Here is a 144,179-nt window from a genome sequence, read left to right on the forward strand (position 1 = left end):
ATGGCCATATTAGAGCAATTTAAACACATTTATCAATTTAGCCTCTCATATGGCTGTTAGGCAATGTGCTTGGTAGGTATTATCTTGTTTAACCTTTATACCTGTCCTATGATATCATATTAATATCCTAATTTAAATATAGAGAAGCAGTTTAGAGATGAAAAGGAACTTGTCTAAGAGTCTACAGCTTGTAGGATAATGGGGTGGTGAGGAGAGCTGGGACTTAGATCATTTAATTCCAGAATCTGGGCTGTTCACCTCTGCACTGTATTCTCTTCCCTGCTAGTGAGTTCTTTGAAGCCAAGCACTCTCTGTCATTGATGGGTGCCTGAACATTCTAGGCACTCAGAAATGCTAGCAAGTTAGGCAAATGGGGGGATGGATCTATTTATGCCCTTCATATCACAGATGAGGAAAGCAGAACTCAGTTGGTGTAAGTGATGTGTAGCTGGGCTACAGTACAGATACTGTTTTCTATCATACATACAGACATGGTACAGACTTTTTCTACAACAGCCTGCCACTTTGGGAAGAAAATTATATTTCCTCTAAAAGAAACTCCCCAAAGCAAGAGGATAAAAATAAAATCCAAGATGCCTGGACTTCTCTCTAACCCTAGGACCAGTAATATGTCCCTTCTGGTTGAGTCCCAAATGAAGCAGACCTCCTCATCCCCTTCTCTGGAATCCAGGTTGTATCTTTTGTTAATCCTCTGTAAATGGTTACTGACGCCTAAGCTAATTTGAGGTGAAAAGAGAATAGAGCCAAATCACATTCAAGCCCTGGCTTGGGAGGCCTATTTATAACTACTTAGACATCAGGTTTGGAAAGAGGAAGGGGAGTTTAAGCACAAAATCCAAAAGAACATTGAAAATAAGAAGTAGAGTCACACGTCATCTTAATTAGCCAGCAGTGAAGTAGAAATCCTGCATTTCTGTCATGTTGCCACCATGCAAGAGCAGACTGTGACATTAGTTTAATTACATAAATTTATTAGATGAAAGGAACAACTTCTGTAATTGTTCAAACAATATTCCTATTCAGATTGCTGTGCAATATCTTTATTTAGCTTTTAAGTATTTATAAAAGTGATTCATTTTCAATGAAACCCTCAAACTACCTGTATTTTAATGACTTGAGGGACACTTTTAATTTCCCTCCTCTAATTTCTTTAAATGTGTGTCCTCATCAAATGTCCATGTTCCAAAAGCCTGTCACCCAGTGTACATTTAATATCTGCTTTCAACATGGACCAGCCATGAGCATCACCAAGAGGAATGTCTTCCAGGAGGAAGTGATTCTGTAGGGGCTGACTCACATCTTCCTTGTCAGCATCATTGTAGCTCTCGTTTGTGACCATTTACTGGTTCCAGTGCTGCACTTACTAAGCAGTTCCCCTCCTGCATCTCCAAGTCTCCGGGACTCCCCTCCTTCTCAGGGAAGCCCCCCAACCCCCACCCCACTGCCCAGGGAGCCATGTTTGAGATCACAGGACTGTACTGCCCCCTCTCCCCAGCCCACTGTGGTTGACCCAAACTGTAGCTGAGAGCCTGACCTGTGGACAACTAATCCATGGAATGGCCAGAGACCAGGATTTGTGTGGCCTCATTAAAAATATTAACTTGACTAAAAACATTCTCTTGGGAATTTAATCTAAGCACAGAAAGGCTCTGCTTGTTTTCAGTAGGAGCTGAAGTAGACAGGATAGCATATTAAACTGAGGCTCTTCACCTGGGGTCCATGAACCCATTTAGATTATGTGTGAAACTCTGGGTTTGTATATATAAATGGTATGAACCGCTTCACAAATCTGAGGTAAAAGAGGATTGCATTTCTTATTTGCTGATTAATTTCCCCTTTACTCACCTCCTTGAAGGTGGGTAATCAATATCTTTTTTTTTTTAAAGATTTTTTTTAATGTATTTATTTATTTGTCAGAGAGAGAGAGAGAGAAAGCATAAGAAGGCCGAGGCAGAGAGAGAAACAGGCTCCCTGCTGAGCAAGGAACCCCACATGGGACTCGATCCCAGGATCCTGGGATCATGACCTGAGCTGAAGGCAGCAGCTTAATGGACTGAGCCACCCAGGCGTCCCAAGGGTAATCAGTATCTTAAAGTTCTCTCATTTTTTATGTGGTCCAGAACCCTGAGATTCCCCTAAGGACCCTGTTCCTAAAGGCTCTGTTCATTTCCCACATCCAAGCCAGGAAAGTTCTGGAAGCCATTCAGTCCACTGCTGCTAATGGTATCCTCCCATACCAAGTCTTGTTTGAAACCTGGGCCACATAGTCAGTGGCAGATGCCATTGTTGTTCTGCTGAAATGACGCCTGTGTAGTTTCTGGAGGCAGGACCTGAACATCACTGAGCCATTGGCAGGCTGGGTCAGTGCCCTGTCCCTGCATCTTCCAGGGAACACAGATGCCTGGCTCAGGTCCTCAGATCGGTGAGTATCCTGTTCCACTCCTTGGTTGCCCTCAAGAGGTACATGTACTGCACCTATCCTTTCAGGTGAATCTGCGTGATGACGGGGTCTTCTCTCTCACACACCTTTTTTAAAGAGACCAAAGTCAGGAATCCAAGGTGGGTTCCTCACATCTCTCTGACTAACATGAGGAGAAAAACATAAAAATACAATAACAGGTTTTCATCTTTAGCTGGGCACGTTCTGACTGTGCATTTATCTGAGAAGAGTGTTTCCGGCTCTCGTCAGGTTTTCAGTGGTATCTGTGGCTCAGAAATAGGTGATTGAGAGAGGGAGAGAGTGGGGGAGAAAAAGAAAGAGTCAGGAATCACCAGAGTAGAGAGAACCCAGAGGGCTCTGGGTCTCTCGGAGCCAGCGTCTGGGTAGCATGTTGCTGTCAGTGGGACCGAGCAGAGGATGCCTACGGTGTAATAGGTCGTGGTAATGGTGGTGCCCAAGAGTGAACATGGATGAGCCTCACACATTTTGTTGAGTGAATAAAAGCTATAATCTTCCATTCATATGAAGTTCAAAACCAGACAGAATTAACCTACAGTAATAGAAATAAAAAGAGGGATTCTCTTGGTGGGGGGCATCAACTGAGTAGGGAGGTTCGGGCAGGCTCTCTACAAGGGCTCTGCCGACGTTTCCTTCAGGCAGCTAGTAAAGATTTTAGGCTTTGAAACTCTCATGACTCTGCGGCAACTACTCAGATACCCCGAGACAAGATGCAAACAGTGGTGTGGTTGAGTTCTGATAGAACTATTTTTACAAAAAGTGGCTGATGGGATTTGGCCCACAGGCCTGACTTTGCTGACCCCTGATCTATACCTCCGTGTGGTTGGTGATTATATAGATCTATGTAAAAAAATCTCAGAGCTGTACAGTTATAATTGGGTATTCTATTGGATATTAATTATGTCTCTGTTGAAAAAAGAAAGTAAGGAATCCATTAAGAGATTAAGCCAAAGGTGGGGGAGGGGGGAGAAAGAAGAAAAGAAAATAGTTCCACAGACCTCAGGTAGGATGTTAATGGAATGAACAAGAGTCAGGAATCCAGAATTCATCAGAACTTTTGCTCTTGGGTGTTATGAGGGTTCATGTGTACCCTCACATCTGTCCCTCACCCTCCCTTGATGTGAGCCAGCTAGAGGGAGTGCCTGCTCATTGCTACAGAGAAGATTTTCCAGAACACCCTGCCAGCACTTCCGTGGCCATGTATGACTTCCCGCCTTGACCTGACCAGACAGGTTCCTGGAGTCTGAATCACCTGCTGCAGATCACAGAGTTCACCCACAGACATGCCTAGCACACGCTGCACACCAAAGTCCTTGCGAAGGCCTTGAAACCTCTCCAACCCCTCTTCCCTTAGGCAGGTATGAGTGAGCTGCGTTTCCTAGGATTCGAGTCTGGCTCACCTTGGAGTCAGCTCATTGCGGTCTGCCCTTTGCATTCTCATGCTCCAGCTCATCAGCAATTGTTTGTTCTTAGTACTAAACTTGACAGGGGATGGAGGAAAACACACAGCCAAGGTCAGAGAGCAGCAAACTCTCTCCTCCATGAAGTCTGTCTTCATCCTTAAATAGCACCGATCAAAAAAATCACCTTGTTTTCTCTGAGCAGCCTGCAGCCTGTTGAGGGTGGGTGTCCTCTGCAAGCTCTCGCCTCCCCTGGCTATCCCTTTGCTTCCCCACACCTATCCCACTGGCCCAAGTGAGGATGCAGGAGAGAAAAGGGATGTGTCAGTAGCTATATAACCCTTAGGGTTTTCTAAAAGTGCTGTATTAGACAAACTGAAAGAAGAGAAACTATTTTTCTGGGCACTTTGGGTCTGGAGAACTCTGGCTACTTAAATCAGAAGCAGGCTCTTTGATGTTCTGTTTTTGTGTTCAGTTGTCTATAATTTGGACAGCGTCACCTGTGTCAGGAAATGTATTCCATATCCTATATTTTGCAACTGAGCCATGGGGAAGGTCCTTGAGTGGCAGGAAAGATGCTTGAGAGCAGTGCACGCAGGGGTTTCCCCGGCCTCACTCAGCCAGGAAAGGGGAGCCCTGATGATTCTACGCTTGCCTAGGCAGGTTCTTCTTAACTTTTTGCCCTACCTCACTGCATGTTTCCTCTTACCACAAACTTAGGGCTTTAAAACAACAAAAATTAATTTTCTTATTGTCTTGGAGTGCAACATGGGTCTCACTGGACTGGGCTTTATAAAATCCAGATGTTTGCAGCCTACATTCCTTTCTGGAAACTCCAGAGGAGAATCTGTTTCTTTTACCCTTTCCAGCTTCTGGAGGCCCTCTGAATCCCTCGGCTCATGGCTTCCCTCTTCAAAAAGTCAGCCAATGTTGCATCTCTCTGGGGTTTTCTTCTGTAGTCTCATCTTCCTCTGACTCTCCTGCTTCCTTCTTGCACTTACACGGACCCTGTGTTTACACTGGGCTCATTTGGGTAATGCAGGATAATAAGGTTAACCAAATCACAACTTTAATTTCATCTACAACCTAACCCCCTCTGCTACATGGCCTTACATAGCCACAGGTTCTAAGGATTAGCATGAGGACATCTTTGGAGAATATTATTATGCCTGCCTGTGAATAGGGGTCCAGCGTGAGCTTGATGTTCTGGTTTCCCTTAGCATTACACACCAGGGCACTCAGTCTGAGTTTCCTTCCTATTTCAGAACCAAGACTGATTATTATCATTCAAAGAACAAAACAACACCAGTGTGTTGTGGGGCCAGCATTACCGTATTGCCTCCAGTAAAGTGAAGAGGTCTACTTCCTTTCCTGGGGTCATTCTCACAGTTACTGCTTGTGTCTCAGGCAGAACCCTGTTTCACCAACCACAGATTGTCCCCAAACATGTTTAAGGAATTGTTCAAATCCCGTATCTAATGTACACTGAATGTATCTCAATGTTCACTAAGGGGGAATGTGCAAAAAAGCACATACGACAGATTAAAAATGCTTACCAAGAGCAATTAATAAATCACATACTATGCAAATGAAAAATTAGATTACTTGCTGTTATCTTTCCTGGCTGTTGGATTATTTGCTAACTACAACAGGTATACAGAACTACCTGCATTGTATCATAGTTTATATTTAAGGTGGAGAATTACTCAAAACCAGTAAGTAAATGAGTAGGTCAATAGGGGTGAACGCTTGTAGGGACTCACTGAAGTGATTAATGGAAAGAGTTGAAAAATCAAACTGCCAGGGTTCGAATTTTACCTCTTCTGCTTGCTAACTGTGTGCCTAAAGCAAGTTTATTTTCCTCTCTGTGCTTCACTTTTTTCCTCTGTAACACGAAGATAATATAGCACCTATATCACAGGGTTGTTGTAAAAATGGTATTAATCCATATAAAGCGCTCAGAACCGTGTTTGGCACAATAGTAATCATTCAGGGAATGTTAATCCTTACCAGATCATTAACATTAACCTCATTACTATGTGACAGACTTTGGAAGGCTCACTTGGGTTAGGTCCCGTGTCCTCCATCAACAGGAAGGAAACAAGGGGTGACTAGGGAGGGAGGAAGTAGCTGAGAAGAAAGGGGAGGAGCATGAAAGAGGACAGGGATGAGGGAAGGGTTCTTGGATGCAGTTGCATTCAAACAGACTGGAAGGATACCAGGAACTTGATCCAGGGGGTGTAGCTGGAGCCATGGGGGTGGGGAGGGGTGCAGGGAATGGGCAGGCAGTCTTGGGGGTCTCAGCAGAAGGAGATATGGGAGTTCCTGCTGGGAGAACCAGGTTGCTACTGTTAGGAGCTCCTGTGGTGGTAGCTGCCACTTCTGTTTCTTCCTTCCTCATCTGGCTCTTCACCTTTTCTTCCTCTTTTCTTTCTCCTCTCCCTTTAGAAAGCCTTGAGCCCGACGACACTCCCAGGCAGGACAGGTTGGTGACCTCTGGTTTAGATATAGTCTCACAGGGTAGTGGGGGTGTGGGTCAGGGGTGTCATTGTCTTGGCCTGGGGACTCTGTGATCCCCTGTCTTTAATGGGGAAAACTCCAGATTCATCTCTCTCTGCCTTGTCATTTCTAGTCGAGCAGTTTTGGACCATCAGTCCCACTGGCTGTGCTGGTCTCTCTCCCATGCTTACCACAGCCCCAGGATCCCTTGTGCTAGAGCATTAGTAAGAACTAACTTCCGTGCATCCTGGAAACTTGAGCCTCAGGTTATAAGCGTGAGAGAATTCTAGGCAAACAGCAGACTGACTAACCTTTCTCTGCTCTTCCTGGTGAAGACGAGACTCACTGCTTTTCCATTTCTGCCCCTGTTTTTATTGAGCTTTGGCTATCTACTCGGGTAGGACCTATCTGGGGCACTAGAGGCAGATGAGCAGGAAGCTTGTCCCTACCACTTGAAGAGGCTGAACAAATCTTAGCAAGTCATGCAAACCCTCAGAGCCTCCCTCTTCAGCTGGGAGATGGGGCTTATACTACCAGTTCTCGGGGCTTTGGTGAAGATCAAACGGGGTGAATTCCCATCCCCCAGCCAGGGCCCTTGCACCAGCAGTGGCAGTGGAGTCATGTCCTTAGGACCTGCATGGGTGCAGGCCCGTGGCATCGTGCACCCTCCTAGCCCTCCCTCCTCCCCATCTGGCAGAGCCCTTGGAGCTATGAGCTGTGTCTTCCTTTTCCTGAGTTCTGATTGGGCTGTCGCCATCCCCTCTTTACCTGGGACAGGTAAATACTGACAGAGTATTATAAAATTGGAAAAACACTAAGCATTGGGCTCAGAGAACAGACACAGGACTTTGAGCCAAAAATCTGTGACTTTGGTCCAGCAGTTACACTGCTCCATCTCTTCCCTACATTGGGATAGGAGCTGACTCGCAGGGTTTGTGTGAGGATTAAAGTGAGGTTAGAGGAAAGCTCCTTATAAATTGTATTGTTATTTCCATCAGCATTAATAACTACTGGCTGGTTTCCAGACGTTGCTGAGGAAGGTTATTACATGCGTTCACCCTGGAAGGCAGCTTGAATGTGAAGCAGCTGCGTGCCAAATCGGCCTCCTCACAGGCTCCAGACCTGAGCTGTCCGTGAGGTAGCCACCAGCCACGTGTCACTGTAGAAACTTTTTATCTATTTATTTTAATTTAAATTCAATTAGCTAATGTAGAGTTAATTGACTTCCTCAGTCCCACTAGCCACTTTCCACTGGCTCCTCGCCACCATGTATTGTTGGTGGCTACTGTGTTGACAGAGCAAATATAGAATATAGAGTTGCATCATCACAGAAACTTCTATTGAACAGCACTGGACTAAAATAGGCATCTCCCTCCCCCATCTCTTTAAAGTGTTCCAGAAACCCCTAAAGAGATTTTTTTGGGGTATCCCACAAAGCATCTGTTGTGTTAGATCATCCCAAATACGCCCTTCAGATTTACTATAAATAAAAAAAGAGACAGAAAGGAACATTGTTGTTACGAAAATATTATTAGAGTTACAGAGACTGGTGACCTAGGGCGACGCACATTAGTTCTCACATACATGTGCTTTCTGGGTCACCCCTCAGGAATTTGACTGGGGAGACAGTGTCCAAGACAATTATTAGATTTAAGGCAGAGATCATCCAGAACCAAGGTATAACATATTGGGGGTAAAAAAGTGGAGTCAACTAGCTTTCCAGAAGCTGACACGGGGTGGGGGGATGGTACTTGGCCTGCTCTTAGGGCACTTATCAAAAGATAACAGGAGATTTGTTGCAGGCTGTCTGCATAATTCCAGGACCCCAGGAGGAACTGGGCAATTATCATGTGTCACCATAGAGCCTCCTGGAGGAGGAGAGGGCAGGTCTCAAGTCAGATACAATAACCATCATTACTTGCCCTGGTGAATTGGGGTCTGAAACATCCCCCCGGTGACGCGCTTCCCTCCAGGGCTGGAATCTCTTCCTGCAGCAGGGTGAGGGTGAGGTCTGGGGCAAAGTCACTGTGGTCCCATGCAGTTTCCCACCGGAAACGTTCCCAGAGGCATGGAGGGCAATGAGTCCAACTTAATTTTGTTGGTTTTTAAAAAATAGATATTGTTATTATTTTATTGTCCCTTGCTTATACTTGCAGTATAGTATAATTATAATGAAGAAAATGGGACCCGGCTGTCTTGTGTAAGGTGGGGATAGTCATTTCTGCCTCCTAACATTGTAACAAAGATTAATTGAGGGACGTGTGATAAGCGCTATTGTTATCAATAGTAAATATTACTATTTCTTTGAGATTTTATAAGTGTTAGTAATGCTATGAAATATCAGTTAAAATATTATTAGTATATTTTTAAATGCGTTCCACAGATCTTTATGGAGCACTCATTTGGTGTCAGACTGTTCTAAGCCCTGGAGCCGCAGTGAATGACACAGTGGCCTTGATCTCAGGGAACTTATATTTGAGAGAAGGGACACTGTCCAGTGAGATAATTACAGATAGTGACACATGCTAGTAAGAGGGACTAAGAGGAAGAGGGGGACATCACAGCCTATTTCCTTAGGGTGGCTGGCAAAGACCTTTCTGAGAAGGGGACATTTGTCCTGATACCTAGACGATGATGCTCTCAGGTGATATCAGTGAGAATGCTTTGGACAATAGCAGCGGCTAAGTCCATTAAGTGTCTGACTCTTGGTTTCGGCTCAAGTCATGAGGTCAGGGTCATGGGATGGAGCCCCACATTCAGCTCTATGCAGAGTCTGCTTGAGATTCTCTCTCTTCCTCTCCCTGTGCCCCTCCCCTTGCTCACTCTCTTTCTCTCAAATAGAAAATCTTTTTTTTTAATCTTTTTTTTTTTATAAGAATACTTTAGACCATGAAGACCAGAGAACTCTGATTTGAATAGTTTAAATAATAAGAACATTTATTGTCTCACATCACAAGAAACCCGAGAGAGGAAGGGGTGGCTTACCCAACAGGTCAAGGACCTAGGTTCTTCCCTCCTCAGGAGGTTGTCTGGGTCCCCAGGATGGCTCCCCTCATGGATGCCACTGTTCTCATCACATCAGAGGCACCCTGAGCAAGAGAGCATTCCCAGAAGTACACCCAGGGCATTTCTCTCCCATCTCTGTGGTCAGAACTGGGCCAAACCCTCACCTTTAAAAATCACTCACCAGCAAGAGGATAGAATCACCTTCGTCAGTATACTTTTCCCGTACAGAGATATGAAATTCTTTTGACTTGGGGGTCAGGAACAAAACTGAAGGTACTGTGTAGGTGTTCTATAGCAAAAAGGAAAACAAATTTCCACAAAATCTCTATGGATTGATAAAACCCAAAATAGAATAATAATTAAATACAAATTTTTAAATTCAGGTCTCTAATGAGAAGAACAGACATTTTTGGGAGGATAACATTATGCTTAATTGAGGAGCAAAGATAGTATTCCCTGTCATCAAAAAAGATTGCAAGTGCTCATCTGTTAATGCAGATCTCTAATGAGATTTTATGTATTTCATCCGTGCAAATGTCTTCACACACAGAGCTGATAAAGGTGAGCTCAAAAGACTTGCAAGTTGTCGCTGTGTTACTATGATTGGTAGTGTGTCACTACCTGATTTTGCTGTTGTGTGAAAACAGCCACAGACAAAAAGTAAATGAATAGACACAGCCGTGTTCCAATAAAACTTTACTTAAGACCACTAAGATTTGCAGTTCATGTAATTTTCATGTACAAGAAAGTATTCCTCGTTTTTTGCTTTGCTTTTCAATTATTTAAAAATGTAAAATCCATTCTTAGCTTGTAGGCGACACAAAAACGGGCAGTATGCTGAATTTGGCCCGTCAGCTCTGGTTTTCTCATTCCTGCTCCAGAATAATGAGGATTTCCTCTGAGTCATGAGGGGAAAGGACTCTGTCTGCAAGGATCAGGTGGAAACAACACTTGGGTAGAGACCTAACAGTGTCTACTTCAAGGGAGAACTTTCAGGACTAAGGAGACAGTAGGTGCAAATGTCCTGCAGCAGTGATAAGCCTGACATCTAAGCCAGGAGCAGAGAGGAGAAGGAAAAGAGGTGCCCAAGAAGAGAGTGGGGAGGGGGACACAATTCCCAGATGTGAGGAGCCCTGGAGGACCCTTCCTGAGCAAAACAACCATAAGTGGTGGAAATTATTTTAAAAAACAAAGCCCAACCATTTATGCTTTCTGAAAAAATGTCTGGGCATGTAACAAATTAAAAAAAAAATTTATTCGAGAAAATTTGTTAAATCTTGGTAAGAGCAGTGAGAAAATATGGCACTTGAGTTGGGACCCATTTTCTCCTGGCCTTCCCACTGTTCCATGCTACGGAGGTCAAATTCCAGATGAGTATTGCCAAAATGTTGGGGCTCCCTCCCTCCACCCAACCCCCAATCATAAGGTAGAGACACCACTCCAGGTGTGGCAGGCTAATAACACTGGGGCCCAGTTACCTCCGCCCAGCTCACTCACAGGGGGACTAGGAGAAGCCTACTGTCCACACTAGGAGAGAAAAGGCATGGAATTCAGAGTGCCACCCCAGTCCAGCACCTGCTCCTAAGGCAGAGGTATCGCTCTGAGAGAAGCAGACTACTGTTTCTGACCTTAACTCTGGGGCAGAGACTCAGAGATTTTTATCTGAGAGAGAGAGGCAGGCCTAGAAAGAGTGTTCCAATATAGCTTTAACCAAAAGGACAGGTCGTAATTAATGTGGAGAAACCAGAACCCTCATACACTGCTGCTGGGAATGTAAAATAGCTCACCCACCTTGGAAAACAGCCCTCATTACTTTCTTAATGGCATCCTTTGGGCACAAAACTTTTAATTTTGATGAAATCGAAATTATATATGTATAAAAATACATATATATAAATATGTATTTACAATGTCTAAAATTTATATTCAAAATAAATTTACTTATGTTTATATTTGATATAAATATTTAATAAATACAATATATTAAATATATTAAATATATTTAATAAATACAATATATTAAATAATAAATATTTATTAAATATTAATATTAAATATAAATTTTATTTATATTATATTTATATATTTATATATGTATAAGAAATATATATTTTGTAAGTCCTAGAGGGAAAGAGAAAAAAAGGGTAGGAAGAACATACAAAGAAATAATGGCTGAAAATTTTGCCAAATTGAGAAAGTTAAGCACCGAATTACCATATGACCCAGCAGTGGCACTTCTAGATACATACCCAAGAGAACAGTCATACAGAAGCTTATCCACAAATGTCCACAGCGGCATACTTCATAATGCCAAGAAGTACAAGCAACCCAATGTCATCAGCAGATGAACAGATAAACAAAACATGGTGTGTCCCTACAATGGAATATTATCCAGCCATGAAAAGGAACAGAGTATTGATACACACAACAGCATTGATAAACCTTGAAAACTATATGCTAAATGAAGGAAACCAGCCACACAAGACCACACATTCTCCATTTATATGAAATGTCCACAGTAGGCCAGTCTACAGAGACAGAAAGCATATCCGTGGTTGTCAGGCTGTGAGGGTGGGAAAAAGGCCAAGTGACTGCTGATAGGTACAGGCTTAGTTTTCAGTCAGATGGAAAGGTTCTAAAATCGATTGTGGTGATGGTTGCTAACTCTGTGAACATATGAGAAACCAGTGAATTGTGTACCTTAAATGGATAAATGGGATTGCAGATGGGTTGGATCTCAATAGGGCTGATATAAACATTAGAAAAGGGGAGACTGGAGAGGTGGGCAGGGAAGGCTAGCCAGATGGGCAGGGTCTCACCGGCCTCAGGGAGAGTCTGGCTTTGCTGCAGGCCAACTGGAAAACAATGGAGGTTTCAGAGCAGGCAATCAGATGTGACCTGATTTATATTTTTAAAATACCACTTATGACCCCTTGCTCAGAGTCAATATCATTACCAACATTACTACTCTCTTGACTTTGCAATTCCAGTGGAATGAATTCATTAAATGCCTGTTCTGTAGCTTCCAGGATGCCAGTGCCCGTCCAGTGCTTACCAGTTGTAAGTCCGGGGCCCAAGGAAGGCTGTGAAGAGATCCTGAAGAATCAGCCACATCCCCATCCTGCTTGCTGCGATGGAGATATAAATAACTAGTGGGCTCAGAAATGCCCCTTCTGCTCACCCTTACTGCAGTTTGAGGAGCAGTGCAGAAAATCACACAGCAGGAGCATCCATCCTGGACCCCAGCCATCCTGACCTCTGCTATGTGCCTCTTTGACCCTGGTTATGGAAGAGAAAAACCTTATGCCCCCTCTGAGCCATTCCCTAAGTCTGTTTACTCCACAGCTGAAGACTCTTTCCTGATGATCTCCCGTGACTAGGTCCTCAGAGATAATGAATATAATAATGAATGTTCTCAAAGTGAGTAAATACTTCTAAAGAAAAATTTCCTCTGTGTATGTGTGTGTGAGAGAGAGAGCGAGCGAGAAAACAGAGTCTCCAACAGCTTTTCTATGTGCGATCTGGCAGCTGCAAGCGAGGAAGGAAGAAAACATCTCATTTTGCAGTTAACCTGTCTCATTACATCATTTGTTGGCAGCCTTGGCTGACATTAGTTCTGGGAACTGGCCATATGTTTTTGAAAAGATAAGGACTCTACCTCCAGATATATTGATGGCAATGAGATCATGACATGAGAAGCTGGGGTTGTAGCAGTAAAACCGAGCATCAGGAATTTAGGACAGAGGTCAGTCACTCAAATGCCTTTAGGTCTGGAATGGTAACATAACAGCGTGTAGCTTCTCCCTATTCAGACAGAAGGGAACAGTGGTTACCTGAGAGGTTGTGGCTCAAACACATTCCAATTAAAAAAAAATTAGGTGTTATGTTAATTAGACCTAACCCAACTGGTGGGCCCATTAACCTCCAATTTGTAAGCCATAAGATGGGCTTGCTGAATCACTTGTGTTTTTTTAATAATTTTTAAAGATTTATTTATATGTCAGATAGAGAGAGAGAGAGAGTGTGCAAGAGCACAAGCAGGGGGTAGCGGCAGGTGGAGGGAGAAGCAGGCTCCCCACTGAGGAAGGAGCCCAATGTGGGACTCCATCCCAGGCACCTGGGGTCATAACCTGAGCAGAAGGTAGACACTTGACTGGTTGAGCCACCCAGGTGTCTCGAATCACTTTTAATCCTGAAACTAGTTTACAGAATGATAAAGCCCTCAGGTTTACTTTCCTTTTCAGAATAAATCTTGTTAGTTCTCTGAGTAGCTGCTAACCCGTTATTATCTCTATATTGTAAGTAAGAAACCCTCTGTATGGGAGGGTCTCTAATAGTGACAGATGAGGAGGGCGGTGCTGATTTGCGTGTTTTCCATGCCCCCCGGCACTGGGCTAGGAGCTTCATATTACTTATTCTACTTTATATGCTTACCTTTTTAAAAAAATTAACATATAATGTATTATTTGCTTTAGGGGTACAGATCTGTGATTCATCAGTCCTACAGAATCAATAGCACTCACCATAACACAGACCCTCCCCAGTGTCCATCCCCCAGCCACCCCATACTTCCACCCCCCTCAGTTTGTTTCCTGAGAGGAAGAGTTTCTTACGGTTTGTCTCCCTCTCTGGTTTCTTCTTGTTTCATTTTTCCCTCCCTTCCCCTATGATCCTCTGTCTTGTTTCTCAAATTCCTCATATCAGTGAGATCATATGATAATTGTCTTTCTCTGACTTACTTCGCTTAGCATAATGCCCTCTACTTCCATCCACGTTGTTGCAAATGGCAAGATTTCGTATTTTTTGATGGCTGAATAATATTCCATTGTATGTAGATAGCACTTCTTCTTTATCCATTCATCTGTTGATGGACATCTAGGCTCTTTCCATAGTGTGGCTATTGCGGACATCACTGCTGTAAACATTCAGGTGCATGTGCCCCTTCGGATCACTACATTTGTATCTTTGCGGTAAATACCCAGTAGTGTGATTGCTGGATCATAAGGTAGCTCTATTTTCAACTTTTTGAGGAACCTCCATACTGTTTTCCAGAGTGGCTGCACCAACTTGCATTCCCACCAATGGGGTAGGAGGGTTCCCCTTTCTTCTCACCGACACCTATTGTTTCCTGACTTAATTTTAGCCATTCTGACTGATGTGAGGTGGTATCTCTATATGCTTACTTTTTAAAATCCTCATGAAATAGACACCACTAGATATCTATTGAACTTAACTGAGATGGTAACTGCAGGTCAGAAAAGTTAATTAAAATATCAGAAACCACACAGCTCTATAGATTTCAGAACCTTCCAGAGAAAATCATTTAAATGAAACCGCAGTCCTTTACTGTTGCCTTCTTTTGTGGGTTTCAGAATGTGTCCCAAGCATTTACATGAATTTCAATTCAAATTTTCCAATCATGCCTGTGGATATAAACATTTATTAAAGTATGTTTTTGGATAGTAAATACACGGATATCTGGTAAAAAAACATAAAGTAAGGGGAAGAATAATGGTTCTAGCTGTAGAAGTACACTTGAACCTTCCAGACATTGGTCTAAAATGGGGAATCAACAAGCTATGGCACATGTGCTAATCCAGACTACCACCTGCTTTTATGAATAAGGTTTTATGGGAACACAGCTGCACTCATTCACTGTGTATTGTCTGTGCTTGCTTTCACACTGTAACTGCTCACAGGAGAGGGTGTGATAAAGATGTTGTGCAAAACAAAGGTATTTACTATCTGACCCTTTATAGAAAAAGTTTGCTGACCTTGGTCTCAAAAAACCAACACCTTATACATAATACATCTCTAGTTTCCCCAATTCCATAATCTCTCTTGCTGTGTTTTTCCCATGTGTTGGCAATGAAGCAAAAACCACTAAGGCAAAAAAAAAAAAAAAAAAAAAAAAAAAAGTGCTTTGGTAAATTGCCTGTCTTACCTCCTGACCTAGGTAAAGGTCTCCTGTTTACTGGGAGAGGGAAACCAGTATTAGAAGGGTTAAGCCACTTGCCTAGGTCACAGAGCAGGTTGGGACAACACTGAATAACAAAACAAAACAAAAACCAAAAAAACTCTTCTCTACCCAGTGCTTAACACTGTGCTCTGTAGGTGGCATCTCTCAGAATCCTTGCAACTGCCTCTGGGGTGATTACTACCATTGCCTCATCTGATAGATGAGGAAAGCAGGGCCTAGACTAGGAAATTTCCCCAAATCATACAACATTCTATGACCCCAAAGAAAGAGCTTCCTTGACTCTATAGTATCAAAGCATCTTGAACGAGTGCTCTGCCTTAATGCTTTCCTCAGGGACTTGGTGGAGTTCAAAAAGCAGGTGTGGCTACGGTGAAGCACTGAGTGTCTTGTGAACATCAAAAAGAGGAGTAAGAGGTTACATAGTCTCTGGACTGAGGTCCAGCTGCTAGAGCTGGGGACCCTAAGCACTTGCACATCCAATGCTCCAGCCTGCTGGATTGGGGGTGGCTGACAGAGCTTCCCAAGTCCCTTTGCTTCCAGATCATTGAAGGCCAGGTGAACTCAGTTTCCAACAGTAGCCCAGAGAACCAGATTCTGAATTGGAACATGGACCCCCAGGTGGTTCTTGTATAAGCAAATGCCTGAGAACCACTGCAGAGATGATAAAAGACCGTTTCCCCTCCAGAAAGCCAGGTAGTTGTAGACTGGTTTTCCGGGCAGGCGAGAGGAGTCCTGCACCTAGGCAGTCCTTTGAAAAAGGGAAAGTGGTGAGTAGCCACCCTTTGCTTTCAAAGCACAGAAGGGGGGTGTCGACAAGGTGGGAAAGGAAAAGAAGACGGTCTGCTTTCATCTCTTCTTCCGTTCTCAGCACGGGCCCCTCTGCTATGAGCACCACTTTCTGTGGCAGATTGAAGAAGGTGTCCCCCCCCCCCCAGCCCCCAAAAGGTCCACATCCTGATTTTCAGGACAGGGATTTGTTCCCTTACATGGCAAAGGGATTTTGTAGATTAAGGTTATGGATTTGGAGATGGAGAGCTTCCCCTGGAGTATCTGGGTAGATAGATTACCCAGTCTAATCGGGTAAACCTTAAAAGCAGGAAACCTTTCCTGGCTCAATTTCAGGAGATGCCACAAAGCAAAGAGAGGTGGGACAGATTTGAAACACGAAAGAGACTTGACCTACTGGTGCTGGCTTTATGAAGTAGGAAGTGGCCCCTAGCTAAGGAAAAGCAGGTGGCTTCTAGAGACTGGGAACAGCCCTCAGCTGCCAGCCTGGGAGGAAACCAGGACCCCGGTTCTCAAACCACAGGGAACTAAATTCTGCCAGCAACCCGAGTGAGGAAGGAAACAAATAATCCCCTGGAACCTCCAGAAAGGAGCAAAGAAAACCTTGGTGACACTTTGATTTTGGCTTAGTGAGACCCGCATTGCCCTTCTGACCTATAGAACAGGAAGATAATAACCTTGCCTTGTTTTTAGCAACTAAGTCTGTGGCCATTTTTTAGGGCAGCAATAGAAAATGAATCTGTCTTAGGAACTAAACGATTTCTGGCTGTAGCTAGAAAGTGGTCCAGGTTGGAGGAATTAAGGGAGTATGAGGATGGAAGGGAAACTTCATCGTGAGCCCCTTAAGAAGATGAATATTCGTGTCTGTGTTACTTAATCTTGGGGCAGATACCTTAAGTCTTGAGACATGTTCTCCATTATAATACTTCCCTGCTACCTAACCCCTGAAATGAGAGATAGGAAGAAAACGGAGAGCGAGTGCTGAACGGGGAGTCTTCCTAGGTTTATTGTCAACATGTTTGTGGAAGAACAAGATCCCTCCCTGACTATAGAGCATCGGGCGGGGTCTGGGCTCGGAGCTCCTACTTGTGGTGTGTGCTGCATTTTTCAGGAGTACGATCGTGCCAGATTAGGACCAGGCAGGGAAACTGGTTTTGCCCTTGGGTACAATTCAGGCCCTTGTATCTCCCACCGTCCTCCATAAGCCACTAACCATCCTCGTACACCGTCCGATCTCTCAGCCCAGAAATTCTGCAGCAATGCCAGAGGGAGCGGTGGCCACAGGTGACTGACTCCGTGTCTTCAGATTCGTCTCCTCTGTGGTCCTCTTGAACTATTCTTAGAATCGTTGCCTTTGTTTCTTCACCCTGTGCTTATCATGCAGTGTTCTTTTTTCAAGAAGGGAAATAAATGCATTGTTTAATTTATGAGGATATAATACTATAATAGTATATATCTCTGCCTGAAATGTATTCTTAAGTATTACCTTGGTCTGTATTTTAATTGAATTGGAGAGAGACGGCACACTGCCGTTGTTAAGGTTAACGGCCCAATGATTTACAAGACAAGGCACATTTACTGGCAAATAGATTTTAGTAATTGTTCTGCTCCACGGTGAGAATAACAGCTTGTGCATTGATTCATCATGTTTTGGAATTGGGGCTCACCTAGAGGAGACAGCACTCAGGGTCCTGGAAACAGACGAGGCTGCCTAGGATGGAGGCAAGGAGCCGGCCCCAGGAACTCTTCCTGCTCAGAGGACTTTGCCTCCGGGAAGGGCTCAGTTTGCCCTCAGGTGGAAGGAACGATGTTTTCAAGGTGAAGATGGTCTTTGGGTGCTACAGGGGCCAGAATTCAAACACACAACTATTAAGGGTTTGGTTTTTATTTCCTAATCCTGGGAAGATGAGCTATACCTGATACGCTAGACATTTCCATTGGAATTCAACTTGGCATTTCTAAGGGGAGGGGATAAACAGCTGGAGGAGGCTGGGGTATCTGCTCGGGTGCTTTGACCTCTTAGGAAAAGCTTACAACTGTATTTAGGACCAAGGTGGAAGTCCAGTTTTCAGGCTGACTGCCTCTGCCTCAGTGAGGCTAAGATCCACAGAACTGTTTGTAAAGCCTGGCTACTCTGAACTTTTCTTGATAGGTCTGACTCTAATTTGCCTCTCCATCTCCAAGAATGTTGACAAAAGGTTACAAGCCCTGTCTCAGGAATGCCTCCAATTACCTTGCATTAAGTGACAAATGAGGGCATCAAAGCAGTATTGGGCTGAGGGTGGGGAGAACTGGCAAGAGCAGAGACTCACTCCCCAATGTCACATGCGGGCCCCGGGGTCTGAGCCTCTGTGGCTACCGAGTACAGTCCCTGTCCTGCTCTGATCTGTCCTAGTCCTGGAAAAAGTGACTGAAAGGAGTCAAAACACAAGGACAGCTCTCTTTATCTTGTGTTTTCAAGGATGTTACTGATATCCAGTATAAAGTATGTCCTCTGGAGTTGACTAGGACAGGCTATGAGAAAGAGGACACTATGGGTAGACAAAAGACCAACAGGCTATCGTCCCACTTGAGAGATGTTGTTACTAAACAGGGAAAGAGGACCATGCTTCTGGATGAATGTAATAACACATGTACACACAGTGACCTTTTTTTTTTCCATTCTTAAAAATCCTTGAAATGGTGAAATAGGATACTTGACTGTCAGGATTTACAATGGTTACTGAAAGCTTGAGGACACTAAGTCCTCCTGGACCCACTGCTCAGCTTCAGTAAACCTGATTGCCACTTTGTGTTCCCAGTGGCACCCTCCCTAGTTATGCCATCTCCTTTCCTCTCCCAGAGGGCACCCTCTGGATTTGGTACCATCACTTCATTTTTAAGAGCTGCTCTCTACATGTGTCTACAGTTGTTCAGCTGTATGTAGCTTCAGTAACATCTTTAAAGTTCCATATTGCTTTTCATAGTGTAAGTCAGTGATAAGTGGCTTAACCACTCTCAAGGTGATGGAAGTTGGGGCCATTTCCAGGGCTTGGTATCAACATGACTGTGACTGCACATGACAATTGCAAGAGTTGTCTCAGGCAGGTGTCTAAGAGAGATTGCCAGGTGTGCACGTGTTCAGTGTCACTGCCTAATGCCAAATTGTATTCTACAGTGGTTGCTCTAACTTCTACTTTCACCAACTGTGAATGAGCGTTGCGCCACTCCCTACCCTGATGTTAGATGTTGTTAGTCCTTATGTTTTGATCATCTGATGGTGTTAAGGATATTTTATTGCAATTTTAGTTTGTAATAAGTTTGGATTTCTTTGTAAGGTTGGGCAGCTTATGTTGGCTATTTTTTTCTTCTGTGAAAAAAATCTCTTCATGAGCTTTTTCATTTTTCTGTTTTGTTCTTTTTTTTAATTAAGTCACAGGAGCTCTTGTATATTCTAAATCAGTGCTGCCTAAGAGAAATGTAATGCAAGACACTTTTGTTTTTTTAAACATTTTTTTTAAAGATTTTATTTATTTATTTGTCATAGAGAGAGAAGCGAGAGCAAGCACAGGCAGACAGAGTGGCAGGCAGAGGCAGAGGTAGAAGCAGGCTCCCTGCCAACCAAGGACCCAGATGTGGGACTCGATCCCAGGATGCTGGGATCATGACCCGAGCTGAAGGTAGCTGCTTAACCAACTGAGCCACCCAGGTGTCCCTGCAAGTCACTTTTGTAATTTAAAATTTCTCAATAGTCGATTAAAAATAGAAACTAGTAAAATTGGCTAAAATTTTGTTTAACTTGGTTTATATTTCTCCAAAAATACCTAAAATAAAAAATAAAATTACTGATGAAGTCTCTCAAATCTGCAGGGTATTTGACACTCATGGTAAATATCAATTCAGGTTAGCCACAGTTCAGTTCCTCAATAAACACATGTCTCAGGGCCATTGAGAACAACACATGTCTCAAGGCAATGTCCCTTGTCAATCCTATTTTTTTTCCAACCTGTAGCTATGTTGTTATTTTTTCATGGTTTTTTTTTTTTTTAATGAACAGAAATTTTTCACTCTAACATGGTCATATTTGATAAGTCTTACTGCTTTCTTAAAAAAAAAATTCCGGTATGGTTAACATATGGTGTTACATTAGGTTTAGGTGTATAATACAATGATTCAACAATTCTACACCTTACTCACCTTACTCTGTGTTCATCATGATGAGTGTGCTCTTTTTTATTTTTTTTTTTAAATATTTTATTTATTTATTTGACAGAGAGATCACAAGTCGGCAGAGAGTCAGGCAGAGAGAGAGAGAGAGAGAGAAGCAGGCTCCCGCTGAGCAAAGAGCCCGATGCGGGGCTCGATCCCAGGACACTGAGATCATGACCTGAGCCGAAGGCAGCGGCTTAATCCACTGAGCCACCCAGGCGCCCCAATAAGTGTGCTCTTAATCCCCTTCATCTTACTGCTTTTTTGCATTTTGTTTAAGAAATCCTTCTTTAGACTAAGGCAATTGAAGATTTTTTTTTTTTGTCCAGAAGTTTTAAAGTTCTGTTCTTCACATGTAAGTTCTTCATGCGTATGGAATCATTTTTTGTGTGTGTTTTTGTGGTATTTTCCATTTCACTTTTCCGTATAGTCAACCATCAACCTTTACTGGGTGGCCTGTTCAGTCCTGCTCTGCGAGCCAGCCTGCCAGCTTCCTATCAGGGAACCAGTCAGGTTTGGGACCCGCTTGTCTCTTACATTGGCCTATATGTTTACCTCTTTTCAAATACCACACTTTCATTTTATTACTAACTTTACAGTAAACCTTATTATCTGATAGGGCAAGTCCCTTGGCTGACTTCTTTCTTAGAAATTTCTTGGTCTCTTTGGCCCTTTGCTCTCCGATATTAAGTATTAAAATGTGTTTGTTGTGCTCTGTGGAGATCCTTTCACCCTTCCATTCACATAGACCAGCGGTGTGAACTCGGATGTGCCACTTTGCCTTTCTGGCCTGTCTTTCCATCTGTAAAATGAAAGCAGCATGGTTTTGTTCTTATAGGATTGCTTTGAGGATTCAAAAAAAATAATGCATGCAAAGTTCCTAACATAGTGCCTGATACATAGGAAATTTTCAATAAGTGAATGAGTGGTTTTGTTATTGTTAGAGCTGAAATATGGCTGTCCCATTGTGGGGAATGCAGGCATCCTGACAGGCAGGCAGGTTTCTAATGATGTGGGGCTGTAGCACGTGAGCTATAGACTTAGTACCACCTCGGTCCTTTTCTCAAATTTTAATGAGGACTTTTGTGCTTAATACTAATAATGTATATGTACAGCCCTTAACACTCCTTAAAGTATTTATACTCAGTTATATTTGGATTGTTCGGGAATCTTGAGAGCAAGTAAGGGTGCACATATTTGGAAATAAGAGACTGGAGCTTCTAATAAGCCTTGGAAGCTCTATCAGGGCACTGGGGTGGAAGTAATGAGGCCCAGAATCTTCTACTCCACCACCTAAATGCCAGCTAGTGACCAAGATCATAACCTATGGAGGAGGTGAGGGCAGGCTTGCTAGAGAAAATCTAGGACATCCAGTTACATTTGAATCTCAGATAAACAATGAAATTTTTTTATTATAAATATGTCCCAAATATTACATGAGACCCACTCATATTGAAATTTATTCATTTATCTGAAATTCAAATTTAACCAGGCATCTTCAGTTTTTTTATTTGCTAAACCTGGCAGTGTTAGGTGGGGAGCATTGCTGTCACTTCTTCAAATTTGAATTCTGCTCTAATGATTGAGCACACAAATTATCCTTAGATGGTGTATAATCTAACACCTTCTTTTGGCAAATGTGGAAATTGATATCCAGAGGCTCAGCATTGGTTAACTGCAGAAACTGGACGATTCTAGGTTTTGTGTTCTTTCTAATGCTTCTAAATGTGCAAAATTATACAGCCAACTTTTCATTATCCTCCTCCATCCTGGAGTGGTAGAGACCTCTACCACATGGATCGTAACCTTTGGTCATGTGCAGGTTCTGCGATAAGCTCTGGGCACACAGGTCAGTATCTGGTTACCTGGTGAGTTAACTCAGGTGTGAAATGCTCTGGGTTCTAGAAAGTTTCAGGCCTGGATTTGAAGGCCATGAAGTTGAATGCCCTGCCTTTGAGGACCTCTGTTGAAATGATTGCTTTGTCAAAGCCTTCAGTTACTAGAGTGATAGGGACTGGAGAAGCAGATAAAAGCACAGAAAAAATGAAGAGGGAATGATGAAGGAGAAGGAAGGATGAAGAGATGAGGGAAGCTACTGCTCCTTCCTAGCATCTGGAGGGGCTAAACTGGAGGGGCTAAACGACATTATGGCAGAGAAGCGGGGCTCCGCTGAGAGAGTCAAGTGGTATAATAAGACTTAATATCAGAATTTTTTTTTTTTTTTAAATGAAGAGCCTTAGTCAGAGAAAGTCTTCCCACGAGACTTTTTGATGAAGAGTCGCATTGCTGGAGTCATTTAAAACCAGAACTGAACAAAGTAATGGTAAGCGAACTGCAGGAAACACTCCCCTTTTGGGACAGACTTGATCATGTGATAGAGCTCTTTCTTTTCTCCATGCCCATGAATCACTGGTTCATGTGAAAACATAATGGTTAAATGCTCTCAGGGAACCAGAAATTGAAAATTTAATTGAAAGTAATTTTCATACAAGTGAAGTAAAGTTTAGAAATTCAGTGTGTGTGTGTGTGTGTGTGTGTGTGTGTTTTAGTCCAGGGTAGTGTGAGCAACTAGTCTCAAAATCCGTCTAGACCAAAGCTTTGTTTCCCCCTTGCTGAGCTATTCCTATTCCTCACTTCTAGTTTCAAATTATTTTTATGCGACACTTGGATGATTTTTCCTATTTGACTTCATTTTTCTAACTAAATAGTCTTCAGGAAATAGATCGCCGGGCTTAGTTCGAAGCTCTAAATAAACATTCACAGTATCTATGTGCTATAAAATCACCTCCTCTAGGATGCCGATCCAAGGCATGAAAATTGCCCTCCTGGTGCTAGATGCTAAGCCTGGTTGACCTTCCCAATTTTTTTACTACAAACCTGAAAAACAAAGCCACCTGTTGTGGAGAAACATGAGGTGTAGGCACACGTTGGAAGAGCGTGCATGGTTTTCTTTCTTAGCGGAGAGCCTCGCAGGAGATGAATCGCATAAAAACTCTACCTTTTAGCAAGCTTTCATTGCTGTGACATTATTTTCCTGCATCAGTTCTAATATTCCTGGTAATAGAGGTTTTTAAAAGGCAATTTGGGGAGCAGCTACTGGCTTTTGCTCTGTATCCTGCATGCCTTCCAAGCCATGAATTAAGAGATGGACATTCTCGGTATTCTTCCTTTCTCTCCAGCCCTACCCCTGCAGCCCCATGGGCCTCCCCTAAGGCTCTCACCACATCTCCCCTGCATCTCACTTGCTGTCTATTATGTGGCTGCAGCCACATGAGGCTTCCCAGAGCAGAGCCTTGATCCTATCTCCCGCTCAGAAATTTGTCCATAGCTCCCTGTTTTCTGGGAGGTGTTTTCTGAAATGCAAGTCTTTCACCCGCCTCCATTATCTCTGCTATTCCCCTCCATCTCTGTGCTGTTGTTTACTTCATATTTATCTTTAAAGGGACTGACTTTTTCCCCCACTTAAATGTATTCTAAGAGGAAACTTTATCTCTAAGTAAATGGGAAACCAGTATCATCTATCATAAATAGAAGGGAACAATAGATACAATGAAAGCAAAACAAAACCAAGTAGTATCTTCTAGCTAGATAGTACTGCCAGAGGCTATAAGCCCGAGGCCTGCTTGCTCACTCTCCCATTGCTCGCTCTTTCTCAGCTTACAAAGGTGAGTGATTTTTCAGTTATCTTCCATTTGTCCCTCCAGATGCAGTTTTCTTTCCTTCTCCTTGCTCTCTGCCCCAGGAGGCTGAGCCCTATGGACAAATCCATGGGCTCCTTTGCCTTCTGGTTTCCACTGGGGCTCAGGCTATAGGAGCCCAGCAGGGTATATGAGGAAGGGAGGGTATGGATCCAGGACTTTGTTCCCCATGTCCCCAGCCTCCTAGTGTTCTTGATCAAAGGTTACGGCTTGTGATTTAAAAAAATTTTTTTTTTATAATTTTTGAAATAAAGATTGTATTTATTTTAGAAAGAATAAATGTGAGCTGGGAGAACAGGGTGGGAGGGAAAGGGAGAAAGAATCTGAAACTATAACATGGGGCTCCATCTCACAGCCATGAGATCCTAACCTGAGCTGAAACCAAGAGTTGGATGCTTAACCAGATGCTTAACTGACTGAGCCAACCAGGTGCCCCAGTTATTGCTTATTTGAAGGTGCCTTCTTCTATATGGCTCTCCTCTCCTGGATTATGGCAAGCTCTCCCACTTCTTGACCCTTGAGGTCTTAACATTGGTGACCAACGATTTTACTAGCCCTGGGTTACTGCAACGCCCTTATGCCCTATACCTGTGCTTTGTCAATAGTCTCTTTGTCAGCCCTTCCTTGGATTCTCCCACTTGGTATATCTCAACTCCCTATGGGGACCCTGACTAATACAGTTGTCAGGAATTAGACATTCAAGATCTGTATCAACTGAGAACTTCTTGGGCTCATTAAAGATTGGAGGGGTGTGGAGTGATAAACTGTCTGTATCCTACTTCCTATTGTGGTGCACACCACTGACACATGTGTTCCCTCTTCTAGGACATACCTTTCTATGGAATAAACTCATGTTCTCTATGTGGGATTCAAGCTAGAGTCTTGTTCATCTCTCTCATCCTATTTGTTTCCATATACCCTTTGTTACAGAGGAATGAACATTCTGCTGTACTTTGTCCTTCCCCCATGATTGCTCACCTTTGGTCTGTATTGAGGCTGTTTCTTATTAGAAGGCACCTTCTCTGTCCCCACAGTGAATCTGGTCCCCGTTCTGATGCTGCCTTCTTTACCAAGGCCTCACTGACCTGCTGGTCTCTCCTTTAGTGCCAAGTGGCTCTCTTAATATTGTCTCCACTTCAACAAAACCCCATATGTCCTTCCCTCCTTGTGTCTCATGGGTTGCTGAGGAGCAAAGAGTTGGCTCTAGGATGACTTGAGACTCCTTTGCTGGTGTGCTGGTCTCTTGGACCCACCTCTGACACCAACTGGCTCCTTCTCTTTGGAGTCTGTCATGTTCTTGCTTATATTATGATCACACCTTTTCTCCTGTACTGTATGTAAGTCTCCATTCATTAACTTAACAAACGGTGATTAAAACAAAGTTCCAGGTACATGCTGGGTGCTGGGCATACAGTGCTATGTGAAATAATATCCATGTCCCAGAGAGCTAAAGGCCTAAAGAAAACTGAAGAAATCATTGGAAACTGAACCCTCTTAAGGAAGCCATTAAGTTTAGTATCTCCATCAATAATTTATTTATACATAGACATCCATAAGCAATGTGTAATAGCCATTGGTTTACCATTGGGGATGAAACTGCCCTGTGTTTTGAAGTTACCCTTCTTAGGAGGTGGCTTATATACCCCCCTCAAAGGGTTGTTATAAGGGGACAATATACTACATATAAGGGCTCTTAATGTCTAGCACCAAGTAAGTTCTCAGCAGTGGTAGTTGGAGTGGAGGAGCCACAAGATGGTAAAAGCCCAGGCATGGGCTCTTTAAGAAAATTCAAGATTCAGATTTGCTGTAGACCACCTGGGTTCAGACACCTAGTACCAAGTACCAGTACCTAATTCCAAGTGCCAGGGCTGTGATTACAAACAAAACACCCCACAGACCTGAGCAGGAGCTGTATAAGGAGCTCAAGGCATTCAGGAAAAGAGCTGCCATAGAGCACAAGTTAACCTTGAAAATTTATAAACATTCTACTAAGATTCTGCACATGCAGGATTTTTTGGCTCACTTTAGAACTGATGTAGGAACACAGGATTTTATAGGTTGTCAACATATACTCTCCATATTGAGTCTACTTTAGGTATGCAACACCAGCCTGACTTAAGGATGGTGCTGGGTGCAGTCTATATCTTAAATAGAGACTCTTATTCCCATCCTAAGAGAATTTACTACCAAAACATTAATATAAGGACTAATCTTTTTCTCTTGATCAGAGCAATGTGGCCTGTAACTTGGGTAAGATAGAAGAAATAACTCTACCTCTCTAATTTGAAGTCTGAAAAAGTGTTAGTTTTGGTGATTGCCCTGGGTCTTTCATCTTGGAGAATGATGTGCAGAATCCCTATCCTGGCTTCTAGAGAGAGTCTGGCTCATCGGAAGCTCATGGATATCTTTCATGCTGTCCCTCTTAAACCACGAGAGGCTGAATGTCCTCAATAAGCATCCCAGCTTTTTCTTTAGGCATCTATTCTGTCTGACCAACAGTGTGTGGGTAATTTACATTTTATTAGCTCATTCTGAGAAGAACTCTCAGAGATGGGTTTACTTCTCCCATGTAGCATGTGATGAGTCTGAGGTCCACTGAGATCAAATGTCTTGCCCAGAGAACACCCAGATGGTGAGTAGAGGGGGATCCAGTCAGCTCTGGTGCCCAAGCTCACTCTTTCTACTTGCTCACACTGCCTCTCAAGATGGTTGAAGTTCAAGGTGTTTGATTAGGCTGCTCTGGCATAGTATCTACTCTTATCAGCTCGAATTCTGTTTACTGCCTCTTCAGTACAATGACAGATGTGCTAAAGGTGACTCCAACCCATTGCTCTGTCCTGACAAGGACAGACATATGAGAGAGGCCTTGACTGGTGAGGAAAGTTTGCATGTTAGAGTCCAAGGAGGGGCTCTGAATCGCCACCCACCACTCTTCTGTACCACAGTGCCATCCAGATCTGTTTTTTCCCTCATTTGTAACCATCTCCCCCACCAGACTAAACTCCACAAGGCAGGGGCCATAACCATGGTGTTCACCCCTCTATTCTTGGTGCCTAGCAACAAATATTTGTTGAATGAATGGATTCTATCTGAAGTGGTAATTTACATGTAACACACATGATTTAAATCTATTTGCCTGAATTTCTCAGCAGATAGTTCTGTCCTTTTTGACATGTTGTCTCCTGGTTTGTATAATTTATTCATAAGGTTCTTCTTAGCCTACTAATAAATTCCTTTGGGACTTAGTCTTTTTATATGCTGTGGAATCCACCACCATAAAGTGTTCATAAGAAATGACTTTAGAAAATATTGTTTGCGGCTATGCTGATTATGAATTTCTGAATACTTATGTCTGGGCTTCTTTTTGTCTCTGAATATACAATGTGGGATATTGGCATCTCCTTGTATTAGGACATGTATAGAATCTGATTTTCCAAAAACAGTTGGGAGGTAGCAGGAGAGGGAAAGCTATCAGAAATCTGCACTCTCTCTCTCTCTCTCTCTCTCTCTCACACACACACACACACACACACACACACACACTTCACATACCTAGGAGGTAAATTCTTGGCATAGATTTTAACAAACATACTGTTTGCCTATGTGTCTAGATGATAAGGTCCATGAATAGGACCCCTCATCTGTTGTAGGCAGGGAATTCTAGCCCCAGGTCTTGCTACTGCCATGAAACCTGAGGTACTTTCATTTTTGTCTTCATCCCCTGACAAAACGGAGACCTAGCCACATGCCAACTGAGAAGTCAGGTTATTGGTGAGCTTGCAGCCAGCCTACTTGCTGGCCTCCCTCCACCCACCAAAACAGAGCAAATGCCTAACAGGAGAAGGGTGTCTGGGGAGTTTACATCCACCAGTTTCTGACCTCTGCCAACTGACTTTGCAAGTGTTCTCAAAAGTCCTTCATTGCCTCTGTGGATGTGAAGAAGCCTTATACAGTTCAAGGGTTTGTGAAATCACGTGAAACAGGATTGAAAGCCATTCTGGCAAAGCAATTGCAAATGGAATTAGCTATGTCACCAAGCCACATCCTGGCTTAAATGATGTTATTTATACCCAACTGCACTCGACAAGTCCCAAAGCTTTCTGTCAAGCACCGAAATCTGACCATAGCATTGACTCTTAGCCCCTCTCCTTTGTGTGGGAACAGAAAGGAAGGCTTTTACAGACCTCTGTGTTGGAGCCCAGAAGGAGTACATTTCTCACAGGAAAATATCCCTAATATTGAAGTGGGTGAAATCCTTGGGATTTCTGAATATGGTACACAAACATAGAGTTATGGATTAAGAGGCAGAAAGAAGAGTGGACCTTGCCTTCTTGTTCCTTGTTCTTTTTCCTCTGGAAAAAGGAAACACAAGTATGTACATATCAATAAATAGCATTTCTAAGTCTCCATGTTTTTAATCCTTAAACGGGAGGAAAAACAGCACCAATTGCCCAGGATCAGTGAGGGGCCCCCTGAGAAGATGCATGTAGGGCTCTTAGCACATTACCTGCAACAGGTAATATCCTCCCACCAGGTAGCCAGCACTGTGCCTCTCAGGTATGGGGGAGGGTATGAAAAGCATGCATGCATATGTGTTAGGTGTGTAGACCACAGAAACCAAAGGGTAGGATAGATGTCAGGAGACAAGATCTGGTCACCTCTAGATCATTCTCAGGTGGCAATAGGTGCTGGGGTTCCAAGCCAGAGTGCCTCTTCCATGACCATTCATGCATCATGGCACATGAACTCCTATAATGCATTTTCTCTGGGGCCTTGAAGGTTCCACGTGACCTCTTCAACTGGAGACTAAAACCATAATAGTAACATTTTAATGCCTCAATTTGCTGTTTGATGATTTTACTATTTGGCTTATATATTTTTTGTGCTTTGTGTTTATGGGTTTGTTGTTGTTTTTACTGGGAGTGGGGTAGAAGTAGATCTAGAACTTCTGTATTTTGGTGACCTGAAACCAGAAATTGTTTTAGAGTAGCTAATAAAAAATACCTATTTCACAGGCGCATAAATGGCTCAGTTGGTTAAACAACTGCCTTTGGCTCAGGTCATGATCCTGGAGTCCTGGGATGGAGCCCTGCATCAGGCTCCCTGCTCGGCAGGAAGCCTGCTTCTCCCTCTGATCCTCCCCCTTCTCATTCTCTCTCTCTCATTCTCTCTCAAATAAATAAGTAAAATCTTAAAAAAAAAAATTCCTTCCAAAAAATACCTACTTCTCACTACTGCTCTGAAAGTAACACTGATTGCCTTCTTGATAATGAAAGAGTATACTCTCTAAATTGGTCAGACTTTTCAACCATACCCCCATACTAGAAGACTCTCTGGCTCACAGTTGAGATACCAGTAGCCATGGTTTGGGCAGAATCACTGCCCTAATGATTCAAAAATCTTTGCCCCAGTCCCCTCATGCTGAAGAGGGTAAAAAATTGGAGAGTCTGAGCCTGGGTCTAGGAAAGTAGCCCGAACAGTCTGCCAAGTGCACAGTTGTTTGGAAGAATCAATGTTTAGCTAAAAATTTCATGCAAGGCTTTCATCTCATTTCCTTCTATATTCATGTTTGTTCTAATATTGATAGTAAAATGTTTAAATTATTACCCCACCCCCCATTACACAAAAACTTTAAGTACAATTAGTCTACAGTTTTATTGCCAGATAGAAGAGATGGGAATGACTTATTAGAAACTGTGAGTCGTAAATTCTTAATCTCCCCTTTATCCCATGTTTAAACTAAACTTTGCCTCTGTCTAAGAATAGACAGGGAAGGAACTTAGGTATGGTTTTTGTTTGTTTGTGTTTTGTGGGGGAGGGGAAAAGTCAGAAGCATGCTTCTAAAGTCTTGATAAGTGATAACCTGCCCTATGACTGCTGTTAACATCTTGGGGGAGAGCCCTGTGTTGGGTTAAAACAGGAAGAAATTCTGGCCTTAGTTAAGATTCACTTATTTAGAGACAAGCCCCTGCCTTCAGGTCTCATTTAGCCTGTTACAACGGAAAATACAGATGTGTCTATATAGTAAAGGTTTGGATGAACTTTATCAGGCAGCTTGCCTTGGATTGGGTAAGCAGGGAATCTTCATTGTGTGTTCAGAGGTGCTATTCCAGCCCGCCAATGTGTAGAATGAAACAGCTGTAATTCTGTCCAAGGTAACTTTATTCACTGAACAAATAGTAACCTATCATATGTTAGGTCCTAAGAATACCAGTAAACCAGTAACATCAATGAACTATATAATCAGGATCTCTAATCTGATGGAGCTCACATTCCAGAGTAGGGAAAAAGGTGATAAAGAAGTGAACACATGGGGGCGCCTGGGTGGCTCAGTGGGTTAAAGCCTCTGCCTTCGGCTCAGGTCATGATCCCAGGGTCCTGGGATAGAGCCCCGCATCGGGCTGTCTGCTCCACGGAGAGCCTGCTTCCTCCTCTCTCTCTCTCTCTGCCTGCCTCTCTGCCTACTTGTGATCTCTGTCAAATAAATAAAATCGTTAAAAAAAAAAAAAGTGAACATATGAAATAATTTCAAAAACTGATATTTACAACAGAGAAAAATCCCAAGGATGTAACTGAGTTTGCCTACTTTTGATTGGTAGGTCAAAGACAAACTTTCTAAGGAGGCATCATTTAAATCAGGATTTTAATGATAAGAAGGAACCATGCATGTGACTATGAAGGAGAAGGGTTCTCTAGGCAAAGGGAACCCCTAGTGCAAAGACCCTGAGTAGAACTAGTTTAGGTGGTGTCTTTAAGGAGCCAGGAAAGCCATGGATCCTTGGCTAGCTCCTTGAAGATTGTGACACAAGATCAAGTGAGGGGGATAGGCAGGGAGTAGATAATGGCAGATCTTGTTGCCATGGCAATATGTTTGGCTTTTATTGTGACAACAATTGAGAACAGCTGAAGGATTTTGAGCAAGCAAGACATGATATGAAGAGTTTCAGAAGATCACACTAACAGTTGTGTAGAAGCAAAACTTTCAGGATTCAGGTGTGAGTAGTGGTCCTTAGACTAAAGTTGCCACAGGAAGGAGGGAGAGAATTGGGTGATAGAAATATGGAAGTGAAACCTATCAGATGCCATGATGGATTCAAAAGAGGAATCAAATAATGCCTAGAGTAGTGCCATGCTGTAGAAATAGATTAGAAGCCACACCTATAGCTAAGTTTTCTAGTTGCCACATTAAAAAAAGGTAAAATCAGTTTGGAAACTCTCTAGATAATATTGACTTAAATAAAACGTACTTCAATATGTAATCAATATAAAAAGTGTTACTGAGAATTTTAAATGTATATATTTTTCAAACTATGTCTTTGAAATCTGATACACATTTTGCGTTTCTCAGTTCAGACCAGCTCCATCTTCTGGTTCTCAGTAGCCAGCGTACTGCAGTGTAGGCCTGGTTGTCTTATCTCAGAGCACACTGGAACCTAGTGTGGCACTCTGACCAGGACTTTGTCCCTTCTGGTAGCAGTTTTCTTCTTCCTAATAGGATGGCTGACTCATGAAAACCCCTATTCGTCTTTTATCAACCTCTACAGAAACTTTGTGAATATTTAGTTCCTGGGACAATGGGCATGACCCTACCTTACAGAGGATGGGCTTCCCCATTCATAACAGTGTTTGGAAAATAAGGTCTTGGGATTCTCCTGTCTAGCCTTCTCTGGAGCCTCCAGGTTTGTGGATCTCTTCTTGCCATTAGTCCATCCAGCTAGTATCCATAGGAAAGAAAAAACTGAAAAGGACTTTATATAAATTGTGTTTGGACCAAGGGAAGGCAAATGACTCCATGGGATTTTGTAAACAAAATGTTGGCATAAACTCAGCAAATTTACAAGAACACGAAAACGCAGTATATACTCACACTGTGGGCAGCAATCTCCTTTAACAATACATCATATTTCATGTTAATTTTGTTAGTGTTAATTAACTTAATTTTAATAGTTTAATAGTTAATTTTAATAGTTAATTTTAATAGTTTTGCAGTTTTCTTTTCAAATTCAAGTATATGCTTTATAGTTCTATCAGAACTATTATACTTTTAAATATATCTAAATATGTGCAAAATGAGTAAGCAGATCTTGGGAGTCCATGTGAAAAAATTTCTTTTAAAAAGAAATCTTTCAATTCACCAACTAGACTGAAAACTATTCAAAGTGGTAAACATTTTCAAGAAGATGAGTGGGCAGATACTCCTGAAACAACCTACCATTGCTGGCTGGACCCTGTGCCCATGAACTGTGCCTTCACAGTTATAACTAAATGCCAGCTCTATGGCCAGAGCAATTAACTACAGACCTCAAGGAGACTTTAATTCTTAATTTGGTTATGCTGATATTTACTTTAGTACCATTTTGCCTTTGATGCCATGTTCACTTTTAATTTTTTAATGTCCTATCAAAAAGTCCTTTTAGCTCATAACAATGCAAAGTGAAAGTACCATATTTTGGCTACCTCAAGGATTTTGGAAAAGTTCCTAGAAATCTCACCACATTTGAAAAAAGTTATTTCCATGGGAATGTATTTCTGAGTTTTAAATTATGTATTTTTAGACTAAAACTTAAGATATTTTAAGTGACTTCCAAAATACAAAAGAATTGCAAAATCCTTAAATTTTTATAAATATATTTATATATCTTCTATAAGGATCCTCTGCAGAAAAGAATGGCTTAAAATAATTTCAGCTCCAAAGATGGTCCAGCTGTTATCTTCATAACCTAAACCAGTGGTTCTCATCCTTTCGATGTATAAGGTATTGGTGAAACTTGCTTAAAAATTCAAGCTCCAGGTTGGCTCCCACTAAAATCTCCAGTTTACTCTCCCCCCAGATGGGAGATAGAGCTAAACCTTGTGAGTCACACTGTCTATTGGGATTGGACCAGCTACTTGCTCAGAGAGAACCTGGCCCTTCAGAATAACAGTGGACATTATTACTGAGTCCCTACTTTGTTACACATTAATACACTGGAACCTTACAAGCCCATTAAGTAATTTGCTAGTGTTTTATGAATATTGCAGATGAGGAAGCAAAGGTTTAGAAGAAGCAAGCCCCTTATCCATTGTTTAACACCTAGTGATGAACAGAGCTGGGTCATAAAGCCCTAGTCTGATTCTTAAGGCTGCTTCTCCATCAGGTTGCTTGACAGGTAAACATTCATGCAGGACCCCTGAATTCCTGCTGAATCAACTGAGCTAAAATCTAAGGGGCACCTTGGTTGCAGATTATTTCATTTCTAAACCTGTGATTTTGGCTGGCCACACAAAGACCCATTTGGTTCTGTCTTCACAGTTTGCTTACTTAGATTCTCTTCATCCCTGATCATCCGTTGTCTTTCCTATTTGGCCTCTGTTAGACTTGTCCTCAAATCCAAAGTCTCTGCCCTCCATTGTTTTTTGCATGAGTGAGCTTGACAAATGTTCTCATTTGAGAAGGCAAGCTGCCTCCCTATGCTTGGTTTAATGTGAGCTCAGTTGAGTGGTGTTGCTGGATTTAGCATTAGTCATCAAAGCTTTGAGCTCATGCGGGTCTAAGTAATTGTTCTTTTTAGACTCAGATTAGAATTTTAATCTGAGTTTAATCTCACAAATTTAAGAGTCTTAAGGCTCGGCTGCCTCAGGATGAAGGGCAGTCCACGAGGGTTAGGAAGCCGTTCCCAGTAGTGGCAGGCTAGAAGTATGGATGAATGGCTATCAGTTTTGCCACTGTTCCTTTAAGAAAAGACAGGAAAGATAGAGGAAACCTTAACTAGACTTCAGTCTAGTGCTGCCAGTAATCTTATCTGACTTGTTGGCAACTCACATTGGCTAATGTATCGTGTTGGATAAATGGGTCTCAGAGCACTTTTGGAGGTCTCCTGATGGGCAGTGAGAGGGTCTGTGAATAGGACCAACATTCATCCATGAATACAGTCATGAAGATCTAGAAGCTAATTAGAAAATAAAAACACTTGTCTGAGTTAAAGCCATGACAAACTCGGTCTCTCAGATCTCTCCTTACTGCTTGGAAAACTGGCTTTCTCAGCTACACTTTCCTCCTGTGGAGGAACACTTCTCATGGAAGTACATCATTCTTTCAATATCTGCATAAATGGTGTGGCTTTGAAAGGTGCGTTAGAGTGGAGCATCAGATGTGAACCATCTAGGCATGGACAGAAGAGAGGAGACAGGTGTGCACAGTAGTAGTAACATAAGAGCCCACAGGAAGGATGATGATCTGTGATGGGGCCAAAAATATTTCCACACAGGAGGTTTTCACCTTTTCTGGGTACTTTAAAGATTTTTGTTTTTGTTTTTGATTTTGTCTTTTTGTCCTATGCTGGCTCAGTTTTCCTTTATCTTTAAGGAGAGTTTCTTTATTGATCCAACTTATAAGCTTTTGTGATACAACTTGGGGGTTAAGTGTGTGTGTGTGAGTGTGTGTAATACACACACACATGTGTACATGCATAGAGATATACACTTAGATGTGTAAATGTCCAATATGCGTATGAGTGTATGTCTGTACATAGCTACACGTGTGATCCTGTAGAGAGATTTGTCTCTTATGATCATGTGACCTAGGGATCAAAGAGAATTTCTGGTGGACACTGGAGAGTAAGGGATTTAGAGAAGTCCTGGAGTAGTTGTGGAGTTCATGAATTTGAGAGAAGAGGGTTTTAAGAATCACTCTGGGCTTTAAATTAGGGTTCTGTTAATGTGCTCTAGTGGACCTGTATCTCTCCAACTGTGACCTCGCACTGGAACTGAGTCATGTGGGGCCCTACATCATATTGGATTTACAGAAACCTGCGTTACTACCCTCATCCCTGACACAAATAGCCCCTTCCCCAGGCATGCTATATACATTTTACATCATGGGTGAACATGATTGGCAGGTAGGATATCAGGAAAAGGGAAAGAATTCTTTGTAAAATGAAAAAAAAAAATTGAAGTTGATGTCTCCAGAAAAACACATTTCTTTTATAAGCATTCCTACAGACACAAATGGAGGTGCTATCAGAGAAAGATAAGGAAAATGAATCGACTTACCCATCCAGTCAGCTCCCTGCACCTGGGAATTCTGCTTATGAGAAGACTTTCTTTTCAACAAGTGTCCCCATTTTAGAGAAAGGGACAAAAAAGAAATGAGCTGTGAGACTGCATTTTTGTTGCTAGTAAGAATTTTGGATGAGTTGTTTTGGCTTTGAGTTGGATATGTTCCATAAAAAGGAATGTGCTTGTGTGTGTGCACTCATGCATCATTTACTCAATACCCCAGTCCTGTATTCTACCTCCCAGGAAATATTGATTGATCTCCAGTAGCAGGGCTGAAACCTGGTCATAGACCTAAGGACCCAGAGCTTTGTTGAATTACTAAGCTGGATTTTATGGATCTTCAAGAATCATTTATAAAATAACTTGGTGGTAGATTTAAAAATTATGGCACTTTGTAACAGACTATATGAATTCAGAACATTGTTATTAGTCAATTCTATCTTTAGATCTCCCTCAAAACTGGATTATATATGCTTTGTATTTACTCATGTAGAAGTTTGCTTTGTAGAAGATACACTATAAATATTTAACAAAGTGGGAAATAATAAAACAGTTCCTTGTGTGACAGAAAAAAAAGTGTTTTTGTGTGTGTTCACACACACATGCAGTCCTAATTAAATTAATTGCTTATGGGGAACTGTTTCTCTAAATATTTCAAGCAGGAACAAACTATAACAGCAGGGAGAAGAAACTCAATTGAGGGGTGCATGGCACCATCTAAAAAGGGTGAGAAATCACTCTGTCAAACGAGAGGATTAAAATTAAACAGGTATCAAAATTACATACTGCTTGGAAGAGTGGCTTACACTAGGAAATTGACTATCAGGCAGGGGGTATGAAAGTTAACTGCTGTTGGTGTAATTTCATCCTGCCACCAGGTAACTACAGTTGCAGTCGACATGCTAATAGCAACAAAGGGGGCTGTCTGCTGCACACTCAGAAGGAACCAGCTGATGAGCCATCTGCGTTCTTTAGTAAAAAGTCAAGATTTCTTTTCAGCTCTTAGAACACCACTACAATTCTAAAGGACAGCTACTGAAGAGCAGTGAAGTTCTTTTTATCTACTAATATCAATTACAATAAAAAAAAATTCCCTGAGAAACATAGGATGAATGAAAGCATCCTGTATATGGTGAAACTTAGGGGGAAAACTTGCGGGCAAGTATAGCACTATCTGCAGAGTTCATAGTTGCCACAACTGGTAATGAGCCATCAGCAAAAGTTCTTTCTCCATAGGGCTGTTGCAGAGAGATGTCCTGCAAGGGCAGTTGTGTTTCCCACAACTGCTGAAACTCTTTCTTAGTCCACCTGAGAAAGCTTATTAGTGGTCTCTTGTAGGCATAGTGGTCTCTTGTAGGCATAATCTATAACTATAATATTTCAAATAAGAATCTTCTGCATTTTAACCATTACTAGTGCTGAGAACTTAAGGCACTCCTCCCAGTGGGCTGAGACACTCCCCCCCCACCTCCACCCCCAGACTCCATACCGCAGCTAAGAACATTTTTCAAGATGGCAGGGGGAATCATTCTTTATGAAGCTTCTGTCTCCTTTAATGTGAGCTCCCACACCACAGATCCAATGCCTTTGTTTGAAATGTAAATAGAGAAAGATGCATATGAGCTTATGCTCAGATGGAGGAGGTCCATAGATGTTTATATTTACATCCGAAAAGTCTTGAAAAATGTCATGGTTCTACATACATGGTTCTACAAAGTTCTACACTTTTTAGAAGTTATTTGAAGAGACTTGGGCTAGGTAACTTCCCCAGAGATGCTTAGTGGGTTAGACAATGGGCCAGATCTCTAACATGATGCTCCAAGCTTCATGTCGAATCCTGTGATCAGTCCTTGTGTTGACATCACTACATCGGTCCATGAAGTTAACTTCTCGGTAGTCAGACCCTGTCCTGTATTAACCTGATTATAATCTTTATCATAAGACAAATCTATTATGTGATCAGGGTAATTAATGCTATCTGCAACAGCAGACAAATCTCCCCAAACTTAATCTAAGATTATTTCTTTTTCATGTAAGTCTATCCAAAGTTATGTGATCCCTATAGCTATGACATCAGGAATATATGATCTGCAGGTCACATAGATAGAGATGGAGAAAATACATTGTCTCACAAATCACTGATCAAACTAGCTACCTGGCCTTAACATTAGCATCTGGTAGAAGGGTATGGGAATGCAGAAGGATGCATGGATGTCTGGTAAGCTTCTAATATGAAGTCTGACATCTCTAGACAATGACCTATAAATGTTCTCTCAGGTCTAGAGGTAGCTCCTGTTCATCTGGAGACCTAAGAATTAAACTGTCAGCCTTCCCTTACTCATTGGTACTCATGGCAAGCAGGATAATTACAGCAAGCACACATACTAATTTCATCTTTGGAAAAGGAAAGAATGGAGTCCCCTAGAAACCTCTGGTCCCAGTAATCTGAAATCTACCAGACATGGGAAGGTATCCCATCCTCCCAGGTAGGGGCGATTCCTTGTTTAGGCTCTGTGAAAGACTCCCTTTGTTCACTGTCCTCCTGTGGCCCCTGGCCTCTGGACACCCTCTGGGTGATTGCTATGTTCTTCTTGGGCCATGACTGAGATAGCCACGGGGCATTATTCCCTCTTCAAGAGTAGCACAGCTTCCTCAGCCTACTTCTGTCTGTGGGGGCTGGTGCAGAGCTGACAGCCATTTTAGGTCTCCAACAAACAAAGATTTTTTAGTCCTAACTGCCAGTATCTTTTGACAGTACATTTTCCTTAAGAACTAAGAAGGTTTCTGATAATTGCTTCCAGAATATTCCATGAGTCCATAACTATACTATTTATTTTTTGAGCCAGAATTTTCAAACCTATTTTGTTTCTCTTGTCCTTCTTTTCTTCCCAAATTAATGACTGCTATCTTGAGGCTATGGGGAACAAAAGGTAGGAAAGCTACATCTCTGCCTCTTCCCCTTTTCCCCCCACACAGGAAAGGGCCTAAGGTTTTTAATATATAGATTTCATAAATCAGGGTGACAGAGATGAATAATTCAATAGAAACAAGACAGTATACAAGGAAGTATTCACAAGAAGAAATGCAACTGGCCAGTAAGTGTGAGAAAAAGCTGTTCATCACAAGTTTTAAAAATCAGAATGAGCTACATTTTCTACCTCTTAGCTTAGTATAGGTTTAAGGTTGGATATATTTTAAGTACAAATTGTATATATTTAAGGTGTACAATAGGATGACTTGATATACCTATACATGCGATTATTAATTAGCCAAGCTAATTAATACATCCTTTCATATATACTGTTTTTGTGGTGAAAGCACCTGCTGAAATCTCTTAGCATATTTCCAATACTGAATTCGATTTTAACTGTAGTCATCGTGACTATACGTTAGATGTCTAGACTTACTCATTCCATTACCCCTGAGTTGATTTTTTGCTTCAAGTCATTTTATCTAGCTGAAAGGTTTAATTGGGCTTCTAGGGTGCAAGGCCCTGAATTTTGATACCCCATATACTTCCTTATATTTATTTTTGTAAGCTGGCCAGGACATCCCCAGCTCATCTGTCTAGTGACATCTTGCCATATGCGGCCAGTGGCAACTAACATATACTAATCCTCTGTTTTCAATATGGTAGACACATGGTCTGCCTGCTAAGCCAGTACAGACACAAAGGCACTAAATTTGCTGCCCTGTAAAACATGAGCCACCATCTTTCTATCCTCTGATAGCCAGTTCCTTGCTGCCTGCTGCTCAACTGATACACTAATGGGTCTATTTTATGGTTTTGTTATGATCGCACCCTGCTTCTGGGTTCCATTTTCTCTAAAGAATAATTAATGACAAAATTTCAGTAGTGTCCTACAATATAAAGGCAAAATGGCCCTACTCTGTCTAGTAGCTATGCCATCTGAAATGTGATCTCTAAGCTCTCCACAGCAAATGTCTCAGGGCACTTCCACTCACAGTCCATTAGCCAGAACTAGACACAGGGGGATCAACTGTAGAGCCTAAGAATAGTGACATGTCTCTGTCATGCGCACTCACACACTTCAACAACCAGCTGCTATGATGGTGCTCCCTTATCTACCACTATGCCCAAGTATAGTCTCAGCATCAAAATTCCTTCCATTTTTCCCTGATAACTCAGGACTATTCCCTTCCCCCCCCTCCCCGGCTCCCCAATTTTTGCCTCAAACTATCTCTTTCACTGTGGAGCTTGTGTAAAGGAGAGTGGTATAGGTTGGCAGAGGCAGGCAGGGGTCTTTGTAGAGTTTCTGCAAAGTGCCTCCAGCCCACTTCTTAGAGCTGAATCTTGTTCTGCGTGAATTTTATCCCTCCCCTCTTCTCGTTAACTTAGAGATGAACTCAGTGATTGCTTCCCCTTCCTCACCTCTGCTCCCCACACACCACAGCTTGCTTTTCAGGTCTGGAATGCTGGAATGAAAGGCACTGTAGGGTTTCTCCTTATTTAATTTTTAAAAATAAGATTTTTTTTTTGTTACTAGTAATTTTAAGAATAAGGGATGTTGATATCAACTTAAACACTGTAGTATGTAAAGAATAGGGTACATGCAGTATTGTGTAAAGAATAGATCACCCATTTATATATATATACATATATATATATATATATATGTATATATATATAACTAAGAATGATCAATTTTAGAGATGCCTGGCTGGCTCAGTTGGAGGAGTGTGCTACTGTTGATCCTCAGGATTGTGAGTTCAAGCCCCATGTTGGGCATAGAGTTTACTTAAACGAAAATGATGATTATTCGCATTTATGCTATGTCGCTCCTATCTTTTGTTCGAGGCCCTATCTATTTATATATAATTGAAATCTTCTAATGTAGGTTATTCTGGGTCCAGCTTTCTTAACAGTGCATTCTGAACATGACCTTGTTATTGGGTATTTCTATAAGCATAGTAGTTTCACTGAGGTAAGTAACATATCCTACGATGAACCATTTAAAAGCGTATAATTCAGTGGCATTTAGTAAATTCACATTGCTATGCAAGTATCCTCTATAGTTCCAAAACATTTTTAGCCCTCAAAAGGAAACTATATCCATTAAGCTGATCCTCCTGAGCCCCTGGAAACCACCAATCTGCTTTTTGTCTCTATCAATTTACCTAGTTTGGATATTTCATATAAATGGAAGCCTAGACCCTGTCACCTTTGCTGCCTGGCTTCGTTACTTTTGCACACTGTTTTCAACTTCAACGTTCATCCATATTGTGGCATGTATTAGTCATCCCTTTTTATGACTGAAACGTTCTGTCCTATGGATGTAGTACATGTTTATCCATTTGTCAATTTATGGACACTTGGATTTTTTCCACCTTTGGGTTATTGTGGACAATATTATGAACCATAGTGAATACATTCTTGTTTACCTGTTTGCAATTATTTTGGATATATGCCTACAAGTGAAATTTCTGGGTCATACGGTAATTACATGTTTAACTTTTTGAGGAACCATCAAGTTATTTTCCACAGCAGCTGTATCATTTCACATCCCCACCAATGTACAAGGTTACCGATTTGCCACTTCCTTACTGATACTTTTTTTTTAAGTGTAACCATTCTCTATGTGTGATGTAATCACTCATCATGGCTTTTATTTGCATTTCTCTAATGACTAATGATATTTTCATGTGCTTGTTGGTCATTTATGTGTCTTGGCAGAAACTCAAGTCCTCTGTCCACTTTTTATTTGGATTTCTTAATGAGATTTGGGAGTTCTTCATATATTATGAACATTAGGCCCTTATAACACATATTTCCTTCCATTCTGTAGGTTGTCTTTTTCACTTTTTGATAGTTTCTTTTGAAGCAAAATTTTAGATTTGTATAAAACCCAATTTATATATTTTTTTTGTTTGTGCTTTTGGTGTCATTGTTAAAATCCATATCCAAATCCTAGCTTATCAAGATTTAGCCCTATGTTTTCTTTTAGAAGTTTTTATAATTTTAGCTCTTGCAAATAGGTCTTTAATCTATTTTGAGTTAACTTTATGTGGTGTGAGGTAGGGATTCAACTTCATTCTTTTGCATGTGTTTGTCTAGTTGTTCCAATGACATTTGTTGAAGAGACTCTTCTTTCTTTCATTGGATGATCTTGGCACCATTGTTGAAATCAATTAACCATTGATGTATGGGATTATTTCAGGACTTTTAACTCTATTCCATTAATCGATTTGGCTCTCATTATATCAGCATCACACTTTTTTTTTTATAGTAAGTTTTGAAATCAGGAAGGCTGACTTATCTCTTTTTTAAATTTTTTTAAAGTATAATTGGCCTACAGTATTATATTTCAGGAGTATAATAGTAATCATACCCTCTGACTACCATCCATTGTTCTTTGTATCTATGAGTCTATTTCTATTTTACTTTTTCCTGCTGTTGAAGTTCCACATAAATGAGATAATATACTATTTGTCTTGTTCTGACTTATTGCATGTAGTATAATACTCTCTAGTTTTATCCATGTAGTCACAAATGGCAAGATCTCTTTCCCTTTTATGACTAATATTCCATTATATATATAAACATATAAAATATATGTATAATTATATATAAATATATTATAAAATGTGAACACCACATACACTTTTTTTTCTAAATTTTTATTTAAATTCTAGTTAGTTAATATATATTGCAATATTGGTTTCAGGAGCAAAATTCAGTGATTCATCACTTGCATACAACACCTAGTGTTCATCATAACAAATGCTCTCCTTAATAACCATCACCTAACCCATCCCCCAACCACTTTCCTCCAGCAACCCTGTGTTTTTAAGAGTCTCTTTTGGTTTGTTTCTCTCTCTCTTTTCTCCCCTTCCCATATGTTCATCTGTCTTGTTTATTAAATTACACATATGAGTGAAATCCTATAGTATTTGTCTTTCTCCGACTGATGTATTCTGCTTAGCATGATACATTTTATTTCCATCCATGTTGCTGCAGATGGCAAGATTTCATCCTTGTTGATGGCTGAGTAATATTCCTCTATAATTGTGTATCTATATATATATATAGTTACATAGTTACAGCTAAATATAGTAGAATATTACTATATTATAATATACTAATTAGCTATATACTAATATAGCTACAGTTGTATAACAATATATATCTATAGAACTATAGAACTCTTCTCTTTATCCATTCACCAGTCAGTGGACATTTGGGCTCTTTCCATAGTTTGGCCATTGTTGATAATACTGCTCTAAACATCAGGGTGCATGTATCCATTTGAATTTATATTTTTGCATCCTTTGGGTAAATACCTAGTAGTGTAATTACTGGATCATTGGGTAGTTCTATTTTTACTTTTTGAAGACCCTCCATACTGCTTTCCAGAATGTCTATACCTGTTTGCATTCCCACCAACAGTGTAAGAGGGTTCCCCTTTCTCCTCATCCTCACCAACACTTGTTGTTTCTTGGGTTATTTACTTTGGCCATTCTGACAAGTGTGAGGTGGTATCTCATCATGGTTTTGATTTGTATTTCCCTGATTTATGAGTGATATCTTTTCATTATACCACATCTTCTTTATTCATTTATCAGTGAACACTTAGGTTGCTTCTTTATCTTGGCTATTATAAATAATGTGATGAACAAGGGATAAATAGGTCTTTTTATTTCTCTTTTAAAAATTTTATTTATTTATTTATTTATTTTTAACATTCCAAGATTCATTGTTTATACACCACTCCCACGCTCCATGCTATACATGCCCTGCTTAATACCCACCATCAGGCTTATCCATCCCTCTACCCCCCTTCCCCTCTAAAACCCTTAGTTTGTTTCCTGGAGTCCATAGTCTCTCATGGTTTGCCTCCCTCTCTGATCCCCCCCACCACCACATTTTTCCCTTCTTCTAATGTCCTCCATGTTATTCCTTATGTTCCACAAGTAAGTGAAACCATATGATAATTGACTTTCTAAATTAGTGTTCTTGTTTTCTTTGGATTCTCAGAAGTAGAATTGCTGGATTATATGATAATTCCATTTTTAATTTTTCAAGGAACCTTCATCCAATTTTTCATTATAGCTACACCAGTGTACATTTCCACCAATAGTGTATGAGGGCTAAAAAAAAAAAAAAAAAAATGGAAAACAACAGTGCACAAGGATTCCTTTTACATCCTTAGGGACCCTTGTTATTTCTTGTCCTTTTGATAGTAGCCATTCTAACATGTGTGAACGATATCATTGTTTTGATTTACATTCCCATGATGATTAATTATGTAGAGCATCCTTTGATGTATCTGTTGGCCATCTGCCTGTCTACTCTGGAAGAACTATGTATTGGGGTCCTCTGCCCATTTTTTAATTGAAATTTTTTTATATTGAGTTAATAATTCTTTATATATTTTGAATGTTAACCTCCTACTGGATTTGTCATTTGCAAATATCTTCTTTCATTCAATTGTTGCTTTTATGTTTTATTAATGGTTTCCTTTGCTGTGCAAAAGCTTTTTAGTTTGATATGGTCCCAGTTGTTTTTTGGGTTTTTTGTTTGTTTGTTTGTTTTTTGTTGTTGTTTTGCTTTTGTCAACCTAGTCTGAGTAGACCAATCCACAAAAGTATTGCTAAGATTGATGTCAAAGAGCTTACTGCCTGCCGTTTCCTTCTAGGACACTTATGGTTTCAGGTTTTACATTTAAGTATTCCATTTTGAATTTATTTTTGTGTATGGTCCAGTTTTATTCTTTTACATGTAACTGTCCAGTTTTTCTAATACCATTTATTGAAGAAGCTGTCTTTTCCTCATTGTATGTTTTGCTTCCTGTGTCATTGATTCACTGACCATGTACGTGTGGATTTATTTCTGGGCTCTATTCCATTCCATTGATCTATGTCTTTGTTTTGCTAGTACCTTACTCTTTTGATTACTATACCTTTATAATATAGTTTGAAATCCAAGGGTGTGATACCACCAGCTTCTTTCCCAAGACTGCTTTGGCTAGTCAGGGTTTTTTTGTTATTCCATACAAATTTTAGGATTATTTGTTCTAGTTCTGTGGAAAATTCAATTGGTATTTTGGTAAGGATTAAATTGAATCTATAGATTTCTTTGGGTAATATGGACATTTTAACTATATTCTTTCAATTCATGAGCATGGTATATCTTTCCATTTATTTGTGTTGTCTTCAGTTTCTGTCATTGATGTTTTATGGTTATCAGAGTAAGGAAGGGTCTTTCTCTTCCTTGGTTAAGTATATTTCTAAGTATTTTATTTTTTTGATGCAGCAAGATTATATATGGAATTGTTTCTTATTTCCTCTTTCTTATAGTTTATTAATATACAGAAAAAAAAAGGAATTCTATATAGTTTGTGTCCTGAGAGTTTACTAAATTTCTTTATTCTAATAGTGTTTTGGTGGAGTCCTTAGGGTTTGTTATGCACACACACACACACGTGTGTGTTTGTGTATATATATATATATATATATATATATATATATATATATATATATATATTTCTCTCATCTGTAAATAGTGATCATTTTCTTTCCAATTTGGGTGATTTTTATTTTTTATTATTACTTTTTAAGATTTTATTTATTTATTTGAGAGAGAGAGAATGAGAGACAGCATGAGAAATGGAGGGTCAGAGGGAAAAGCAGACTCCCCACTAAGCAGGGAGCCCAATGCTGGAATTAATCCTGGGACTCCAGGATTATGATCTGAGCCAAAGGCAATCGCTTAACCAGCTGAGCCACCCAGTTGCCCTTGAGTGACTTTTCTTTTTCTTGCCTAATTCCTGTGGCTAAGACTTTCAATACTCTATTAAACACAAGGTGATTAATCATCCTTGTGTTTTAGAAGATCTTAGAGGAAAACCTTTCAGCTTTTTGGTATGTCATATATGGCCTTTATAATATTGAGGTACCACTTTTTTTCCTTTTTAAGATTATGTAAACACAATTCAATGTCTTCATGGTATTGTACTATATGCACATACCTCAGTTTGTTTTTCTGGTCTCTTAAGGTTGGAAAATAGATTCTTCCATTCAGTTACCTAGTACTTCTTGTGAGCCACCAGAAGCCAGTGTTTTGTTCTGTTTTGTTTTATTTTTAAATACAGTTGTGGGCAGGAGAGCAATACTTTTTACTAAAATTGAAAATGAAGAATGTTCATATACAAAATTTCATTAATAGAATGGTATACAAATAAAACATTAAAACCCCAAATTGAGAAGTGAGCAGAAAATATTTTTAGGTAGAAAATATTTCCATTTTTGTTGTCTAATACTATGGGAAATTCTCCTCCAACTACTGTCAAATATATATATACCACGTGCACACTCTGACAGATTTTCTAGATTTGGCATAAATCATATAATAGCTTTGTCTCTGGTGCGGAAAATACACTGTAACATTCTATCTTATTGATAATGCAAATTCTAGTATTCTGGTTTGTCTATACCTATGTGAACTCTAAAGCTATATCAGAAGTGAGAATGGTTTGGGGTGCCTGGGTGGCTTGGTGGGTTGGGCCTCTACCTTCGACTTGGGTTGTGATCTCGAGGTCTTGGGATTGGGCTCTGCATCGGGCTCTCTGCTCAGTGGAAAGCCTGCTTCCCCCTCTCTCTCTGCTTGCCTCTCTGCCTGCTTGTGATCTCTCTCTCTGTCAAATAAATAAAATCTTAAAAAAAAAAAAAGAGGTGAGAATGGTTTACTTTTATTATAGTTCCTAACAATTGAAGTTGGAATGGGATAATGGTATTCATTTGTGAATACAAAAAATTATTCCTCAGACTTCTCATAATTAGGTAGTTTAAGACCTAGAAAATCCTTTCAACAGTGCCTGCCCTTTAAGTCCTTAATAAAAGGACTTTTCGAAAAAGTTCCCCAATTTCTACTCTGCCTTTCTTCCTTTACTAAGTGTGACATAGTCCAGCCAGGGGTCAGGAATAAGGAAATGGGATTAAGAAGACCACTTCAGGGGTGCCTGGGTGGCTCAGTGGGTTAGGCTGCTGCCTTCGGCTCAGGTCATGATCTCAGGGTCCTGGGATCGAGTCCCATATTGGGTTCTCTGCTCAGCAGGGAGCCTGCTCCCCCCCCCCTCTCTCTCTGCATGCCTCTCTGCCTCCTTGTGATCTCTGCCTGTCAAATAAATAAATAAATAAAATCTTAAAAAAAAAAAAAAAAAAAGACCACTTCAATCCTGACCCCAGTGAAGTTTGTTTTCTTACCTCCCACAACTTCCATTTCTGTGCTCAAAGCTATCTGAGTGCTTTGGATGCTTTCTGAGAGGTGGTCCATTATTTTAATATCTAGCTTTTGGTCTGAGCTCAGTGTAACCAAAAACATTTAAGAAGGGGCGCCTGGGTGGCTCAGTGGGTTAAAGCCTCTGCCTTCAGCTCAGGTCATGATCCCAGGGTCTCGGGATCAAGCCCCGAGTCGGGCTCTCTACTCAGCTCCTCTCTCTCTGCCTGCCTCTCTGCCTACTTGTGATCTCTGTCTGTCAAATAAATAAATAAAAGCTTAAAAAACAAACAAAAGAAATCTGTGTCAGACTGCAAGAAGTCAAACCATTTCATTAAAAAAAAAAAAAAAAAAGAAGATTGTCCATAGGGCCATTCCTCAGACATTTCAGTTGAAGGGTAACAGAATATGCTATCCCCAAATATGGAACTTTGGTATAAGGATTACCTTGCACTGAAGGCAAGTGAGAAGCAGCAGATATAAGAAAAGCTCTCTGCCTAAAAGCAGAATATAAATTTATACAGATATATCCACTTCCCTTTCTACCAGAAGGAGAAAAGTTAGTCACTGGGGAGAATTCTAGAACTCTTGTCATCCCAGAGATGGCACAAGAAGAATCTGTATAACAAACCTTACAAAAACTAGCCCTTTGCTACTGTTTGATTCCCTAAATAGTTGCCTTCCCACAACTTGCTACCCCTAGAAGCTCAGAGTCCTTTTCCTTTGTTTTTTTCACTGAAAATTTATTGCTTTTTTGTTAAGATGCTATATAAATCCATATTCTAAAAACCGCTTTGATTTACTCATTGTTGGGTACTCCGGTGTGTATGTGCAGTACACAAGTTAATAAGCCAGTTTGTTTTTCTCCTTGTTGGTCTCATTTTTGTTAGAGACCAAGTCAGAGAGCTTTTTTCCAATCCCCTAAATACACATGCCTTCAAGAGCTATACCAGATTGTTCCAGATTCTAGTATATTCAGTTCATGATGGGTTCTTAGTGCTTCCTGATTTTGATAAAGTAGAAAATATTCCAGTATCAACCACACCCACAGGATGAATTGGGTAAGCCTAGGACATATTGCAAGAAGACTTTTCCTTTTGATTTGAAATAAGGAGATACAGGGATTATCTCCCTCACAGAGCACCCCCATCAAGAGATTGAGAGACATAACTGTCGCCTATACCTGGAAGTATTGAGGTGGAGTGCGCTGCTACATTCAAGTCAATGTGGGGGGAACAAAGTCAGCAAGGAGTGGAAGAACCAAATTAACTGTTGTAATGCATTTCTGGTAACTTCAAACTACCTCTCATTCCATTCAGAGCACTTTTATCCAAACTCTGTTTCACTATGACACATAGCTTTGTGGACTAATAAATTTAGATATGTGAAAAAATCAATTAGTAATATTTTAATTGTACATAGGGGCAAATGCCAAGTTAAACAGTCCTAAAGCCAGACAGAATGATAGGCTATGACCCACTAAATTGATTCCATGTCCCCTCATAATAAGTACCAATCACCAGTTTGAAGAAGACTGCTGAGTGTCTTGTAATTTCCAACAGAAACTCATTCTACTTCAGGAGGGGAATAAATATAGTAGACTTTGATCTCTCTACCAAATACTACTTGTGTATTTCTGCTTTATTCTTCCCCCAGAAGACTGTGTTACTTGAACTGATGGGGGGTATTGCAAGAGAAGTGCTTCTCAGTTTCCCTTACTTTTAATCCATTCCTTCTACAGCCTGGGCACCCAGATAATTTCTTCATCCACTGAGCAAGAATTGATGAGTAATCTGCTCAAAGATGAAATATAGATATCTATAGCATTTGCCAGTACACGTCCATAAACTTCATTGAACTTGTCTGCAGGAGAGGCAGCATATTTTAGTCTCATCAGAAGGCATTCTGTTATGTTTTCTGACAACAGCCAATTTTCCAACTCCCCAACACCAGCAGGGTGTCCTACAATTCAAAGCTGACACTATCTACCTGCAGTTAGCATTACAGCTCACAAATTAAGACTCCGTTCCATTAGACTTTCCCCAACTTTAGATGCCAGTTGACTGTCCCAGGTTGTCACTGATGCTTTGACCAACTGACCACAAATTCAGAAGTTCTTACCCCCCGCCCCCCACCTTCAGGTTTGATACCTTACTAGATCTCCCAGAATGCTGAAAAGTTTTTTACTTGTTATTACCAGTTTATTATAAAGTATAGAATTCCACAACAGCCAAATATTTGGAAGAGAGGCATAAGGCAAGTTTAGGAGGCAAGTGTATAGAGCTTCAATTCCCTCTCTCCAGGGAGGCCACCCTCCTAGCACCTTGAAGTATTCACTAACTCAGAAGCTCTCCAAACCCTGTCATTCAGAATTATTTTTTATGAAAGTTTTGTTAGGTAGGCATGATTTATTAAATCCCTTGTCATTGGTGATTGAACCCAATCTTCAGCCTTCTCCCATCCCCAAAGGCCAGGGGTTGGAGCTGAAAACTCTAACTCTCCAATCATGCTTAGTCTTCTGGTGACCATCCCCCATCCTGAAGCTATCTAGGGGACCCTAACTACCAGTCATCTCATTAGTATGTAACAATCACTTCAGAGATTCTAAAGGTTTTAGAAGATTTTTGCCAAAAACCAGGGACAAAGACCAAATATTTATTTTTGTTACAGATTGATTTTTTTTTTTTTTTTTTTTTGCCTCAGGAAGATTTGTGGGCACCTGAGCTAATGTTGAGGTGGCAGAAGAGGAGCTGACTCCAGTAACTCATTTTCTCCCTATCTTTTACCCAGCTGCTTTGCACAAGGTTGAGGTAAAGTCAGAGAAGGAACTGAGCCAGAATTGGTTTAGTTCATCTTCATGTCTTTCTGATCAAAAACCCAAGTGTGCCTGGAACCCTTTGAAAGTGAAAAATATTCCTTCTGAAGGTAAAATTGAGAATGGTGAGGAAAAAAAAAATCATTAAGGGTGATAAGAAAGCACTAGGAAGTTTTGAAAAGAAACCTGCTCTAGTTTCCTATCCTACAGTCCTGAAAGATTATGGAAATTTCAAATAATGTCCTTTGACTGCACAATTTAATAGTTCTAGTAGCCCTGTGTTTGAAACTATAAGGCAAGTACAGTGGTTAAAACATTTGTCTGAGTTCTTGACATTTCCCCCCTTTTAATGCATATTTTCTTTGTGCCTGTAATTCTATAATTAAAAAATGTTTTTATTATGACCTTTTGTTATATTCTTCTTTGCGTTATTCCTCCACTCACTTCCCCATTTCTGTTCTCTCTGGTTGCCATGAAATGAACTAAAGCTGCTTCTGAGTATATTCCTTTGTTTTGTATGTTTTAAGCCCTTTCCTTTCTGCCTCTCAAAATATGCATCATCTATAGTGAATAAAACATTAAGAACACCATGAGCCATGCCCCTCCACTGTGTTTCCCCTCCAAAACCAGGTCTGTAGTCATGATACACAATTTGATTTCTTAGGATTTTCATTCTAGTAGATCTTTTTTTTTTTTTTTTCTTTCTTATAGGGCTGCTTTAAAAAAGTGTTTTTATTTTAGCTTAATAAGAAAATTGAGCAGAAAGTACAAGGACTGCCCATATATCCCTGTCCCTGTGCCCATATAACCCTTCGACTCCCACATCCCATAGTTATTAACATCTTGGATTAGTTGCTACATGTGTTACAGTTGATAAGACAGTATTGATAACTAAAGTCTATAGTTTACATAAGGATTTATTTGTACTATACATTCTCTGGTTTCACAAGTATATCATATACCCATCATTACAGTATACAGAACTTTAAAAAAAAAGATTCATCCATCCATCCTAGGAAGAGAGAGAGAGAGAGAGAGATTGCCACAGTGGCAGGGAGAGGAGAGGGCAAGAGAATCCCAAGCAGACTCTGATGAGCATGGAGCCTAACCCAGGGCTTGGTCCCATGACCTGAGATGAAACTAGAGTCAGGTGCCTAATGTGCAACCCAGGCGCCTCCAGAATTGTTTTACTATTTTCAAAATCCTTGGTGTTCCACCTATTCATCTTTTTTCCCCAAATACTGATCTTTTCATTTTGGTTTTTTTCATGTAGCAATATGCTTTTGTTTCCTCCTTGTCTTTTTATGACTTGATAGCTCATTTATTTGTTATTGCTAAATAACATTTCACTGAATGGATGTACCACAGTTGCAAAATCTTTGCAATCTAGTTTTCTTTAGCATAATCAAGAGCTTTATTATCCTGGATTATAATTACAACCTATTTATCCTGATGCCTGCAAAAAGGCCTTGATTTTTTCATAACTCAGAATTCTCCAAGAAACAAATGAGAACTATAAATGTATCACTGTACTTCATCTTTGTTCCCCATTTGGTCTCCCTTGAGGAAAATTTATTTGAACATCAGCAATATCCTAGACATCCTATAGAATGCTCTGAATTATTAGCCAAGGATTTCATTAGAAAGTATTATACAAGGTAGAAAATACTCTCCCTTGGTTTTCCTTTGGTAATTTGTCATCTTATTAAGAAAACGGACAAATTGTAACAGGGTTTTTATATTTATCTCAGATATGTATATGTGTATCATATGCCTTCTTGCATTTGTTTACTTGATATCTTGGTCCGTTTGGGCTGCTATAGTAAAATATCACAGGCAGGTGGCTTTTAAACAATGGAAATTTATTTCTCATAGTTCTGGAGGATAGAAGTCCAAGATAAAGACACCATGGTTGGATGGAGGCTCTTTTCTAGTTTATGAACTTCTTATCCTCGTGTGGTGGAAAAGGCAAGGGGGCTCTGTAGAATCTCCTTATAAGACCGCTACTCCCATTCTTGACAGCTCTACCTCATGACCTTCCCACATAATCACTTCTCACAGCCTCCAGCTATTAGTGCTATCACCTTTGGGATTAGGATTTCAACATGAGACGGATAGGAACACAAACATTCAGACCATAGAATTTGGGGCATAGTCTCCCCATCAGCATAGCTGGATAAAATCCAGGTGAACCCATGTGAGCTTGGCTGATTCTCTTCCCCTATTGCCCTTCTGTGAAGCTCATTGGCAGGTGAGAAAAGTTGGGAACAATCCTGATGACTTAGTGGCAGTTTTGTCCCTGAGGAACCCAAATAGGGCTGATCCCAGCCAGTTCTGAATGAACATGGGAAGCACACTGTGGGGAGGGACATGGTATAAGTTCTTAGAGGGCATTTTCTGTGTTTTCCATTTCACTCTCACCCCAGAATCAAGGGGAGTAAATTCTGCTGATGAAAACTCCATGCACATATTCAACTTTAGAATAGGACAGAATTTTTGGTGTAGTGTATATAAGAAAGGATCTTACTTAAGGAGGGTACTTATTCAAGGTGGCAAATTAGTGATGAGAAACCTCAGTTTAATCTCAATTCAGTGATGATTTATTTAGGACCCAATAGATGCTGGAAATTATGCAATAAGATAATAAGATGAATCCAAAATGGATTTCAGCCTCAAAGAGTGTGCAGTTTTAGAAGGACTGGTTGTTTCAGTATAAGTAGAGATCTGAGAAAAGTATCATTAGAGGTAAAAAAGCTGATAGGAGATGTTAAAACTTCTGAATTGGGATATCTTATAGTATGAGTACCTTGAGGGGAGAACTGAATACTTCTAGAGCAAGGCATCTGAACCCTTGGGTAGTGCCAACTGTACAGTGGTGGTAGCTATCCCCTTCTTTGGAGTATGAGTGTTAAGCATTTTAATATGTCTTCTCACATGGGATTAATAATCGTATTTCAAGGCTTTTTGTAAAAATCAGAGGAAATGATGAGAAAACATTTAAAACTATGTAATGTATATTTTTATAACATATAATGTATTATTTGTTTCAGGGGTACAGGTCTGTGATTCATCAGTCTCAAAAATTCACAGCACTCACCATATCTACCCCAGTGGCCATCCCCAGCCACCCCATCCCTCCTACATCTCCTCTCCAGCAACCCTCAGTTTGTTTCTTGAAATTATGAGTCTCTTATGGTTTGTCTCCCTCCCTGGTTTTCTCTTGGTTCATTTTTCCCACCCTTCCTCTATGATCCTCTGTCTTGTTTCTCAAATTCCTCATATCAGCGAGATCATATAATTGTCTTTCTCTGATTGACTTATTTCACTTAGCATAATAACCTCTAGTTCCATCCATGTCATTGCAAATGGCAAGATTTTTTGATGGCTGCATAGTATTCCATTGTATATACATACCACATCTTCTTTATCCATTCATCTGTTGATGGACATCTAGGCTCTTTCCATAGTTTGGCTATTGTGGACATTGTTGCTATAAACATTGGAGTGCATGTGCCCCGTCAGATCACTACATTTGTATCTTTAGGGTAAATACCTAGTAGTGCAATTGCTGGGTCATAGGGTAGCTCTATTATCAACTTTTTTGAGGAACCTCTATACTGTTTTCCAGAGTAGCTGCACTAGCTTGCATTCCCACCAACAGTATAGGAGGGCTCCCCTTTCTCTGCATCCTCGCCAACACCTGTGGTTTCCTGACTTGTTAATTTCAGACATTCTGACTGATATGTGGTGGTATCTCACTGTGGTTTTGATTTGCATTTCCCTGATGCCAAGTGATGTGGAGCATTTTTTCGTGTGTCTGTTGGCCATTTGGATGTCTTCTTTGCAGAAATGTCTGTTCATGTCTTCTTCCCATTTCTTGATTGGATTATGTGTTCTTTGGGTGGTGAGTTTGATAAATTCTTTGTAGATTTTGGATACTAGCCCTTTATCTGATATGTCATTTGCAAATATATTCTCCCATTTTGTCAGTTGGCAGACGCATTACTTTTGGGTGACCACTTCACTCAAAAGTAATCTAAGAGCAAAGGTGAGTTCGCATTATCAGTTTTTTTCCTTCATTTACTCTGCCCTGTGAAGTTCCATAATCTCTTTCACCAACCTATTCTGGGGTGTGGAAGGTGATGTTTCCTGGGACCAAAACATGGTATCCTATGTTACAGTGGAGCCATCCTAAGGTAGGGATACTCTAGCCATTCTTTCCATAGTACAAGAATAAATTTTGGCTTCCCTAGGACAGTGGTTGTCTTTTGATAACAATGGTTCTTGGGGATGGGGGGTGCTCTCATATCATTTAAGGGATCTCACCAGTTATAGCAAAGATAAGGCAGGTTAAGGGTGCTACTCAAACACCAGTACAGAATAATTTAGCTTATCCCAAACTCCCAGCCAGTTGTCATTCAGGTGGCATTGGATCATTGCTGTCTTATGGAATAAAAGCCCAGCAAGTACATTTCATAGGGCAATAAGGCACCTACAAGTGAGTGGGAGAGGGTATAATGTAAATTGCCAGATAAAATACAGCATGCTGATTAAATTTGAACTCCAGATAAACATTTTTAGTAGAATTATATCCCATATGTGTTTGTCCAGGTAAATTGGGATTTCTGATAAATCATGAATTTTTTTTAGCATCAGCATATCCCATGCAATATTAAGCCAAGAGGACTGAGTTAGATGGTAGGGGGTGGGGGTGGGGAGGTCACAGTCATGACAGAAGAAAATATAAGGAAAGGTAATTGACATGAAGAAACACCACCCCAAGAAAAAGGAAACATAATTCTCACAATCACTGTAAATGGACTGAAATTAGGCACAAGAGCAAAAATTATTATAATCCCCAAATGTTTTGTTTGTATTTTTAATCTCAAAACCCTAAAGCGTTTTTCTTAAGTACATTCACCAGGAGTGCTTTAATTTAATTAAAAAGATTCCATGATTTATTTATTTATTCCAGAATTTCTTAGAAACATATTCTAATCCAGGTTTATCTAATTTGTCTTCCCTATGCTTCCTAAAATCTCTTCAAGCCATTTACTTGCAATGTCAAAAAAAAAAGTAAAGAAAGAAAGAAAGAAAAGAAAAAAGAAGTGCTCACTCCTTCAGCTCCAGAACCAAGCAAGTACTTCATCACTTAATGCAGTTCTCTCCCCGACTTCCAGAGGGAAATCTTGGCATCTTCAGTAGAAACACAGAGCATGTCCCTGCTGGCTTTGCCCACCTCAGATTTGACTTTCCCCTAACTTATGCCCTTCTTCCTAGAAGTGGTTCATTGCCAAATTCTGCTTCATTACCAGATGTGAGTGTCTCCAGCGTGAGGCTCTGTTGAGTGTTTTCCCTCAGGTGAGAGGGTGGAATGCCTTTCTTTCCTAGCTTGTGGGCAGACGTGGCACCTGAGCAGCAACCCGAGGCTCGGCTGCCTGCGGCTCCAGTGGGAAAGGATCAATCTAGCATAGAAAAGCAGGCACAGATAGATAGTTAAACACTGTAGTACAATGATGGCATACATCTCCGAAATGAGAATCTTGAAAATCAATAAGAATTGAAATTGAAAAAGGAAGAATTGTAGCTGTCAACATGCAGGATGTCGGCAGAATACTTGAGTCCAGGTCCACGTTGGCTTATCTGGTGCCCAGGAGAATCATCTGTTAAGAAAAGTTGTCTCTAGGGTGACCTTTCTCATGTCTCTTTGAAAAACATTGTGTCTCAGCCCAGGGACTGGACTCGTCTCCCAAGTCCTAATTGACCTATATATCATGTTGGCACAAGTGTGAGGGGCATTCCCTCAGCCAGAGGGGGCATTTAGGGAGGGAGGAGAAGCCAAGGGTCAGAGGCTCATGCGGGAATGGAGAGGTCTGGATAGAATGAGGCACATTTCAAATTCATGTAAAGACTATAAACAAAAATGTATTGTCTGGAAGACTTGCTAAGAGTATAAGTAGCAATCAGGCAAGGTGAGAAAAGGGTCTGTCAGAAAAAACACTGAGCATCAGAGCCCTTTCATGTCTTCCAGTTAGAAGATGAAATTCAAGGGGCGCCTGGGTGGCTCAGTGGGTTGAGGCCTCTGCCTTCCGCTTGGGTCATGATCTCGGTCGGTCCTGGGATCGAGCTCCGCATTGGGCTCTCTGCTCAGCAGGAAGCCTGCTTCCTTCTCTCTCTCTGCCTGCTCTCTGCCTACTTGTGATCTCTCTGTCAAATAAATAAATAAAATCTGAAAAAAAAGATGAAATTTAAAATACATCATTTAGAATATTAAATAAAACCAGAATATGACTCTCTACTGTATTATATCCTTTTTGATGAATTTTTAATTTTTTAAAAAATTGTATCAATTTTTATAGTAGCACAAACATTTCCTGATGTTCCACATTCTTGGCAAATCTTGGTAGTGTCTTAGTTACTGTACTGGGTTTGGGGTCTGGTTTTGCTTAATCATTGCAGTGGTTGAGCAGTGGTTTAGCATTGTGGATTTGATTTGTTTCCTTATGTCTGATGAGGTGACATGCACTTCTTTGTGTGTAGTCGCATTTGGATTATCTCCTTTCATGAAGAGTCACGTATTTTGCCCATTTTAAACATTGGGTTCTTCATATTTACTGATTTATAGTTCTTTATATCTTCCAAACACCTTATCAGTTATATTGATGAAAAATTCCTCTTTCCTTTTTTCTCAATGATGTGTTTTGAAGAACAGTTCTTAATTTTAATATGGTCCAGTTTTTTAATGGCTAATGTTTTCCGGGTCCTATTTGGATCGTTAGTTTTCTGCTCATCTTTTTTTTTTTTTTTAAAGAAAGAGTATGTTACAGGATATTTCTTTGTGCATTGACTACTTTAAGATATAACTACTTAGCATATCTGTTCAAGAGAACAATTTGGCCTTTGCAGGGTAAGTCAAATAGCATAATTCAGATTAACATTATCAATTCCTTTACCAAACTGTGCCATAAAAACTTAGGTATTATCATTGGCCTGAAAATAGAGGGATGGAAGTCCCTACATATATTTTTTTATTAGCTCTCTTTTTATCATTCAAATCCAGTGTTGCACGAGTAATCTATATTCTCAAAAATTTCACTTCTCAGACCTTAATGTGCCTTCAGATCAGCTGGAGATCTAGTGAAAATGTAGCTTCTGATTCAGTAGGTCTGAGGTGGGAGGAGACCCTGCATTTCTCCCAGGTCAAGGCAGCTGATTAGAAAATCACACTTGGAGAGCAAGTTTCTCTAGCACAAGGCAGATTCTGCCACCATGAAGAATATGTAAAGAACGTAATTTACGTACTATGTACATCAGTAGGATTTTAAATTGATCAAACTGCTCTTTTTCCCCCCCTCCAAGATGTCCTTGAACTAAACAGACCTCTATTCTCAATTTTTCTCAAATGTAAAGCAGAATATAAGCTGGTGATTGCTAAGACCGATTTAAAATATTGAAGGAGTTGGGAGGTCTAGATCAGCTTGTCCTGCTTATAACAGAGGATTCTGAGGCCAAATCCCATAAAACGGAGCCAACCAGTTGGCCAGCACAGAGGAGTGTCTTCTCTGAAAGAACTTTTTTACTCTACAGTTTTGATTAAAAGATTAATTTGAAATAAAGTTATATCCCTCCTTTTTCTTTCTCATCCTAACACTTGACAACATTCTACTCAGCTTCTCCCAGCCTGCTTTGAAGGAGACTAATAGTGGCACTTGAAATTTTAGTATCCTGAGCAACACAGTACTACCTGAATATGATGCATTTGAGGGCTAGCTACTTTAAAAAAATGTTTACAGAGAAAACTGGCAGACATTGTCTGGCCAGGTGATCAAGGTCCACAATGCCAGTGATAAGTCTTATCAGTAGCCTAGACCGCTGGATATGATGTAATGAGAAAGGCACTTTACTTCATAGTAAACCCATAACCCCAAGGTAATCATGAGAAAACCATCAGACAAGGCTGAACTGAGGGACGTTCTACAAAATCTGGCCAATAATCCTCAAAAATGTGAAGGTTATTACAAAGACTAAAAAACTGCCACAGGCCAGAGGACATGAAGGGGACATTGCTGACTGAATGCAGTGTGGTTCCTGGTTCCCATCTTGGAACAGAAAGAGGACATAAATGGAGAAACTTGTGAAACCTGATTCAGGTCTAGAGTTTACTTAATAGTAATATATCGATGCTGGTTTCTGAGTTCAGACAAATATACCACTGTAATGTGCAAACATTAGGGGAACCTCAAATGGGTGGAGGATGTATGGGAACTCCCTGTACTAACGTTGTCATGTTTCTGTAAACCTAAAATAATTCCCCAATACAGAACATATTAAAAATGGTATTGAAAGCAGGATTGAAGGAGAGCAACATTTAAGGAACTACTGGAACATATTCTTCTTGAAAACGTAATCCGTGGACAAATTTCTTCCCTATAGTGTATGTGTGTGGCGGGGTAGGACGTTGTGCAGGAGTGTGTATTTTCCTAATGATCTACTGAGACAATAAATCAAAGATGACCTCTGGTTCAAAAGAAAACCAAAAGAACACCCCAGTGTCCAAGAAAAAGAGAAAAAGAAAAAGAGAGAACGAGAAAGAGAGAGAAAGACAAAGTCCTTAGTCATGAAAGTTAGCTCAGACGCTCAGCTGACATGTACCAAATTGCTCTGGAAGAAAGCAAAGTCTAGAGGAACTGTTGAAAAATCTTGTCGAGTGACTAATCCCAAGTTGGATCCCAATGGAGGAAATTGGAGAGATCCATTAGGCAGACGAGGCTGTCCATTTCCTCAGAATTATCGACCGTGGTGATGCCCTTGCTCTGTGCGCATGTGCCACTGGAGATGCTCCCCAGCCAGAATCAAGTTAAGTGGAAACATCACAATCAATAAAAGACACTCTATTTTCCATTTGCTCATTGTTTTTTAAGGGCTTATTTTGTAACAGCACAAGAAGGATTCAATTCAATATCAATTCACCTTCTGGGTGGGAGAGGACTCCAGATATTGACTTTTAGCGCCTGACAAAGTTTGTGACAAGGCTCAGTTTGCTAACATTCTGACCAAAGTGCAAACCTCAGCCACAGAGGAGCCAGGATAAGCAGATGTTGGGCACCGCTTCATGATACTGGAACCCCTTTCAATGCAGCAACAAAGACAACAAATGCCAACTGAGCACCTACTGGCTGCTCAGTCAGCCAGCCGGACTCCTTTCATGGTTTTTAGTGAGTTTCCCAAGAGCTCTTCTGGTCTGGGTTTTGTTTTTACCAGATTAAATAGCTCAATTAGTAGTCTTCCAGGTGCTCATACCATTCTGTTTTTTTAATCCAGGGGTGAGTTAAATGATACTGTTTAAAGCAATGTTTGACCTTTACATTGACTTTATGTATTTTTTTTTTTTGAATTTTTGTTTTTGAGTTTGTAAGGGTGATGGTGGTGGTAGCAATGATGACATATTAGACTTCACTTAGAAATCTATTTCTTTCATATTCTTTACCTACTCTTGCTCCTGCCCCAAGTGAAAATTACTAGGATTAACCAAAGATGTGGTTCTGTGTGTATTTAATATATATAGCAAATATTTTCAAAGATGGCTGTGATCAACCCTCCCACTCATTTATGTATACATACCTCTGCAACAGGGCTTGATGCTCTTCCCATGAGGAGTGGCAATCCATTTCTCCACCCCTGGAATCTGCCTGTGACTTGTTTGGCCAGTAGGGCATCAGCTGGTGTGATATGGGAGACTTGAAAATGGGTGCTTACTGGGGCTGCTGAAAATCCTGCCTTCACATGAATAAGCCAGGGCTAGCCACCTGGAGAAGGAAGGCCACAAAGACAGAGACCCTGCCTGTCTCACTCATCCCAGTGAAGGCCCTAGGCATGGGAATGAGGGTCTCCTAGGCCACCTGACTTCAGCCAAGCCAACTCAGAGCAGCAGCACTGCCAAACTAATCCACAACAATGATAAATGTTCTAAGCTATGTTTTGGGGTGGTTTGCTACATAGAAAAATCTAACTCCTATGTACATGCTCTTTGCTAGAATGGCTTATTTTTCTCATATAAGTTAAATCTTGAGAGTCTCAAATCCTAATTCAGAACAAATATCTTGTTCTCAGAATCTGCCTCTACCTGGGAGACAGAATTATTCCTGATAATTCTATACCACTATGTTAATACATGTGGCACTTATGCCATACTTTATTATATCTTTACTGTCCATGTCTTGTTTCCCTCTCGCTAAGTTCTAAATGGAAAGGTTTGTACATCTTTGGGCATTTCCTGGTCTTCAGTATGGTAGACACTGGAATATTTGTTGAAAGTTCTAGGAAAATGTGTTGGGATCTTTGAAGCAGCCCAGTGTATAAGGCTGCCCTGAGAAATAAGACAGGAGAAGTGGAAAATATAGATTATCATTCCTATTACTGATAAAAACTAGATAGAAGATATCATTTATCTATAACCCAATGTGTTTTCCAATACTCAGCTCCAGAAGTAGGCAAATAGACCCGCTCTGATATAGGCTATGCTATACTAGACTCCATTTGAGTAGAGTCTAGGAAGACTCCCTTCCTGTCTGTCCCCTACTGAAGAGTTGACACCACTCTCTCCATGATCCTGTTTTACATATGTTGTGTCTTTTGGTGTTCATAGATCTTCCTGGCAGTCTTGATAAATTACCAGTGTATCTCCCCCCAATCCAAAATTGTAATTCCTTTGGCTCAAGGCAGGCATGTTAGTTATTTCTGTATCGTTTGTGCCTGGTGGAGTTCTAGGCACAGAGTACTTAACAGTTGTTGAAAGACTAAGCTCTGTAACTGTGTGATTCTGGAGATAGTTTGACATAACCTTTCTCAATTAATTGGCATTGAAATCATCACAATTATGACATGGCATTGGTCACATATGACACAGATAGTGTATGGACAAAAGGGGAAATGAAAGCTGTTTATGATGCTAATTTTAATAGGCATGTGCTCGCTTAAAGAAAACAATCAGAACTCACCAGAGTAATGAGGGATGATTTGCTGTTTGTGTTCTAAATTAACTACCCTTCTTATTTGCAGTGTGTTTTAGAGACTTAAAGATGGTGTGACTATGACATGTTCTAAACACAGAATATGGTGTTAGCTGACTTTTTGTTCTTCATATTTTCATTAACTTTTTAAAGACAAAACTGCCTTGGAAGATGTTTCTGTAAGGAGATAGTCGTCTGATTTTAGTAGGGTATACAGTGCTTGATAAAAATACAGATTCTTGATCCCTATCCTCAGCATCTTTTATTGAAGGGGTCTGGGTAGGGACTAGTGCTGGGTGTGTTGAATAGCTACCCAGGGACTCTGATTCAGGTAGCCCATTGGCCAACTTATGAGTAGGAGATCTTCTAACTGAACAGAGATCTGCTCAATTATCTCAAGCTCAAAGTGCATTTTTCTTTTGTAAGAATGGAAAGATCTGTATTCCTGGGAAGTCAGAGAAATGTCACACAAGCAGACATCTGAAAGGTCCAGCATCAGGGCAGCTCCAGGTATACTGACTTGCCCACCCCCCCCCCCCAACAACAACAACCTGTTTCCTCTGATTCCTCCTATCTGATCTTTTCTCACTCCCAACTGCTTGCCTTTCAGTCCTTAGGTCCTCAGGACTTGGGTGTGTCCTGCCACTCAGCATCCAAGCTCTTCTCCCTGCGTTTCTCACCACCACCTGTGCACTTACCTGTGTCTTTTCTTTCAAATTCCCCAGAGGCAATTTGATCAATGCAATGTATCTTCTGGGGTCTCGATACCCAAATCAAAGGTTAGGAAAACCTCTGAGAAACATTCCTCACTGGACATCCACTCCTCATTCAGCACCAGGGGCGAGGTGGGGCGTTAGCAGTGGAAGCAAGGTTTTGTAGAAAATAGTGGCAGGGAGGCTGAGGGAACACTGAACAAAGTATGTTACTGGCACTCAAACCTTCTCCCCATTTCAGTATCAGAATTTGTAACCAGTGATAAAATAGGGCACAAAATTGTCTCCACAAAAGACCTTTACCTTAAGGAATATTCACCATAGAATAGAGAATATGTAACATTGCTGTGGAGTGTGATTGTTTAATTAATGTAAACACTCAAAGGGGGAGTTCTAAGATGTTTGGATATCAAGGAACTTTTGGAACCCAAAGGCCAGCAAATAGAAGATACTCAATCTTCTCATATTCAATACTCATCAGACCTTCTTTTTCAATTGAGTAGAACTTCAGGTGCTCATTTTGTCTTCGTAGTCCTGGGAATTAGTTGTATTAAACCCCATCTTAGCTAGAGTTTTCCTATGTTGTTGTTAGGATGATTCTATTTACTTACCAGATTCAGTGGGAGTATGATTTACTTGATGGAAATTTACCTCAAGGTACTCATTTTTGCATGTTAGAACTAAAACAAAAACAAAAATCCCAAAACCCTCACACCCAGAACTGATTTCCTTGGCAAAATAGTTAATTAAAGAGCTTGTGTGTGCACATCTCCCCCCCACCTCTACTCCCTCCCCTGTGTACATGTGTGTGTAGTTGTGTGTGTTTAATAAGAAAATGTAAAAAATCTGGAGTCAAAAACCAAATTATTTTCCTGAAACTTGTAACATGTCCCCAGATTAGAAAGATTTCATTTTGGACAATGCAATGAAACTTAAGTAATTATCCATGCTGTATGTCTGTATGTTTGACAGACAATATTTTGTCTTCAAAAGCCTTCAAAATATTTTGATATGCAACCTTTCTTCTTTTCTTTTGTGTTGTCATACAACATACCAGCTGTCAGATGGAGGGAAGCAAGAAACTTTGGCATCACTATTCCTGCCACCTTCACTGTGGAGTCCCTATAAATAGCATAACAGGATAAACCAGCCTCAGAGGGAGAGCAGCAGGTGGCACTCCTTGTATCCAGAGCTGAAGGTGTAAATGAATTTCAGTGTCTTTTTGATATCCAAACAAAAATAAGATTGCAAAGAATGAAGCTTTTGTTAGGAGAGAGCCCAATATTTGAAGTAAATAATAATGATGATATTTTTCATTATCATGCAGCTTTCCCCTTTGAAAGAGTTTTCAAAGAAGAAAGCACCCTGTTTTCAGAACAGCCAATTTCCCTTCTTATCTCTCTAAGGAGTCTCTATGAACTCCCTCTTTTAAGGAAGGGGAGGTGATACTGATCTGAACCAGGTGGTAGCTGGAAAGAATTAAGTCTGTTGTAGAAATGTTACCATAAAATACATTTGCTTTAATTACCAGGAAAGGAAACCACGGTGACCTTCATCTGCTATGTTCTTAGTTGTTGCCCTATTTCTCAGCTTTATTTTCGGTCCATTCCTTGCCATTTCAGATTGATCACTACTTTTTTTTTTTTTTTAATATATATTTTATTAATTTATTTGACTGAGAGAGAGAAATCACAAGCAGGCAGAGAGGCAGGCAGAGAGAGAGGAGGAAGCAGGCTCCCCACTGAGCACAGAGCCCGATGTGGGGCTTGATCCCAGGACCCTGAGATCATGACCTGAGCCCAAGGCAGAGGCCTAACCCACTGAGCCACCCAGGCGCCCCAGATTGATCACTACTTTTATGGCCCATCTTAAGTCCTAGCTCCTTTTCTCTGCCCTGATTGCTCTATATTAAAGAAACCTGCTCTTCTCGACCACCTATAGCATGAACAGAAACACAGTTTGTCACATGGTTCAGCATTTGTATTAGGATTCAGCTGTGTCTTATACCTCATGTTTTTAACCAGATTTTGAACTACTTGAGAAAATAGAAGGTGACTTCATCTCTCATGTACTCTTCATGATGTTTCACACATTCCTGCATCCAGAAGGGTCACATTCTACTTTATTCACAGTCAACCTACCTCAGGAACATCCAACCAGCACCAAAAGAGGGATGGGAGATGATGGAGGTTGTGGACCCTCTGACCTTGTGCCATCTTCTTTTTTTTTTTAAGATTTTATTTATTTATTTGACAAACAGAGATCAGAAGTAGGCAGAGAGGCAGAGAGAGAGGAGGAAGCAGGCACCCCGCAGAGCAGAGAGCCTGATGCGGGGCTCACTCCCAGGACCCTGGGATCATGACCTGAGCTGAAGGCAGAGGCTTTAACCCACTGAGCCATCCAGACGCCCCTGACCTTGTGCCATCTTTTCTTCTGCTCATATCTGGATCTTTTCAGGTTCCAGCTCTGGCTCTTCTCTCTCTCTGGACCCACACTGAGAGGTTCAGTGACCTCTACGTGGTCAGCTCCATCTGTAGCTTTGCAAGCCCCTGACTCCTGGGTGCTCTGGGTGACTGTTCTGCCTTAGCCTCCCTGATCAGGAATGGACCACGGATGCTCAGTTGTAAATAATTTACCTTTTACCTTTCAGTTAACATCAAGCCAAACTTGTGTTAGGGCCACAGCTGTGCATAATGTGACCTAGGCTTTTTTTCTCATTTCTGTCCCCTTTCCTCAAAAATTCTGGCCTTTCTGTCCCTTGAAGCTTCAGGACCCTTTCACTTCTCTTCTCTCTATCTGGAGGGCTTTCCTTCAGCTGACCACACATCTGGTTCCTGCGCATGTTCTCAGCACACCCTTCTTAAATTTGACACCTCCCCCATTCCTCTCTTAACCCATTTTCATTTCCTTCACAGCATACATCACCATCTACAGTTATTTATTTGTTAATGTATTTACCATATATCTTCTCCCATCAGGAGAATGCAAACTCCATGAAAGCAGGGGCTTAATCTTTTCTATCACCAAGAGGGCACTGAATGTAGAAAATGCTTAATATATGGACGGGTGCTTGCATGGATGTGGAAGGAGTGAGTACATAGAAAAACAAAGTTCTTTCAGAATGTCTGCACTCCTTATACCTGCTTTCACTTCAGGGACCATGCTCTCGCGCTCTCTCATTATACATGGTTTGGTACCTAATTGAGAACTAAATTGTTAATGCCACATTGTCTCAGTGAGCTGGAGATCTATGCCAATCCTTGATTAATTACCTGTTTTTCCTCACATTTGAATAGAGTGACACTAATTTTTAGTTGATCATCTGCTGAATCTACCACATGGATGAGATAGTGATGCCACCTCTGCTGGGTGGAGATAACACACCATCAACAGCTCCATCTGCTCAGACCTATTCATTGTTCAGAGGGGTCCTGCCCATTGGGTCTTGTTGGTATATATGCCAAAATAGGCAAATGGGAAGATGAGGTAATACTACTTGCCAGCATTTCACAGACAGCAAACCAAGGTTCTGAGACTCAATCACAAAGCTGTTAAAAAAAAAAAAAAAAAAAAAAAAGGTGAATAGATACGCTGGTTGTGAAATCCAATTGTATGTGATTTCCTCTGCATCACTGTCTTTCCCTTGGTCCTCTGCATTTTTCCAGCATCTTCTGTTCCTTATAATCACAGTGTTGTATCTGAGTGAAAGTTACATAAATGACAGAAGGTGGCCTCCAGTGGTGACAGAAACCATGGGGTCCTTTGTGAATTCCCTTAAAACGTGTCCCAGGGAGAAGCTGGAGATGGTCTTAATAGTCTAGGGTGGGGTCTGCTAACTTATGGTAAAGAGCCATATGGGAATTTTAGACTTTGAAGGCTAAGAGGCAAAATCAGGGATGTTACATAATATTTATATGACAAGAGATGAGATGAATTTATACACTTTTTTACCCAACAATTTAAAAATGTAAATCCTTAGCTACAGACCATACAGAAATAGCCCAGTTGGGCCTGAGCACTGTGGTTTGATGACTTCTACTCCGGAGAAAAAACAGAAATATTAACCCAGGACTCTTAAACAAATACCATGTTGAATATATACATACATATTATATATATACACGATATATACTTAATATGTATAAATATCCTACACACATTGACCTTGCCTTTGGCCACAAACTTTGCTCTTTTTCAGGGTGTGCGCACTTTCACATTTATGTCCTGGCAGCCCCTTCTGAATTCTGTAACATCTGTGGAAAGTTGGAAGGGACCATACCTTCTGACTTGGCCACAGGAGATGTATTTTCTTACTGGAAACCTCCTCAGGTGGGGACATGAGCCTTGTTACAGCCTTTGCTATCTGGCTACACTTTTCTTTCTCACTTCCTCTCGTTAGAGTTCCCACAGCGGCCTTTCTGCTCATTCAGTTCTCTGGAACACACCACTTAACCAAACCCTCATTAGATTTGATTGCTAGATTTTCGGTAAACAATAAAACTTACTTTTGAGCATTGCTGTACTGGTGAGACTACTATGGTAGATGGAATTAGGCCTATTTAGAGCTCTTTTTCCCTACATGTTTGGGTGAAGGGCTTCATTTTTAGCTGAAAGGGGTAGTAGTTATGGAACTTGAAGAACTTCTAACTATTTGAGACTGGGTCATGCCTTAGACTATATTTTGACTATAACACATTGGCTTTCTTCTATGGAAAGTTCTTCCCAGTGGTTTTTAATAGGACTTTAAATATCATCCAGAGTTGGAGACAAAGCCCTAAGGTAGGGTCTTCCCACATAAAGTCAGAACAGAGCTCTATCCCCAAGTACAGTAGACTCTTGAACAACACAGGGATTGGGGAACACCAATTTCCCCCCCCACACACAGACAAGATTTCACTAACTTTTGACTCTCCGCAACCTAATGACTAATAACCTACTGTTGACCAGAATCCTTATTGACAAACCATAGATTAATACATATTTTCTATGTTATATGTATTGTATACTGTATTTTTATAATAAAGTAAGCTAGAGAAAAGAAAATGTTAAGAATAAGGAAAAGAAAATACATGTATAGTACTGCATGGCGTTTATCAAAAACATCCACATAAAAGTGAGCCTATGCAGTTTAAAACATGTTGTTCAAAGGTCCACTGAACTCCATCTTCCTGCCTCCTCATCAGTACGTGGATGGCTACACTTCCTGGTACCTTGCAGTTAGCTATAGTCTGTGGCTTGCTTTGGATGATAAAATTTGAGAGGAAGTAGCATGTGTCTCTTCTAGGCAGAAATATTAAAGTGCCAGAGCAAGAGACGAGAGCTCCTTTTTTCCTAGCCACAGGGAACATGGAAGCCCAGTGAAGACGGATTTGCCATCAGTCTGGGGCCTCCAAGAAAAGTCCGCCATGAAGCTGTACAGAGCATGAAGTTGCAGTGAGAAATAGGCCTTTGTGGTTTTAAGTCATCGGGATTCAGGGTATTATTGTTATTTCAGCAAAACTCAGCCCATCCTGACTGCTATCACAGTCCAAATGCTAGTCTAGTCCAAATGCATGAGAATAGAGTGAGAAGAAAAATAATGCTGCTTGTTTGTTAGAATTATTAATAGTGGTTTCCAATTAGACTATTTCTAGATACAATTGTCCTGTGCGCCGTGCTTGTTGAGCTGTAGCTATAGGAAGTTGTGTGCCTTTGAGTATGGATCCAGAGACCAAACCTCTACCACAGAAGGGGAAATGGTGCTTGAGTTGAAGGCAAAATCCAGATAATGGGGTGAATGCCATCGCATTTTGCTCTGCAAACATTTATTGAGCACCACTGTATACAAGACACTGTTAGGACCTCAGACTATTTTATCAGACAGTTTCTGAAGAACTGCAAGTATTTTCTTTGATTTCTTGTTTTCCTTGTGGTCAAGCAATTAGTTAGGAGGACACCTAATTAGCAGCTGTTGTACCTCTATGCAGACAATTTACAAGTCTATTCTCCAAAAGGGGAAATGTTAATGAGAAGAGAATCCTGTGGCTAAACTCTTGGAGGGGATGACTGTCTGCCTTCATTGCATTCACTGGGCAGCTTGGTTCCTTCCGTGCTCTGTATTTGGTCAGCAGAAGCACCCAGCGACTCACGTGACACAAGGTTTATTTTGACCTCCTCAGATTGAAAACTTATTGCTAATTTAGTGGGCCATCTTGGCCAGCATGAGAAGGCAATGTGAAAAATCAAAACTGACAGCACATTTAAATCACACCCCTCACCCAGACTGGGCATCTATACATATCAGGGAACAATTTAAGTCCCCAGATGAAAAAGCAAGGGGCACTATAATTGTCGGAGGATGTGTATTGAAGGTAGAACTTTGCAGCTAGTAAGGACCAAGGGTTGGGTAGTTCACGTTTAGGTTGCCGGGGGAGAAATTTAGTCACTGACCAGTTAAGAAACCTGGAGAAGCCACAAAATATGAGGGTAGACTTGCTCATTTTCACCCAGCACACACCTGTAGCTGTTATAGAATTTCCAATACTAAATGAGATTGCTAGGGAATCTTCTTTTTCTCCTCTTACTGAAAAATAATGAGATTTATTCAATAAGTATGTTTTTGTGAATCTCCATGAGACGCTCACTTTGTTAGTTGAGTAAGGAAATGCCAAGCTCATGAGCAAGTGATTTCTTCAACTCAAGTGTTGGTAGTATACCCTACAACAGGGTCCCTTTTGCTTATAGGTCTTAAGTTATACTTTGTCAGTGTGCAAGATGGAAAAGAAGCTTGTGAACCCTGGATATTCCTGTTTGTGAGAGGGGGGAATAGAAATATGGCAAAGGAGGAAAATGAGAGGCCATGTTGGCAGAACTTTGAGAATTTTCCTTTTCAATCTAAAACCAATATGAGCCATGATATCGATAGTTTTGAGACAAGAGCAAATACTGGGTATTAGAAATGGGTGGTTCCTTTTTTTGTTAATGTAAAGGAGCGAGGAAGCCCCTGTTGCTTTATCAAAATGAGTTCCACAGTTAAGATGCTCAGAGGATTGAGTAAACACTCAATTTTGAGCAATCTTACTTCATAAGGTGGGATTATGGGAGATTTGCTTCCCATACAAAGCTTTGGGTCTCTCCCTATAAGTGCTGCATAGTTCTGCCAGCGTTGTGACCGGTGAGGTTTTTTTTTTTTGTTTTTTTTTTTTTTTTTTTGGGCGGGGGGGTCTCAGGGTTCTGTATGAGATGTGGCATCAAATTCTCTGGACTTCAGATTCCTCTGTGGCTCCAAGAATTGGTTCACGTGGACTTCAGGCCGCTGTGCGCAGGTACAACTAAGCAGTATCTTGCTCGTCTACGCATCACATGCCTCTTGTTTCCGGGCTTCACTGACATCAGTGCCTAGGGGGACATGGGAGCTGCTTGGCAGGTTTGCAAGGGCATCCTGGAAGCCTGGGAATTAGTGACCCTTCAGGAAACCCTTGGCCAGTGGGAGGTGAGAGTTGAGGAATAAATGCCTTCTCCTCTCACCCCTAGGTGGGTACTTCTAAGGCACATTTAACAAGGCTTCTCAGAAAGTCTCAAGGAATGTAGCATTGCAGCGTCTACAGTGGGGGCACATTGATAGCATGTCTTCGTGTTGGCTTCCCTGTCTCAGTCCCCCAGCCTTTGCCTCCTGCCCAAGCATCCATTTGCCAAAGAAACCACCTACAAACAAAGTGTGTCTCAAGCTCTCTTCTGAGGAAGCCTGTCCTAAGATACATTCTATTCGTAGGCCTTCCCTGTCTTTGGCAGAAGTGTGTAATTTTAGGCTAAATTCAGTCTTACTGCTGTTGAGACATTATTAGTGAATATGAAAGACCCCACTTTTCCATTTCCAATACGGCTTTAGCACCAGGGCCAGTGGACTAAAATGATCCCATTAAAATGGTCAATGACCTATTTTTTTCCCTCTTGATATGGGAGAAGTTCTTTTAATGTGTGTTTCTAGCCCGCTGTATTGCTCCTTTGTGAGCCTCATTATAAAGCCCTGACCTTCAGGAAAGGAATTAAAGGATAGGGGCATTTCATGGTATTCGTGTTCGTTCTCTGTGTGCTTTTTGATCTTTGTAAAGTATAAACAGTCTGGGGAGAGTGCTGACAAGGCCACTGTTGTACCCTTGATCCCGGCATGGGCTGATTAGCCTTGCATAGCAGAAAACCATCACATAGCCTGAAATTGCATTCTGAATTCTGGTGGAACGTGGTGTGTCCGCTCTTGGTCACCCAGGATAGCAGATGACAACATGCATTTCATTCTCCGTCCTGAACACTAAACACAAGTGCCTGTGACAGTGATTTGGAAATGCAGCGTTGCCTGCGATGAGACGAACACATTTATATGATGGGGCATTTTTAGCTGGCTGAGCAGGGCTCAGATGAGACTCATGTAGGCAGTGCCCTGGGGTTAGGAGTGTGAGGGCAGCAAAGCATCAGCACTGTTTGTCACAGGAGACAAGGGACTGGGAGAGACGCTGGGTGTAAGCAGAGTAGCTTCAAGGCACATAACCCAGGTGGGGTGCTCCTCTAGTGGGGAGTCAAGGAGGGGCCAGGCTCCCCACTCTGCCTGGGGATCAGTTCCCTGCTGAGACGGCATACCTGCCTAGACGCGCGCGTTTGTGTGTATGGTGAAGGGGCTGGGGACAGGGCTGAGAGAATTGGAGTCAGCCGAGCTGCTGAGTGCTCTATAAACTGGGTGCTTATGGTGTATTCACCGTGGCACTTTTCCCCTTGTCCCAGATGAGCTGACTCTGCAGCCATATTTCTAATGGCAGTGGGTCATCTGGAAACTCAGGAAGCTGCTCTTGTCCCTGAGTTTCAGAGAAGGACTGTTGGTGCCCTAGGAGGGCTCCAGCTTGGCAGAGACTTGGTTAAATGTAGAATTGGTTCTCTAGGGGAAAGCACGTTTGAATTTAATTTTGTGGTATAGGAATGTGGAATGTTTTTAATTTTTGCAGTGAAATTTATATAACATAAAATTAACCACTTTAAAATCATACTGGCATTTAGCTGTGGCATATAGTATATTTACAGTATTGAAGAACATGGCCTCTATCTAATTCCAAAATATTTTCATCACCCTCAAATGAGACGCCAGTGGAATGTCATAATGTGGTTTTAGTACCTGGCTACACTGAGAATTGCCATTCTATGAGGAGAAAAAAAAATTTTTTTTTTAAAGATTTACTATTTGGGGTGCCTGAGTGGCTCAGTGGGTTAAGCCTCTCTGTCTTCAGCTCAGGTCATGATTCAGGGTCCTGGGATCGAGCCCCACATCGAGCTCTCTGCTCAGCAAGGGGCCTGCTTCGCCCTCTCTCTCTCTGCCTGCCTCTTTGCCTACTTGTGATCTCTGTCTGTCGAATAAATAAATAAAATATTTAAAAAAAAGAAAAAAAATCTATTTTAGAGGGAGCACATAAGGGAGAGAATGGGAGGGACAGAGGGAGAGGGAGACTCTCGGGCAGACTTCCGGTAGAGTGCCGAGCCTGATGTGGGGCTCAATCTCAAAACCTTGCAAGCATGACCTGAGCCGAAACCAAGAGTCTGACACTCAACCGACTGAGCCACCCAGGCACCCCTACTCCCAAAAGTTTTAAGAACAAATACTATTTTTAAATTTTATTCTATTTTTAAATGACGTAAATTTATTTTTGCTTCTTCCAATTTAGAGAGACCATGGATTTTCAATGCAGAAAATTAAAAAAAAATTTTGAAATCAGAAGGTATATCAAAAGGAAAAAAAGTTGTGAAATTAGAAGGAAAAAAATACCCAAACACAATATGAAGAAGGTGCAGAGCTAGTTGGGACAAAGTTACAGCAAAATCTTTTGCTAAATAAACTTGCTCTGCTCTACCCCCATATCGGGATCAATGCAAATAGTTACATATGAGAATCCCATGACAGGGGGCGCCTGGGTGGCTCAGTGGTTTAAGCCTCTGCCTTCAGCTCAGGTCATGATCTCAGGGTCCTGGGATCTGCTCAGCAGGGAGCCTGCTTCCCCCTCTCTCTCTGCCTGCCTCTCTGCCTACTTGTGATCTCTGTCTATCAAATAAATAATGAAAATCTTAAAAAAAAAAAAAAAAAAGGAGAATCCCATGACAGAATCTGGACAATGTGTCTTCCTGAATCCTCCACGTGTTTTCTAGAATGTTTCTAGAATGTTCCACACCAGGAGTTGTTCAAAATCAGGTCAGACTGGAGGTAAAATTTGATATTTACTGTGTAACTTTGGCAAGATGGGTACAATTTATGTGAGCCTTGGTTTTCTTAACTGTAAAACGTGGTTAATATCTGCTTCATGAGTTAATTGCTTATTGTGAAAAGTAAATGCCTGGTACCTAGTGCTGAGTAAATGATAATTAAAAAAGAGAGAGACAACTGTGAAGACAGGTAGAGATACAGATGTTTGGGGCCGAGCTCAGCCAAGCCCCCAGGCAAGTGACTCTCAGGTATTTTATCCTCATGGTGGGTTTGAAGCTCGTGCCATGGCAAATAGAGTCAAACTCCCACATACTAAAGCTTGGATGCCAAACACCTGCTGGGCCCTGTCAGCTACTGCCAGAGACTATCTCCCAATATAAAGCGGGATCACTTTGGGGAGCACTGACTCTGTGGCTCATCAGATGAAGAGAAATCAAGAAAGGGGAGTGAGTGAGGCAGGAAAGGTTGTATGCTCTGTATATGACTAGCCAGTGGCACAGGGGAGCTTTACGACTGGCCCCTCCCAAGGCTAGAAATGGCACAAGTTTGATAGGCATGGCCTCGCTGCCTACAGTAGCGTGTCTGATTCTCACGAGACTGAGAATATCATGTGCCATGTGCCAGGGGCTGGTTTTGTGTAGGACCTGAACACTTCATTTCCTGTGATCTGGGTGTGGAATGAAATTTGGAATCCCATTACCTTAGCCTAGGTGATATGTCCAGTGACTCCAATCTGTAATTTATTCAGCAAATTGTTGAACATCTTTAGGTTAGATATTATTCAAGGTGTTGACCTCTGGAAAGAAAACATGGCCCCAGCCATCATGAGAGTCAAGGTCTACAGTGACCATTCCTTGAATCATCCTGGAGGTCTTCACTTCTCAAGATGTATATCTCACACATCAGAAAATCATTCCATGAGCAGACGGATTTGGCATGGAGCATAGAGGACATAACTCTACATTAATGTTTAAAACTTCTAAGACATCCCATAGCATAGGAAAAAAGATATATAACTGAATATGTCCAATGCTAATTTAAACATGAAATCTTTTTGCCACTTAAAACTTCTTAACATCACCTGAAGTGCTGTTCCCTGCTTGTCTAGAAGAAATCTGTCAAAATATCAGTTCTCCAGACTGATTCATGAAACTATACTTCATATACATATATCGATCTATGTAATACTTTCAGAACCATTGAGATTTGATTCCATTTCTCCAACCCCCTAAAGGAGAGATGGAAAACAGCAGTATTTGTAGCCAGCCAGCTCGGATAAGCAGGAGGGGCAGCAGGCAGCAGTCTGGGAGTCTGTCTGTGCTCACGACAATTTGGTGGCAGTGCTGTGACCTGGAAACACACATCCTCTTAGCTCCAGTTGGCCTCTCCTGGGTGGTGGGCGTGTGGGTCAGACCAGTAAGAGCTTGGTTTCTTAGGAGAACATGGACATCTGTATTTTTTGGACATGAAATTTCACAACTTCAGATTCCTAGAGCACTGTATTGGTCAAACAAAACAACAGAAACAGACCTCTATAGGCCAGTCCTGAGGGAGCTACCAAGCCGTGCCCTAGCCCTGGGGGGATGGGGTGTGACCTATTTTCAGATTGATAAGATATATAACACCAAAGGATCTGTGAGTTCATGAGGCAAATGCCATGCCCAGATAATTACCTTGGTGACCATGCCCTCCGTGCACTGTGATTCCCCGCGTGCATCTTCCTTGGCTCCTCAGGGAAAAGCATTGGCACAGCTGAAGGCTTTCTTCCCTGATACAGTTTCTGCAATTAGATTCCAGGACAGCTCCTCCAACATGTTTGCTGTTTTTCCTTTCTCCAAAGTTTGAGAATGTTTGAAAGATTCAACTCTGTTCTTCCTTATTTATACTCCCCTCCTGAGAGATGTAACATAGCCTGCAGGGCTAAGTACCATCTTTATGCCCGCATGAGCACATTTCTATTTCTAGCCCAAATTTCACTCCTGAACTCTCCAGAGCTGTACATTCAGGTCTCTTCTTCAGTTCTAGTAGATCTCGAACGGGGCAGATCCAAAGCAGAGATCCGGATGTTTCCAGTCCCCTAAAGCTTATACACCCACAGCCTCCCCCATGTTGTAATAGTGGTGACAATGAACTACACGGCTTATTCCCTCCCTCCCTTCCAGTCTTGAACTGAATGCTCCCTCCTTCAGGAGGCCCGCCCTGGTTACCCTGTTTGAGATTGCAGTCCAGCTCTTGTTCCCCATACCCTGCTTGATCTTCTCCCTTAGCACTTACCTTCTAACACACAGTATATTCTTATGTTTACCAAGCATCTGCCTGTCTGCCCTAGAATATAAACTCCACAAGGGCTTAGGATACTTGTCTGTTTTATTTCCTAATATACCATTAGATTCAATATGAAGCACATAGTAGTTGCTCAGTAAATGTTTGAGTAAATAAATGCCGGTTGTCACTTGGCAAGGAATTCAAGAGAAAATGTGCTTAACAGCTCAAACTTGCCATAAATGTTGAAGTGTTAATGTCTACTAGTTAGTGTCCATTAACTGAATTGAACCACAGACCACTGGGAGTATTTGGTATGTGGAATGTATTTGGTATGTGGAAACCCTATGGTTGTTGGGGCAGGTTTTAAGAAATATGTAATGTGTGTGCAGATATATATAAATAGATATTTTTTCTGATTACGAGTTTCATAAGCCAAACATTCTAGGGGACATCTCTCGAAGTATTCTCCCAACTTTCTGCTAGGGTTCCAAATTTAAAATTAAAAAAACAAAACAAAACAGAGGTACTGCAGACTTCTCCCTGTACTGATAGCTCATTTCCCAGTGGGTTGCTAATCTCCAGTTTTGCCCCAAAGATAGTATTTTAAAACTTTCACACTGAGTTCCTTTGTGTATCAAAGACAAAGTTATTATCAAAATTATTACTCATGTTCTTTGTCATGCAAAAAGCATAAGTAATGTTTTTAATAATGCAAGCCATTAAAAAGTGGATGGGCTGAATTCATTTTGTCTGTTTCAAGCCTGCTTTGGGAAAGAATTTTTCTCTGCACAAAGGTGTAACCCCTTGATTCCTGCAGGAGTCTTTCCCTCTGTTTTTCAATATAGAATTGAGCACCTATTTCATTTAGAGACTCAGCTAAAGCTTCAGCCTCTCAAGACTCTTCCCTAGAGATGGAAAGGTTTTGGAAGGAATAGCTGTAAGGAAAAACTTTCTTTGGAAAAATCACTTTGGAAAAAATAAAAGTTCTGGATTTTAAGTATGACTCCTTTCTTCAAAATGGCTTAGGGGGTAGTTCATCGGAGAGGGGATTCTTCAGGAGTTGAGATGCCCTTCAGGATGGAGGCCCTCTCACTGGCAAGCTGGAGAGTAAGAAATGTGGTACATGGGTAGCAGAGAGCAGGAGCATGTACCCCATCCCCCTACCTGATTGACACCCAATTGACTTCAGGAAAACAGACAGGAAATCCTTGTCAGGAGACTCAAAATATTTTTTAAATGTGGTGGGTCCACACAGCCATCCCCAATCACTTTGTATCAGCATGTGAAATTATTGTAGTAGATACGATTTTAAAAGTAAAAAAATTTAGTAAGAATATATTTTTTAAAAGCTGGATGTCAGGAGGACCAACACCAAGTTGAGGCCAAATTTCAGGTGCCTCTGATTATTGGTAGCATGTCACCAGCTTTCCTAAGTTCCAAAATTCGGATTCCTGTCCAGGCTTTTGCCCAATACCTGATGGCCCTCTTTTGGATGTCTCAGACCTTCAGAAAAGGCTTTGGAGCAGGACACACCAAGAGTGGTTATAAGCGCTTCATCTGGGCTTCACCCAGTGTGCTTTGAAACTTCTGGCTGCACATAACCAACGTCTTGATCCCAGACTCCTGGAATTAGTTGGCTTACAGATGTGAGGTCTTCAGAGTTTCCTTCAGAAGGAATCAAGGGGGCCTGTAGCTTTAATTCCTCTCCCAAATAGCAGTCTTTGTTCTAGTTAAGAGCCCAGCCTATAAAGTAGTTACATAATGGGGGGAGAGGCAAGAAGGCTGGCATTAGAATAGCTCTCCAGGGAGAGGAAAACACATTGTAACTTTCTCAAACCCCAAATCTGTACAGCTTCTCTGCTGCTGAAAGAAATGGATGTTTATTTTTTGCTTCTTGTTGCAGAGAAGAAATGTGAAGGATCAAAAGAATGGATTTGCCTGGATGTTCATGTGGCCTGATTAGGTTGGAATTAGTCTTTTTCTCTCTTCACTGACAGAAGCAGAGACCATCTGCGGAAATTATTTAAATTCTTGTGCGTTCCAGGGAAGCTGTTTTATTTGCCGCCGCATTTATTGTAGCGCTGGGGAGCTCCACAGGCATTCCAGACTTTTGCTGCAATAGCACCAGTGTTGCCTCGGGCCATGAGATTAACAAAAGGAAAAATTAACTTTCCTCCAGCTGAAAATTAACACCTTAGATTAATTAAAAAGCAAATGTGATCAAGGCCCCTGGATTTTTTCTCTGAAGGTCCTTTCTGCAGGGGCTTCAGGACAAGAGTGAGGCTTCTTAGCTGATGAGGGGATAGGGGAGGGAATAGTTGAATGTTTCATCAGGATGAATTTATAATGTAATTTGCCCAATGTGAATAGAAAGCAAACCAGTGGGAGTCTAAAGCTTCTCTTGCTCCATGCAGAAGGGATCCTCACTGCTGTTTGTTTTGGAGGAGATGGGGAGGCTAAGATGAGCATGTGGGCCTCATGCCGCCTTCTAGAATGGGACTGCCTTCTGTCCACATCCCAGGTGCCCCATGTGACCTTGGCACTCTTGGCAAGCTACTTCATTTCTCGGGAAACTGTTTTCTTACCAACAAAATGGGTATAAGTAATACAACCTACAAGCCACAAAGCCCTTAGCATATAGGAGACACTCATTAGATGGTGGACATCATTGTCAGCCTATTTATGGGGTGGGGGGATGTTTGGTGCTTTGTCACTTAGTAACAGTCACTTACCCTACAAACACACAGGTGGTATTAACAGTTATTCATTATTACTTGGTCTTTGGGACCAGTACTGCTATTTTAAGCCATGTGTCTTAATTATGTTTTTGCTACTTGTAATTTTGCTAGAAGGGATCTGATCTGATAAAGGTCATCAAAATCTAGTAGACTATGTCATGGCAAATCTCCTTCCATATATTTTACTTATTCTTTGAAGATCTCTGTGCTTTAGAAATGTTGTTTCTTGATTCTTCCAACTACAAATTTGGCTTCTTCTGGATTCTTTCATGTTTAAAAGCATTTAAAGCTTTTTGCTCTCTTGTCCCAATCCATTTTCTCTCTCTTAGCTCATGGACCATAAAACACCCTAGCCACACTGAAATTCATGCATTTTTCAAACCATTTGGGATATGTATACTGTCTGTTTTGTCTCTTAAGAGTCAAGACTTCTCCCCTTTGAATCTGAATGTGGAAAACTCCTCTTTATAATTTAGCCCTATCCCCAATACCCAGTTTTTCATCTCTGAAACTCTCCTCTGATCTTAATCTACATCCTGGTCCCGTCCATCTTCCCATTCTTTTAGTTTTGAGTATGACAGTAACAATATTAGTAAGGTAATTAATTTATGGGGCAGCATCATTATCTACAGTTTCTAGAAGATGACCATGTACTGGGCATTGTGTGAAGAATATACTTGGCTTATCTCATTTATGCTTTACAACAATTTCATGAGGTGAAAACTAGGATTTTCTGTAGTTGACAAATGGGGAAAGTAAGGCTCTGATATACTTGCCGCAGTCCCCCAGCTGTGGTAGATGAAGCGCTAGAAGACAGGCCAGTTTGTCTTTAAAGCCCATGTGTCAAAATGTGTACTCTCCTTCCCAGGCATTGCCAGGATAAATTCCTTTCTATTATTATGGTCCTATCAGTCTCTCTTTTTTAAATTGTAAGCCCTCTGAGGTCCAGGACCATGACTCATTTGTCATTTCATTCCCTAGGCCTTAACGTAGAGGCTGCTTACCTGGTGGGTGCCCAGAAGGCAGTGGAAGGATTGAGTTTGGGCATGCATGGGCTGGCAAAGACAAGAGTTGAGGACCGTGGCCCCCTATTCTCTGAAATACAACACAGGCCCCTAAGGACATCACTTTGTAGGCCCCTCAGACAATGACTAATGATTCTCAGTCTTCGTGAGCACATTAAGACGTGATTAAATTCTGTCAGCTCAGCTCTCCCACCTTCTAAATTAGAGCGGTGAGCATGGTTTCTCTGCTCGAGTCACGTTTTGCTGCAGCAGATTCCATTCAACCTCCTGACACCAATTTGTGTGATATTTTAGCATTTAGCACACAGACAGGAAAATGGTGTTCTTCCCTGTGTCCTCTAGGCAGACGGCGCACTTTGAGGTTCAGCCACGTGGTTTGTGCTCGCTCCAAGTCTAGTCTACTCTATTGAAATTCTCCTCCTGAAATTCACTCATTAAACTCTCCCATGATCCATCACGATGAAACTGATTCTCGCAGTGTTGTCTTTTACCATTATTAATCTTTGGGGATTGATGCTCGCTGGTGCTTCTGACTGGCTCACATGATTTCAGCTATTAATCTTTATCTCAATCAAATTATTTACTGTTTTAACTTGGAAGGTCTTGCTGCCTCTGGGGCTGAATCTTATCAGCTCTGATGGTTTCGTAGGGAAAGCTTTTTTTTTTTTTTAAACCACCAACTTTTTGGTTTGCAAGCAAATTCTACCCATGAGAATTCCTGGATAGTGATGTTGTTTTCTTGAGCCATTTTCCAAACACTTTTTCTCTCCATTTTTGTCTGTCCACCTCCTTCCTGGGGGTAGCTAAATGAGGTATCTGAGAACTGACCTTCAAAAACCTTCCCACCAGATGTCGAATTCATAGGAAGCTACTGTGGTGGATATGATGTAGCAGGTCTGTCCATTACCAACTCCCCCCACAAAGTACTCCTGGCTAATAACTCAAAGTGTTAGGAGTACTAAGGCAGACTCATTCCTGGGAGACAAGAGACTAATTTATTTACCAGACTCCCCGTGACATTGTGGAACCCGCCTTGGGCGTCAGGGCAGTCTGGAACACTTCCATCCAACCTTCTCTCCCTCTCTATCCCATTCAGGGTCAGACTGCAGCAAGATCTGCTCTCTCCTGTCCCGGCTTCCTTCTGAAGACCCAGGCTTACACAGGTCTCTTTCCACCTCTCTTCAGCTAGAGACCTGGCTGCACATGGAGAGTTTCACTTTAATGGAAAATGATGTCAAGGGGCTGAGAGCAATAGGTACATCAGAATCTGATATTCCTTTTAAGGAGAAGACTGAATCAGTAAAATTATTAGTGGAGTGAAATTGAAATAACGAGTTTCTAAGACAGGGCATGCGGCATTTGTTACTTTGTGGATTCACTAGACTGAACACTACCTAATTAACTTAATTAAGATTCAGTATATTCATTAGGATGTATTCACATACTTCTCAAACAATTAGAGGTCAAAGGTGGGAAAAATACATGACAAATATTATAACATGGGAGAGGGTACCAACGATGTACACTGAATGCTCTTACAAGTAATCACGTGTTTTTTATTTTGGATCTGGATGTTCTTAGTTAGGAGAAGTAAACAATATGCAGGTTTGTGTGATAATAAAGGAGATGTAAAGAAACAGGGAGGATAGTAAGAAGACTAAGTTTCAGGAGACAGAAACTAACCCCCTGTTTTCACCTGGTAAGGTCTGGCTGAATGAAAGGTTGGTCTGATAGAGCCTTGAGCTTGGAGAAAGGAAAACTTGGCCTCTAATCCCCAACAAGCCAGTAATTCACACCTGCTGTCTGGTCCCGTTACCTCATTTGTACAGTTCGGTAGGATGGGCTAGCTGAGTGCCATGTCCCTCCCTTCCTAGATTCCTCCTGCCTCATCTAGCAGGAACCTCAGCTCACTGGCTATTGAAGGTTTGTGTTGATGAGTCATGTTTCATGTCTAGAAAGCTAAATATCCCAGAATGATTCCAGAATTTTCAAAAGCAATAAAATTCAAGATACAAGTATGTTGACCAGCTAAATATATAGAAAAGGAATTTAAGAAAGGGCATAATCCCAGTTGTCAGCCAAAAAGCATGGATTTCATGGAATAAGTTACCCAAGCTTGTTTATGGAGTTTCTGCTGTTTTTAAGGTACTACGTTAGGTCTGGGCATTGTTTGCCGATGGACTCCGTTCGCGTAATGGTGCAGATGAGTCTACGTCACTCGTTACCTAATACCCTAGCTGTCTTCCTCCTCCCAGTCAGAGCCAAAAGAGACGGCTCGACTAGGTGGAGTAGTGGCAGAGAATGAATTCAGCTCTTCTCTGCATGAAGCCCACACCTTCAAAGGTGGAACTCACTTCCTATCAGAGGGATGAAGTGTATACAGGTCCAAACTAAAAGCTTTCTATCCCATTGCCTTTTAACATTTCTTGCTGCTTTTAGAAAGGGGAGAGAGAATCAGATTCGGTGACACCACTTCTAATGGAGTCTTTACCTTTGATGCCTTTTGAAGGAAGAACCACTGTACGTGCTTTCTGTCTCGTAATGTCAGTTTGCTTTTTTCCAGTCACAGACAGGGATTCATCTATGGCGCTGCGATCCTGGGGTCTGGATCGGGTGTACTGGTGGTTGGTGGGAGGGCTCTGCCCACGCGCTGAAAATTTCCAAGGCTGGTTCCTTTGCTTGTGGTGGTCTGTGTCTGTCTCGGGCCTTTTGACGCCTTGGATTGTACCGTCTGGCATCTCACCACGTTTCTGCCTCTTCCAGGCAACACTGCATTACGGGAAAGTCAGACAGGGAAGCCAGGTGGCAGTCCCAATGCAAATGGAGCTAACCTGCAATACTAGTTACTAAGGGGTTGGTGGTAGCTGAGCTGATGCTCTCCCCAGCCATCCAGAACCTCCCACACGTGCCCCCCACCCCAAACTGAGTCCCGAGGAGAGCTGATTGTCTTTGCTTTGCTCCCACGTTCTCATTCAAAGTTAACATTTAATACATTTATCAATACTGATTATGCAACTATTTCAGGCTCTCTGAAAAAAAGCTTAGAATGTGTAAGAAAGCACAAGGAAGACAAACAAAACTTTTTCTTTTTTTTTCTACAATCAGGGGTCTTATTCCACATACTGCGCTGTTCTCACATTTTACTCAACACAGTACTCGCAATACTTCCTTGCCTTTAAATCTTTTATAAGAGGAGCTTTAGAACTGCACGTTATTTTACAGGCTGGATGTGCCAAGCCCTGTTTAACCACAATCTGGTCAGATGTTGGGAGTATTTTCCCTTTCTAACTTGTGTTTACTCTTCTGAGCTTGCATTCGGCTTTCTTCGCACATCTGTGATACATTTTCCCCTTAGGATAAAATCTTCAAAGTAGAGTTGCTGTGTTGCTCAGGCTATTTTACAAGTTTAGTGGGTTTACGTCCCCCACATGTGTTGGAGGAGGACCTTTGGATTAAATCCACCTGCCTGGTGCAGGGGGTGGCAGCGGTCATGGTTTATAATGGTTAATTTGACAGGTCAAAATGGGTACCTAACTGGCATAAACATTTTGATTATTTTTTGTTTTGTTTTAAAATATTTTCTTTATTATTTGAACGAGAGAGAGAGAGCAAGAGAGGGGACAGCAGGGAGCCTGATGTGGGACTCTATCTCAGGACTGTGATGAGGACCTGAGCTGAGGACAGATACTTAAACAACTGAGCCACCCAGGCCCGCAACATTTTGAGTATTATTCGATAAATACAAATTTTTAAGTGTTTTCCTCTTAGGTTCACTGGGTTGTTTGTGTGTTTCCCATTTTTTTTCTATTTTACTTGTTATGTTTTATGTATTGCCCCCTGTAATTAAAGTATATTTTATTACCTTGTAAACTCTTAATTAACAAAGCAGATAGTTCATAGCTGTTCATCTGACTTTCATATTTTAACAATAAAATGTCTGTTTTATTTTTATGAGGCCAAATATTTCCAAAATATTTTTCATGGTCTCTTCCTTTGCTTACTGATTACCTCATGCTGAGAAGGGGATAAATGTAAATTATATTATCTTTCCACTCTTATTTTATTTTTAAAGATTTTATTTGTTTATTTGAGACGGAGAGATCACAAGTAGGCAGAGAGGCAGGCAGAGAGAGAGAGGGGGAAGCAGGCTCCCTGCTGAGCAGAGAGCCTGATGCAGGGCTCGATCCCAGGAGCCTGAGATCATGACCTGAGCTGAAGGCAGAGGCTTAACCCACCGAGCCATCCAGCTGCCCCACCTTTCCAATCTTATGATTTAGGTTTTGTTTTGTTTTTTAACTTTAACTGATCCGAATTTACTTTGAAGTATAAGGAGAGTAGGTATTTAACATTTTGAGGTAGGGAGTGATCTAAGTACCAATTATGAAATACCTCCTTCAGGAATTTAAATGCTTCCTTTGGACAGTATTGACTATGTTCATACTTCAAGATTTAATTCCACCCAGCTATGCTTAGAATAATACAATAGTTTTAGCTACAGTACATTTTAAATTATTTTAACACCAGCACTTCACGTTCCATGGACTTTTCAATTTGGAAATTATCTTTTAAAATTTTACTTCTCTGTCTGCTATTTAACATGTGACTTTTCCTCTTTGATTATACATACTATTGTTGTAAATGTTCCTTGAGTGCATAAGCTTCCTTCTTCAGCTAACTTGCTCTCTGATTGCTCTCCCTTACTACCTTGCACTACACAAAGCTTCCATTTCAGACCACAAACCTCTACTGAATGTCAATACCTATTAATACCTATTAACACCAAACACCAGCTCTTTCCCTCCCATTTCTACTGTATTTCTACTCTTCTCCTCCCTGATTGTATAATGTCTGTCTCTCAACCTGTACAATTAAATAGCTAAGATTCTTGGAAAAGGTATGCTTACTTTTCAAACTAGAACTTCATATATATATATATATATATATATTTATTTATTTCATACTCTGGGATTTGGAACATACCTACATGTTCTCAAACCCAAAAGACATCCACATGAGCAGCAATCTCAAACTGTCATTTGCCGCACACCTCCACCTGATTCAGTGGAGACAGAAAGAGATGCTGGTCTCCCAGGTGTACTTCCCTGACAACAGCTCAGTGATCCATTCTAGAAGCTACCATCTCCTTGACTAGAGGGCTCAACTGTGTTTCTCTCCTACTCTCTTCTACCAGTTGAATAATAGGTTTTACATCAAAATCAAATGTAATTTTGTGTAACATTATCAGAGGCTTTTAATAGATTAAGTTCAATCCATGTTTTGCAGGTAAGTTTTCCATCCTGTTTCACAGTTCCCTTGCCACTTAATCTTTGAGCAGCCCAGAGTGTCTGTCACTGTCCAGTCTTTTCTAGATGCTGTTAGTGTAGAAATCTAAGAAAAGAATAGCACTGGTTAAAAGCAAGAGTTGATAAACCTGATTTACATAGGCAGATAAAAAATGTGTTTCACTTTGAGCCACAGTTCTCTGTTGCAACCCATCTTTATCATTATAGCGAAACACAGTGATAGACAATATATAAATGAATGATCACGGCTGTGTTTCAGTAGGACTTTATTTACAAAAATAGATGCCAAGCTGGGTTTGTCCCTGGCATGTGGTTTGCTGACCGCTGGTTAGAATTGCAGGTGCTGGAGCTAAGTCACCTGAGAACGAGTATCTGTTCACCAATTTCTAGGTGTGTCATCAAGGGTAACTTTCTTAACTCCCTTGTGTCCCCAAAATAGGGCAGTCATAAAATGAAGATGATTATAAAATACACTTTCTAGGGTCCTATGGAGGACTGAAGGGATGAGCACAGGTAAAGCTCCTGGCATCCGCGTGCCTGGGAACATACCAAGCCCTAAAAAAAGTGTTGAATGTTGTGTTAGTTTGAGTTGTGTTTGTAGTTGAGCGCCACATAGATCACTGAAAGAATATTTCTAGCATTTCGTTTCTCCTAACTTCTCTTGTTTAAGCCTCCAGACCTCTCCCATCCCTCCCCAAAGTAAAATCTTTAAGGAAATGCCAGTGGAGAGGTCTAACTGCTGCCTGCTCTGTTGTTTTATTTCCAGAAGGGAACATTGCAGTGGCAGCCCAGGGTCCTCCCGGGATACTCTGTAACACAGAAAACAAGGTCGGCTTTGTTATGGCTCCAGAAAAGCTCATTGCTTGTATTTCTTTTCACATGGTTTGCCAGTCAAGATCTATTTACTCCATGGTTTCTTGGCTAATTATTTCCAGCATGGCACTGATTGAGCTGTTAATAAAGTGTGAAGGTGCCTTGCAGATGCATTCTGAGCCTTAAAGAAGCCATCTACATCTCAAACTGCAAACGGTGGTGTCCTCCAATCCCTCCAATATTCTGGCGATAGCATCTCCAATTGTAAAATTAATCAAACTTCTTTCAGTGACAGAAAAGTTAATTTAAAATTTTTGTCACAATTACCCGGAGTGTTATTGCAGCTTCTGACTTGTAATTAATTTCTCCTTCCCTTTTTCCATCACTGGGTTAGACTCCTTTGTAATAGTGATAAATGAAATAGCTGCCTGACCTTTTTTTTTTTTTTTATTTAAAATAAATTACTTTACAAGAAAAAAATTACTGCCAGGTAATCAACACCTTCAGATAAACAGGGGGAACATGGGGCATTAGGTACTTTATTGTTTCTCTCTCTTGCTATCTTTTTAATTTGTGTGTCTTCAGTGATTGAAATGACAAATGGAGAAAGAATGAAGTGAGTCTACTTTTATGGCTGTGTTCCCAGGTGGAACTAACATGGCTTGTGGTGTTGGTTTTTATGGGTGCCGGGGAACACCGGCAGAATCAGAGCGTGATGCTAAGAGATTGTAAATTAGGATAAAAGAAACCCACAGGGGAAGAAAGGAAACAAGATGTTATGTTTTCTTGAGCAATAACTAGAAACTTTAGTTCCCCCTCGGTGGGAACAAGCCCCTACTACTCCCAGTGTGGACCAGATGCGTGGGGGCACTTGGGAGCTCACTGGAAATGCAGAATCTTGGGCCCTGCCCTAGTCCCACTGAATCAAACAAAATCCTCATGTCACCTGCGTACATTCTAGGACCCGTAAAGCACTAAAGCACTGGTGCCCAGACTTAGAGTGAGGTGTCTGGAAGGCAGGTACAAGTGAGGTTTATAAGCAAGTAGCAAAGCTCATGGGACCTCACTACTACTTGTGCACAGAAGAGTCCAGGGTGCACATTGGAATTTCAGAACATGAACAATTCAAGGAAAAGGAATGAAAAGTGATCATTAAAAACAGGAATTGCTTTTCTTGTCCCCCTGCAAGAGGCCCAGCTTTCTGATGGCTGTCTCTTTTCTGCAAACCATGGGATGACAAGGACCTTTCAGCTCTATCCCAAGAGGTCCCCAGACTCTGACCAACCGAGTGGAAAGAGTAGTGGAATGGATCTACTAGACCCAACTGGAAATTCCAAAGCAGTTGGTATAAGACTGTCAGAAGCTTTTGTAGAGTAAATGAGTTGTTCAGGATTATGAAAGCATGAACAAGGATTTTCTACCTCTGAAATGGAAAGCTTGGGACACAGGAGGATGTTACCTGACCGAGATGCTGGAGACAGAACAAGTAGGTAAGCAACACTCGGGACCTAAGATGGGCCATCCTCTGGGCTGTACACTGGACAGATAGCCATGAAGACAATATGGGCTCCACTGGAGGAACTCAGAGTCTGAATAATGGTGGGGCAATGATCTTGGTTTCTCTCTGGGGCTTGGTTTATTACTTTCTTTTTTTTTTTTTTTAAGATTTTATTTATTTATCAGAGAGAGGGGGAGAGAGCGAGCACAGGCAGACAGAATGGCAGGCAGAGGCAGAGGGAGAAGCAGGCTCCCTGCTGAGCAAGGAGCCTGATGTGGGACTCGATCCCAGGACGCTGGGATCATGACCTGAGCTGAAGGCAGCTGCTTAACCAACTGAGCCACCCAGGCGTCCCTGGTTTATTACTTTCTTCGTAATACACTACTTTTCTCCGTAATCCAGTCAGTGACTCTATTTTGCCTCCAGATCTTACCACAAGTAGAACTAAGGAGCAGTGGTGAACTCTGGGCTACATTCCCTGGAGTTGGGACAGTTTGAGTGGGACTTCTGCTGTCACTGGAAATGTGCTTATTTGTTCATGTTGTTAGTAAACAAGGTAGTTAAAGAGGCTGGCTTTCAAAAATCTCCATCCTTGATAGAGAGCTCTGAGAATATGTACTGTACATGCACAGTACTTTTCTGGGGAAAACAAGACTGGCTTGGGATCTTCGTTGTGAAATCCTCTGTCAAAATTAATTAAGGGAATCACATAATTACAATTTATGCATCTAGATGGCCCCTAGTGGCTTGTTTATTAATATGGGATTAGTTTTAAAACATATGAAATAACAATGAAAATACTAAATGGCATTTTTGGGGGAGATAAAGAGCTAAAGAAATCTTTGATTTAATCCTATCTTAATGGCAGTTATGGTTAGGATGGGAGTACTACCCCCGTTAAACTTAATCATGTTAGGTATAAATCCTCAGATTGGGGGCCCAAGGATGGGAGATCCTACAGAAAGCCAGTATTATTTTAAAACCCAGGCCACGTCATGAACAAACTTATTACAGGTGGCAAGGCTGGTAGGAGATCATTGCCAGCCCCCCCGGCTTCATAGGGAGGCACTTGCTTCGAGATTGGGCTCCTCTGGTCCTTGATAAACGGAGTTATCACTAACACACACATGCTGCTGAATATATTACTTCATTCACCAAATGGAGATTTAAAGTGACTTTGTAACATGCCAAATTAGGTTAATTATCTTTTAAGAGAGTTTTGGAAAAAACTCTAAATGTTCTGTTCTAAGGCTGCAGGGGACCTGGCATGAGCTGGCCTTTATTTAAAAAAAAAAAAAATCACTTATTTTTCTCCTGCTTTATTACTGTTGCCTGCTTTAAGGGACACCCAGAAAGTGTCCCTTGTGGCACCCTCTTCCTCTGCCAGCCCAAGGTCACTTTCATGGAGACCATGGTCCTCCCTTCTCCTTCCATCTTCTCCATTCTTGCCCTCTGTGTGCTGGGAGGAGCCACACTCTATTATGGTGTGTGTGTGTGTGTGTGTGTGTGTGAGAGAGAGAGAGAGAGAGAGAGAGAGAGTTGGGGAAGGAGGGAGAGAGAGAGAGGGAGAGAGAATCTTAATTAAGCTCCATGCCCAGTCCAGAGCCCAACTTGGGGCTCGGTCTCACAACCATAAGATCATGACCTGAGCTGAAATCAAGAGTTAATGCTTAACCAACTGAGCTACCCAGGGGTCCCATCAATTCTGATTCTTGAAGATGCCTACTCACTTCTATTATTCTTGACATTTTGACAAAGCCATCTCAGTTCAGCAGGGAGCCTCATGAGGGCAGAAGCAGAACTCCTTGATTAGAGAATCCTAGAAGGGGCACATGCTTAGGAAGCAAGCTCCCATGGTACGTGTCTAATGGATGCCAGTGAAGTGCATCACATAATCAGAATGTAGTTGGTGGTCAGAGTTGCTGGTATGTGTGAATCGTGCAACTTCTCAGCTTAAAATCCCTTTAATGTTTTTGCTTTCTATGGGATAGAATAAAACTCTAACATCACCTGCAAGGTCCTCCACCAGGGTCCTTCCATGCCTATTTCACTCTCCTCTTTTAGCGTTTAAACCAATGGAGAATCTCAAGACCCTGAGGGTATTGAACCCCCTCCTGCCATCATGTTTCCAACATATTCTTTCCTTTCCTGAGGAGTCTTCTCCTCTCCATCTTTACCCTTCACGTTTCTTTGCTGGTCAGCACCTCTTGCACTGGAGCGCTCTGCTTTGATACTCTCTATGAAGCCTCTCTGAATCCCCCCCACCCACCCACCCAGTGCTGGTTCAGATTTGTGTCTGTTCATGCAGTATCTCATACCACCTGCCCACTCACAGATTACTCAGAAGTTTCATCTCCTGGACTGTGAGCTCATTGAAGGTCATTGGAGACAGATGTCATACCTGTCATAGGGATCCCCAACCCCTAGACCCTGTGCAGAGCAGCTGCTCAGTTATCTGGTGTTGAAAGAACTAGTTGCCTCTGCTTATTCATAGGGGAGTTAAATTGTCATCAGAGAGACTAAACCTCCAGATTTGGGTGCCTCATTAAGAATGGGATATTAATTTTGGAAGAACCTCAGCAGAAAGACTTGAAATGTGTATGGTTTGTAGAGATTCTGCCATTATGGCAGCTGAGAAATGTCATCCTGTGTGAGCAGCAGTGTGCTGAGGACGACTCCTAGGGAGGCTGACATTGGTATATCAGGACACCTAGGTAATCTCACTTAAATAGTGCTCTAGTACCAAAGGCAGGTGAAGTCTGTGAACTCCTGGAATTGAATAGAAAACCCTATGTGTGGGTGACAGTAGTTATCCATATTGAATATCTACCCCCACTTCTTCCTCCACACCCCATTAAATGGGATTTGCATTCTACCTTTTCTCACCTTTTATATAGTACCAGGTATAAGGAGTCACTTAAGTAAGGGTAGGGGTAAAGCATCCTGAATGTGTTTGTCTCTTTGAGAGGTCTTAGAATATGACAGAATATTTCACCCCTTGGCATTACTACCAGCAAATTCCTTGCTGGGTGCATGTGAGAACCTGTTTCAGGCAATGTGTCAGGGATCACTCTAAGTTTGTAGAATGGCCTAGAAATAAGAAAAATAATTGCTGCTGTTTTCTGAACATTTCTTGTGTTCAGTATACCATGTTACATGCATTTGGGGCTTGTATCTCATTTTAATACTCATAGCAGAGTACTATTATTGTCCCCATTTTATCAGCAAGGGAAATTGAGGCCCAGAGAGAGAGGCTGGCCAACAACATGCAGCCAGTAAGAAGCAGTCAGTATTTGAACCCAAAGAGTTGGTTTCTAGAACCCATGCTTTTATTCAATATATATTGTAGGTGATCTTGTAGGCCCATTTCACAGATAAGGAAAGTATGGGTCACAGAAATTAAGTAACTTACCCATGGTCACCCTGTTTTGTGATTAGCAGAGCCGGACTTGAAACCAGATCTGACTGCCAACCCAGTGCTGGTGACCCCAGGCTGTTCTGCTTCCTGCTGGTTGTCTGTAGCTGGTGCCTTCTGGTTCACACCCAGTTCCTTAGAGACCTCTCTTGGGGGTTCTACTGATAATTTCCTATGTTAGCTGTATAAATATTTCAGCATAGGAGAGGTCCTACCTGAGAGCTATTTTTGCTCTTCAGTCTGTGTGAGGCAGCCAAAGTATGTACTCAGCCCCATTGCATCTGTGATAAATGTTCCTCACAGTGGGTGTTCTGATAGCAGTAACTCCGGTAAATTGTCTTAAGGGGAGCTAGTGCAATGTGACTCATCATTAGTTGTGAGTGTAGGTGGAAGCATTACTAGAGCCACTGGAGGTATTTTTCCCTGAACTCTCTTCTTCATTATTTTTAAGTACAATGTCCTAAGCGACAGAGTGAGTTATGACACTGGACCAAGGGATCTTTTAGACGATATTTTTAATCACGAACCATTCAAAGCGTTCTCTTCTGGCAAGATATTTTCTCCAGATTCCTGAATTTGTAGGCAGAAAACGAGTATGGTTCGGGTAGGTTTGGTATGTCTGAACCTGTTGGCCACTGACAGGATTCATGTTTCCTGCTGACCTTCTAGAGAAGAGTCTTATGTCTCTGTGCTGCAAAGGGTATTACTTGTTTTCATTCAGCAGTTAGTCAGTATAGCTCAGTAAGGTTCCAGGCATAGAGACATAGGGTAAATAAGACGGTTAAGATCCTTCCCTTGGAGGAGCTGGGCAATAAACAGGGAAAAGCACAAGCAAGGACAGCTGAGCACTGCACTATGTGCCGTGAAGGACATAAAGACGGAGAGTGCTACTGATTGCTTGGGTGGCCCTAAATACCAAGGACCATGAAGGGTGACCTCTTTGTAGAGCTTCTATTTATAGGGAAACTCAAGTAGGAGACAAAAGCAGGGGGAAGCATTCCAGGCAGAGGAACTAGCATATACAAAGATCCTGAGTTGGGGAAAATCTTGTCAGTGTGGAGAAACTAAAAGCAGAGGATGCCAGCTGGAGAGTGGGGGCATGAGAGGTGGTTGTCATGTGGGGTACTGCTGAGGAAGTAGGTAGGGTCTGGGTTGTGCAGGACCCTGCAGGTGTTGATATATTTGCAGGGACATTGGTAAGCCACTGCAACATTTTAAGCAGAGAATTTATATGATATTATTGATGATTTTAAAAGTTTCCTCTAGCTGTTGCATCACAATTGGGTTAGACTGAAAAACTACAAAGTATTGCTGAAAGAAATTTTAAAAAAACATAAATAGAAAGACATCTTGTATTCATTAATTAGAAGACTAACTAGCATGAAAATGATAAGGTTACCCAAAGCAATCTACAGATTCAGTGTAATTCCTATTAAAAAAAAAAAAAAAAAAGCTTGTGTTTGCAGAAAGAGGAAAAACCAATCCTAAAATTTACATGAAATCGCAAGGGACCTTGAATAACCAAAACAATGTTGAATAAGAATAAAGTTAGATCGGGGCACCTGGGTGGCTCAGTGGGTTAAGCCGCTGCCTTCGGCTCAGGTCATGATTTCAGGGTCCTGGGATCAAGTCCCGCATCCTGCTCTCTGCTCAGCGGGGAGCCTGCTTCTCTCTCTCTCTCTCTCTCTCTGTGCCTACTTGTGATCTTTCTCTGTCAAATAAATAAATAAAATCTTAAAAAAAAAGAAAGAATAAAGTTAGATCATTCAGACATCCTGATTTCAAAAATTACTACAAAGATGCAGTAATCAAAATAGTGTCATATTGGTATAAGGACAGATGTGTAGGTCAATGGACTAGAATAGAGAACCCAGAGGGAAACTTTAGCATTTAAGATCAAATGATTTTTGACACATATGTCAAGATCATTTGGTAGGAAGGAAAAATGTCTTTTTATGAAATGGTGCTGGAAAAATTGGATATTCACATGCAAAAGAATGAAGTTGGACACTTACTTTACAACATACCCAAAAATCAACCCCATATGGGGTGCCTGGGTGGCTCAGTGGGTTAAGCCTCTGCCTTCAGCTCAGAGCATGATCCCAGGGTCCTGGGATCGAGACCCGCATCGGGATCTCTGCTCAGTAGGGAGCCTGCTTCCTCCTCTCTCTCTCTCTTCCTGCCTTTCTGACTACTTGTGATCTCTGTCAAATAAAGAAATAAAATCTTTAAAAAAATTAAAAAAAAACCCAAATGGACCAGAGATATAAATGTAAGAGCTAAAACTCCAAAACTCTTAGAAGAAAATAAAGAAAAAGCATCATGACATTTGACTTCACAATGACTTTTTTTATTTGACATTAAAACTGTTGCAGGCAATAAAAGAAAATACTTCAACAAAATTAAAAACTTCTGTGTCGGGACATGTGGGTGGCACAGTCTGTTAAACATCGGACTCTTGATTTCGGCTCAGGTTGTGATCTCAGGCTCCTGAGATGGAGACCTGTGTCAGGCTCTGTGCTCAGTGGGAAGTCTGCTTGAGAGTCTGTCTCTCCCTCACCTTCTACCCTTCCCACTTGTGTGCTCTCTTTCTCTCTCAAATAAATAAATCTTATATAAAAAAACCAACCCAAACATCTGGGCAATCAAGAACACAACCATGAGAGTGGAAAGGGAACCAACAAAATGAGAAAATGTCTGTAAATCATATATTTGATATGGGATTAATATCTAGAATATATTAAAAACACTAACTCAATAATAAAAAAAAAACCCCAATAAGCCCAATTTAAAAATGGGCAAAGTACTTAAATAGACATTCCTCTAGTGAAGACATGTAAGTGGCCAACAAGCACATGAAAAGGTGAAAAGAAAATGTTACTATTCATTAGGGAACTGCAAATCAAAAACCAAAATGAGATACTATTTCACATCTGTTAGGAAGGTTATTATTAAAAAAATAGAAAACAACAGGATGTGGCGAAATTAGGACCCTTGTATATTGCTTATGGGAATGTAAAATGGTGCAAGTTGCTTTTGAAAACACTATGGTAGTTCCTTAAGAAATTAAACAGAGAATTACAACATGATACATCAACTCTACTTGTAGATCTATACCGCAAAGAATTTAAAGCAGAGACTCAGATTCTTGTACATCAGTATTCATAGCAGGATTATGCACAGTAGACAAAATATAGAAACAACCCCAGTCCATCAAAAAATGAATAAAGTTTGCATATTGTATATATACATTTATATGTATATGTATATATATGAAAAAGTTTGTGTATATATACACAGTGAAATATTATTCAGCCTTTAAAAAGGGGGAAACCTAACACAGGCTACAACATGGATGAACCTTGAAAACATGCTAAGTGGAATAAGCCAGACACAAAAGGATAAATAATGCATAATTCTACTTATGTGAAATATCTAGAATAGGCAAATTTATAGAGACCAAAAGTAGAATAGATGTTTCCAGGGGCTAGGGGAAGTTGTTATTTAATGGGCACAGAATTTGAGTTTGGTTTGATAAAAAGTTCTGGAGTTGGATAGCGGGTTACATAATGTTGTGAAGGTATGTGATCACACTGGGTTGTACACGGTACAGTGGTGGCAGTGATTGATTTTACGTTCGGTATCTTTGACCACAATTAAAAGAAAGAAAGAAGATTGGATTGGAAGAAGGAAAAGACTATAAACAGGCATACTGGTAAGGAAAATTGTGTGTAGTTAAGAGAGGAAGATGTTTTAGGTTAGGGTGGGGGCAGATGAAATGAAGGAGGGTTTTGTGGATGTGTGTCATTTGTAGGGTTGGAATATCAACCACTAATTGTCTTTTAGTTTTTACTTTTTGTTTTGTTTTTCAGCTTGAGCCAAAATAAAAATAGCTCTTACTGAAATATAGTTTACTTTGGGAAGATTCTATCAGTACAGTGGCTGTTAAGTAGCTCGCATTTATTCTTTCACATCTGTGTTCATCCTTGGTGATTCTTCTACCCTAGGTTTACCTGTCTGGGGCCAGAAAAACTAGCATTAGAGTTAAGGGTCTCTGACTCCATGGTCTTAACCTGTAAATAAATTCCCCCAAACTCTCAGCAGGCACTTGTGTTTGAGAAGGCAAGTAAAAGATTGATTTTAATGTAGTATTTGCATTGTAAATTAGCTCTTCAGAACAGGTAGAATTTTTTTTTTTTTTTTGGTATTGTTTTGGGCATCCTCAAAGGATGACAAAACAGCTTTCATTTCTTACCAGCTTGTGTGTCTGAGATAGATTTACACAGAGGATCACATTGGAGGCCCATGCACAGAGGCTTGGCCAAGTGGTCAATTTCCTGAAGTGATAGTTTTTCTCCCTGTGCCAAAAGGAAAGTCACAGTGAATATTGTGGGGGTTCATTTTGGAAAGTGTACTGCTTCTAAAGCCTGTTCATTAAAGCAAAGAGAAATACTTTAATGGCTCCTGTGTGTATACTGGCCCCTGTTTTCTAGAGTGGAACAGCTGTGTTGGTATTATGGTGGGTAGGCAGACTGCAGTGCCTTGTGCAGGTCTGGGATGAACTGATTGGAAGATGATTAGCAAGTTTTGGGCAGCCACTGTGACACTGAGAAGCCAATCCCAAAGTGTCTCATACTCACTACCAACATCAGAAACAGGGCCATGTGTTCATAGGGACCCTGATCCACAGACACTGAGTTGTAGCCTAAGGAAAATAAGCCCCTTTAGGAGGTGATGAGGGTACAGGGGTCTTTGAGAAAGATTTCATGGTTAGTTTCCTTTTTACTTTTATAATCACACAATCTTTCCAAGCTGACTTGGAGTTTATGGGGGAAAATACTCGTAACTCCTATTACGAAAATAAGAATACTCATAACTCCTATTATGAAAATAACCATGGTAATTGTAGTGAGCTCTCAAAGAATGTTAACTAATGTGCCAGGAACTGTGTTATGGGTCTGTTATAAACTGAATTGTGTTACCCTAAAATTCATGTTGAAGTCCAAACCCCCAATACGATTGTGTTTGGAGATAGCAATTTTAGGGATGAAATTAAGGTTAAGTGAAGTCATAAGAGTGGAGCTCTAATACAGTAGGACTGGTGTCTTTATAAGAAGACAGAGCAGAGATCTGGAGGGTGGGAGCACACTAAGAAGGTAGCTATCAGCAAGCTGGGAAGTTAGGTCTAATGAGACACCACTCTCCTGGAACATTGATCATGGGCTTCCAGGCTCCAGAACCATGAGAACAGAAATTTCTGTTGTTTAAGCTACCCTGCCTGAGGTATTTTGTTTGAGCAGCCCAAGCCAGCAAATGTAGGATCCAACATAATTTATCCCACTGCTCCTCACAACCTATAAGATAGGTAGTATATTCCCAATTTTGTGGATGAGGACACAAACTTTGAGTTGACGGCAGCTTCTCCTCTTAAACTTTGTGAGTCATAGTTTCACTAAAGAAAATAAACATTCTTGCTTTATTTATTTATTTACATTAACATATAATGTATTATTTGCCCCAGGGGTAAAGGTCTATGAATTGTCAGGCCTCCACATTTCACAGCACTCACCATATCACATATGTCATTTGCAAATGTTTTCTCCCATTCTGTCAGTTGTCTTTTGGTTTTGTTGACTGTTTCCTGTGCTGTGCAAAAGCTTTTGATCTTGATGAAGTCCCAATAGTTCATTTTTGCCCTTGCTGCCCTTGCCTTTCTAGGAAGAAGTTGCTGCAGCTGAGGTCAAAGAGGTTGCTGCCTGTGTTCTCTAGGATTTTGGTGCATTCCTATCTCACACTGAGGTCTTTTTTTTTTTTTTTAATTTTATTTATTTATTTGACAGAGATCACAAGTAGGCAGAGAGGCAGGCATAGACAGAGAGGAGGAATCAGGCTCCCTGCTGAGCAGAGAGCCCAATGTGGGGCTCCATCCCAGGATGCTGGGATCATGACCTGAGCCAAAGGCAGAGGCTTTAACCCGCTGAGCCACCCAGATGCCTCTCACATTGAGGTCTTTTACCCACTTTGAGTCTATTTTTGTGTGTGGTGTAAAGAAATGGTCCAGTTTCATTCTTCTGCATGTGGCCATCCAATTTTCCCAACACCATTTATTGAAGAGACTGTCTTTTTTCCATTGGACATTCTTTCCTGAAGATTAGTTGACCATAGAGTTAAGGGTCTATTTCTGGGCTCTCTATTCTGTTCCATTGATCTATGTGTCTGTTTTTGTGCCAGTACCATACTGTGTTGATGCTGATAGCTTTCTAATAGAGCTTGAAGTCTGGAATTGTGATATCACCAATTTTGGCTTTCTTTTTCAACATCCTCTGGCTATTTGGGGTCTTTTCTGGTTCCATATAACTTTTAGGATTATTTTTTCCATTCCCTTGAAAAAAACTGATGGTCTTTTGATAGGCATTGCATTAAATGTGTAGATTGCTTTAGGTAGCATAGACATTTTCACCATATTTGTTCTTCCAATCCATGACCATAGAACATTTTTCCATTTCTTCCTGTCTTCCTCAATTTCTTTCATGAGTACTTTATAGTTTTCTGAGTACAAATTCTTTGCCTCTTTGGTTTGGTTTATTCCTAGGTATCTTACAGTTTTGGGTGCAATTGACTCCTTACTTTCTCTTTCTTCTGTCTTGTTGTTGGTGTATAGAAATGCAACTGATTTCTGTGCATTGATTTTATGTCCTGACACTTTTTACTAAATTCCTGTATGACTTCTAGCAGTTTTGGAGTGGAGTCTTTTGGGTTTTCCACATGAAGTATCATACCATCTACAAAGAGTGAGGGTTTGACTTCTTCTTTGCCAATTCAGATGCCTTTTATTATTTCTGTTGTTGTTGTTCTGTGATTGCTGAGGCTAGGACTTCTAGTACTATGGTGAATAGCAGTGGTGACTCCCTGCTGTGCTCCTGACCTTAGGGGAAAAGCTCTCAGTGTTTCGCCATTGAGAATTATATGCATTGTGAGTTTTTCAGAGATGGCTTTGATGATATTGAGGTATGTATCTTCGATCCCTACACTTTGGAGAGTTTTTTTTTTTTTTTTTAAGATTTTATTTATTTATTTGACAGAGAGACAGAGCACAAGTAAGCGCAGAGGCAGGCAGAGAGAGAGGGAGGAAGCAGGCTCCCCGCTGAGCGGAAAGCCCAATGTAGGGCTCGATCTTAGGACCCTGAGATCATGACCTTAGCTGAAGGCAGAGGCTTAACCCACTGAATGCCCCAGGTACCCCTGAAGAGTTTTGATCAAGAAAAGTTACTGTACTTTGTCAAATGTTTTTTCTGCATCTATTGAGAATCTCATGTATTTTTTGTTCTTTCTTTTATTAATGTGTTGTGTCACATTGATTGATTTGTGGATGTTGAACCAACCTCGCAGCCCAGGAATAAATTCCACTTGGTTGTGGTGAATAATCCTTTTAATGTATCATTGGATCCTGTTGGCTAGTATTTTGGTGAGAATTTTTTTGTCTGTGTTCATCAAGGATATTGGTGTGTAATTCTCCTTTTTGATGGGGTTTTTGTCTGGTTTTGGGATCAAAGTAATGCTGGCCTCATAAAATGAGTTTGGAAGTTTTACTCCAATTTCTATTTTTGGAACGCTTTCAGGAGAATAGGTATTAATGCTTTGAATGGTTGGTAGAATTCCCCTGGGAAGCCGTCTAGCCCTGGGCTCTTGTTTCTTGGGAGATTTTTGATGACTGCTTCAATCTCCTTGCTGATTATGGGTCTGTTCAGGTTTTCTGTTTCTTTCTGGTTCAGTTGTGGTAGTTTATATGTCTCCAGGAATGCATCCATTTCTTCCAGATTGTCAAATTGCTGGCATATGGTTGTTCATAATATGTTCTTATAATTGTTTGTATTTCTTTGGTGTTGGTTGTGATCTCTCCTCTTTCATTCATGATTTTATTTATTTGGGTTTTTTCTCTTTTCATTTTGAGAAGTCTGGCCAGGGATTTATCAATCTTACTAATTCTTTTAAGGAACCATCTCCTAGTTTCAGTGATTTGTTCTACTATTTTTTTTGGTTTCTATTTCATTGATATCTGCTCTGCTCTGATCTTTATTATTTCTCTTCTCCTGCTGGGTTTGGGCTTTCTTTCTTGTTCTTTCTTCAGCTCCTTTAGGTATAGGGTTAGGTTGTGTACTTGAGAACTTTCTTATTTCTTGAGAAAGCCTTGTATTGCTATATACTTTCCTGTTAGGACCGCCTTTGCTGCATCCCACAGATTTTGAACAGTTATGTTTTCATTTTCATTTGTTTCCATGAATTTTTTCAATTCTTTTTTAATTTCCTGGTTGACCCATTCATTCTTTAGTAAGATGTTCTTTAGCCTCCATGTATTTGAGTTCTTTCCGAGTTTCCTCTTGCGATTTGAGTTCTAGCTTCAAAGCATTGTGGTCTGATAATACGCAGGGAATAATCCCAATCTTTTGGTACTGGTTGACACTTGATTTGTAACGCAGGATATGATCTATTCTGAAGAATGTCCCATGTGCACTGGAGAAGAATGTGTGTTCTGTTGCTTTGGGATGGAAAGTTTGGAATATATCTGTGATGTCCATCTGATCCAGTGTGTGATTTTACTCCTTTATTTCCTTGTTGATCTTTTGTTTGGATTATTTGTCCATTTCAGTGAGATAGGGTGTTAAAGTCCCCTACTATCATTGTATTATTGTTGACGTGCTTCTTTGATTTTGTTATTAACTTGTGTCTGCTCCCATGTTAGGGGCATAAATATATAAAATTGTTAGATCTTCTTGTTGGAAGAACTCTTTAAGTATTATATAGTGTCCTTCCTCATCTCTTATTATAGTCTTTGGCTTAAAATCTAATTTATTTGAGATAAGGATTGACACCCCAGCTTTCTTTTGATGTTCATTAGCATGGTAAATGGTTTTCTACCCCTTCACTTTAACTCTGGAGGTGTCTTTGGGTCTAAAATGAGTTTCCTGTAGCCAGCATACCAATGGGTCTTGCTTTTTTTTTTTTTTTTTTTTTTTTTTTATCAATTCTGATACCCTGTATCTTTTGATTGGGGCATTTAGCCCATTTCGTTCAGGGTAGCTATTGAAAGATATAAATTTAGTGCCATTGTATTACCTGTAAGGTGACTGTTATTATTTATTGTCTCTGTTCCTTTCTGTTCTACTACTTTTAGGCTCTCTTTTTGCTTAGAGGACCCCTTTCAATATTTCCTGTAGAGCTGGTTTGGTGTTTACAAATCCTTTTAATTTTTGTTTGTCCAAAGATTTTTATCTCTCCTTCTATTTCCAATGATATAGCTGGGTATAGTATTCTTGGCTACATATTTTTCTCATTTAGTGCTCTGAATATATTATGCTAGTACTTTCTGGCCTGTCAGGTCTCTGTGGATAAGTATCCTGCCAATCTAATATTTCTGCCATTGTTTGTTAAAGACTTCTTGTCCTGAGCTGCTTTCAGGATTTTCTTTTTGTCATATAGACTTGTAAGTTTTACAATTAGATGATGGGGTGTGAACCTATTTTTATTGATTTTGATGGGGATTCTCTGTGCCTCCTGGATTTTGACACTTGTTCCCTTTCCCATATTAGGGAAATTCTCTAATACAATTTGCTCCAATATACCTTCTGCCCCCCCCCCCCCCCCCTTCTTCTTCTTCTGGAATCCCAATTATTCTAATATTGTTTTGTCTTATGGTATCACTTATCTCTCGAATTCTTCCCTCATGGTCCAGTAGTTGTTTGTCTCTCTTTTCCTCAGCTTCTATATTCTCCATCATTTGGTCTTCTGTATCACTAATTCTCTTCTGCCTCATTTATCCTAGCAGTAAGAGCCTCCATTTTTTATTGCACCTCATTAATAGCTTTTTTATTTCAACTTGGTTAGTTTTAGTTCTTTTGTTTTTCCAGAAAGAGATTTTATTTCTCCAGAAAGTGTTTCTCTAATATCTTCCATGCCTTTTTTGAGCTGTCACCTTGAGATCTGTTATTCTGAACTCTAGTTCTGACATATTACCAATGTCCATACTGATTAGGTGTCTAGCCATTGGTACTGCTTCTTGCTTTTTTTTTTTTTTTTGTGGTGAGTTTTTCCATCTCATCATTTTATCCAGATAAGAATATATGAACGAGAGAATAAAATACTTTATGTGTGGCAAAGTCCCCAGAGAAATGTACACTAACCAAATCAGATGACCCCCAAAACCAGGGAGAGAAGAAAAGGGGAAAAAATATATATACATATATATATTTGGGTATATTCTGGTCTCTTAGAAGAAACTACCTCACAAAATTTTAAAGAAATACACACACACACACACACACACACACACACAGAAATAAGGGTAAACCCGATGAAGGGATGGAATATGACTGTAAAGATGAAAATTTTTAAAAAATTCTAAAAAAGGAATTGATAAGATAAGTTGGTTGGAAAAAGAAAAGAAAAAAAGAGGAGAGCATGTGCTCAGGCTGGAGACTATAACAAAGCCATGTGCTAGATTTAGGGTATATTTTGTTTAGAAGAAATTGTATCCCAAAATTTTAAAGAAAAAAAAAACCTATGTGTATACAAAAAACAAGGTTAATTACTATGAAGGGATAATATATGACTAAACAATGAAGGTTTAAAATGTATTGTTAAGATAAACTAATTTATAAATATTAAAAGAGGAAAGAGGAAATGTTTAAAAATAGAATAAGAAAAAACATAGAATAAAAAAATTTAACTTTATAAGACTAAAGGATCATGGGGAAAAAGCCATGAATTCTATGCACTGCTTTCCCCTAGCTCTGGAGTTCCACTGTTCTCCTTGATTGGTGAGCTTGGTCATGGCTGGATGTTCTTACTGATTTCCTGTTGCAGTGATTCTCAAATGTCTTTGCCTGAGGCAGAATTGCACTGCCTTTGCCAGGGGCCAGGCTATGTAATCTGCTCAGCTTTTCTCTCCAGAGCCTTTGTTCCTTGAAGCTTTCTGTAGAGCTTTGGAGGATGAGAGTGAAAATGGTGGACTCCCAATCTCTGGCCCAGAGGAGCCAAGAGCTCAGGGCCCCACTCCTCAGTGTGCCCTTAGAGAAAAGCAATCAAACCCTCCCATCTCCCTGATCTCCAGCCGCACTCTAAGCTCATCCGGCCTGTAACCAAGCATTTCTATCTCTATCTCTGGCCCACGGCCCCATTTGGAGTCTCCAAACCCAGCAGATTCCTGCTGTGCATTCTTGGGCCACTCCTCCTGGGGGTCTCTTCGGATCTGCCACTTGTGGGGTCCGTGCTCGAAGAGCAGTGGTCCAATCTGATAGCTCACTCCTCGGCTATGTCTCTGTAGTCAGCTTCCCAACTCCAATACCTGGTATTTCTGCCACACTCAGACACCCTGATCTTTCTGTGATGCTGCACGACCTGAGACTACACTGTCCCCACGTAGGCTCCACCCCCACTTAGTCTCTGGAGCGATGTTCCAGTGGAGCAGACTTCTAAAAGTTCTGATTTTGTGCTGCACTGCTCTGCCACTTACCAGGAGCCCACCCCTCCCGCCATGGTCTATCTTCCCATCACTTCAGATTCCTGTCACTTCTCCACATGTCCTACCTTTCAGAAAGTCATTGATTTTCTGTTCCTAGAATTGCTGCTCTTCTTCTCTTCTATCTCCTGTTGAGTTTGTAGGTGTTCGGAATGGTTTGATAATTATCTAGCTGAACTCCTGGGACCTGATGTCATTTCAGTATGCTATAGCTCTGCCATTTTGGCCCCCTCCCCCAACATTCTTGCTTTAAATGGCTTGCTTTCTGTTACTATGATACCGGATGTGGTGTTTTTACCTTCCATGTGTCATCATCACCAGCTAGGGTAGCTAGTACATAACTTCATTGAATGAAAGAAGTTGAGGCATTACAGGTGAAAGTTAATGTGGAGTTATTTGAATCATCAACCATCTAATTTCATTGATTTAATATATGATTATATCTTCTCTACTTAAGGAGGGTAAGCATTGCCCAGATAGAAAATTCAGCTCCATTTTCATGAGTGATTGACTAAATATATCCTGAGGGAAAATTTATGGTTCTTGGGCAATTCATTGCAAAGAAAAGATACAGAAAGTCAACCTGGCATGACTGAAGTTTTTAGGCAGAGAGGTGGCTATTTGTATGTTTTTTGAAATTAAGCTCATTTATTTCAACAATGTATTCCAGAAATAATCCTGCTCACTTGCCTCCAGAATTGAGTTGTTGAGTGCAAAAAACCTTGGATCCATGTTCTCAATCATTTATACTTCCTGGTGACTGACACTAGTGAACCCTAAATCTTTGAAAAGAAAACATTGCCCAGCTGACATTGTTCTCATTTTTCTGAAGAGCATCAGACATTCCTTGAGCCTGTTCCTTGCCTTTTTCTCCTTAGGTCTGGAAGAAAATTTTCTCAGGTGAGAGGCATATGTACATGCCTTTTGTTTTCCTTTGCAATACTGTTACTAAAGGAGACTAATCATTCTTATCTTCTTAGACATCAGTTCAGGATGACAAGCTACACACATTAAAAACCCCCATTTTTTTAAAGATTTTATTTATTTGAGAGACAGAGATCACAAGTAGGCAGAGAGGTAGGCAGAGAGAGAGGAGGAAGCAGTCCTCCCGCTAAGCAGAGAGCCCAATGCGAGGCTCGATCCCAGGACCCCGGGATCATGACCCGAGCTGAAGGCAGAGGTTTTAACCCACTGAGCCACCCAGGCACCCCCAAAACCCCATTTTTAAGGCCAAATTCACTGGGAGCTCCCTGCTTTCCAGTACATGGCCTTATATTGTCCTGTGGTAGCTGAGCAAATAAAAGTTGTTAAATGAACAGGGACAATATTTAAAGAGATATTCAGTCCTGGGTGAACAGAACTTCAGAAAATTTGATGTATGCCCATCTAAAATGGGCAAACACAAAACATCTTTCAGATGTTGACTCCACCATACTTAGATATTTAAATAATATTCACCTCCAGAGAGAGACTGAGGTCAGGAAACCTGAAATTTGAGTGTTAGTAAATTATAAAAAACAGTGTATTTATATAGCTAATAAAACAATAAGATTCAGGGGCGCCTGGGTGGCTCAGTGGGTTAAGCTGCTGCCTTCGGCTCAGGTCATGATCTCAGAGTCCTGGGATCGAGTCCCGCCTCGGGCTCCCTGCTCAGCAGAGCCTGCTTCCCTCTCTCTCTCTGCCTGCCTCTCCATCTACTTGTGATTTCTCTCTGTCAAATAAATAAATAAAATCTTTAAAAAAAAACAATAAGATTCATTTTACAGATTCATAATCCAACACGAGTTCTCAAGGATTCATTTCTTAAACCAAGATAAATCTCTTTGCTAATGTTTTCTTCTTGCCAAAAATCTAACCCTTTCACTGCCTTTTAAGTGATACCTAAGATTTAGTATGCTAGAGCTGGAAAGGAGAAAAGAGGAGTCAGAATCCAACCCCCTTATTTTACATCTGAGGAAATTGGACTAACTGATTTGTCCAAGGTCACACACCTATTAATGGCAGGCTCAGAAACAAAATCCAGATGTCCCGATTCCCAGGAAATACAGACTTTTTCTAGTCTCATAAAGGGGTAATTGCTTGCATCATTTGGAATCGAGATATGTCTAAATACTGCTGGGTTCAGTCTCATCCCAAGATGGATATGTAATTGTCTAAGGCATCATCTGTTATTCTGCCAAAGATTCAACACACTACTCAGTGGGAAACCAGCTCTAATTTAAGTCAGAGCAAATGACGTGTTTTTTTCTATTGCAGGGCATGACAAGTTTCAGAAATAATGAGCTCTACTCACCAGACTTCTTTTTGGCTTGAGTATTATACTCTAGAATCATTCTTACTAATATCCACTAAGGAGCTGAAGGGTTATACATGGGTTCTCAGAGCCATGTTTTATTATAAGGATTATTCATACCAGTTATGCATAGGCACATACCAATAGAAAGAGAAATTTGCAATACTGCATGCATGTGTTTAACTGAATGTGGAATGATGTACTGAGGTTTGAGATCATATTAAGGTTCAGTCCTCATTTTTATGTAAACCCTCTCTGGCCTGAGGCATTTTCTCATTATAACCCTCCCTGCTGCAATCTCCTGCCACAAAGAGAAGTTTATGGTCATGACTGTCTATTTTTCAACTCATTGAAAAATATCAAAATGTGGATAGTTTATTAATGTTAAGCATTTGAGCATCTGGTTGAAATAGAGGGGTGGAAACAAGTGCTCCTACAAACTCTTTCATCTATGGAATGAGGTAAAATCCTCTTGTTATCCAAGCTCCATACTGCCACACAAATGCTACCACCTTCTCCACAGATGTTTTGTATCTGGTGTGTTTCTTGACCCCTTTGAGACACAGGTTCTATGGAGCATCTGTTGAAAGCCATAAGCTTTCTCCTCCTACCCATCCTTTATACCCATGGACACACCTCCCCAATGTTGCTCATAATTTCAGAGGCCTTAGTGATGCTTTGGAATCTATCTAGGGGGCCTGAGTTAAGAAATCCCAGGTAGTGAGTTAAGATTCTTTATCTTAGAATCCAGAATTTAAAAGCTTTGGGGAAATTACCTTTGATTTCTTGAGATTTAAACCATGAACACAGGTTAGTATCTGATTAGTCCATAGCAACTGAAATAAACTTCTTATCAGAAATTCTTTTATTGAATAGTAGGTATGTCATGCAGACAACCTGGACATGCTTGAGACACCCTTACCCAGAAGCATATGGTCTAGTTAGAGACAAAATCAAAATAGCACATAAGAATGGTTAATCACAAAATGTCATACCCCAACATGTAGAGTTCAGAAGACAAATCAATCTCTTTGGGTCAGAGTGACAACGGAAGTCTTTCTGGGATGGAAGGAAATAATCTGTTGTGCAAAGCACAAATAAGATTTAGGTAGATGGTAGGAAAGATGAGGGGATGAGGAAAGATATTTTGAGCAAGAGGGTGGTGCATTAACAAGACTGTTGGGAAGAATGTCAAATCAGCAAGATTGTGAATAGCGACGAGTATTTGCAGTAAATTTTTTTCTACTCTGAAGCATCACCTAACATAAATCTTCAAATCTGATGGTACTATTGACCTAATTCTGATGAGGAGGAGTGATTGTATAACCAATCAAACTAAATTGGCCACAGTTTGAAGTTAGACATACATTGTTTATTGAATGATGCTTTGTGTTCTCAGCTAAAGGATCTGCTCATTTTAACCTTGTCTCTGCAATTCTTTTCAATTTGATGTTGTTTTCTGGGTGTCAGCAGCTCTTAATGGGAGACCCAATATGCCTTCAACTTCTGCTGCAAACTATCTTGTCTTTTTTATGATTTTCCCATGGCTAATAAATACAAAAGTTATATTTTTGTGTATTTGAATAAATACACATTTATTTATGTGTATAAATGAATTTATGCATTTGCATTTCCATATATGCTTACATATGTGCAAAAAAATAGGAAAGGGATCTGAAGGTTTTAGTCTAAAGTATTGGCAGTTGTTGCCTCTGAGGACTAGGGTTGGAAGAGGGCAATGGTTAAGAGGGAACTTTATTTTACTCTACTTAGTGCTATATTGTTTGAACTCCTTACAATGAGCATGTATTACTTTTATAATTAAAGGAAAGGAGAAAAAAAGGAAAGAAATTAAATTTGACATACCTCCAAGTGATATGAAGCCCTTTCATCCTTTTGAAGGCACAAAGAAAAACAATTGTGCCTCAAGGGAAATTTATTTTATCAGAACTTGTACTTTTTTTTTTCTTTAATCATGTAATGAAGCATCTTGTCCTGGATTTCCAGTAAGCTTGCTTTGTTTAAATATGCAGATCTCTGCTAATAATTTATGGTAAGTGGAAGTGGTAGTTAGACTGGCGTTCATTCATACACTGGCATGTACATGTGCTAAGGTGATGTTGATTCCTTTCACTTTCCCTCTATGGAATTTGGACTTCTGAAAGATGTGCTGGTTTTCCCATAATCTCTCTTCTCTCTATCCTGAGATTAAGTAGAGGAGTATTTCCTGCCCTGTGCCCTCGGGCTGTAGGATGCCCTATAGAACCATGATTTTGGTGTTAAACTGGACATGCAGTTTTTTTCCCTCTTTGCTCAATGGTGGTATGGCAAAAAAGAAAATTATTCTCCCAAGTGTATTTGATCTAAATGCCTGATTCATTAGTTAAAAATCACATATGTAATGAAAAAGAAAAGGGAGGAATACACAGAAACACTGTAAGATGATGTGTAAAAAGGGCAGGAATATGGATGGCCTCTATTTTTGGCAACATTAAATTGTTCCAGGGAGTAGACAAAGAATGGTAAAGAAAGTAACCACAAAGATTTGGGTTAAGTATAAGTGGGAGTAATAACAGAGAAGCAGTACAGCATTGTGGTTAAGAACATGGCCCCTGGGGGCGCCTGGGTGGCTTAGTGGGTTAAGCCTCTGCCTTCGGCTCAGGTCATGATCTCAGGGTCCTGAGATCAAGCCCCGCATCGGGCTCCCTGCTCAGTGGGGAGCCTGCTTCACCCTCTCTCTCTGCCTGCCTCTGTGCCTACTTCTGTCTGTCAAATAAATAAAGAAATAATCTTTAAAAAAAAAAAAAAAGAACATGGCCCCTGGCAGTCTGAATCCTAGCTCTTCAGCTTCAAAGCTGTAGGACATTGGCCAAGTTACTTAACTTCTCTGTGCTTGAGTTTCCTCATCTGTAAAATGGAGTTGGTTATAATGACTACCTTTTTTGATTATAGGAATTTTAAATTTGTTCATATTTACATAGCATTTAGAATGGTGCATGGTACATGGAAGGCTGTGATGAAAAAATAAATTAATAAATATGTCAAGCATATATTAAGTTCTTAATGCTTGTCAGATCCTTTTTTTTTTTTTTAAGATTTTATTTATTTATTTGACAGAGAGAAATTACAAGTACACTGAGAGGCAGGCAGAGAGAGAGAGAAGGAAGCAGGCTCCCTGCTGAGCAGAGAGCCTGATGCGGGACTCGATCCCAGGACCCTGAGATCATGACCTGAGCCGAAGGCAGCGGCTTAACCCACTGAGCCACCCAGGCACCCCTGCTTGTCAGATCCTTAACTGAGCAGATTGTATATGCTTTAGTTTATTCCTCAGAACCTTGTAAGACATTTTAAGACTGCTCCCCTTTCACAGTTGAGGACAACAAAGCTCACACAGAATGAGTAGGCAACAGGAACAGAATTTAAATACAGGCAATTAGATTTCAGAGCTCATGCTCTCAAATATATTCATCTACCAGAGATAGAAATGAAGGGATAAGGAAATTCTGATCCCAAACCAAGCATCCAATCCATGGTTTAAAATATTGTAGATTTAATGAGTATAGGGTTTCTTGTTGGGGTGATGAGAAACTTCCTGGAATTAGATCGTGCTGATGTTGGCGAAGTATTGTGAATGTACCTAGTGCCACAGAATTGTTCACTTTATTTATTTATTTTTTTTTAAATGAAGATTTATTTATTTATTTATTTATTTATTTTTAATTTTTTATTTTTTATAAACATATATTTTTATCCCCAGGGGTACAGGTCTGTGAATCACCAGGTTTACACACTTCACAGCACTCACCAAATCACATACCCTCCCCAATGTCCATAATCCCACCCCCTTCTCCCAAACCCCCTCCCCCCGGCAACCCTCAGTTTGTTTCGTGAGATTAAGAGTCACTTATGGTTTGTCTCCCTCCCAATCCCATCTTGTTTCATTTATTCTTCTTCTACCCACTTAAGCCTCCATGTTGCATCACCACTTCCTCATATCAGGGAGATCATATGATAGTTGTCTTTCTCTGCTTGACTTATTTCGCTAAGCATGATACGCTCTAGTTCCATCCATGTTGTTGCAAATGGCAAGATTTCATTTCTTTTGATGGCTGCATAGTATTCCATTGTGTATATATACCACATCTTCTTGATCCATTCATCTGTTGATGGACATCTAGGTTCTTTCCATAGTTTGGCTATTGTGGACATTGCTGCTATAAACATTCGGGTGCATGTGCCCCTTTGGAATTGTTCACTTTAAATGGTAAACTCTACCTTCTGTATACTTCACCACAATAATAAAAAGATAGCAATCATGAGGGCAAGTAGCCCCCATGTAAAGAATATGTTGACTGCTAAGCTTTGTTACCAATTACTGCAAACAGGGTACATCAAAGCAACTTGAATTTGATGTCTATTCCTGAAACCGGGATACTTCTAGCTTCAATACAAAGGCATTCAATGCAAAATCTGAGCGTAATGAAATCTCCCTGTGGCAAGCCCATCACAACTGTTCCTCCTATAAGTTGATAGGCATAATCATATTTTCTTCCCTGATAATAAAGTTCCTTGCATATTTTAAATCCTGAAGTGAGAAAACAGGAAAGTGAAGAGTCCAGGAGGGATTTTGTTTTCTGTGAATAATAATTTTATAAGAATGAAGGCAACATGAAGAGGAATGAAATTAAGGAGAAATATTAAGAAATAGAAATTAAGCATAATTTGTTTTTAATTTTTGTTTTTACTGAAGACTGTGTGGAGTCTGAAAAAGAAAAAGTATGTTTTAAAATTCTTCATCGTTGTTTAATACCAAAGCTTTAGGAAAATTTAATCTTCTAGTGAAGAGGGACGAACAATTGACAGTGTGGTGTGGTTATGTAGGTTTAATCATGAAATAACAAAATTGTTGACCTATTGGGGTGATGACTTAATTGATAGTAATAAGGAAACAATTAAGGATAGCCTTGGCTGGGGTTGATTCATTAAGAGCTTGTTTATTATATTTAACCCAAAACAGGGATATCAGACTAAATCATAAAATTTAACATTGGCAACATAAAACAAAAAATTGTAAGAGAACCCCTTGTACCTTTTCCCCTTATTTTTCAGCCATGAAGAGGAGAGTGAGGGCCCATTTTATTTAAACAAAACAAAACAAAACAAACCTGGTCTCATGAAGAAATACCCTGAGAAATTTAAAAGAATTTCTATCTTGTGATAAACCAATGCAAATGCCGTGTGCAAAAAACAGATTCTGACATATCTAAAATGAGTGGAACTTTTGTTGACAAACAACAAAAAAAGAGAGGCCAGAAAAATGGAACAGACTGTTGTTACTAGAAGAAAGGCCTGGTCATGGAGCCTCAACTAAGACCCAAAGAAATCCAGTACCAGATCCTCACCATTATCCTCCAAACTGTATTTTATTCCTTAGTAACTTACCAGAGGTGGCTCACGGGATGATGCTCTGAGCTGTTAAATTCTCTGGTTTCAAGGAAATAGGTTTCATACTTGGGAAACATGATATTGCTTTTAGTGAATTTGAAAATGGTGAGTGGGCCAGGGGGCTGGCTAAATCTTCCAAGTGACTTATGGTCACACTACCATGAAGATCATCAAGCCAAGAAGTTATTTTTGGATATACTCCTTTTTAAAAAGATTCAGTGGTTTATTTTATTTTATTTTTTTTATAGTAGTTATTCCTAAAACAATGGTCACATCACCTTGCTAATTTTGGAGGTGTGAGAATAAACACTTAACATTTTTTTGTGAAGAATTGAAAATAATCTTCAGAGATTTTTGTTGCTGCTATTTTTAACCTCAATAGACTTAGAAATGTGGAAGTCTTAATTTTGTACAATAAAATTGACTAGTATTCTTAAAAAAAAAAAAATAGTACGTATCCTGGTAGTGTCATTATAAAATCAGCATTAGTGTTTTTGAACCTGTTTTGAACCTGTTGGTGAGGTTAGGGGGGTGTGTGGAAACAAAGAAAAACTGATTTGCTGGTTTTCCTACCTGAAAAGATGAGCTCCAGAGGGCAGTTTTTGGAGAATGGTATGTGGCCTCATCCCTCATGTCTCCTTTTCCTGAAGCTTCCACCATTTCAGAAATGAAGAGGCAAAATATGTGGGGAAGTATAGAAGGGTTCTGGTTCCAGGCCGGATTTTGATAATTGTTTTATTATATTTCCTAGTTCTTTAATGAAAGACGAGATGGCAGATCCAGTTGTCAAGCTGCTTGGATGGTGTTAGACTCAGGTAAATAAGTGATATTTCTTTACACTTACTAATGGGAAACCAAGAACACAGTTCCCCAAAGACTGGATGTAGGCTACCAAATAGTCCATGCTAAAGAATGGTTACTATTTGATTTATTCTGAAAAACATACATGGGGAGCAAAGTTCATATTTTGACTTACTTCGTTTCACTCATTCTCAGGATGATAAATGTGCTGCTTATGGGATAGTAATTTATGCTTTTGAAGGTTTGAATCACTGAATTCGACTAAGTGTTGCAAGATGTATTGGCTTTCAAAATTTTTCTGATATTCGTATGATCTGGGTCTTAATCTGATGGTCTAGAATGGTTACATGGGTCCAAGATGCCAGTCACTGTTGGAAACATAGTATCATATTCCCTAGCCTACCATTAGCCATGTACTAGTGATATTAGGCTTTATGATTTCTATTTAAATAGCATAAGATGCATTAGCAGTGGAATGTTGCTATACTTTTTCTTATACATATTGAGAATGATGTTTGTTAAAAGGTGGAACATGTCACTTCTTGTCCTGCTTTCTGTTTTTATAAATAATAACTGGTGTGATAGACTCTCTGGTGATCCCAGAACATTTTGCTTATGTTAATATAGAATGGGATGTTGCTAATTTAGAGAAGTATGAAAAAAGAAAGAAATATGTCTTACGAAGAAAATAGAATCATGTCCTGGGGCTAAACTTGGGTTGTCTTTTCCTTGTTCTGGAATTTTATTGTCTATATTTTGGGGATAAGAGGTTAGAGCCTGGCCATGAAGCAATTATTTAATTGTTGCCTAGATGGTGAAACTGATTTCTAAGAACATACTTTCCTGTGTGACTTAGGTCCTTGATTTGTTCTCAGTACCTTGGATAGTCCCCCCCCCCCCCCATTCACTCTCTATGGAATAATGGTCCTCAAACTGTGGTCTCATATCCCTTACACTTACAAATTATTAAAAACGCCAAAGGACTTTGGTTAAATACTTAATTATATTAAAAATCAGAAGTAAGAAATATTATTATACATATTTATTTTTAAGATAATAAAACTTTACATAATAACTGCATTTTTCAAATGAATAATAGCTATGTTTTTCAAAACAAAAAAAATTGGCAAGAAGAGTGGCATTGTTTTACAATTTTGCAAACCATTTTAGTATGGATTAACAGAAGACTTCTTTTATCTGCCAATTGCATTCAATTTGTTGTGATAGGTTCATGAAAGTTGAAGTATATGAAGAAAATCTAGTCTCACATAGATGTGTAGCTGTAAAAGATGAATATTTTAATGTCCTCTTTTAGATAATTATGGGTATTTTTCTTTGATAATACACCTAAACTTGACAAGTGGTAGTTTTTTCAAAGCTATTTGCAGTTTGAAATCTGAACCCATATGAATTAATGTTTTATATTCTGTAAAATTAAAATCAGTTGGTCTTTCTTTTACTTTGAAAGGGTCTTTTACTTATGAAAGATTTCTTAACATCATGCATTGATTATTTGGAAAATATTGGTGCAGATCTGCCAAATGTTGACACATTTCACTGTACAATATTAAAAAAAATTTCATTCATTAAAATCACAATCCACCTTATCAGAAAAATCTTTATGAACTGGGAGGCTTTTAAACTCACAGCTACAATTTTTTTTTTTTTTTAAAAAGGCCCTTAATTTTGCTTGAAAGCTTAAAATTTCAGCATTGGCAACAAGTGCTTTAAGTTCCCCTTGAAAGTTCCACTGTCTTCAATTTAGAAAAAAATGTCTACTAAATACCCAAATATCAGTACAATTGTGTGTCCATTGTTCTTTCAAGTAAAAATTGTGTTCCATTAAAAAAAAAGTGGTTAGTTCAGTTCTCTGCTCAATCATGCAAGTGCTTTTCCTTGAGACAACCATCCTACTTCAGTTGTCAACAAGAGTGGATTATGCAACTTTCCTATTTTGTCATACAGAATAGTAAAAAGATGTGTAGTGAAGGGGTCAAGATTTAATAGGGCTCACCATTTTTTAACTCCCTTTTCAAGTACCTTTTAAAAAAGTAAACTCCTCTTCTTCCTTTTTCTGCATGCCAGTGTGCCGGGAAGAGTTAGGGGGAAGGAATGTTGGTGAGCGAGATTACCTTGATTTGTGCTAAGCCTCTTAGTTTTCTCAAAATTACTTTTGCATCACTGGTGTAAAGGTCAAAGGGGTGAAAAATACAATGTCTTAAGTTTTGATGTAGTGGCTTCCCTACAAGGCTCTTTGGACCCGATTTTCTCCTTCCTCTGGGGTTCTGTGGATCACACTTTGAGAATTGTTGCTCTGGAGTTACATTTTGTTCTGGGATAGTAATCTTTTGTGAAATTTTTTCCCCTAATTTTCTTTTATGGTTAACTCTCTGAACTTCACTAAATCATCAGCTGTACTGTGATTCCCATCCTAAGTGTTTTACCTGTGTGAAATATTTATCTCTAAGTGAATTGTGTAGCAGATGTTCCCACTGAAAAATAAGTTAAGGCAGAGATTCTCAGAGAAGAAAAATATTAAAGAGCATTGATCCAAACCTTTAGTGACTAGGTAATATTATTGTGATCTAATCACAGTGGCAGAATGTTCCTCAAACGTCAAAACGAACAGCTCCATAATTTTCACAGTGTGCTATGTGACAGATGGCAAAAACTGTTTTCATTTTCCCCAATATCTGAGGAGCAGCTAGCGGAGCCTGTGCCTCCCACTTTACTCGCACTCTTTGTCATCTCTGGTCGGCCTGACAGTACACGGATTTTTGCTTCTGTGATCTGTTCTCTGGATGACTGTGTTTTCAATAGCTACTTAGTATAAAAATAAAATGTGCAGGTCCCATCAAATAAACTAATTAAGGCTTAGAAAGTGTCAAAATCCAAAAGCCAGGAGGAACAGATTAGGCACTGAGTATAAGATACACAGACCTGACACCTAATGCGTTGCCATGACAACAGGAGAATCAATATCCCTCAACTGGGCAGATAGTTGACAGTAATTTTTGCTGGGTCAGAGAATTAGGAAGAGAGAGAACCATCTTCTGCTATGCAAAAAATTTCTCATTTTTAACCAAGAGCTTCTGAAGGATTTGTAAATTCTTGTTGTAAAATTGCAGTCAAAGCTAGGAGAAAGTGATGTCCATGGTGTTGGAGAAGGCCCTTACTTTGTAAAAGGGAAATTGTTGATTGCTGCATTTTCTTGAGATGCTCCTACTATCTTCTCTGAAAATTAGTGTATGAAGACAGGTGTTTCTTACGCATACTGTTCTCTATAAATGAGTGTTGAACATATGACTGAAGACTGGCCTGTGTTATCTCTTTCTTTTGTTCATGACTAACCATAACAGGCAAAGAATTTCTGCATATGATCTTCACTACTGTCTTGTCACATTAGAAGTTAGTATTTTCCTGGGTGTAGTGTCACATACGCTTTGACATCCCATCCTGGCTACAAAGAGATTGTATTAAATATTACTTAGTATTTTGTGGAAGTTTGTCACTTAGCAAAAAGAGAGCCTCAATGTTACTGTCTGTTTTGCCAAACATCCTTCTTAGGCACAGTTGGTTTCTGAGTTAATTGGGATCTAATAATATCTGACCTAGTAGAACAAGATATCTCATATCAAACCCATTTAGAGAAAAATGGTGCTCCATACCATGCATAATGGAATGGATGGTAAATTGCAAATCGAGAACAAAAATATTTGTCACTATTTTCCATGACTTCCTACTTTGAGAGTCCAAATGTTTGTTTCTCTTTCTTCTTTTCTTTTTCTCTCTTTGACATGATGAAACTGTTTTTGAAACACTAGCCAAAAGTCAATATATAACTTAGTCACACAAAGTTCTATTTGTCCTTTCAGTAATGATTCCTGATGGCTCTCTCTTACCAAGTGGCACAGTGTGATATTATGGTGAAATGAAAATATGGGTTTCAGTTTTAATACAAGGGCATTAACAGAAATGTCATCCCTAACAAATTAGTCACTGGGAATTCTGCCCAGTAGTCAGAGAACCATGCTCATTTTGCCTTTTGCTATAACTTATATAAACAAACCTCGTGATGTAAATGCCTATGGGTTAGATTCCCACTTGAGAGGCAGGTGACAGGCTTCACTGGGGAAATGCAAAGAGGCAGAATTTTTGTTTGTTTGTTTCAGACAAAGGATTTCTGGCCTGGGGCGATCCAGCTGCAGCTGCTGTCAATATTGAGGCAATGAGCCTATTTTTCTAACTAGATCAAAAAGGAAATTCTGACTGTGATTCACTATATCAGAAAGAGAGGAATAGGAAGGGAAGGAAGAGGAGGGAGGGGGGAGAGAGAGGGATACAGAAAAGGGTGATTGTTAATTCTTGTGGAAATGATTTGCTAGAGCTGCCACTTTCAAATGAGAAGAACAAATTATTTCTGGATCCATTTGCAAGATAGGAGCCTAAAGGAAAGAGAAGAGAAGAGTGGTGTGATTCTCTGCTGTACAAGTGACAGGAGCTGGTGGGATCTGTGTTCTTTGAGAGAGAACTTCAAACCTCAAGAGCAACTGAATTTAGATCAGACTGGTAAAGAACACGCTTGGTTTCTTATTTGCCAATGACATCCTGTTCTATTTTTCTCTTCCTTGGCATCCCATGGTAGTGTTTTAAGAACAGTCCTTCAGAGCCAGCCAGTGGCTCTTCTTGTGGGTGAAAGTGACACTGGCCAGCACGACCTTGGGTGACCTCACTCCAGTCTGAACCTTGCTGGGTCTAGGGCTCTCCTGTCCTCTTGATACTGACTTATCGCTTGGGCCACTTTGAGACACCTGAGTATACAGAGAAGTCCTTTTATTCTACAACTTACCTTTCTCCAATCTATCTGCTTTTATTTCTTTAGTTGATCAATTAGGTACAATAAATGGGAAAAGAAAAGGAGAAAAATAAATAAATAAACCTGAGTAACTGAGAAAATGATGCCCTATTATTGATTTATGCATTCAAAAATATTTGCTGGAAAAATAACAACAACAACAACACACAAAATATTTGCTGAGTGACTTCTCTATGCTGGCACTGTGTCAGGCCTCTGGAGACAAACATAGAACTGGCAGATGCAGCCTCTGCCCTTCAAGGCCACAGCCAATTGAATCAGTAAGGCCCCTATTCTAGTTCAGTTTGTTATTTTAGTTGAACAGATTCTAAGGAATTAGCCTAAGCCATTTGTCTTAAAGATACTTGAATTTTCTGTGTATGCAGAAATTGAAGAAATGCATTAGAAAAACATTAAATTATTTTATTATAAATTTGGCCCAAATTATCTGTTGTCATAATGTATACCATATCCTGTAACCAAGAAGAATATTATGAAGCTTAATAATAATTTACAGGTTGCATAGGTATGGTTGAATAGCTCATGAGAAAACCAAACTCAGGCTCAGGCTAGTTCCTTCTCTTCAAGTCAGATGAGCTCTTTGGGAATAGTTGTGTGCCTTTTTGAGGACTGATCGGATTGTCCTAAAACTACACGCCCTGCTATGGCAGCCAATAGCTATGTTAGGTGATTTAAATGTAAACTTAAACTGATTAAAATTATATAAATCGTATTAAAAATTTATTTCCTCATTCATGCTAGCCATTCAAGTGCTCAATAGCCTCATGTGCCTAGAGGCTACCATATGGAGAAGAGAATAATACAGAGCATTTCCATAATTCCAGAAAGTTCTACTGGATAGTGCTGTCTAGAACACACCACTCAGCCAACCATTCTTGGGTACCTGGTTTGTGCTAGGCATTGTCCTGGTGAAATCAAGATACAGTCTCTGCTCTCAGGGACATTTGGCCCAAGGTAGAAGCTGATTACATGTAAGACAAGCAGAGGATGTGATGACATCAATGAGGGATGAAGTCAGGGTTGCTGGGACAGGCAATACTAGAGGTAAGTTACTGATGGTGAGGGAAGGCCCTTTTAAGGAGTTGACATCTGACTTGAAATTTGAGACCTGAGGACCCAGGCTTGTGAAACTCAGACAAGTATTTGGGGCACCAGAAACAGCATAAGTAAAGTCACAGAGGTGGGAAAGAGCTAGGCTTTTTTGTAGTTTCTCATGCACAGGACTTTGAGCATTGTCACAGTGATGGTGACTCAAAGTGACATACCTTTACCCCAGTTAATTCCCCGGGCACATTCACGAGGTTGCTTTCTTACCCCATCTGGGCTCTCTGCCAATTCATACTACATTTTCTCAACTGTGACAGTAGCCCTGTTTCCCTGGTCTCAGAATGAAGCTGGGAGAAGTTGAAAAGAGCACATTTAGCTTTTATTAAATATACTTATGTTTCAGGGATGGTCATGCTCTGATTGTGGTTAATAATGAACTGTGGAAGTTTCTCTGTGTTAATGTTTGTTATTGCCTTTGTCTTTAGAATTGCTTCCCAATTTAGACCTTAATGATGTCTCTCCAGGAAGGTGGGCGAGGCTTTTCCTCTTTTCGGAGTGGAAGAACTTCCAGTGCTCACCTTGCTTGAATACATTATTCAAGTTCATGGCATCAGTGCCTTTGAACAAGGGTTGGGTGAACACTTTCTCATAAGCCTCCTCTGAGAATTTACAAGAGTTTGCTATGGAGAACTACTTCCTCTCTGGCGCATCCAACAGACCACAGATCATACTGATGTTGGTAATGGCCTATATTTAGAACTCTCTGTGATTTCCAGAAGCCTTGGTCCAGCTCTTAGAGAAGGGGAAGCAGTATGCATTTGGGACTAGTGAGAAGACTTAGCAAAACCCCCATTGTACCATTTCCTGTAGACCAGTAATAAGAGTAATCCTTGGAACATAGGACTTAAACACTTATTATTTTTATTATTATTATTTTTAGAATGTCACTGTGAGAAATGGGGCAGCAACTGTTGCTTCCTGAGGAAATCCTGTGGTGATGAAATCAGTGATGCATTAAGACAGGCAAGTTAAAATATCACAGTGTTAAAGATGGTGAAAACTGGAAGGTCCTTGTGAGAAAGTTCCCCACTTAGCAGAAAAGTTGTCTAGAAATGAAACCCCAACTGAGCAAGGAGACAGTTCCTGAGCATACTATAAAGATTAGTCTTAGTCATTGTTCTTTTTGGCTTTCCAGAGGCAGAATAACAATCTAACTACAAAGCATGCAGATAGAAAGGCAAAGAGTATTGCAAGTAATAGATGGACTGTACTGCCTTCTATATTATCCATCTCTACCAGCCAAACACAGTGTTTGTGTTTAGGTGGACACTGTTGTGTGTATCAAACCTAAATTTCAAAGGGATAGAATTAACCAAGTGTACTTGAGAGAGTGCTTTATCAAACTGCAAAAACATGTTATTGAAGATGATTTGATTCTTAATAGAACACAACAGAACCAGCCACATGAAAGTTTCTTCTCAATATTTACAATGATAGCACCGTGAGTGGGATTGTGTGGGGGAGGGAAAAGAGTTACTTTGAAGAATCTCTAGTGATGTTTATAAGCTTATGTCCGCTAATGGGTCTTCAGGGAAGAATTAACAATCATACAGATTCTTAAAATATTTTACTAATAGAATCTGGGGTAAACAAGTATAGAAAGGAATTACTTTGTGGAAGTGTTTTATTTTCCTAGTAGCTTTGTCAGACTGAGAAGATGATGGAAGGGAAGGCTATTCAAAGTAATTGTTTTGAATTTGGTTATATTTTTTAGAGAAACTTCTCTCTTTCTCCTTCCCTATCTCTCTCCATCCTTGTGTGTGTGTGTGTTGGGGTGATGCTCACTGCCTGAGAATTGAACGGTGTGAATAATAATGTTGCTCCTGGCTGTACATAAATGGAGGCAATATGACCCTAAGAGAAATGAACTCTGTGGCCAGTTACTTTGTCTGTATGATGCTAAGAATTTTCTTCCCCTCAATTTCATTCTTTCCTTGGGCTGGATTTTATTGTTTTTGTGTTTATATACTGAGGCTCATGATCATATATCTCAAATTTGTATATCTTTGTACTGTATATTTTGTATATATTGTGTATGTTTGTATGTATTTGAGGATGTGTGAAAAAATATATGTGGTGAGGGGCGCCTGGGTGGCTCAGTGGGTTGAAGCCTCTGCTTTCTGCTCAGGTCATGATCCTGGGGTCCTGGGATCGAGCCCCACATCGGGCTCTCTGCTCAGCAGGGAGCCTGCTTTCCTTCCTCTCTCTCTGCCTGCCTCTCTACCTACTTGTGATCTCTGTCTGTGAAATAAATTTGAATATATATATATATATATATATGTGTATATATATATATATGTATGTATGTATGTATATATATATATATATATATATATATATATATATATATATATATATATAGTGAGCTTAATGTCATGGACGAGGCTACCAGAAGTGTGTTTATTCTGGATAGGCTAGGAATTTTTTTCACTGAGGACTTATTTTTGTATGTACTTGAGTATTTAGAGGGGTCCTGGCCCATGAGGAAGTAGAAAAATATGATACTGTCTTTGTTTAGTAGCTAGTAAAACCATCTGGGATTATTAATAATTTTATGCATCCTGTGACTTTTCACTGAGAAAGTTAGTGCTTCCTTTTTTACCATGCCAACCCCAATCTGGCAACTCATTAGTTTTAAGTAATACTTCTACAGAAATTTGAAAAGACCTATTTTTTGCCTATTCACATGTGGACTTTGGTATTTTAGATGATCAACTTTTAGTTCGACTTCCTTTTTTTTTTTTTTAATTCTCAATTTAGAGTGTTTCAGAATAACCTGCTTATAAAATGCTGAAAGCATTGACTTTATATTTTCTACCAAAATTGCTTTACTCATTACCCTCACAAAACAGTATTCAACTGATTCTAATGGTAAGTGAATCAGATTGCTATGAAGGCTAGACTTTATTTGGCTTAAATAAGTCCCTGTTAGTTTTCTATGTGTAGGTTTGGTTGATCCTTCTGCAACCAACAGGAAGAAAAAAATGTACTTTTTAAAAAAGCACTTTGGGAAAGGTAGGAAAGATGGTGTTACAGGTTGAATTGTGTCCTCTCAAAAGTCATATGTTGAATCCTTCACCCCCAGCACCTCAGAATGTGACCTTATTTGGTAATCTGGCAGATTACCAAATCATATTACCAATCATGGCAGATGTAATTATTAAGTAGAGGTCATATTGGAGGATGGTCTTCTGACTGATTCTCTTATAAGAGAGAGAGGTTTAGACAGGTGGTGGCAAGCAGAGCACAAGGAGGATGCATGTCATGATGAATGTAGAGATTGGGGTGATGCTTCTGTAAGTCAAGGAATGCCAAGTGCCAGCAAATCACCAAAAGCTAGGAGAGCAGTAGAATGTCCCTCCTAGCCCTTAGAAGGAAATCAACCACGCTGGTATCTTGGTTACAGACTTTTAGGTCTAGTACTGTGAGACAATACATTCCTGTTGTATAAGCTTCTTAGTTTGCAGTACTTTGTTATATCAGCCATAGGACACTAATACAGATTGCAAATGGGAAAAAACAGAAAAATCACTGATATCATCATGGCCACTCATCATTTGTACATAGTAGTGGTATGTTGCCAGGATAGAAAAGGAATTCTTACTAAGACCCCAGATGTGGGCAGCATTGGGCTGTTTACCAACATCGTCATAAAGAAGCGGAGTTATTAAAGGCTCTCCGATCACTGGGTAATTCAGCTCTTGACATTGATGGATGGAACTTGGCTTTTCCTCTCAGCCAAAGTTGTTGACTGGGTAAATGTTTTATTCATGAGGTCTGGGGCAAGAAGGGATGCTAAAGGTTTAAGAATATTTTAAGAAACTCTTTGAGATGTCAGGCAAGTTATCAGAAGGTGTTAAGCAAGGAAGCTAGGTACTACCTCAACCCAGCTAGACAATACAACCTTAGTAAAGGCCAGAAGAAGTGGCTGCTCACGGTCTTGGGAAGCCATTCCATGTTCTTTGTCTTGTATTTTGTATTGGCTTGCGTCCTGGCTACAACTCAAAGAAGCAGGAGTTCCTGCTGTGGCTTGAGGGTCCTAATTTGGAGGATAGTATTAGCCTTGGAAGTTCTACCTGCCCATGGATGTAGACTCGGGATCTTTCCCCTGAATTGGCAACTGCTTTAGTCAACTGAGTCATTTAAATGATAGCATGTAGCTTTAGCTTAAAGTCTCAGGCCCATTAGCTACACATTTTAATTACCTATTAACAAAATGGTATTTCAAATTATTTAGCACAATAGACTATATTTTTTTTGCCAGGAGGATAGAGAGTAGCTTAAGTTAGACAAGTTGCCAATGTGACTCTCATCTTTCCCTATATAAACAAAAGTCTTTTATATGCTAGCAGGGTTTAATAAAGAATGTTTGTACTTACTCAGGTAGCCATAATGATGGAAATTCTGGGTATATGTAATGAATCATAATGAAAGTGCCCTTTGTCCTTTAACTCTCTCTTATGGCCCATGAATTTTAATATTTCATAGTATCTACTAACAAAGCTTTAAAATTACTTAGACTCATGTAAAAGAGCCAACAATGAAGCATAGTTGGCACATAGTTGTCAGTTCAGGCATTTCCTCATTGCTGAGGAAGCATGCACCTAAGTCCAGAAAAAGCTTTGCAAATTTTGTAACTTTGTTGAAGCTAAACCAGGCTGAAATGAAGAGTTAAAATATAGAATACATCAGTGGATAAAAACCAGACAAGTCCTACGTATCCATTGCCCTTTATGTTTGGAGAAGTTTCGGTGTTAGAGAACCTAAGAACTTTCCCTTGGGTCTTGATTAGGAAAAAATCAAAGAGCAGAAATTGACAGGGACAGCCACTCTAAAACATGCTGTCAAGATGCATCAAAATATGCCACTACATCCTCCCCTTTCTATCTGTCAAAGCCATTGATTATTTTCAATGAAGAAAGCCAGTGACAGTTGCTGGAATTGTAGACCTTGGCATAGCAACTAGGTGATGCCTGTCACTCTCTAAATAGAAAAGAAAAAATTTATTCTCTGAATCACAAGCATATTTTTGGAAGCATAGTTAGATACAGTTTCATAAAGTATAACAACAAAATGCAGGAAAGTAAAATAATCTTAGACCCCAAGGGTCTTGGGTTTATTAGGGTTTTTCACGAAACTGCTTATTTTATGTCTGTCTTCCAAAGCAAACAGTAAGTTCTTGACCCTTTCCTGTCTCTTTGCTAGGTGAGAGTACTTTGGCACCCTGGAGTATTCAGGGATTCCAGGAATACCATGCCTCTGGCCAGTCACTGTTGATCATACCCATTGCTAAAGGTTGGGTTGTGTGGGAATGGTAGAATGACTTGCATATTTTAAGACATAGTTTATGGTTGTCTGGTATCCCAGAAAAAGAGTAGAACCCATAAAGGAAGTTAACTAAAGCTAAAAATAAAAGTTGAACACTGATGATTCTTGCAGGCAGCAGCAGAGGTATGAGCTATAGCTCATTTCCAGGGGCAGCAAGGGTATACCCAGAGTCTGGGGGCAGGGTCATGCTAGAGGGGAGCTGTTAAAGGGTTAGAGTCCCTGTGCTCTTGCCATGGACTGATGAAATGTGTCGCGAGACTGAATCCCACCTGCCTAGCTTCCTTTGATTCTCAGCCTTCCCCTGCAATTCTGAGTTTACCATTATTCTTCCCAATAAATTCCTATTCTGCTTCTATCAGCTAGAGTCTATTTTTTTTTCTTTGCAACTAAGAAACCTCACTGATGAAATGTTGTGACTTCAGTTTGCTTGCAAAACCTCAGAGGGCTCAAAATGTGGTCAGGTTAGAGCAAAGCTGTTAACTAGAACCTACTGTATGAATATAAGGTAGTATTTGGTGGTTTTTTCCTCTGTCAAGTTCTATTACCTCAACGTGCTCAGCCAATACTAGAAAAAAAAATAAAAGGAGCTTATCTGCTATAATACAAAATTAATAGCAATAACAGTGGCAGTAGCAGCTAACATTTATTGAGATCTTATGCTATGCCAGACACTGTGCTAAAAGCCTATGCAGAGTTTTTATTGAATTATCCCAACAATCCTAAGCCAAAAGTATTGTTATTATTACCATCCTATTTCTTTGGAAAATGAAGCACACAGAGGTTTTGTAACTTGCTGAGCAACACACATCTAGGAAACGTGAAATGGGTTTGAATCACAGAGCTGTCTGCTTGCGACTTAAACTTGTCTATACTTAATTATTATACTTCTGACTTCTAAAAAGCCATACAGTTCCAAAAGGGTTCTACTGATACCTGAAAAGAAAATAGGTATCCCAGGTCATTCTATGGGGGCCCTGAGTGGCTCAATTGGTTAAGTGTTAGCCTTTGGCTCAGGTCCTGATCGCAGGGTCCTGGGATGGAGCCCTACCTGGGGCTCCTTGCTCAGCGGGGAGTCTGCTTCTCTCTCTCCCTCTGGCCTTCTCCCTCTCCCCTGCTCATTCTCTCTTTCTCTCTCTCTCTCTTTCTCAAATAAATAAATGCAACCTTATTTATTTGAGAGAGAGAACACTTGAGAGAGCATGAGTAGGGGGAGGGGCAGAGGGAAAGGGAGAAACAGATTCCCAGCTCCCCCCGCTGCCCCCAGTAGGGAGACCCATGCAGTGATTGATCACAGGACCCAGATCATGGCCTGAGCTGAAGGCAGATGATTAACCAACTGACCCACCCAGGCTCCCCAGTAAATAAAATCTTCTTTTAAAAAACCAATTATACATCAGTCTCTCAAAACAGGTCATAACTGCATTAGTTTCATTCAAAAGGAAAATGCATTGGCTTGTTGTTGTTGTTTAAAGATTTTTTTAAAAATTTTTTCATTTTCAGAAAAACAGTATTCATTATTTTTTCACCACACCCAGTGCTCCATGCAATCCATGCCCTCTATAATACCCACCACCTGGTTCCCCCAACCACCCACCCGCTGCCCCTTCAAAACCGTCAGATTGTTTTTCAGAGTCCATAGTCTCTTGTGATTCACCTCCCCTTCCAATTTACCCCAACTCCCTTCTCTTCTCTAACACCCCTTGTCCTCCATGATATTTGTTATGCTCCACAAATAAGTGAAACCATATGATAATTGACTCTCTCTGCTTGACTTATTTCACTCAGCATAATCTCTTCCTTGTTTTTTATAATAAAAAAGAAGGGGGCACCTGCATAGCTCAGTTGGTTGAGTGTCAAATTCTTAATACCAGCTCAGCTCCAGTGGTGATCTCCGGGTCCTGAGCTCCATCCCTGGGCTTTGTGGCACTCTGCTCAGGAGTCTGCTTTGCTCGCACTCGCTCGCTCTCTCTCTCCCTTCATACCCCACCCACATACAAGGCTCGTACTCTCTAAAATAAATAAGTAAATCTTAAAACGAACAAACAAAAAAAAAGGAAGGGAATGATTTTTCAGAAGGTGGGTGGGAAACAGGATTGGGAAAATCCAGGGGATGTGGTTTACAGTTTTTAAATATTTAGGTCTACACATCATATTTCCTGTTATCACCCAAATTTACATCTGCAGCTACCTAGAGCCATACTAACTAGAACAGTAGGTTTTGTTGTTGTTGCTTTGTTTTGTTTTGTTTTTGGGATTAGTTCCTTGTTTTCAGAAAAAAATTGGCTCTGGAGGTATTTGCCTGATTGACTCAGATTAAGTGTAACTTGCAAAACACTGTTTTTGAGCATTCGGCACACCCTATTCTGCCATTAGCCACATACACAAGCAACTGCATTTGCAGGAGACCTTTTAAATATATAAACATTAATTTATCTATTTGAAATTCGTAGTAATAAGTCCTGCTTAGGAGTATAATGTAAAGCTCTTCAGAAGAAAGATGTAAAGGATTAACATCTTACATCAGGAATAAGTATTGGGGGCCATGCTCTGATGGGTATTGTCAGAGAATCTCCTAATGCTTATTGAGGAAAAATGCTATCTGGTTGCCTTGGAAAATTTTAAACAGTTTATAAAATTAAAACATGGAATCTTTGGAGATTTTCTATCTTCAGCTGAGCAAAAATGTTTTTTTTAAAAGAAGTTCCCTCAAAAATATTTGAAAACAAATCTGTTACAGAAATGTCAAGAAAAATCTCCCAGGGAAAAGTCAGCTTATATTTTAACAGCATAAATGCCAAACATATTCATCTCTAAAAAATACAATATACATATATTTAAATGTACAATCATATGTAATACATAAAATGGACATGAAATATAGCTATACCTATAACATGCGAAGAGATATTCTATAAAATATTTAGTTAAAAATTGGTACAATTAGGGGTATCTGGGTGGCTCAGTGAATTAAGCCTCTGCCTTCGGCTCATGTCATGATCTCAGAGTCCTGGGATAGAGCCCCACATTGGGCTCTCTGCTCAGCAGGGAGTCTGCTTCCTCTCTCTGCCTGCCTCTCTGCCTACTTGTGATCTCTGTCTATCAAATAAATAAATAAAGTTTAAAAAAATTGGTACCAATATAACAGATTAGAGCTGGTTTATACTCTCGTTGCTTTTCTCTTGCTATAGCTAGTTCTGCTTGCCTTTGGATCACATTATATCCTTAAATCTTGCAATAATTTGAAAGTATTGGTCCCTGCTGCTGTAGAAACAAACTAAAGAGATAGTTTAAAGTGGCATGAGAAGATCAGACCAGCTGTGTTAATAATTCCTCTTTCTGTACTCACATTTGCATGTTGCTTTAGATTGAGCAAAGGCAAACATCTCTGAGAGGCTAGTAGATAGAATGGGATGATAATCCATGATCACCACCGGTGCACAGGTGCCTGAGTTTGTGTGTGTAAACGAGTCGTGTCTGATGCGCCTTCTGTGAGTGCTACTAGTTGAGTCCTGCTTTGGCTCCCTAGCTCCACCGTGCTATGGAAATAAGCTTTCTGTATTTTATCTGGAAGAGAGAAGTATTATTACTTTTCAGAAATTTAGTATTACAGTTTAGAAATATTACTGAAGAATTTTAGGTTAAAAGACATTAGGTTTAAAAGAAGAAGGTGAAAACAACTAAAGGAACTCACTTTGCATAGGATGACAGAACCTTACAGAATTTGTTACCCTAGAAATGGCCAATTTTTTCAAAGAGAGAAAGTCCTGCAGAGAACTAGGTAAATATTTGGAAGACCGATCTATGAGGACTTACCAAGCAACTTGCCAGCAACGTGTAGCTATTTGGGAGACTTTTGACTTCGTGGACATAACCTACATCCCTCACTAGAAAAGGGGTAAAATATTAGTCTGACTTGATTTTCTTTCATTTATTCATGAACTATTTATTGAATGGCTACTATACGCCAGGCTTTATACTTGGCAGTCTGAGATGAATGATGCAACCATTTTCCCTGGCTAAATGGAATTTAAATTGGATGGGCGAGAGGGATGATGATATTACTTGCCAAATGCAAATAAGGCTAGTAGGGAGTGCCAGTCTCAAGGAGCTGAAGAAGGTTTCCAGGTGGAAGGGGTGAAACTGGGGCTTAAGGGGATTTGAAGTCAGCAAGAAAAGTAAGGGTCGTAGGTAAGAGTGTTCTGCATCAAGAGGGAGCAGGTGTTAGAGCTTGGAGGTGAGGAAGAACCTGGTATACCTGAAGATGCTAGCAAGTTCTGAACACTGCAGTTGGTCCAAGATTAATAAACTAGACACGGGTTACAGTGGAGTGATGAGAAGTTTGAAAACACAGAGCCCTGGGCTATGAACAAATGACCTCAGTGACTAATAAAGGAAGGCGGAAAAACAAGTAAAATGAACCCAAGCAGCCAGGCTAGACCTTAAGACTAAATGAGAAACTCAGTGTAAATGCTGATGGCTAGCAGCTTCAACAGAGGCAGACGAACCACACATCACAGAGATGGATTTACTGCAGTGGACACAGGAAGGCCAGCAGTGACAGACAGTGCTCTGGAAAATGGTTGAGAGTGCTTGGAAGCAGCATTCATTCCGGAGCTGGTCTCAGCAGGCCGACATGGTTGATGATGATGAACATGGAAAGAGTGTGTTGTTTGGAAGATGGATGGGGTGAGGGTGTGTCCGATAGGACTTTCCTTTGGGGAGAAATTAGGTGGGTTTCCTGTAGAAGTTTTGTCAGTTCCCAACAGCTTCTATGCCCCATAAACTTGGGGATCATGATGAGGGAGCCATTACTGGCTCTTCCACATTAATAATGGCCATTTATTTTTAGAAAGATAACTTCTAAAAGATTAAATGAAATATATTGATGTGACAAAAGTGTAAAAAATCATTTAGGAAACACATATGTGTCTTCTGCCCAGCTTTATGAAATACAACTTTTGCCAAATTTGTGTAAGATATTTTTAAGAAATGAAACATACCGATATGTCGAATTCTCCAGTCCCATTCCCCTTCCTCCTACTAGAGGGAACAATTTTTCTGAATTTGGTGTTTGTTAATCATCTCTATGGTTTTATTTTAAAATATTTTACTACATTTTGTATCCTTAGAGAATATACACAAGTGACACTTTTAGAACTGTAGAAATAGTATTATGCTATAGATATGTACTATTCTGCATTATTTTTCGCTCGGCATTGTGCTTTTCTAATTTTTCTGTATTGCTACAGAAGCTATAGTTGATACTTTTTTTTTAAAAAGATTTTATTTATTTATTTGAAAGAGATCCCAAGCAGGTGGAGAGGCAGGCAGAGAGAGAGAAGCGGGGGAGCAGGCTGAGCAGAGAGCCCGATGCAGGGCTTTCCAAATTTTTGCTATCATAAATAATGATGCCATGAGTATTATATTTTTGCCTTCTTGTGGAAATAAGGAGATGTATGGATGGGGTGCATACGCCTAAATGTGGAAAAGCTGTCACAGGAAACACTCCTATCCAGTTTTACTAAATATTGCCACCTGCTTCCCAAAGTGGCCTTATCAGCTTCTACTTCCAGCAGCTGTGTATGGCAGGTCCTCCTGCTCTGCATCTTTGTCAGCATGTAGTATTGTTCGACATTTAAATCTGTGTCAATCTAATGAGTATGAAATGGTATCTCAGTCAGGGTATAGCCAGGAATGCTCTAGGCCCTTCAATAGAACAAATTTAATACAAGTGACTGTTGGGACAGTTGACGGCCCAGCTGAGAAGCTAAGCAGGCTGGTGATACAACTTCCACAGGAGTAAAAGGCCGCTGTCAATCCCAGGGCTGGAGGGGCACATGGAGAGGGTATTGGGACCAGAGCCCAGAAGCTGGGGCTACCTGTCAGAAGCTGAAACCAGTGTGGGGAATAGGGTGTGAGAAGCCACAGAGGCTCATGGAAGCTGCCAGAGATACTCCAAGAAGCAAGGAGAAAAGGAGAGAAGTGCCAGGCTCTCCTTCACGTATCCTCCCCCACCCCCCATCTCTTTCTAGAGTGTCTCACTCGGCTAAACTTACCTGCAGGCCCGAAGTTACCAGTGATATAAAGAAGAGCAAGGCAAGCCAGGAAATCATTCTAAAAGAATACAGACTATTGACTAGTACAGGTGCTATTGCACTATGGTTTTAATTTTCATGTCTCGGATTTTCAGTGAATGTATTTTTTAAAGATTTTTAAAATTTAAATGCAATTAATTAACATATAATGTGTTATTAGTGTCAGAGGTAGAGGTCAGTGATTCATCAGTCTTATATAACACCAGTGTCCATTATATCACAATTCTTCCTTAATGGCCATCACCCAGTTATCCCATCCCTCCACCCAGCAACCCTCAGTTTGTTTCCTATGATTAAGAGTCTCTTATGGTTTGTCTCCATCTGTGATTTGGTTTTGTTTTATTTTTTCCTCCCTCACCCTATGATCCTCTGTTTTGTTTTTTAAATTCCACATGTGAGTGAGATCATATGATAATTGTCTTTCTCTGATTGACTTATTTTGCTTAGACTAATGCTCTGTAGTTCAAACCATGTTGTGTAGTTACAACCATGTTGTTGCAAATGGCAAGCTTTCATTTTTGGTGGCTGCATAGTATCCCATCATACACACACACACACAGAGAGAGAGAGAAAGAGAGAGAGGGCATATATATATGTATCTATGTATCTATATCACATCTTCTTTATCCATTCACCTGTCAATGAACATCTGGACTTTTTCCATAGTTTGCTTATTGTGGACATGGCTGCTAGAAACATTGGGGTGCGGGTGCCTCTCCAGATCACTACATTTTTATCTTTAGGGTAAATCCCTAGTAGTGCAATTGCTGGGTCATAAGGTAGTTCTATTTTCAACTTTTTGAGGAACCTCCATTCTGTTTCCCAGAGTGGCTGTAACAGCTTGCATGTCGGTGAAGATGCGGAGAAAGAGGAACCCTCTTGCACTGTTGGTGGGAATGCAAGCTGTTTCAGTGAATGTATTTTAAACATTTATTGGTCATTTTGTTTCCTGTGAATCTTTTCAATTTGCTTTGTCCATATTTTTCCTATTAGCTGTCCACGTTTAATGTATATTTTTTGGATTCTTTGTATATTATAGTTACTAATCATCACCTTATATGTATTGCTAATGTAACTCAAAATCTGTGGCTAATTTTTCACTTTTTATGGTCTCTTTCATGGTACAGTAGTTTTAAAACCTAATACACAAACTTGTCACTGTTTACTTTTAAGGTTTTGTTCAAGGAGATCCTTCCCTATCCTGAGTCATATTCCCCTATATTCTCCTTCAAAAGTTCTGTTTCACATTTCATATTTGTCTTTAATGCACTGGGGGCTTATTTTTTATGGTGTGCTTTAGGCATCTTAACATTTACTTCCATTAGATAACTAATTGTCCCAGGCCATTTTAAAATACTCTTCCAATTTTTTTTTTATTGCTATTCTTTTCATAAACAGAGTTTCTATATATGTGTTGGTTCCTTCTGGTATAAGTCTGTTTCTGGGATATCTGCTCTGTGTCATTGGTCTGGGTTATTTTCATGAACAACAGTATCCTGTCTTAATATAGCTTTAAAATAAGACCTGATTGCTATCAAGAATAGTCCCTTCCAATTTGGCTAGTGTATTTCATACTCTTAGGTACTTTGTATGAATTTTAAGATCATTTTGCCAAGTACCATGAAAAAACTGTTAAGATTTTAACTCATGCTTTGCTGAATGTATAGATTAGTATGAACAAAATGTATAGATTAGTATGAGCAAAAATCACTTCTATAATTGTATTTTCTCACTAACATATGTCTCCTACATACTTTTGTCTTTATATAAAAATATTTTATATGTTTCATAATTTTGTCCATAAAACTATTATACACTTTTGGTTGCTTTTTCCTCCTTGATATATTTTGTTTTGGACTATCATTAAAAATGACATTTTCAAAGTAGAATTTCAAATTAATTGCTGCTAGTACAAAAGAGCATAAATAATTCTTATGTAATCAACTTATACCCAGAGAATCTGCTAAACTATTTCATTAGTTCTGTGTTTAGAGATTTTCTTGGCATTTCATAAAGACAAACCCACAGTATGTGAATTATGATAAATTTATTTCTATCTTCCCAACCCTTATGCCTTTGACTGACTTTTTGTGTCTTACTCTACTGGCCAGCATCCCTTGAACAGAGATCATGACGGCTACTCTTCTTAGCTTTGGAAGGTAGTGTAATGTTTCAGTACTAAATATGCTTTTTACTCTGGGATTTTTTAATTTACTTTTTTAGGTTAAAGAATTTCACTTTTCTTCATAGTTGGCTTAAAGTTTTGTTTAAATGTAATTAATAGGTATTGTTTTGCATCATGTGCTTTTCCTACATCTATTGAGAGGATCACATGGCTTCTCTGAAGTTCTTTGAAGACTAATGCTCTGCCTGAGGAAAATCTGAACTTGAAAAACACAAAAATCAATACGGTATATTTTCTATGGACATAGGTAGATGTAAAAACATTTTTTAAAGGGTGGTAAGACTACATTCAGAAATGATTCTAGGTGGTATTGTGGAGAGAGGGAGAGAGGGAAGTGAAAAGATGAGTGCAGACAGTACTGGGGTTGGTAGAAACATAGCTGTGAGCTCTATCTGCAATATTCTAATATTTATCTTAAAGGGAAATATGCCTTTCATAGTTTTTTGTATCTATGTATAACAACATGTACACAGAAAAAAAAGGTGTATAAAATTAATGATAAATTTTGAGTGCTAGAAGATGTACAATTGCTACTTTCTGCACTTTTCTATAATTTTCTAATTTACAAGAACAACAAGCCATTTAGAAAGTATTATTCATCTTGATTATAGATGACATAGGATTTAAATTGTTCAACTTTGGTCTTAATATTTGGAATCAGAAAGTTGAAAGCATGAACTTCTTCATGCACATAATCAATTTAAATTTGTATTTAACAGACCTGTACCCCTGGGGATAAAAATATGTTTATAAAAAATAAAAAAATTAAAAAAAATTCGTATTTAAGTACCTAATTGAGTACGGATTGGAAAGGATAATTATATAGGCATCATCTAATAATATGGATGGGAAATATAGAAAAGCTTTTCAAAGAAGCACTGAACCAACATGGAAATCAAAAGTGAAATATTGCTGTCACCTACAGACCAATAGTAATAGTATTTCTTGTTTGAGTCTTAACTGTTTTTAATAGGCAGCCAACTCTTATTCACTTCATATTACTAATATTTCTTTCTGCAAGTGTCTCTTTCACTCTAATTTTTTTAAATTTATTTTTTATTTTCAGCATAACAGTATTCATTATTTTTGCACCATACCCAGTGCTCCATGCAATCTGTGCCCTCTATAATACCCACCACCTGGTACCCCAACCTCCCACTCCCCGCCCCTTCAAAACCCTCAGATTGTTTTTCAGAGTCCATAGTCTCTCATGGTTCACCTCCCCTTCCAATTTACCCCAACTCCCTTCTCCTCTCTATCTCCCCATGTCTTCCATGCTATTTGTTATGCTCCACAAATAAGTCAAACCATATGATAATTGACTCTCTCTGCTTGACTTATTTCACTCAGCATAATCTCTCTTAGTCCAGTCCATGTTGCTACAAAAGTTGGGTATTCATCCCTTCTAATGGAGGATGTATACTCCATAGTGTATATGGACCACATCTTCCTATATCCATTCATCCGTTGAAGGGCGTCTTGGTTCTTTCCACAGTTTGTCGACTGTGGCCATTGCTGCTATAAACATTGGGGTACAGATGGCCCTTCTTTTCACAACATCTGTATCTTTGGGGTAAATACCCAGTAGTGCAATGGCAGGGTCATAGGGAAGTTCTATTTTTAATTTCTTGAGGAATCTCCACACTGTTCTCCAAAGAGGCTGCACCAACTTGCATTCCCACCAACAGTGTAAGAGGGTTCCCCTTTCTCCACATCCCCTCCAGCACATGTTGTTTCCTGTCTTGCTAATTTTGGCCATTCTAACTGGTGTAAGGTGATATCTCAATGTAGTTTTAATTTGAATCTCCCTGATGGCTAGTGGTGATGAACATTTTTCCATGTGTCTAATAGCCATTTTTATGTCTTCATTGGAGAAGTGTCTGTCCATATCTTCTGCCCATTTTTTGGTATGATTGTCTGTTTTGTGTGTGTTGAGTTTGAGGAGTTCATTATAGATCCTGGATATCAACCTTTTGTCTGTACTGTCATTTGCAAATATCTTTTCCCATTCCATGGGTTGCCTCTTTGTTTTCTTGACTGTTTCCTTTGCTGTGCAGAAGCTTTTGATTTTTATGAAGTCCCAAAAGTTCATCTTCGCTTTTGTTTCCTTTGCCTTTGGAGACATGTCTTGAAAGAAGTTGCTGTGACTGATATCGAAGAGCTTACTGCCTATGTTCTCCTCTAGGATTCTGATGGATTCCTGTCTCATGTTGAGGGCTTTTATCCATTTTGAGTTTATCTTTGTGTACGGTGTAGGAGAATGGTCGAGTTTCATTCTTCTACATATAGCTGCCCACTTTTCCCAGCATAATTTATTGAAGAGACTGTCTTTTTTCCACTGCATATTTTTTCCTGTTTTGTCGAAGATTATTTGACCATAGAGTTGAGGGTCCATATCTGGGCTCTCTACTCTGTTCCACTGGTCTATGAGTCTGTTTTTATGCCAGTACCATGCTGTCTTGGTGATCACAGCTTTGTAGTAAAACTTGAAATCAGGTAACGTGATGACTCCCGTTTTATTTTTGTTTTTCAACATTTCCTTAACGATTTGGGGTCTCTTCTGATTCCATACAAATTTTAGGATTATTTGCTCCAGCTCTTTGAAGAATACCGGTGGAATTTTGATCGGAATAGCATTAAAAGTATTGATTGCTCTAGGCAGTATAGACATTTTAACAATGTTTATTCTTCCAATCCAAGAGCATGGAATGGTCTTCCATCTTTAGACTGACATTTCACTCTAGTTTTTATGTTTTTCTCTGTCTCGGACCCAGGAACTTGAAAAAGCAACCTTTTCCCTCATATATGAAGTGACCCTAATGTAAGGGTTTGAACACCCAGTGCTGGGTTGTCCAAGTGACAGATGGACAATTGGAGCATAGGCTTAGGGTGTTTGGCAGAACACAGATAGATGAGTAAATAGGCATGCATGATAAGTGTGTGTGTATATACGTATGCACATACATATGCATAGATACATATATATTTACATGTGATATTTCAAATAAAAACATGAGAGCCATAATTAGAAGAATTAGAGTAGACTTAGGCTTACTTAATGGTTTGGTATTAGTTTATTTTGGAATGACATGTGAGGAGTGGGGTGGATGGGGGAGTAAGTACCATGTTTTTTCCAATATTGGGGGCAGCTAAACATTTAAGTCTGGCCCAAAGAACATATCTCCTACTCAGCAACATCAAAAATAAGTAGCCTTTGTGAATGACTTTGTATTTTCAGACAGGTAATCCAGATACTTACCTAAGGTGCGGAATCTGAACCAGGCGTGATGCACATAGAGTGAAGATTGAGTGGGGCATTGCTAAGGAGGGGTGTGTGAATGTGTGTGTAAAATATGGATTTAATCTTGAACAAGGTAAAAAATAATCAAATCCTCTCTGATTAAATGTCGAATGGCTTCGAAGAAAAAATTTTTCCCAAATGGCAATAGTGGATTAGCGCATGAAGAAGAAGAAAAAGCTAGACTCTGAGCATAAGGGGGTCTGGGGAACATGACTGCTGTGAGGAAGGACACATAGGCAGAAAGAAAAGATGGGCAAAAGGTACGAGGAACAAGATAGATGGTATCCACACAGTCTTTCTTCTGGCAACCACACTGATGTCCTTCCCTGAACTTGTTCATGCTTCTAGAAATTTCCTTTGTGTTTCCCATCTCCAGTCCCCACCCTGATATGGGCAACATAAGTCCAGGAGAGGGAGAGGTCCGTGGCCAGTGTATTAGGAACTCCAAATGCACAGCTAGATAGGAAGCTCATGGCCAAATAGGCTTCATTTTGTTCTGAATACACATGCAGCATAGAGATACATTTTTCACGCTTTGTCACACTGTTTGGGGTTACAAATGGGAAGGAAAGGAATTAGAAATTACTAAGCTTGACTAATGTCAGGGCCATGTTTTATAGAAACAGCAGGTCTGAAGATACTAGAGATGCAGATCCATCTTAATCTTTGCTCTCAGTCCCACTATTTTATAAAACATTAATATAATAGTATTTTTTCAAATGTCAGAAGTTGTTGCTTTGTGTGGTTTTATAAAGATGGATACATAAGTATCCTGGCTTAGGAGCCAGGTTTGAATAGGAGCTTCACTACGCTCCACCTGATAACCTTGCACAAATTCCTCAACCTCCCTGAGCCTCCATTAAGTCATTAATGAATGAGGTAATAATACCTCCTTCCTACATTTCCTATAAGGAATGAATTATGCTGTGTAATAAAACTTAGCATAGTGCTGTGCACAGCGTGAAGTACTCAGGGCATGATGACGGTGCTATAGATGTGGTAATTACTCAATATTGAATTTATCAATAGTATATTTCATGTTTCTAGAACAATGATTGTAATCTGTTGCATATAAAAACACCTAACCTCAATGGCTTGATCAAATGGGGGTGTATTTTTTCTCATGTGCAAAAAGGGGCACTCCAGGGCTTGTATGTCTGATGGAACAAATCTTCAAGCACCGAAGTTCCTTCCATTTGCCCTACTCTGTGTCCCTTAGTGAATGACTCTAGTATTCATGGTTACAAGATTCTCCTTCCCCTTTAGGAATCATGACTATGCCCCCCAACAGAAAGAAGAGAAAGATATGGGCCAGTGGAATTGGTCTCATTTCCATCAGGAACGCAAAGCTTTTCTAGAAGTTCTCTGCAGTGGACTTTCTTTTATACATCATTGTATAAGGTGTTCAGCCACATGAGTATCTCCAGGATAAGGGACATTTGCTGCCCAAGCAAAGTTTGGTTCTGACAGTAAGAAAAGAGGAGAGAATAGATAGTGAAGAGGCACCAGCAGTGTTTTCCAGAGTTTGACATTAAGAATTATTTGCTTCCTGCCCTCCAGATGTCTAAGGCCTTAGTAATGAGGGTGAGAGAAAAGACCTCTGTTTCAGCCTGGCTTAATAGAGGAGCTAGGTTGTGGCATGGCAAAACCCAGTATCACTTCAGGAGGGAGCAAACAAATGTTAGGCAAGAATTTTTAGCTTCTCCTAAATACTGTCCTGTTGTAGAGGGCAGCATGCTATATGAGTTTAGAACAAATCTCAGAAATCAAGCAGTCATGACTTGGAATTAAGGCCCGGGCCATCTTTGAGTGTATAACTTTGGGCAATTTATTTAATCTCTCCAGGATATAAATCCCTGTGAGAGCAGTGGTTTTGTCATTTTTGTTACTACTGTATCGCTGTTCTCCAGGAGAGAGTTTTTCTGTACTGGGCACTCAGGTATCTGATGGATGGATGGATGGATATGTGAATGAGTAAACTTCTCTGAACCCCGAATTCCTCAGCGATAAAAGGGATTAATAGAGACCATTTTTAGAGGTCATAATGAGGATTAAAGCGGGAATATATGTCTTATAGAACATTCCATTGACTCCATTGTTAGAGAAATACAATTTCACTTAGAGCTTCCCTAAGGTTCCCTGAACCTGAGAAGCTCTGTGGGGTTTTTCAAAGGATCTATTCAGCCAGCTGTTCATCTCCAGGTCTGTTGGCTTTATAGATAAGCTGCACTATTGTACAATTTAAGTTTAATACTAACATATCTATAGCAAATATCCTTGGAGTCTATTTCCAAAATGGATGGAGAGAGAGATGTATGTGTGCACATGGCTGTGTGTGTATACACACCTGCAATGGTGGCTTTAATTTGGATATAAGTCAACTCAGATTTTAACATCTGCTATTTCGAACAAAGCTTGCTCCTAATTAAGGGTTAGCACACTGAATTAGCAGGAAATTAATACTCATTTCTGCGCTAGTCCACTACAGTGGTAAGAAAATTACCGAAATTCGATTCAGAGAATGGCATTTATCATGGACAACAATAATGGGATCTAAAGGATTTTCTGTGAAACACTGGAAGTAAAACTTCCATGAGATCCAAAAACTCTGTCCTTATGTAGGACAGTGAGTGAATCTTTTTTTTTTTTTTTAAATTTATTTATTTGACAGAGATCACAAGTAGGCAGAGAGGTAGGCAGAGAGAGAGAGGAGGAAGCAGGCTCTCTGCTGAGCAGAGAACCCGATGCAGGGCTCGATCCCAGGACACTGAGATCATGACCTGAGCAAAAGGCAGAGGCTTTAACCCACTGAGCCACCCAGGCACCCCGGATAGGGAGTGAATTTTAAGAAATGATGATTTGAAAGAAAATTTCCCTCAGCAGCATGTGCTAAGTACACACAATAGTTAGTATTGGCTGATTTATAAGGTTTATGGGGGAACTTCAGAATTAAGGCCCAGAATGGCCTCCTGCTGATAACATGAAAGTTGCTAAATTAAGGATTACATTGCAAGCAAATCCTATACCAGCAACCCATCAGCAGGCAAATGATTCTCTAAAACTCATAGGCCATTTCATAATTCACCACCATCAACTCCTCTGTATTACATGGTGGTATTTTGGCACCAGTGCTAAAGCTGGGATATCTTCTGTGCGGTGAGTGGTACTTGCTCAGACTTTCTAATTTGGATTTATTGACTAGGTGATACTGTGTTATCCCTGGCTATTTAAAACGTGTCTACGACAAGGTAGTGCCACCAAATGCAAAAATAACTATAACAAGCTTGGCATACCTTTTCAGAGAAGAATGATTCACTCCTATCACATACATTGTGTCATTGTGAAGAGACTTAATTTCCAGACTCATGGAGCATAGACTGCAGGTAAACATCAAACTGTGTGTGCCCATCCCTCCTCTGAGTTTGAATAGTTCCTGAGGTCCTCTGTGGCCAACTTTGATGTCTGGACCCGTGGGCCCCACTGAGTATATGTCTGCTTTGTGTTTCTGCCCTAGCCATTCACCCTGCTCTGGCTTATAATGGGAATATTGACTGGCCATTGACTAAGCCTGGGCAGGCAGACTTTGCAGTAATTATGAATGAAAGATGTCAGTGGCAAAGCATCTCATTCCAGATATTTCTACACATAGTCGATATCGGCTTTTGTAAGCGTGACTGAGCTCCAAATGGCTTGCAGTCATAAGGGAATGACCAATTGAATAGCTATTATTTCATCCAATTGATGCTGTACTTTTTGTGCAAAGGGAAACAGGAATGCAGAAGTGTACACATTTTACACCAGCCTGGTTCTTGCTTTCAATAGCTGCTGAAAAATATTAGCTATTTTCCCTAGGAAGCCAGCTCCTGGGGAGAGGCTATACGTTGCAAGTGGAAAACTATGTTAATTTTCAGTGAATGTTACAAAAAATAGAATCTTCTACCCAAACTTAATCATTAATGCATTTACTCCCAACAGAAAGAGTAGTATTTCCTGGAAACTCTTGAATCCTGCTTCACCAGGAAAATAAAGAATAGGGCTAAGAAAAGAGCCCAGATTAAAATGCAATATCCTATTGGTCTTGTGGAAGATCCATGAGTCCAGGCAAGGACAAAGATGAAGGCTTCTGCCTCCTGACTGGCTTGTGTAATCTGAGATCCAAACCACTTTTTGAAATGGAAGATGCCTCTTTTCTCCTCACATTCTTGATGCCTCCGCATGTCAGAGGCACTTTACTTTCTTGTGATGACCATCCAAATATTTACAGAGACTTTTTTCATTTGCCCATAATTATCTTGGTAATAGAGCTTTAATTATTCTACCACGTAGTCAAAGCAGTTACACAGCAACATATCCCCAACTCCTGTAATGTGCAGAAAATGCCAGATTGGTTGAACAGAGTTGGGGGTAGGATTCATGCCAGACAGAGCTGCCCCAAGGGCACACAGCTAATAAATAGCAAAACCAGGAACTGACTCCAGACCGGACACCTCTAATCACTCTGCTTTGTAGTCTCTCCACTGTAGGCCTGCAATAGCAGTAAGATGAGTTCATAGTAGGGCATATAGAAGCAATAACAATATCAAGGATAGCATTTGCCATTATTTATTGAGTTTGTACTATGAACAAGCTTCAGAATGTGTGATATTGGGGATCAGAACTCTGGAAAGTGACAGCCTGTTTGAGATCCTCTCTCCCACGTCCACTACTGAGCTGCATCTTGCCACGGCACCCCATTTGCCTCTAATCAGATTCTTCTGAGGAGAAGGGCTTTTGTGTTCTCTTTCATGACAGTGCACTCCTTTAGGATACCTTAGCGGGATTGGTACTGCTCCTGGGAAGCCCTTTTGGAAATTTATGGGGGCAGTTATTAGGTATTGCACTGACTGATATTTGCAATGACTTGGGTTTAGTGGGGGGAGTTGAGAATGCTAAATCTCCTTAGTACCCTGAACAGCCAAGTTTCCACAGGACTTCCACACATCATTCAAAATTTCCTGTAAATATAAACACCATTTGCACCTCTTTAAGCCCTAAACTTGACTCCAGTTTACATACCAAGTATAAAATGATCCCAGTGTTCTATACACTGTGCTTTCCAGGAATGCAGATGCTAGGTAAATGGAAAAAAGTGGTACTTCATTGCACAGAAATAGCCTTTACCAGCACCCCTTCACGTTTTCCAAAGCCCACTATCAGACTTATATTAGTTTTCTCTTGTTGCATAACAAATTACCACCAACTTCAGACAATATGCTTTTTTTTTTTAAAGTGAGCTCCATGCCCAGCTTGGAGATCTGGAGTCAGACACTTAGTCAACCTGAACCACCTAGACACCCAACAGCACACAGTTATTACCTCACAGTTTCCAAAGATATTCAGATCAGCATAGCTTAGGTAAGGGCTTCAGGTTTCATAAGGCTGTGATCAACGTGTCAGACAGGGTTAGAATTTCATCTGGGCTACCAGGGAAAAAGCGCCACTGGGAAAAGACCCACTTTGAAGTTCACCCAGGTTGCTGACTGATTTTAGACTCATGGTTTGACTGAGGGCCTCTGTTCCCTCTGCTGACTGTGAGCCTCAGTTCCTTGACATGTTGCTATCTCGTTAGGGCAGCTCACAAGATGGCATCTTGCTTTATAAGTGCAAGTGAGGAGACTCTACTACAATATGAGAGTTACAATCTTAAGTGACAAGCACAGAAGAGGCATCCCATCACCGTTGCCATATTTTATTGATTAGCAGCAAGCCCTACCCAGGACTCAGTGGGAGGGGGCTCCACAGGGACATGAAGCAGGCAAGGGTCACTGGGGGTCATCTTAGAATCTGCCTATCATAAGCACCAAGCATGGGCTTGGTAATAGTTGTGTAGTCATGTTGGATCAGCCTTGGATGCAAAAATCCTTATTTTCAGCTGATTATATCTTAAAAGATTTTCAGCCTCAGGCACCTGCAAATCAGAATTCATCATTGTTCACTAGATGAACATCAAAGGACAGAAATTGAAGGGGGGAGGAGGGGACAATGGAAGTTGTGATCCTTAAATTGGATACAAGGAAGGGGGATTGAGTAAAGCATGGTAAATTGGGTTTGGAAGGGATGGTCTAAATTCCCACCTACTCATTGTTTCATGAGTAGGGAAGTGAGAAGTCAAAGCCAAAGCTACCATAGTTCCTTCCCACAGGGCAGGGTTAAGAAGTAGGTCAAGCTTAATGTGTTAGTTTCTAATACAATGCAGCAGGCAGGATGAGGTATAGAAGCCAGATCTTCTCAGGGCAGTGAATTGGGACTATGTATCTTACGAGCCACAGAGGCTTGGGGTCCTCTTTTGAATCTTGCCTCCTGTAGTGTGACCTGATGGCAGTGAGAGAGAGCCTTGTTTCTGAAAGTACAAAGGCAAAAGATTTGGGACTCAGATACTCTAGAGTAGAGTGATGAGCCATTGAGTTTTGGACCTGGAAGGAACTTTTAGTCCCTGGTATCTAACACTTCATTTGACAGTTGGGGAAACTCCTATCCAGAGCAGCAATGGGACTGAGGCAAGGCATATGGATGTGGGCTCAGAACCCAGATGTCTTATGTCCTTTCCACCCTTGCATATTTTCCCTTTTAAAATAGGTCTCCCAAAATGCAGATGTCCATATCGTCTTCACCAACTTGGAATGGGAGAAGCAAGGTTTTGTTTTGTTGATGTTGAGAATGGGCTTCTGGCCACTTCTCCTAGGAATCATGCATTATATAACTATCTTGTCATATCTTCCAGTGACTCTCCCAGTGAGAGTTTGTACATCTCTGTCCCATTTAATCCCAGTAATCCACGTGACTTGTTTTGGCCAATGTGATGTGAGTGAAAGTGAAGTGTGTTGCTTAAGAGCCAGCTCGGAGTTTGCCACATCTTTGCTGCCATGGGCCGGGCAGTGTTGCAGAGAGAGGCTTCCCAAAGTGAAGACAACGTAGGGCAGAGCTGTAGCAGCTGGTGATGATGGGCTGTAGGGACCATGTTTGTGATGGGGGTGATTCAGTCTGCCTCCACAGCATTATCTGGCACAGCCTATCAGACTCAGTTGGGGGGAGGACTACATGCATATACCTGTATGTAGACTCACTTTTCCCAGGTGCTAGCCCTTCCTCTGGTTTGCCTTCCCTTTGTATGTCCCCATCTCTATGAATAACATCCCCTCCCTCAAGGAGCCGAGGGTCATACCTGCCTCCTCTTCCTCCTCTTCCAACCAGCTACCAAGTTCTTTCTCGCCTCCCAGCTCCATCCCCACAGTCTCTGCCTGTGAGCAGGCCACTCGTTGCTACTCCAACTGCCAAGCTGGCTCCTTTTTGCCCCAGTCTCAGCCTTGGCCCTCCAGTCTGTTCTCCATAAGTGCCAGAGGCAGCAAATCCCATTAGAAACTTAATAATGGTGTTGTAAGATCAGATTTAATAGAACCCACAAAGTCCTTCGAGCAATGTCCCCGTTTATCTCTCACTGTGTTACTCCTGGGACCTTCCTCCTTATTCTCATCCACTGCCTCTTTTTTGTTTTAATTTGTAGTAGGCTGCCTTTCCGCTTGGAAGTCTTGCCTCCCACTTGTCCTGTCAGCCACCAGACACCCTCATGCCTCTCCCTTCTGCCCACTCCCCATTTACTTGGCCAGCTCCTACTCACTCCTTGAACCCCATCATGGAGTTATCTCCTCTGAGAAGTCTTCCCTGAATTCCAGAGTCTTTATGCTCTTTATGACCCTATCCTTTGTCTGACATGTGACTGTTCCCCATAGACTGTATTCTCTGAGAAGTCCTCAACACTTTGCAAAGCAATATCTAGCACATAAGAGATGACCCTTAAATATTTGCTATTGAATATTGGTTTTTTTATCCTGAAAGTGAGGGAAAATAATGCCTGGACACTGGAATAAAATACTTATCTTGAAAATAGGTTCTTTTGGATACCAAGTGTTTATATTTTGTATGTAGCAAAGGCAAAGCTGTTGGAAACAACTAGAACTTTCAAGAATACAAGGAATAAAGCTATATATATGTAAAATATGGGTCATTGTTATATCTGTTCTGAGTGTGCAAAAAATCACAAATTTTTCATCAAGAAGTCAATATTAAAAACATGAGTGCCGGGGGACTTTGGTGAAGAGTGAGGTGAGGAGAGGGCAGGGGATGAAGAAGAGCCTGCTTGGACCTGTGGGTCTGGGCGGACTCAGTTGGGGATATGTGTGTGCATGAGAATAGTGTTCTATGTTTAAAAATACTTCCTCAAGAGGTTGTTCACCAGAGAGTCCAACTTTCCCTCCTTGTTCTGTGCTACGAACACAACCTAATTTCAGGAAGCTGAGTTAGAAGAGATGCTAAGAAATAAGAGTCCGTGGAGTCAGTGAGGAGAGCGGGGGTTTCTAGAGCATCCCGCAGGCCTGGTGGTCAAGGAGTGCATTTGAGTGGTGGTTGTCAATTTTCTGGGCAGAGAAACTCAGGTTGGGTAATGGTCTTTATTTCAGTGACTCCGAGGAAATGATTCCCAGTGCATATGGGTACACATCTGAATTGTGGGTCTGTTTCTGCTGCTCGAGTGTCCTCCCTTATGGTCAGTCCAGAATGTAAGGCAGCTTGGGAATGATGGCCTGGATCCCTCCCACATTCCTCCAGGAGGAGAACTGTGAGGTGTGTTTGCCATCTCCTCACTCTGAATGATCACAGACCCTCACATCTGACTGTAGAACTTGACTTGGGCATGGCTGCCACATAAAAAGACTCTATAAGTATGTTGGGCTCCTGGGTTGCTCATTGGGTTAAATTTCTGACTCTTGATTTTGGGTCAAGTCATGGTCTCAGGTTCATGGGATTGAGCCTTGCTTCAGACTCTGTGCTGAGTGTGGAGGCTGCTTAAGATTCTTTCTCTCCCTCTCCACCCCCCACTGCTCTCTCTCTTTCTCCATTTCAAAAAAAAAAAAAAAATTAAAATTAAAGAAGACATTATACATGTTAGGTATGTAGGTAGAAGTACTAAAAGGCTGACAGAATTGGATGGCTGGCTGTGACTGTGCAGGGAGACATACAGGGAGGTAAAAAGACTTTCTAAGGATCACAATGTTGGAAGTGTGTTTTTCCATGACACTTACTTGCAATTTACAAAAAGTCAACATAGGAAATCTAAATAAATATGAAGTCCTACCGAAGCCTTAATTAACTTAACCTTTAAAACAACTTTTATTGATTTGTCAAATCAAAACATGATAAATACATCATTTGGAAGGAGGTATCACAAAGGAGACATTGATAAACATAAAACCCTTTGTCCAGGAATAAGAGAATTTCCCAAGAAGTAAGAGAGCTCATTTCTCCTCTGATAACACAATTTCTCTCCACTTATAAAAAGACATAAGCAGAATAATGAACAGATTAGGTACAGAATCACCAACAAGGCAATGAACCTGCTAAAGCAATTAGCCCCCTGTGCTTTCCCCCTGGGAGGAGCAGACCCAGGTTACATCCAGAATGCAGGAGCAGCACCTGAGTTAAGCAAGATGCTTTGTTCATAGCCCAACTGTAGTTGGGCTGATTTCAAAGAGCATGAGGGAGGGGGTGGGCTGAATATGGCTCTTTCCCCATCCCAGCAATCTTTGCTTTCCATCTGGAGCGGACGTGCATGTATGTCAGTCCCACACACCCTCCCTTTCTTTAAAACACAGCTCCCCTTTGTCTGGAGGGAGCCATTCGAACTTCCTATGTGGTTCTAAGAGGAGCTGCTCGTTACCATACCCAACTGGAGAGTAGGCCTCAGATACAAATGAGCCAATCATGGTAGATGCAGGCCATAAATCAGGCCAATCAGAACTCTCCACTGGGATTTTCATTTTAAGGGAGTGGCCCCGTTTCTTTTCTAGTAGTAAAGTTAAGAGGATTGACAATTCAAGAGTGCAAAACCAACATACGAAAAGGAAAAGAAGTAAGAAACAACTGGAAAAAGAGGGGGCCAGCATCCAGATGATACTTTAGTCCCTGAATCACCACCCCCTAAAAATATAATTTCTCTGATTCTTGCCTTCCTGAGACCTGGTTATTTGGAATGTCTCTTCAATAAATATCCACTTTCTTAAGCTAGATTGATCTAGGTTTGTGTTGTTTGTGATGAAATGAGTCCTGAATAACTTCTTTTCTTTCACATCTGGTTACTGAATACCTACATTATGCCTGCATAATGCCTCAGATTTTCTCTAAAGGACCTCATGCCCCAGGGGAGAGCTACAAAGAAGCCATGGTGGCCCAGTTTGTTTAGGAACGTGATAGGTATCCCATGGAATGTAAAGACATTTGCCAAATAAAAAAACCCAGTTCAGGTTGTAATAGGATGTATTTTTCTGAAATGTTTCTTAGGTTGAGTACTGTCCTTGTGTTGTACAGTGTGAATCGGTGTTTTAACTAAAATTTTACTTAAAGTGATTTTAAAGTTTTCTAAGTCCAACCAAGTATTAGGGACACCAAGTTGAATTAAAATGTGCAACAGGACTTCTCAGGGCCTATACGGCTAGCACACTTTGGAATATAAAAGGAAATAATTGAGTATGCAGAGATTCCAAAAGTTCTGGAACCAAAGAATGCATTTTTCTTGGAATATGATTAAATTTCAGAGAACCTGTGTTCCTTGGAACATAGCTGGGGAACCACCCACACTAGATCTTCACTAACTTCTTGGTTGGTTTAACTTAAGGTCCAAGGGAGAAGTTCTAGATTAATTAAATCTTTATTAATTGAATCCCAAGGCATCTCCCACTCCCTGCCACCACTGTGGATGGGTGCCAGAGTAAATCCTTCTTTTCGTCGTGATCAGGAAGCACGCTAAGCTGTCAAAAGGAGTTGCTGTGCTACGATCTGAAAAGCTGTCTTGTTTTCTGGAAGCCTAAGGTGGTACTGCAAAATGGGCGACCAGTATCACCTGTGTAGACGTCGGCTGTGTGAACTCTGGGCGTAGCCGGCCGAAGTTCTGACTCTTCTCAGTGTTCTTGGAGCCTCAAAAAAACTACCCATGGAAGTCCGCATTTTGATGTCCCCCCTTACATCCCATGTTGTTAGCACAGCAGCAGGCTGCGGGAATGGAATGCAGAGGGAGGGCTAAAGGCCACTGGTAGGCAGAGGAGCCTCCTGTGGGCTCCAGAGTTTAGCTCTGATACCTCTGTGGACAGCTGGGAATTCAATATGAAAAATAAAGGGAAATTAAAGGGATTTCTGTGACCCTTTTGGTGATGTCGAGGCAGAATATCAGAATACCATCTCCACTGTTCAGGAAGTGGGGAGTCGAACTTTCCATTTATATTCTGGCTCAGTGTCTCAGTTTGGTGTATTTTTATGCTTTTTCTATTTATTGATTTAACCAACGTGAATCACCATTCGGCAAACAGGGCCGCATTAATGCGTTAAAAGCTCATTATGAGGATAATGGACACGAAGTAAAAAGGAATCAAATGATGTGAGTGTAAAAGGTTTTTCCCTAGACAGCTGAAAATAAATTGAAAACAAATTCAATTAAAATAACATTCAGCCTTTTTATTCCTTCCGTGGTGTGATTCCTCTAACGGAGGTGCCCAGATCTAACACACTGCTCTGCAAGGCCGCCCCTCCCGCACCTGTCAGACACACACGGGCTGTGGACAAGGGGCTCTGTTTTGGAAGCTGTTCTTGGCAACCTTGTGCTCCGGCCTCTGTCAGAGATTTCTCCCTTTGTTTGTCCTAATCCTTTCTCCTCTCTCTTGGTTAGAATTCATTGAGCCCCTTTGAGGCAAGGAGAGTTCCTCTCCTCTCACTGCTCAACCTCTTGCCCCAAAGCAAATGCTGGGTCTGTCCCAGCTGAAGGCCAGGGCCACAGGCCCCCTTGCTGCAGCTGCTGCTGAAACCCTGCCAGAGGCTTTTCAACTCAGTGCACTTCTTTGCTTCTCCATGACAATGTCATCCTGGCCAGAGTTGCCCCTGACAAGGTGTGTTAGTATCCCAGGGCTGTGATCACAAAGTACTACAAACTGGGTGTGGCTTCACATCGCAAGAAATATATCGTTTCACAGCTCTGGAAGCTCGAAGTCTGGAAAATCAAAGCGTCGGCAGAGCCGTGCTTCCTCTAATGTCTGGAGGGCAGTCTTTCCTGGCTTCCTCCTGGCTTCCGGGCCTTTGCTGGCCTCCTTTGGTGTCCCTCGGCTTGCAGGTGCCTCACTCCATCTCCGCATCTGTCACCCCACGCTACTCTCCCTGTGGGTCTGTCTCCATGTGGCAGTCATCTTAGAAGAGTACCAGCCATGTCGGGTGAGGGCCCCCTACTCCAGCTTGACCTCCTCTTAATGTCTTATGTCTAGAGTATCCCTATTTCCAAATAAGGTCACTTTCTAAAGTGTAGGGGGTTAGAAGTAGAGAGACACAACTCTGCCCATAACCAGAAGCTCTAGTCATCTGGCCTTCTCCCCACCCCACCCCCCACCTTGTACCTGTCACTTCTCCAAAGCAGATGTGCACAGCACTCAGAGGGGTTCTTCCAACTTGAATCAGACCCTGACATCCTCTCCTTAAAGCCCTTGAAGGGCTTTCATGGGACCGAGGATAAAAATCCAATATGGACAAGGTCCTGCAAGTTGCGGCTCTGTGGTCCCTTTCCCGAAGGCTCTCCCTGTTCAACCCCAGTCCATGCTCCCCTGCTTTCTTCCATGGGTATTGTCTTCCTCTCTTGTCAAAATACCCCTTTGGATATTGCCTCTTCCAAGAGGCCTCCTAGATTGCTCCAAAATCATGCCCTGACACAGCCTGTTTTTCCCCCTCACCCTTTTACATGCTCATCACATCTGTACTTAGGTAATTATCAAGGCGGTTATTTGTTTAATATCTATCTTACCCCGAGGTTCGCTCTGGCTAATGGGCTACACTTGGCCCATGTGCCATATTTGAAAGACGCTTGAGATCATGATTTTTACAATGTAAGGGCTGTAGGGGGAATAGCAAAGAAAAGTATGCCACAGAGACTGCCTATGGCCTGCAAAGCCTCAGAGGTTTACTCTCGGGCTCTTTGTAGAAGCCTTTTGGCCCCCAGTCTTACCCACGGCCTGCACACCCCGAGCTAGGAGCTCATCTGTCTTATTCACTGCTG

This window comes from Mustela lutreola, chromosome 2, assembly GCF_030435805.1.
Source record: "Mustela lutreola isolate mMusLut2 chromosome 2, mMusLut2.pri, whole genome shotgun sequence".
NCBI lineage: Eukaryota > Metazoa > Chordata > Mammalia > Carnivora > Mustelidae > Mustela > Mustela lutreola.